Consider the following 117,515-nt stretch of genomic DNA (forward strand, 5'->3'; position numbering starts at 1 on the left):
GCTGTGCCCCCTCCCAGTTTCTTGTGCACCTGGCAGAGAATGGGAAGCTGAAAAGTCCTTGACTAGCATAAGCAGCACTTAGCAACAACTAAAACATCAGTGTGTTATCAACATTCTTCTCATCCTAAATCCAAAACACAGCACTGTGCCTGCTACTAGGAAGAAAATTAACTCTATCCCAGCCGAAACCAGGACATGCAGCTTTTTTCTTTTTTTTTTTTTTTTTAAGTTCTTGATGTTATATGGAAACAATAGGGACTTTTGTCTTAAGAGACCATCTGAAAACAACCTCATCCCCTCAGAAAGAGGAGCAAGGAGGGGAAATATTTTTTAAAAATCCCCTAAATGAGAAGTGAAAAGAAAATGAGATCAGGCTTTTCTGGGATTCCCAGGTAAATGACAGAGCTGTACTGCTGCACACCACAAGCCTTTCCAAAGTGCTTAATCACACTGAAAGCTTTGAGTCAGGAATCAAAACAAGGACTAGCATCTGGATTTCATCCCCTCTCCAAAATGAGCAGGAATGCTCAAGCAGAGAACAAACAGAGCCAAACAGATCCCACTTTCCTCTGGAGACAGCAGGCCCCTTCTCTGCCTATCCCTGCAGCTCTTTCTGAGAAATGAGAGCACACACACAGCATCCCCACTGGAGTTTTGCAGTCTCCTACCATCTCATTGGAATCCAGTGACATCCACCAGCATCAGAGCTGGTGCAGAAAGGGTAGGAAGGAACCATGACGTGCCTCTGGGAAGCCACAAGCTGCTGAAGAGACTCACAGTTGCCTTAGACTCCCCTCTCACAAGTCCCTGCTTAAACACAGCCTAAGCACTCAGCACCGCTGCCCTCTCTCCCTGCTGCACTTCCAGCTCTTTGGGAAGGTTAAGTTGTGGAAATACAAGCCAGATGTGTGAGTGCTGCAAGTCAATAAGGATCTCACGAGAACCAGCACATAAGCAAACACAGTGCAAGCTCTCAGCTTTTCTTTGCAAGGGAAGGGGGGAAGAACAGCTTCTTAACTGCCCTTATGACCCTCATTTACTTCACAAGCAAAGCAATGGAGAGGCTGACAGAAGGGGAAAAAGCAGCTCCACAAACAGCCCTTGCCATGTCCTGGTGCAAAAAAAGAGGGTTATTGCTGATTGTGCAACTACAGATGTAGGCTCTTAGCTTTGTCTTGGTCCCAGGGATAACAGCATTGCTTCATAATGTCATCCCTTCCTTCTGGGAGCTCATGTGAAACAACACTTTTCCTGCAAGAATAAAAGAAAGTGTTTGCTTTCTTTACCAGGAAGTAGAGGAGCAGCATGCAGGAGGGGAGAAATTCAGCCTTCTGGAGGTCATTTTCTGTCCTTTTCTTTTTCCTTGCTCATCTTTCATTGCTGTTTTACTTTGGAAATTCCCCAGTGTTCAGAAAAAGAAATCATGGTTCCAAGCTCTTGCACAATTCCCTTTGGAGCTGTTGTAGTATTTATCCTTAGCCACTTTCCCACACAGTGATCACTGTTAAAGGCTCCTGTCTTCCTTCAAAATTTTACACCCTTTCCTCTAGGGACATGCTGATATTACAGTCCCAAAATTTATTCAGCTGGAATGTGGGGTAGAAATTGCAAAAATTCAACTGTTGCTCATTCATGAGAATGAGCAATGGGAATGGAAAAAAACCCTGCTTCCCTGCATTCAGAATTGGAATATTAATCTTTGTTGATGTTAGATATGTAGTGTAAGAATATCTGAGCTGAGCTGGATAAGTGCTACATATTTTTATTTCAATAGAGAATAAGTTGTTTTCAGAATTTGATGCATATCCTTCCCTTCTTTTTTACATTGTGTATTTAATTTTAAGACCTTTCTTTGCTTGTGCAGCTGGTTAGGTTTCTTGCCATATTGGAGTAAGACATTTTCAGCTTATCAAATTGGAAAATGCAAGTAAGTTATTGTCAGCAATAAATTCTAGATATTTACAATTTTCATAAGCAAGTCTTTCTTTTTCCTCCCTTTTTTTATATCCAAAATCTGGATTGGCTGCTCAGACCAGCACTTAGCCTGCTGAATGCTGTATGGGATGCTATGCATGGTACTACAAGAGTGCCAAGACAATGCTGGAACATGCCCAAAAATATCTGAGCTGACAAATATGTGTTGAGTATTCTTTCAGAGACACCAAGAACCTATACACCTGTTAACTACAGATAGTAGAAATGGAAAAAGCAGAAATATGGAAAACAGGAGTACTTCGAGCAGTTAAATAATACAGCTCAGTGCCTGCCACCTCCTGCAACTCCTGTGAGAGAGCTCTTGGGAAGTGCAAGCAAACTTTAGAAAACACAGGCCTGGGCAAGGGCTGTGGTAAAGAAATCAAAGTTCTCAATGAACTTTGAATGTGGCAGTAGCTGTACCAGTGCAGTACATTTCATCTCTTTGCTTTAATTTACTTCTGCTTTATTCATCACAAGCCTTCTCTGGATTCAAACCCTAAGCTAGTAACTTGCAACCATAACTAGTCTATGGACTGCCACAGTCATCATCAAAAGAAAGGTAGGGGCATAAGGAAAAAAGTTGACTCAAGAAAACCTTGACATGTTCTTTTTTATTTTTTTGCATAAAAAGCAGAGCTACTGGCCTCCATATCAAAGGGCAGATGGAAGCAGCAGCATTTAACAAAGAGAAGCAGACCAGTTTCTACACGGTGCACCCGGGTCAGTGTAGAAAGGACATAAAGTAAATAATGCACACAGAAACATATGGGGTTTGTCTGCTACAGATTAAAGGACTTCCAGCAGTGACTGGTCAGGGTGTCCTATTTTAATGAAAATTAAATTAATTCGAAAGCTTCTGGAGCACAGAAAGAGGATCTCAGTGTGCATCTCCAGAGCTTAATGCTAGCAGCCAGAATGGCAGACACAAAAAGGAAATGGACTTGGTCCTTCAGCCTCACACATATCCTCCTCTCTGGAATGCAAGCAGCCAAAACCTAACTCCAGGTGCCACAGCCATGGGGCTAACTGCAGCTTGGCTTCCTTTCTGGCCCTCTTCTCCTTCCCTGTCCACACCAATACTTCTTTCACAATACTTGCACTTTCAGTACTTAGTTCAGGCAGAGTGTTTTGGATGCTGTACACCAGTAGTGACCAACTTCCCTGTCACTTCAGGCCCCAGGATGAATTACAGAGGGTTGAAACCCACAGATCTCCCATCAGCTGACTGCAGGTGTTCCCATCACATAGACAGCACCTATCCTCCTCCATTCTGCTTTCTTTCCTGAGATCCACATCATATACACACTTCCTTCCCAGCTGGCAATCCCCTGGTGCAGCCTCTTGAGTGCTGCATAGCCATAAAGCATTCAGTCCCCAAACTATATGGAATCCATAATGGGTTACAGAGATTCTCTGGGTTGCCCAAAAGCTCGGGCAGTGCCTTATTATTAAAACTTAATCTCTCTTATTTCTTGGTCAGTTGGTGCCTGAGGCCACTCTCTCCCTGGTAACTCCCTCCTGATATGGCAGAGCCTGGCCATGCCTCTGCCACAGGGGCATTTCTTTTCTTTCAGCAGCTCTGCCTAGCATCTATCACCTCCTGGAATGAGGAAACTTAGTCCTTTAAACCCAGGTAGCCATCACCAAGGGGTATCCCGAGCCCAAAAGAAACACTTCTTCTGGACTCAACCCTCAGTGGACCCTTTGCTCCTGCCAGAAGGCAATCAGCACTTTTCTTTCCTTCCTTTGCCCATTCCCATTCCCCACAACCTGGGGTGACTAAGAAGAGACAATTGATACTCAGTTCCTGGATGTCAGTCTCTATTTTCAAGTCAAGTGCGAAAAAGGTGCCACTTACCAGTCTCGGAGCCAAGTTGGACTTCCTCTCGTCTGCTTCCTCCTCAAGGTCTGACACTTGCTGCAGAGTCAAGGGCAGATCTGTGCTGGACTCCAAGAGCCTGCCGAGCCCTGACTCTCACAGACTGTAAAGGTTTTAGATTTCCTTCCTTGACACTGAAATTCAGTCAGTCTGAACAGGGTTGGACACACAAACACATACATCACACACACATTAATGGCCAAGATTACCCAACACAGTGTTTTGGAGGCTTGTTTATTCAAGGCCAAACAAACAGCCATTTTGAAAATATAAACTCAGTAAAAGCAAAAGTGCTTATATTCAGAAAACTTCTCTGTTCTCTGAATGTTGCTTAGAAAGAGAAAAAAAAATTTAAAAACCTGAAATAGTTCAACATTCAAATGTAAAGACATTTACTGTGGCCCTCTCCTGGTTTCATGTTCATATAAACTGTTTCCTCAGAAGAGTATTTGTCTCATTTGCTTCCATTCAGTTTCCACCCTTTCTATACAAGTGGCTTAGATGTTGACTGTATTTACATAAGAACACAAAACCAGACAGGTGGGTCAAACTGAGAGCCCCCATAGCTCAGTATCCTGCCTCTGACAGCAGCCAGCAGTGGATACCCAGGGAAGACTACAGCAGGAAGTGTATAGCAATAAATGTGTAGTGAATTTTCCACTAAATGCTCTCCCTGCCTCCAAATACTTGCAACCAAGAAACTTCATGAGCCACAAGTGCAGTCTTTGTATCTGGTAGCCCTTGATAATTTAGTTTCATGAATTTCTCTAATTTAGTGCAGCTTCTGATTTACTGGATGCTAAAGATTTTCAGAGCAAAACACTGAATACATAAAATGTTATTGCTTGTTTGAAAATTAAGCAAACTGCCTGGTTTTAATCTGCTTTTTAATGCTGTCAGAATTCCAAAAGCCATGGCACCACAATAAAGCAGATTAAGAATTACACAATGGTGAACTATCCCTAACAATTAACTATTGCCTTAGTATCTGCAAAACTGTATTTCAAATGCCTCCTTTTGCGAGCCTCAAAGGCAATCTTGTGATTCCTCTAGGTCTTATTAGAAGACCAGGTTCTGGATCTGGAGATGAGGAAAGAGTGGGAGCAACCCACTTAAAAGACCCAATGACTACCATTCCAACAGCATCAAGAGCTGCTTGAACATGAACTGAGACTTGGTTCATTCTGGGTTCTATGACAACATCTACGCTAGAACATTAACTGGGCACATGGAGGTCAGCTGGTACAGAGCAGCCATGTCCAGGCTAGTAAACTGATTAGTCCTAAAACTGGGTGACTGTAGCAATCTTGGGATTTTGAGCATATTTTGAGAACCATTCCTTGACTTCCCTAACTGCCAACCCACACCCAGGAGCTGTTTGAGGAAATTGTTGGTTGGAACAGGCCAAACTCACTATTAGGAATGTGCTGGCGAGTTTGCCAGCACCAACAGTCATGTTCCAGTGCCTGTGAATCCCAGCTATGCCTGCATTTGTAGAGAAGCAGTCCACATCTTCGCTCTGCCGCACGCCTTCAGGCTTTTCACCCTAGGGCCCCTAGACTGCTGTTATTCCAGCAGTGGAATAACAGTGGTGAGTCTCCACTTTAGAAAAACAGGACTTGTCAAAGTAGCTGTGTTTGACCTGAAAGAAAGACTATCTCTTCACCATTTGAGAGGACTCTGTGCTGTCAGGCCTGTCACCTACTGCTGCACCTCCTGTGAGTCCAGGGCAATAAGGTTACTGGGAGAGAGCCAGTCTCAAAGCACTTAGAAGCATTAATACTTCTACTGAAACCCACCGCTAATGACTTTCCCTTTAACACCCTCCTGTCTGCAGCATCTTGATACCTGAAGTCCCAGGGAGGAGCCCATGCAAGGACCTGGAATAAAGGCTTTGGGAATGTTACTCCAAATGAACAATCAGAGAAAGAAACCCTCTGAGACTGAAAGAGCTGCCTGTCCTGTGAAGGACCCTTTAGACAACTGAGCCAACTTTTAGGGGCTTTTCTGAAAAACAAGTTAAGTATAGTCACAGCCCAGCAGGAGTCCTGGAATATGAACTAAAAAGGTATTTATAACATGAAAGAAAAAGGGAGGTTTGAATAACCTCTTACCCTTATCCAAAAACACACGCTTTTTCTGTTCAGCCATAACCCTGCATCTACAGCCAATGTTTAGCTCATGCCTCATGGATGTGTTGTTGGCCAGCTACATAGGATCTCCTGATAAATGCAAATATGCTGTGACAGAAGAGTTCAACATAAACACAAAACTATCTCAAATCACAGCTTACGAATGATAAACTTCATTTCCCATGACCCACTAGAAACCCCAAAGCAGGTTCCTATCCCAGTTATATTTATGTTGACACCTGAAGTCAACTGAGATTAAAGGTGTTAACTGCTGAACTGACAATTACAATAGAAGCAGTGGCAACATATCTGTCTCACTGAAAACACATGATGGACTGGAAATCATTTCCAACAGAGAAGATGACAGAGAATAATATTTAGGTCAGACTATAGTTAGGTCAGACTATAGGTAAGAGCTACTATCCACAATAGCCAGCTTCCACATGAAATTAAAGATGAAATTTGCTTTTGAGTCCAAGCAGTTCCATTGGTGGTTCTTCAGTGATTCAGCAAAGTGAGGATTAACGGTGACCTACTTGCTGTAGGTGTCTACATTTTTAAAACTACTGTCACAGAAGTATCCTCAAGGCCAAAAGCTGGAACTAGTCCTCAGTTTCCTCCTTGCTCCAAGCTGATGCCTATCAACAAGGCCAAGTGCCGGGTCCTGCACTTTGGTCACAACAACCCCATGCAACGCTACAGGCTTGGGGAAGGGTGGCTGGAAAGCTGCCTGGTGGAAAAGGACCTGGGGGTGCTGATTGACAGCCGGCTGAACATGAGCCAGCAGTGTGCTCAAGTGGCCAAGAAGGCCAACAGCATCCTGGCTTGTGTCAGGAACAGTGTGGCCAGCAGGAGCAGGGAGGTGATTGTCCCCCTGTACTTGGCGCTGGTGAGGCCGCACCTCAAATACTGTGTCCAGTTTTGGGCTTCTCAGTACAAGAAGGACATTGAGGTACTGGAGCGTGTTCAGAGAAGGGCAACGAAGCTGGTGAAGGGTCTGGAGCACAGGCCTTATGAGGAGCAGCTGAGGGAACTGGGGTTGTTTAGTCTGGAGGAGGCTGAGGGGGGACCTTATCGCTCTCTACAACTACCTGAAAGGAGGGTGTAGTGAGGTAGGTGTTGGTCTCTTCTCCCAAGTAGTTAGCAATAGGACAAGAGGAAATGGGCTCAAGCTGTGCCAGGGGAGGTTTAGATTGGACATTAGGAAAAATTTCTTCACGGAAAGAGTGGTCAAGCATTGGACCAGGCTGCCCAGAGAGGTGGTGGAGTCACCATCCCTGGAAGCATTCAAAAAATGGTAGACGTGGCACTTTGGGACATGGTTTAGGAGGCATGGTGGTGTTGGGTTGATGGTTGGACTGATGATCTTAGAGATCCTTTCCAACCTTAATGACTCCTAGTTTTTACTTTCATTAAAAAATAATCCAGCCACCAAGCCAGGAAACATGAAATCATTACTCTACCCTTAATTGGTTTAGTGGTGGACTTGGTAGTGTTAGGTTAATGGTTGGACTGGATGATCTTAAAGGTCTTTTCCAACCTAAACGATTCTATGATTCTATGATTCTATACATTTCTGACAGTGCAGCATGAATTTTCATCCTGCAAATATTGTTATTGTAAGAGAACATAAGTTTTGTTTTTCTTGGGGTTGTAATTTGGCATCTGTGATCAGCCATAAAGTGTCAGTGATAGTAAAATGATTTAAAAGAAATTGAAGTATTTAAAAGTTAACTAGTGAACTTGTGATTTTCTTCAGGGCTGACTTAACTCTGCTCTAGCCACAATGTAGACAAAGCAAATTGATTCTTGTCAAGGGGCTGGTTTTTCAAGACACTGCCAGGAACTCCCTAACCCTAACAAGTAGAAAGGCATATGACCACAGTTTTACATACGCTGAAGAACTAGCACTCCAGCAGCTCTGCGCTCTCTGTCACTGTACAGCAACATTCGTGGAATCTGACATCAAACAAAAAGTCACCTCTTCCGTGTTCCTTGGTGTTTAGTCACTTCCTTTTACTAGAAGTAACAGGAATTTCAAATCCAAATACTCTGAGAACAGCAGAGAACAATATGAAATGGCTAGCAGCAGGCAAGGAATCGCAAACTAGAGCTCAAGGGTGGTGGTGAGGCAATGTGAATGCCTAGAGGTTAAACTAGCAAGGACAGGAAATAAAGAAGTATGAGCTGGAATCTCTCAGTATGATAGATATATGAGACATGAATACTAAAGCAGAACACATTTCTGGGAAATAGAAAAGAGTTTAAAAAAAAAAAAAAAAAGAAAAGATACAGGCTTGAAAAAAAAGCTCATTAGTGAAACCGGGAACCCTGCCTTTTCCCTGGAACTCTGTGCAATTCTAAATGCAATCTGATAGCAGGGTCCTTTATAAGGATGCAATGAACTTAATCTCTGTTTACACAGGAGACTAGCTCTGTCCCAAGAAAAATGAGTGTGTATTGAGGTTGCATTGTGTTAACCCTATTTGTCCTAGGGGAAATAGGCATGGCATGTTCTTTTCCTCTCTAGCAGTGACAGCCCTAATCCTTTTAGTTTGGGTGTGTCCCCCCCAGGGCATTGAGGGCTACTGTGCAGGCACGGTATACCTCTGGTTCTGGTTACACTTCCAGTGTACTGTGGTGCCCGGTTTGGTGCTGGAATGTGCGCCATCCACATGCAACACAGGAAATGCAACTCAGGAGGAGCCAGAGGGCTATAAAGCTCTGGCTGAGAAGGTCCCCACTGTCCCAGCCTAAAAGCCACTTGGGCCTATGCCTCACCTGTTCCTCTGCTGGCACTTTTCCATGGGGCATTCCAGTCCCCCAGGCAAAGGGCCACTCAGGGGACAGCCCTAGTAGGAGCCCTCACTTTACTTTGGCATCACCTTTGAACTCCACTCTTACTACATGGCTTGAGTTTCTCTTTCTCAGAGCCCTAATATTGACTCTAAACCTAGACTGGGCTCTAAGCCAGGATCTCAGCTACATCCCCAGATCACATAGTGTAGAGGGAACCCTACCAACAGCCTTCCAAGTATTTTGGCAACCCCTTTTGAGTGCTCCTCTCTCACTGTGCATCTAGGATTTCTCCTTAGATTCCTAACCCTAACTCTGTGCCTTCATCAAGTCTTTTGCAATGGGAAACACCACAAAACTTGGTAAATTTTAGGTGGGTATGGACCCAACAGTCCCCAATGGCAGAGCTACTGCTGTTCTTCTAGTAATGCTTTGATGAGTACTCTGCCCTGTCAAGTGGGCTGTATTATGAGAAATATCTGTGCATGATCCATCAGTGCCTCAGTGCATTTAGAAACTAATATTCAATTTAGTTAATATATTGGGAGATGAGGACACCTACAGGAAGAGTGCTAAGGGATCTTCCCCAGCCTGTTACTTAAGCATTGCTTCAATAACGTTGTTGATATTACATCATCCTGTCCTTGTGTTGCACAGAACAGCTGGTAGGTCTGGAGAAGATGACCGATACTGCTCTAGGTCCAGCCATAACTCTTCAGGTATTCATAGAATCATGGAATCATTTAGGTTGGAAAAGACCTTTAAGATCATCCAGTCCAACCATTAACCTAACATTACCAAGTCCACACTAAACCAGTTAAGGGTAGACTAGACTAAACCATGTCCCAGAGTGCCACGTCTACCCATTTTTTGAATGCTTCCAGGGATGGTGACTCCACCACCTCTCTGGGCAGCCTGGTCCAATGCTTGACCACTCTTTCCGTGAAGAAATTTTTCCTAATGTCCAATCTAAACCTCCCCTGGCACAGCTTGAGCCCATTTCCTCTTGTCCTATTGCTAACTACTTGGGAGAAGAGACCAACACCTACCTCACTACACCCTCCTTTCAGGTAGTTGTAGAGAGCGATAAGGTCTCCCCTCAGCCTCCTCCAGACTAAACAACCCCAGTTCCCTCAGCTGCTCCTCATAAGGCCTGTGCTCCAGACCCTTCACCAGCTTCGTTGCCCTTCTCTGAACACGCTCCAGTACCTCAATGTCCTTCTTGTACTGAGAAGCCCAAAACTGGACACAGTATTTGAGGTGCGGCCTCACCAGCGCCAAGTACAGGGGGACAATCACCTCCCTGCTCCTGCTGGCCACACTGTTCCTGACACAAGCCAGGATGCTGTTGGCCTTCTTGGCCACTTGAGCACACTGCTGGCTCATGTTCAGCCGGCTGTCAATCAGCACCCCCAGGTCCTTTTCCACCAGGCAGCTTTCCAGCCACCCTTCCCCAAGCCTGTAGCGTTGCATGGGGTTGTTGTGACCAAAGTGCAGGACCCGGCACTTGGCCTTGTTAAACCTCATACAGTTGGCCGCGGCCCATGGGTCCAGCCCGTCCAGGTCCCTCTGCAGGGCCATCCTACCCTCCAGCAGATCGACACTCCCACCCAGCTTGGTGTCATCTGCAAAGTTACTGAGGGTGCACTCAATCCCCTCATCCAGATCATTGATAAAGTTATCAAACAAGGCTGGCCCCAAAACAGAGCCCTGGGGAACACTGCTCGTGACCAGCTGCCAACCGGACTTAACTCCATTCACAACTACTCTCTGGGCTCAGCTACGCAACCAGTTTTTTACCCAGCAAGGAGTACGCCCGTCCAAGCCATGAGCTGCCAGCTTCCCAAGGAGAATGCTATGGGAGACTGTGTCAAAGACTTTGCTAAAGTCCAGGTAAATGACATCCACAGTCTTTCCTTCATCCACCAGGCGGGTCACCAAGTCATAAAAGGAGATCAGGTTGGTCATTGATGGTGTTGATTTTTTTAATCCCTACAGCTGACCAACAATCAGAAAACTGTGGGTTGTTCTGGTTATGCCTTTTTGTGTACAAAGAATTGCACAAAGCAAGTTATCCTGGATACTGCATCCATCAAACGGGAGCTCACAATTTCCTTGATCTCAGTCCTAACATTCTTCTAGATAATTCTAGCTCCAAAATGTATCTAAGTACCTGGACTGAATCAGGCCATCAGACTTCCTCATCTGTGTGTCTCTACTTGCCTCTTAAATCAGCCTGTTTCTCTTACCTCTGTCTCTCATGCACAACAGCACTAAGCAGTCTGTCCTACCCAAGCACAAATAAATGCTGTCCTCTGTTCTTCAAACATATCCAAAGCTACAGCAGCGTCTGGTGCTCAGGTGACTATCTCAGGTGAAGGCAGCAGAGTGCAGCAACCTGGCAGCAGAATCCCAGTTTGCCTCAATGTACACAGGATGGTCATATAAACCTTGCTCTCCTTCTTAGCAAAGCAGAGGCTGAGAGGTAGGAGTGACTTATCCACAGAAAGATACTAGTGATTCACTTATGGCTACAAAGCAAGTCAGTGGCAGAATTAAGAATAAAACCAAGGAGGAAATCTTCCTCACTCCACCTGTAAGACAACACTTACACAGCTCTCTTTCCACAGTCAAAAAACTAACACAACTAAGAGTATGAAGATTAAAATGCAGTATGCATATCAAAAAGGCACTGCATTCCTCTCTGTAGAGGTCTCAGACATACCAGTTTCACAGCCAGACAGGCAACAAAATTCATACACTTTTAAAGTCAGACAATAAAAAAAAAATGTCTTTACCTACACAGAAGTCTTGTTTTCTGTATCTGTGAACTTTTTATTCTTCCTTTTATGAATATTTCCAAAACTAAAACAAAGTAAAGGTATCATGCATCAAGCATATCCTTTCATCTAAGAAAATGAGCAGGTTGATAAATAGCACTGATTTCAGGATCTGACCTTACTTTTGATTCCTCAAAGCATACGGTATGGTTTGCTGTTTAATCAGCTGCAGAAGAATTTATGTAAATAAGATTTAGAGGTTGATGGAAATTGTCTATTTAGAAAAACAGAAGTCTAGAAGAGCTCTTTTGAAGGTGTTTATGATATATAGTCACCTGAATGCCAGAGCAATCTTCCAGTGTTTAATGTTTCTCCTCACTACACTCCTGTGAAGTAGGAAAGCCCTCATTACAGAAAGGGGAAACTGAGGCTCTAAAAAGCTACATGACTAGTGGAAATCCAGCAAAGCATTTAAACACATGCTTACTGCCTTCTGTGAGATTCCTTACATACTTAATTTAAGTACATGCTTAAACACTCTGTAAATCCTTTGTTCACAGAAAGCTGACATGCCCTCGGAGATGTTCAGATAAGGAGCAAAGTGTAAAGGTAGTCAGAGGAAGCAGATTTGGTTCAGTTGCTTTTCCATGCAAACTAGAGAGTATAAATATTGGCAGGATGAAATTGAGCTGACCGTTTTGTCTACAAGTCCTCTCATAGCTTTGGGGAACAGCATTTCAATAACTAAGGTTCCCAACATCTTTTTCTCCTCTATTATGTCTTGTTCAGAAATTCCTAAACTTCTGAATATGAAGGATACGAGACCAGGATATGAAGACATGAGGTACCTGACCACACAACCTGAACTCTATCCTCTTTGAATGATAGCCCAGGCCAGATACAATTCCTACTCTGCCTCTGAGCTTCTTAGAACAGGAGCTGTTGATAGCTAACAGCCATACATTCATACTGCACACTAGAAATAACACTGCACACAGCACTCTTCTCAATCCCTTCATCTTTATGCAATAAATTATATTTTATTTTAACCAACAGTAATCCTACAAATCACATTAATTTCCCTCCAAAGTGGGAACAAAAATTTACAGGCAAACATTTTATTTATTCGCCAAACTTCAATGATTTTAAAGGCACATTTTGTGATATTCACTATTCAATATTTCATATTCAGATGCAAGAATATAAAGTTATAGTATTTTGGAGAACATAACAATGTGATGTTCCATTTTTATAATATTCTTGTAAGACCTTAGATATCATCCTGTGCCTGATACGATCCCACTGACCTCCCTACATATAGTACAGGTTGACACTCAATGAAGAACTGCAGGGTTTAGTTTAAATCTAGTCTCATGGTACAAAATAAACTTCAGCCTGGGAAATCTGGCAATTGAGAACTTCATGTGCATAAGATGGATTGTTGGTTGGTAATTTATCTGCTCCAGCAAGCTCTGTGTCATTGCTTTCACACATGGCAGGCATGAGCCTGGTGCCCCTGGTAGACAGTTTGCTTTAGGTTGGCTCTAACACCAGAGGGAGCAAAACAATAGAAGAAAAGGTCATGTCCTACTGGGTCCCAAATTTTTCTTCTGGGTCCCATTTCACTCTTATGTTTCGCACTTCTGGAAATACACCAAGAAATTTGGTTCAGGATAAGAACAGCCTGTTCCAAAACAGTTTCTCTCATCTCAACATTTCAAATGCTCTTGAATGCTTGGTTCTGCATCCAAAGCAGAAACTCTTAATTCCATTCTAATGCTATGCAAGTACCAGTCTCATATGACTGTGAAATTTTATTGTGGCAATTTTGCTTACAGACTTGGGCACTTGAAACAGGACAAAAAAAAAAAAGGCAGCAAATAACAGATAATGGGAAACCTGATGCATTCAAAATGGTGTTACATGACCACCGTTAGAAAAGCAGCTTCAAAACATAATTTCTCTTGTACTGCAAGGAAACACATCCATCTTCCATTTCAAGGAACAAGAAAGTGTCAGCTTCTGAAAAGAAATTAAATATCATATCAATCCAAACTATCTTTAAAAATGTATTTGACGGAATACAAATGTCCAGGCCATTTCTGTAAACATCTTCATGTAAATCTGTGGTCTCCCACACAGATAGTTAGGTCAAATAAAGAAAAGAGAGTGGAGAATAAACCTGTGAAAAGCTTTGGAAGTTGAATCAACACCAGAAGAAGTTCTGAAATGCAGTGCTGAATTTTCTAGAGGAGCAGCTGAGGGCTGTTGTCAAATCAACAGCATCCATCTCACAAACTCAAAGGGAGTCAAGAGTCCAAGCTCAAAGACAATATTCAAACTTACATGAAGCAATTATCCCTGACAGGTATTCATTTCTAGGTCAAATACACATATACGCCCAGTATTTCACTGGAAGTCTTGTAGTAACCGAATCTGTATTCTTCTAGTAGAAACATGTCTTGAGAAGCAGAGAATGTGCTCATAGACCTTTCCATGCTTCCTTTCAACTGTCCAGCAGTAATGCCAACTTCCATGATTTTATTGCAACATATATAAAGTTTCTCTTAGGGATGCTGCACATAATTTAAAAAAGTCTAGAATCAACACCTTCTTAACAAGACCTCATAAACACTCACCTGACTTGGAGCACTCGGATCTGGTACTACCAAATCAGAGTCAAATTAAAGCGCCTCCCCTTCAGATATCAGGGAGCCTAGTCCCAAATCACAGTGGTGTAGATCAGTGTAAGCAAACAAATTCCAGAAGCCATTTCAAGGCTCCCCTTTCTAAAGCTGCCCAATAGGAGATGACTTTACTTAAGGAAACTTCTGTCAGAGTATTTAGCTTTCTTAGTCCTTATCTTAAAAGGTCCACAGGCATAGTTTTGAAGACAACGGTCTCCCAGTATTGAGGTCAACCCAGGTTCTTCCACTGGTTTCTGCAGACCCAGAGCCCCGTCCAGTATTCTCAGAAGCTTCTTACAGGAGTCTCAAGAAATAATTCCTTTCTACCTTAGAGGATTTTCTTTATTTGCTCTTTTCTGAGGTCCTGTAACTGATCCTCCTTCATGACCTCTATGCAGCTTCCCATTCATGCATACTTTCTCTTGCTTGTCAGGCTGAAGCACCCAATATCCAAGGCTTTTGACTGTCACCTCCTGGTCACTCACCCCAGCAATTTACATTGATTTCTCTCATCTTCACTGCCAGAAGCTAAAAACTGCATGTTCTAAGAGCAAATGTTTCACATGGGTAACTGACTGCAGAATCAGAAAGGATAAAGATGAAAGCCAGTTGGCAGACAGCCATTAGTGGGAGAGATGTTCTGCTTCCCAAGCACTGCTTTCAAAAGGAAAGAGGAGATTATTAAAGGTATCATTAAATAGGTTCACTGCTCTTTAAGAATGGCAGTATCTGGTTTTAACTGGAAGGATAAAAATAACATGAAATACTGTATCAGTCACAAAACCAACCAGCTACAGCTTACTCCATCCATATTACGGCTCTGAACTGCCTCCCTTCCTAAGGCTATTATTTATTCTTTATTATATTTAATTTTATTACGCAGCTTAGAGCTGCATTTACTTGTTTAGGGGTTTTTTGAGTACCGGGGTTATAAAAGGACCTGGATGCTAAACTAATCTAAGGACACCTTGCCATGGTGATGGCTATACAGGATCCATTGGAAAACTCACCTACAACAAATCCTGTAGAGAAGCTGCCTTGCAGGCACACAGAAGAGCAATCACATTTGTAGGTACACAGCACAGCCTAGCAAGGACTATCACTGTCTCCTCTGTTGAGGGACAGATGCTTCTCCATGCACTGTTGAATATCATGCAGTTATGGAAGACACTAGGAAATGTGTGGGAGAACAATGATTACCTGACATACATCAGATTCTCTCGGGAAGGCCCAGACTCTACAGCTGGAAATGCACAGAATTTAGAGGCTGATTTGGGGCTCTGTAACAAAGTTCACAGTCAGAAGAGCATTTTGTAGGGAGCCCACTCCTCCCCTTTGTGCTCTATGGTGCAGCATGCACATCCAGTTGTATGATGGAGGTGCAGCCAAAGGCAATTCCCCTTCTTCACAGTGCCCACATCTAGCCCTAAGTATAGAACTGCATCTCAGATAAGAAAAGGTGACAATTATGGTCAATGGCATTTTGCAGAAACCTGGTGAAATGAGATAGAGGAGTGTCAATTTGGCAAAGTATAAATAGCAAGCAGAGCTCTAACTGCACGCTTCGAGTATTAGTCAATGCTGAGCAATTCATGCTTATCTTAAAACATCAAGATCTTGCTTTAGAATTATGGGGAAATATCTAGAAACAAAATCAAATCACAGTTTATCAGCTTGAATTGCCATTTCCTTCAAAATCAACAGGAAAATCTTCTTGCAAATGGAACAAAGTGTTTTTCCTCCCAGGCTAACCTTGCTAAATTAAAAATCAGAATATGGATCACCAGCAACTAGAATGGAAAATGGTACATTAAATGTTGCTTTACTTCTCAAAGCCCCAACGCCAAACCTTAACCCCTATATTAATAAAGTAAAACTCAGAAAGTAGTTTCAGTAGTAATGCTCACTGTAGTCAAACTTCCTCAGACTCTGGATACAAGAGTTTCTTTAGCTCCCTGCATATGCATTATGTTTATACACTCTGCCACCAGTACTCATATTTTATCCCAAGTGCTGAAATATTGATATTACTTATGCCTCAAGCTCCTGCATTCATGTGATTATGCAAGAAATCCAGTTTTAATTAAAAACAAATTTCTAGCACTTCATATTGAGAAGAAAATCTTCAAAATGGGAGTGCTAAAGTTGCAAAACTCAAAGTACAGATAAAAAGGCACAAAATACAATGCTTATTAAATCAGACTATTCTTAAGGGACTCTAAAGACTGTGGGAGACAGGCTGGAGTTGGGACTACTGATATCATGCTGTCATGCAACATCTTAAGCAGTCTCTGCAGAAGCTAGGCAAAAATACTGCAATAGAAATTAACTGATATGTAAAAAACCTGCATCTTTTTTTCTCTCCCTCTTGTATATGATGCAAGACTTTGAAGAACACTTTTCCTTGCAGAGCTGTCCTGTTGCGTTCCATCAGCCCCTGGAGATTACACATTTCAGCAGGTACCCATTCCAACGCACCACTGTCCCCTGCTTCTGGGTCTTTTCAAACCAACGAGTTACTGCAATTTTTACTTTATATTTAAAGACAAAGAAAATTCTCTCTGATCTAATAAAAGAGCTGCAACATAAGACATAAGTTAGCGCAACATTTCTATGAAGCCTTCCATTTCTGCCTGACAGTGTCCTGGAATCAATAGTGCACAAGTGCAATAGTCTCGTATTTAAGGATGAATTTTTATAATCTGCAAAGGAATCCATAGAAAGTCCTATCCTTTGAGAATCTATAGCTGTCTGTAAGATCCTGCTACTAGATATGTATTTATTTACTCCGAGAGAGAAGTTTAATATTTAATTTTTTTTTTCCTGGCTAAATAAATTAAACATACAATAGACTGCTCAAAGAGCTATACATTAAAAGTAGGCAGACATGTGGATACATTGCCCTGCAATGGTTAAACGTATCCCGAGAGCCTGCTGACAGTTTCATTCAGAAGAGAAGCCGTGACATACAATGAGTGGGTTAATGTTTTCTCAGACTACAAAGTAAGTTTCATCTTTATCCATGTGAAACTTTGACTTACAGCCTTAGCAGGTCTGTGCATGTTAGGGACATGATGTCTGCATGAGCTGAACAGCTTTGGAAAGAGAAGTTGCTTCAGCTGGACCAGAAACATTACCACAGTTCCAAAAATTCCCCCTTTCTCCTCATCTATATGAATCCAGGCTCTGTTCCAGCTGAATTCTCATTAACTGGTAGTCTGGTTTTGCTCTCATCACAGCTGAACAGACTGTATGTTTTCTAATCATTTCATCCATCCCTGTGACATCTCAACACCCAAACAATTCTCCAGCCAAAAGAATACATTTGACAAGAGTTCTTCGCTGTTATGACACTCTAACCTGTCCTTACAGGAATAGATTAATTCTGCACAAGCAACAAGGTCTGTCTAATTTATCAGAAACATAGGCTGTTTCTTTAAATTAGATTATTTCTAATTTATCTTTTCCTCTCAGATTCATTGATTAACATAATCAGGTTAAACTTATGGTAACTTGTTCCCAGCTTGGACTTGTCTTTTGCTGCATCTGAGTCAGACTTCACGAGAAGCTAGAGTGCTCAAAAGCTTGTCTGTTTCTCCCTCTGATATCCATTGGCTTTTTCAAAAGATGGCATCTTTTCCTACAAACACTGCTTCATTTTAAAGTGGGTAAGCCACTTGCTAAAGCGTTGATGTATCACTCCTTCTGTACCCAAACTTCCCACTGAAGTCTGTAAAATGCAGTGGAGGACCCATATGATTTAATTTGAAGTTCTTTAGTACTGCTTTCAGAAAAGAAGGCTGTATGTGCTCCAGAGACAATCTTGCAAGCACCAGAACCACACAAGTCCGGTTTCTTACATATCCCAAATGTTTAACCTGAACATCAGTAACGGTGCAAGCTGCCATCGGAGGATTTAGAGTCTCTTTTCCTAGTGGATTTTCTGGTACTGAGTGTTGTATTAGCTCACTCTACTATGCACAGATTGCTTGTGCTCTACTGAGTCATTCATCTTTATGGCAATTGTATTAACTTAATTACCTCTGTAGAGTTTGATTGAAACAGTAATGCTATAGCAATTACACCAAGGCGACAAAATGCTGGCTTACCTTTGAAGCTACCTAGGAGAAGTGTTAGTGTGGCTGAAGTTAGTCACTTCAGCTGTGTACTTCTTTGCCTAACAGAAACCTCTAGCACAATGAATGATAAAAACACAAAGCAAACACCAAGGCAGATTACTGAATGGAATTAATACTTTCAGAAAACAGCTCAACCTCCAACTATCTCAGGGATATTCCTCCCAGAAAAAACATACCAAGAAAACAAAAAAGCCCTTCTTGTTGCTGTGGCTTAAAGACAGCTGTAGTTTGGGAGAAAGTGAAAAAGGAAACCTAGGTAAGTGGCATATCAGCAGGTGACATAACTTTTCTGGGCCTCTGTCTCTCCATCTGCAAAATGGGAAAAAATACATATACAGTCCTGATAGATATATTTGAACATGCTATACGTAACAGTGATAATGGACCCATACCATTGATCTCAGTAGGCTCCAGAACAGACCTATAAATATAAATAGACTGTCATTCCACAGTTCTCAGCAGTTCCCCTAGTTATTAAAATAATATGATAAATTTCTCCCATGTAGCTATTTTATTAACTTGCACCAGTGTTACTGTTTCTCCAGTTCTATCACCCACTGAAAATATATCAGGTCTACTGTTTCCTTAACTTCTGGCAATCACACCCATAACTTTTATAGCTAAATAAACACATTGCAGAAGCTTTGCCAATAGCTTTTTCTGGAGCTAAAATAGCTCTTTATCCCCACCTGGAGGAGCGACCGACCCTTCAAAGAAAAGTGTTCACTCGCAGCCAGAGAGAGTCTCCATCTGCAAATGCACTTTTAAAACAAGGCCAGCATCCCACCCAGGACACGCGTTTCAAATACATATCTGCATCACAGCAAATATAGCTCAAACAGTTCTATTCAATCACACTTTTGTGCATGTCAAAGAACTCTTCTGTCATCTGTTACTAGCTTGCTATACTCAAAATACTGGACATTTGTTTTAAAAAAAATCATACATAATATAAAAAGGGAAAGGAATAAGCAAATTAGTTGCCTGGCAGAATTCCAAATGGGGCTGTCTGAAAAGCTGTTAATTTGTCTTTTCAGTAGTCAGGAACTGGATTGCTCTACTGCCACTGGAGCTGCTGCCTTCCCTCCTCTTACCCGCCGCCAAGATCAAAAAGTAGTTTTGAGATCCAGTTTGGGAAAAGCAGATTGAAGTGGAAGCACATGTCAATACCAAGAAATAATGTACCATATTTAATTCTGATCCTGTAAACATTTATGTAATATTGAATCATTTTACACTGGTAAATAATCCTATTAAACTGGATGAATACGGTCACCTTGCAGGGTCAGAGCTGATGTTACAAAAGGAATTCCTCTGTTGTTCTCTCAAACACAATTTTTTACTCTTAGTTTCAATGTTAATGACAGCAGTGGAGTATGAGGCCACCTCATTTTGTTTGACCTCCTACACAACCTAAACCAGGCCATTTCAGTTAACTATTCCTGCACCTCCTCGTATAAAACAATCAAAATGATCAAGAAAAATCTACATTTTACCCACAGTGATCTTTTCGGACAAAATCTGTAAATCTCATCACAGACAAAAGCAAACTTGTCTGGGCAGGATTATTTTCTGTAATCATGCTTACTAGTGTCAATGACATAGCTGTCTTTGGTATTTTATAAAATGAATTATTCTTTTCTAGACCTCTGACTGGAATTCTCTCTCTGAATACTGGCACAACATGAGCATTCCTCTGGTTTTATGGAATTTCCCCAAAATTCCCCATTTTTAAAAAAATGAGCAGCAGACAGTTTTTCTGCCCATCTATTTTTCTTGCACACAAATTACTGGGGCTTTGCAATTAAGCATATCATCTTGCTTCCTTCTAAATATGAATCATTAGCATGTATCAAACACTCTTCTGCATTAGTGATTTTACTTTGTGTATCTACCAGTGGGATATTGCCATCACAAGGATTTCTTTCGCTCTCCTTATACACTAAGAAGTTATTATCCTTATATCTATAACCATGTATTTTTCCTGGTGACTTCAGCTTCTCTTATCAAGTCTCTTAACTTGAACCGTGTAATTACTGTTTCCTGTAGCTCAACTGATGTATGCAGCTCTCATTTCTGAGAGTCTCATGTCACAGCTGCCTCATTTTCTGACGTAGTTTTCTGGCCTTTTAATACACTTCTATTTAAAAACTCCTACTTTTCCTCCACAGTATTGTGATTTTTTTCTACTACACCGTTTTTAAATTCCCCTGTAGTCTGGACGAAAACTATGCTTTGGAACAGTCAGGAAGTACGTATTAGCAACGAGGTCTGTCTGTGTTCACACCGCTTTTAATTGCCTCACAAGATGCTCTCTCCGGACACCAATATCTGAGCAAGTGATGGCTTCAGCTTCAACACCACCAAACCCCAGGCTGCTGAGGGCTTGTCTGACCGCGGTCCCTTTTGGGGCCTTTTGGGCCTTTTGGGACCTTTTTGGGACCCTTTTGGGTCCCTTTTTGGTCCCTTTTGTCTTGCGATACCCTTCATTTTTAACAGCTCTCCAGGTAGGCCCGCGGAAGAAGCCCCCGGAGCCCCCCACAAAGCACACGGGTTCTGGGAAGGGGCCGAAAGCCACCCGGGCCGCCGCCACCCCGCAGGCCGGAGCAGAGCCCACCCCTCAGCGCAGCCGCGTCGGAGGGGGAACCGCGGTGGGGCCGTCACCGTGGCAACAGCGGCACGCGCCCCTCTACCAGGCGCGGTGGCCGCAGGGGGCGGCGTCATCGCGGCGCGCCGGGCGAGAGTGGTGACGCAGAAGGGCCGCGCCGGCGCCGAGCGCGGGAGGAGGCGGCCGGGAGGCGGCCGGTGCCGCGGTCCTGCCGGGAAGCCTTAACGGCCGTTTCCGCTCCTCTTCCTGCAGCGCGGCCCGGAAGCAGGCGGCCCGCCGGTCGGCGTGAGAGGCGGCATGGCCGGCCCGCACCTGCAGCAGCCCAGCTTCCTGCTGGTGGGTGGGGAGCGGCGGGCGGTCACCGGGCAGGCGCCACAGCGAGCCCGCCGGGCCCTGCCGAGCGGCGCGGGGCGTCCCGTTTCGGTTGGACGCGCGGTTTCTGGTTAACTGTCGGCTTTGTTATATGCCTGTGAAGTTAGAAGGTCGGTCAGTGTTACTTCAGCCGTATCAATAGGAATGCTGTACCGGAGGAGTGGCGTAGTTAGGGGATTTTTACGTCATGGCCGTGATAAATGTTGTCCTTTCTGGCAGCGGTGGTCTGATTTCCCTTATGATTTGTAACAGGCCACGCTGAAGGCAGATTGCATAAACAAGCCGTTTGTTCAGAGGTGCCACGATCTGGAGACGGTCATTGAGGAGTTTCCCGCCAAGGTGAGCAGTTGCTGCCTTTTCAGAAGCTCAGTGCCTGGTATATTTCAGGGGAATTTGCTTTTTTCATATTACTATTTTCTTTGTTCCTATTTCTCTTATCAAGAGTTTTGAAGACCCCAGGTGAAACAGTGGGAATCTAGTGTTTCCCAGGAGTTAAAAACCTTTTCTAGTCATTAGAAGATTGACTGCACTTCATTGATACCTTTCAGCCTCAATTTATGAGGAAAACTAGTTTTAAAAGTGTGACAAATAATTGCATGCGATGCTGATGAGTATCATTGGAACTTTAGTAGGATCAGAAATCAGGACAGATTTCCTGTAATGGCGATATTATAATACATTGTTTTGAATGGAAGCTCTGCCCAGTGATAATCTGGAAACAGTCATAAATAGCTGGCAGACAGTATTTTCATGCATTCTAGTACGTGCAACAGAGATTGTTCAAGTGAGGAACTGTACACATTAACTATTTGTGTCTGTTTTCCTTAAAGGAACTACATGGCATCTTCCCATGGCTGGTGGAGAGCATTTTTGGTAGCCTGGATGGCATCATCGTAGGCTGGAATCTTCGCTGTTTGCAAGGAAGAACAAATCCTACCGAATATTCTGTGGCTTTGGATTTCCTGGATCCCAGGTAAATTCATTCGTTTCAGCACAGATTAAAAAATATATGGTGAACAAATAACCAGTGTTTGACCTTTTCCCATTGTACAAACGTAAGTTCACAAATGTGAGACAGGAGAGGATACTTACCGTGGATTTTCTTTCTGATGCTTGTTTACAGTGGCCCAATGATGAAGCTAGTTTACAAACTCCAAGCAGAAGAATACAGATACGATTTCCCAGTCTCATATCTTCCAGTGAGTAACTGAAAAATTTGTAAGAAGAGAATGTAGTTGTTGTTGCAGCTATTGGAACTTTGCACGTGCTTTATACGTATGGTTTGGTATAGATCAAAGTATAGCCTTGGTGTTCCAGGTTTAGAGCATAACTGTTTCTTTAAACGGTTACTAGAGGAGGAGAATTCCCAGCCATAAACTTAGTAGGAGATGGTGGTTGTCAGCAGCTAGATATTTGTGCTGGTCAGCCAAGAAAGCTGCAGTGTGATTCTTACCTTGTCCCCAGCGAAAGTCATGTGCTTTATCTTGGTTACCAATAGTTGCAGGATTGAAAATAGTTTTCCAAGCTCATCACAGAGCAGTGCCTTCCCTAGCTGCACTTTGTGCCCATGTGTTTGAAGGCTAACTGCTATCCTGGATACGAAGTATAACATTTCAAACAAAAATGTTTATCTGCAAGTTGTTTTACTATGTTTCTTCCATTGCTACCAGCTACCTGCTATCTAGAAATTGATTCAGATAGTTCTACAGCCTTTAACAAAAGGAAACATCATTTAAGTGTATAGTAATTGCTGGTCCACAGCTCAGTTACCCTAACAAAACCATCAGCCATCAGACAAACACCAGTCTTCTGCTGTGCCCACTCCAACTGTAAAAGTCTTGGTGAAGGCTCATTTTTTTTTCTTCTTATACTGAATACTCACTTTCAGTGAGAAAGTTGGCAGTTATCTGAAGAGTATGCATTTGCATGAGGAATTACTGTAATGCAGTAAAATTCCACTGAGCTGAATGTAGATACAATCCCAGAATGCTGGCGTGCAGCAGAACTTCACTATCTGAAAACATACTGTGCAAGTATGCTGAGTAGCCTGATTAATATTTCGTTACTCTTTCAGGGCCCCGTGAAGGCTTCAATACAAGAGCAAGTCCTACCTGAATGCTCTTTGTACCACAACAAAGTCCAGTTTCCTTCATCTGGTGGTTTAGGTTTGAATTTGGCTCTTAGTATCCTTTTAACAGTTGGATATTTCATTCCTTTTAAACATCTAAAACTGAGACATTACAAAGCATTTCTGTTGTATATTTATTATGTGTCTGTGGTAAGTCACTGTCATGCTGAAGAGTTTGGGCTGATAAGAAATGTTTAGATTCCAGTGAAAAATAAACTTGTCCTCTTCATATAAACCCTTGTGGGGGAATTTCTGGCCTTATTCAAGTCAGCAACAAAATTCCCAGTGATTTCAGTAGAGCCTGTATTTCACAATTTTTGTTTTCGTAACTACTCATAGTTTATGTAATATGATAGAAAAAGGGCATGTTAACTTTGCAGCTAGTGTACTTGGTGGAAGCAGTCTAGCTGCAGCTGTGCTGTTTGCAGTTTGAGATAGTCAAATGTGCTAAGAAAAGTAATGCAAACACACCTTGCCCCAAAGAGAAAACCTCAATTACCAACATTTCACTCAGTTGGAAAGCAAGAAAGCAAAGCTGAATTTGCTGTTAAGCTCTAGCAAGTTAATTTAGGATTGACAAAATAAAAATTTAATGTCTAGTCAGCATCCCCAGATATCTGACAGCTGTACCTGGTTTTTATTATCTGATCCTTGACTCTGTTCTTCCAGATCCATTTGAATATTACATGTTTTACTTTGCAATTAGTTTGATTACACAGAAGGTAAGTACCTTTTGCAATTTTTCCCTTAAAATAGTATTAGCCTTTCTTTACAATGCTTTAAGAGCCTGCAGAGATGCTCTCCAGCTAAATTAACAGCAGTTTTATCTGTACTTTTAGAACTTGGTTCAGGTGATGATGTAAGACTGGATAATAAACAAAATACCCACCTTAGATAGACCAGTAAGCAGTCTGTCCAACAACATGTCAACATGGAGCAGGCAGTGGCTTCCAAATGGGTTTCCTACCCCTCTATCCAATAACACCATTTATACAGTCATAACTGCAGCTTTGTACTATGGTGTCTGGTTATTTGAGTCCTCTTCCTGTTGTTACCTGTGCTATATAACACTGCAGTCTTCTCATACTTGGTTACATTCACTGCTACAGCAACAGTTCTCTTAGAGTTAGCTACTTTACCTTTGCTCCAAAGTGTCTTTGTTGTCAGTTCACCCTTTATAATTACAGGCTTCTGCTTTTTTATACTAAATGGGTCTGGCTGTGTAGTAGGCACTCCCTAGCAGTGGCTTAAAGTAACAGTATGTAACTCCAGGTATATCCTGTGTGTCTGTTTCAGAACTCACCCGTCACCCATCATGTCAGCCCTTCCAACAGTGCTTATTTCATCTTGGTGGACACATACCTGAAGTGTTTCTTACCCACAGAAGGAAGTGTCCTTCCTCCACCTTCTTCAAATCCTGGGGGAGCCATCCCTTCCCCGACTCCCAGGTAATGACTACGGTGCCAGAGGCATATTGTGGGAACAGCGCTTACAAAATAATTACAAAAATTAAATAGATTTATGTTCACTTAATTGTACCATAAAGGTTTCTTTTGAAAGTCTGAAAGGAGCAGAAAAGGCATGTACAAGCAACAAAAATTCATCAGTTCAGCAACTCCGGTTGTGTTTTGTGCCCTGCAACTGGAGTAGGACAGATCTGACTGTACTTGACAGTAGTTTTTACTGTCTTCAGTTACATATGGTATGTAGTAAAGATGGCACTGGTGATAACCACTGTTACAAGGAAACTTGCATCTTTCATTAATGTTGCTATAAAGCCAGGCAACTTGGCAGTTGGTCATTTTGTTTCAGGTCTGAGGTTGCCATCCTTAATTGTTTAATGCTCTCGTTACCTATTTTGCAGTTCTTTGAAATTGCTGTGTCAGGACCATGTTTGTAGCTTTGTTGCAGACTGATAGTGCTCGTAGGTTTCTTAGTTCATAACTTCCTGATATAAAAAGCCAAGACACATATTAGTAATCAAATCATATAATGAGTGACTGCATGTCAGGTGACTTTTTGTATGGCAACAGATTAAGCTATTTAGCCACAGTCGGAAAGGAGAGGATGAAAGATTTTTGACCGCTTACTGAAGTTCTGTGTGTCTCTGATAATGGCATAAAAACAAACTCACAAAGTTGAAGTGAAAATTCTCCAATACAAGAACCCAGTCTTTTGTTCTTTGTAATGGCTAAGTGTGTGAAAGTCCACATTTTCAAAATTAGTTTTGCTACTCGAATTTATAAAATGTTATCAATATTAACAATTTTATACAAATGTGTCCTGGTTTTGGCTGGGATAGAGTTAATTTTCTTCCTAGTAGCTGGCATAGTGCTGTGTTTTGGATTTAGGATGAGAATAATGTTGATAACATGTTGATGTTTTAGTTGTTGCTAAGTACTGCTTATGCCAGTCAAGAACTTTTCAGCTTCCCATGCTCTGCCAGGTGCACAAGAAACTGGGAGGGGGCACAGCCAGAATAGCAACCCAAACTGACCAAAGGGCTATTCCATACCATATGATGTCATGCTCAGTATAGAAACTGGGGGGGGTTGGCTGGGGAGTAGCGATCGCTGCTTGGGAATTGGCTGGGTATCGGTCGGTGGGTGGTGAGCAATTGCATTGTGCATCACTTCCTTTGTATATTATTATTATTATATTGTTAATATTATCATTACTATTTTACTTTATTTCAATTATTAAACTGTTCTTATCTCAACCCAGAAGTTTTCTCCCTCTTAACTCCTCTGATTCTCTTCCCCATCCCACGGGGGCAGGGGAAGTGAGCAAGCGGCTGCATGGTGCTTAGTTGCTGGCTGGGGCTAAACCACAACAAAATGTAAAAATAAATAGCCATTATATTTTGTATAATTGCATTTTAAATACCGATTTTCATGGTCTGTTGAGCCTTAGCATATACCTAGGAAAATACAGATCAGGTGAATTATGAGCATGGAAGGCAGAGTGAAAGAAAACAAACCAAATAGGAGAAAGTAAAAAAATATGTATTATTGAACATAACATCAGGTCTGTGTAAAGCTAGTTCAATGCAGTATGAATAGTGATGTAGTGTTTATAGTTAAAGTGACTAGTAATTATAACATGTTGCAGAAGTCTGAAATGTGTAATCAACTATGCAGTTCTACTTTACTTAAAGACTGTTTTCCAGTTTATAAACCAGTGATTAAAAGCAATGATATATTTTCTTGTACTGAGGCTTACTGACTTCAGTATTTCCATTCATTTTTCTTTAAAGGTCTCCAGCAGTGCCTTTCACTTCCTATGGCATGCATCACACCAGCTTGCTGAAACGGCATATTGCCCATCAGCCTTCTGTGAATGCTGACCCAGCTTCCCAGGAGATCTGGAGATCAGAAACGCTGCTTCAGGTAGGTTGGATTTAAGGAAGAAAATACCCCACAACATTTCTTGCTGCTAACTGAGGAATCTCTTCATTTTAAACCAGAGACGGTTATGCCATTTTGCTTTAGCTTGGTTTTGGAATTGAGCAGTGCAGCTGTTGTTTTCTGTTAGTGAAACAGAGAACCACTGTGAAGCTGTTAAGTTGTAATTTAGAAAGGCACTTAATATCTTTTTTTTTACACTGCATATCTAACATCATATCTGGTCTCAAGCATTTGAGTAATTGTTTCCAGAAAAGTGTCTAAACCTTTTTTTTTTTTATCTTACATCAGTTCTATGCTCTAAGCAAAGGTTGAGCACAGACAAGTTGGTTCTGTCCACTGTGAAGGAAAGGGAAAGGAGAATCTGAACTTTAACTGAATTATTGACGCTTAGTGGGTGCTAGCAGTATGCCAACTCAGTCATTTGCACTGACATGATGATAACCTGAAATATCTCTGAATAGGTGCCTGTCTGTTTACAAGTACAGCTTAGTTTTCCAATTATATGCTACGGTCTTCCCTTATATGTAGCTTGTGATTGACAAGTCCTGGATTATTTCTCTTTCCCTAGCTGGTAAAATATTTGTTTTGCAGATCTTTGTTGAAATGTGGCTTCATCATTATTCACTGGAAATGTATCAGAAAATGCAGTCCCCTCATGTCAAGGTAATAGTTTGTACTTCATGAGCATCATCTGATGGTTGACCTCTATCTTGGGGTAAATCTATTCTGTGGAGACGTATTTTGGTGTATTGGTCCAAAGGAAAAAAAAAAAAAAATCGGAGTATCTACATGAGTGTGTCAAAATTGCTAATCCAGATATGAAGAATGTTGTGAGTAAGTGTGAATTTGCCTTCATTACAGAAGTTGTGTTGGTTTTGTTTTGTTTTTTGTAAAAGACAAGTTTGTGGGATGGTCACAACAATCTGAACAGCAATAATCAATCTACTAATGACCAGGAAGATACCATTATAAAACCATAGTGTTAAATCCCACTGGGGCAACATGGCTGCTAAAAATAGCTAAAACTGATTTCCAGCAGTGATAGCAACTGTTACTGAAATACCAATTAGTCATTTCTAAGATCTGTAACCATTTTTTAGCATAAATCCAAATTAAAAAAGGAGCTCTTACTAAACTGTCCTTCAGTGTTAAGTGAATAAGCAATTTTTGTTGTTTCATATTCTGAAATATGCTTTTCACCATAATGGTGTCAGAAGCAGTTCTGTGGCTACGAGTTCAGAATATCTTACAAGCTCTTGCTCAGATAATACACTGTTTTAAGCAGTTTGTGGTGGCCTGTTCAGTAACAAACTACTGCATGTAAAAACTAAGTGTTGGGGAGGCTAAGATCAAAGGCATTATAAATATAAAGGGAATTTGAAGGAGAAAATGTTGATCCTCTGAATTCCCTCTGGGTCACAGTGGGACTTTGGTAGAAGGGGAGAGAAATATAAAAGCTACTTGGGATTTATTCCTGTGTGAAAGAGCAATATGAGAGTTGATTGACTAAGAAATTCTGATCCTTCATTCCACAGGCTATGGCTATAAAAATAAGAAACATATTTATATTTTGCTAGGGAAAAACATTGGAGAGCCGAAGTGTGATGGGTTTTGTCTTTTATTCTTAAAGTTGAGGTCAAAGTGCAAATGCACTAATGTTGCAAAGTCTCCACTTGGGACTCCCAGCAGCATGGCTGTGCACCTGTGATGGAAAGGCTTTGCTTGAAGTACCTTTGGTCTGTCTGTCTGTCCAGTCTCTGTGCATCAAGCGCTGTGCGTAGGCCAGAAATAATGATTGCTTTAAACTTCTCTCCTCTGTTCACCCTCTGTATTTCAGATGCTCTCTTCTAACACTAGGGAGCAGCAGTTATAGACAATGACTATCAATGTTATGGTGGAATAGGGCCTAGGTAGAGCTTAAAGTTCTCCGAAATCATCACTTCAGGATCCTTCACAAGGTGTGTTGAGCCACAGCTTGAGGCCGTAACTCCCTGATAGTATTGTAATTTCATCTTTGATGGAAAGTAATAGTGTGCATGTAAAAAAGGAAGTCTTCACTCTGTGGGGGTTAGAACACCTGAATAGGGGACTGGAATTCCCTGTGACATGCGTAAATGGACGAAAGATCCCTCCTGCAGGACTGAGGAAAGGTTCCAGATCAGTTGGGGACAGGGCCGTTCATAAGCCTGTGATACTTAAACTAAGCTTTGTAGACTGGTCTTGGGGTGGGCTGAAGGAGAATAGTCTGCTTCATAGTTCCTCAGATGAGGAAGTAGAATATGCAGAAATGCAAGTTTTGTTTTAACATAGGGGTTAACGGACTTGACTGGAAACCCAAGATCACCCTAAACCTTATTCTTAAAATTATTAATAATTATGCAGGCTCACTTGATTCCATTTTGCCTTCTGTGCATTTGGAAGGAGGGGTAATTAGTGACCATTCATCTCTGAATCTAGACCTGTTTGACCATCAGTGACTTGAAATGGCTACATACCTGTATTGGAAGGTGGGATGAGGTTCCACAGAACTTGCTCTTTCTTTGTCCAGCAGCCAGACCTGTTCGCTTTGATGTGCCAAGCGAGATCCCAGATATGTAACGGTCCTGTGAAGTGCCTCAAGGAATGATACATTTTCCTTAAACCTTGTTAATGCCATCGTAGATGTCTCTTTACAAGTAGAAGGCAGTGGAATGGGAATAAATAGTAAATAACTTCTTTTGAGAAGATGTACTTCTTTTCTACTTTACTGCTTTGAATTCTTTCTGGGTCTGGTGTGAATCTGAGGTTGACACTATTTGCTATGCTGAGTTTCACCGTTTTCCCCATTAATTCAACTCTTTTCCCATTCTTTTATGTTGTCTATTTCCTTTTTCTTTCTCGGATGATCCAGAGCCCAAGTGTGCAGCAACTCTTTTCCTATTTCCTTCTGCTGTAATCACAATGAACCCTTAAAAAGAAATTTTTTTATAAAACTTTATGTAATGCTTCCTGACCTTCAAATACCAGGTGCCACAGACCCCAACACTGCATGTGGAACACCCATTAGACTACAGGCTCTTGCTGATTCTTGTGGCAGGCGAGTCAGTTATGAAGCAGACAATGTGTTTGAGCTGTTGGGAGCTTGCTGTAACAATCTTACCACTCTTAAGAGTGTAAAACCAAAAGATACCAAACTGGCACTAGAGGAGGTTGGGTAGAGGCTGTTCAAAGGCAGCAGAGGTGTGATCTGGAGAGTTAGTTTAGATGCCTGACAATAGTCATTGGGATCTGTGTAGTGCACATTTTTTGTTTTATGTTTTTTCATTAATTTCATACATGTGTGTCACTGGTGCTACAGTATCCTCTTCACCATCACATTGTCAAAAAATACTCTTTACCTTATTCATCCAAGAAAGGATCTGGCTGAGGCTTGCATCAGCATATAACACTGTATGTTAGGTACGTCTTTTGCCTTTTTAGACATGTGATGTTCCTGTAAAAGTAATTTCCTCTTTTGAGGAAATTCACAAGACCTGCAGCCTTCTCAAATGGCCTCTAAGTAGAAAGAGAAGTCAGAGGATTTCTCTGAACTGGAAACTTACTGGACAGGCTCACGGTGATTATAAAAGCCAAACTTGTTTTTCTTCCTGTTCCTTGGGAAGAAGAAAGTATAGACTTAGAGTTTCTTTGCTATATACAAACCCTGCTTCTCCAGCAGCACAGGAAGAAATGACAAAGTTTTCAAAATAGTATTAAAAAAGCTTGCAGAACACCTAACGCTTTTACTCCATTATTTAATAAAACACCATAACAGTGTGTAAATCCTTGTTGCTGCAGTTCAGTTAACTTCCAAAATGGGGGGTTTATTTGGCAAAAGCTCCATATTCCCTACTGGTACTTGATCTGAGGATAGCAAAGAGAGCAACCATAGCCACTTACAGCTATACTTTTTTTGACATCTACTCCCAGTTGTATTTCCAAGTTGATAAAGGGTATGAAATACTGTGGAATCAGTCTACTGAACACTAGAAAGAGGAGGATACTGTGGCTGCAGTTGTTATTGTGATATGTTGTCCCTGACTGTATTTGTGATGTTCATTTTTCCCCCCACCCTTCTTCCTTGGGCTCATTCTCACTTTTTTTTTCTCTTGCTCTCTTCTCTCCTTTTTTCCCTCCCCCCCTTCCTTTTTGTTTCTGTTGTCTCAGCTGGAGGTTCTCCACTACCGACTCAGTATCTCCAGTAAACACCATGGTAGTCCTGCCCAATCCAGCTACCAGGCCCTCCACGCATACCAAGTATTATCATCTTTTCATTTTGTTTCCTTTTTAAAAATCTTGTTCCATCATATAATCTGCAAAGTGTATTGGTGCTACCTGTACAGCAGCCTTTTCTGCTAAGGTGTGGTTTTACAACTTGATTGAGAATATTGCATTGAGATTTACTAAATTTTCAGTGAAAACAGATACTGAGAGGTATTAGCAAAGGTCAAGGAGAAAATAGTCAAAATCTACCATATTATGAGGACTAATTGGGAACTCCATTGAGAGATGCATTCTTATAATGCATTGTAGAAAGAGGCTTGTCAGCTATGCTGCCATTTTTTTGACACCAAAACTGGCTTCACCAATGGCAGATTTCTGCCCTTCACACACTAGTCATTTAAGCAAACCTTGCATGGAAGAGATCAGAATTTGCATGGCTGTCACCAAAAATTAAGGTAGGTAACATGTAAGTTCTTTTAGCCAGTGAAATGTCATTGGATTGTACTAAATTTGTAGTGGCAATGTGAACTTGACTGTCCAGTTTTGCAAAAGCACATGAATAGTACATTTGCAGATTGTTCAGGAAATGTGCATGCAGAAACATTCCTGTTGGAACAGACTGCTGATTCCTCTTTCCCTACTTCAGCCCTTTATTCATTGGGTCTTCATTTTGGGAAAGGGGAGGGCTGAGCATATGTACTATAAAGCTCTTCAGCATTACATGGAATTTTCCTGCTGTTTAATCCTTTTTTTTTTTTTTTTTTTTTTAATAAAGTGCTATGATATCTCAAGGTACTGCTTAGAAAGGAAAACAGGAACTACTACTTGTCTTTAAATCTTTTTTACTATTGTGTTTATCTAATTCTTGTGTTAAGAAAAGAATGGCATACATCTATCCTGTAAGCTAAGGTTTGACAACAAACACACCTGTGAGGAAAAATACTTTCTAAATCAGTAATGTTTGTAATGGTGCTGGATCCAGGCTAAGAGGAAATTACAAGAATTGCTAAGTGGAAAAACTACTAGCATCACCTGAAACGATGTATTGAAATAGCGGTACTAGTGGTTTTGTAAGTTCAAAAGGTGCCTTCAAGAGGAGCCTAGAATTTTTTTTAAATTACACCCTTTCAAGGCCTATAGCAAAGTACTCGACCTCTCTAATTGCTTTTGGAGATCCTGATCTAAACTCCTAGGATGAAGTAACTTCTCAGAGTTCTACCCCCTCATATAAACTCTCCTCAGGACTGTAGAAAACATGCTGACTTACCAAGAGCTGTAAAGAACACAAGACCAGCCTTCATTAGAACTGGTAACAGGTTATCCTCTCTCTTAGAAGAGTCTCAGATCTGGCTGTGCTACATGACTGTAGCTATCATCAAGCCTTGAATCTTTTCCTGGAGTGAACTTTGCAGTGTATTAAAAATCATAAGAGATTGTAAAAACACATCTGTGTTGCCTCAGGCATTGCAGAGAAAGGACACACACAGAACCTACCCACCTTTCCCCAGCCCTGGAACTACAGTTGAATGGATTTAAGAAGTGGAAGCTTTTTGTATACAAATGCCTGTGAGTCTCCTAGAGTCATATTCAGTCTTACCTCAGCATGGCTGCATTTGGCATCCTGGAAACATCTTGCAGCTATTGTCTAATACACTCTTCCAGCACCTTCCCTTATACTTGCAGATGTAACTTTTGTTTCATGTACGTTCTTCTCAACTTTTGAGAAACATGAGAGATGTGAAACTTAGAATACAAATGATATCTTAAAATCTGCCTTCAGTAGTGGATTGAGATTAGTTCACTACTCTTGAAGCAGATTATAGTAGCAAAGGAGTTAGTGATTTGTGCCCAGATTCTGCAGCAGACAAGCTCTGGTGCTGGACACCCAGGAGAACTAGCTCTTTTTTTACCTCATTCATCTCCCTGCTGTATCATACACTCACTTGTTTATTAGTAACATCACTGTGGCTCACCATCACTCCTTGTGCTACTCCCACCCAGGCTACTTCTACCCATAATGATAGAAGCAACAGGATCACACAGGACTTGAAGCAGTTCTTACTTTTACCATAACTCTTTCTAGGATTATTCTTTCTTATAAGACAGATGAGTACCAGCATAGGAAGGAGAATTCAGTAAAGCCAGCCAAGAGCATAAACAAAGGATCTGTTGTGCTGTCCACAGCAATGAACTTATAACCATAATGAAAGGCTGAATATTCTTTTTTCAGAAAGGGTAAGTTGAAATTTATAAGTTATTCTGTTTTTTAACACTAGTGTGAAATTCAATGTGTTAGAGTACTGTAGATACTTTTTCTTACAATCACATTACCAAAAATACACCACTGTTTCTTAGTGAACTGATGGCAGAAGATTGATGCAGCTTGTCCTGGGGCGCAAGTCAATCTAAAATCAGGTGGCACCAAACTACAGTGAAGAACCTAGAAGGAAGAGACCATGATTTCTTGTATTTTGATTCTGATCTGAGAATATAATTTTCCTGGATTATCTCCTGGACATTTAGCACATGATACTCATTATCTTCCTGTCTTTTGCTTTGAATCTAGGAGTCATTTAAGCCCACCGAAGAGCACGTGCTAGTGGTAAGACTGCTCGTGAAACATCTGCATGCTTTCAGCAACAGCCTGAAACCAGAGCCTCTCTCCCCTTCAGCCCATTCCCACACAGCCAGCCCACTAGAAGAGTTTAAAAGGTAGATGCATAAGCAGCCTGTCTCTGAAACATATAGAGCTTCTCCCTGAAAAGCTCTGCTTTCACCGAGAGGTTGAATTAGGTTGTTTTGATGGCTAAATGCAGGAGTACATTATTAAAAGTACATGAGAGCTAATGGATTATGTTTCTCACATCTACTAGATGGGGGGGCAGCTTCAGGAGGGGGGAATATCTTGCTATTTTACTAGTCTATATCTTGGCACAAGTCAGAGAAAAGAAAATGCTACTAGAGGATTCTGGCCAAGGTTAGTGGAGAATTTTATATTTATGTATTTGAGTTGAAATTCAATGGCCAGAAGTAGCTTCAGTTAAGAAAGAACAAATTTGGGTCAGTGCTTTCTGTATTTGCATTTGTGGAAGTGTGTTGGGTTGCTGGTTGGTTGGGTTGGGTTTTTTGTTTTTAAAATTAAATGCTAGTTTATACATATGACTGTCTTTGAATCTGTTTGCAGGGTTGTGATTCCTCGGTTTGTCCAGGAGAAACTTTATATCTTTCTGCAACACTGTTTTGGCCACTGGCCTCTGGATGCCTCTTTCAGAGCAGTACGTACCCACTTCTCTTTCTAAGTCTGTACTCAACAGAACTAGTAATTAGTTATTGCTGTTTAGCAGCTATTTCTTGGTCTTTAAACCAATTTTTTATAGAGCCGTGAAATTCTTTATATAACATGTACATTTAATGTTAGAGAAAGAGTGCCAATTAGACATAAGAAGGAAGTTGAATAGATCTTGGTGAGAGTTACTACAGGTTGTTGGCTGATTTTCCTGATGCTGAAAATGGCTGGTGGTGGAAAAGAAGTAGGTGTTACTCTTAAAACAGATACATTCTTACAGGTTCTTAATATATTATCTAATATGATAGGTCATAAGCAAAAGTAATACAGTATTAATTTACGATAGCAAGATACTGCAAATATTTCCTCCTGCAAGGAAGAAAAGAAATACATCAGACCACGACTCTTGGTAATTAATGTAGGACTTTAAAAATGCAGGACGTAACAGGGACAGATCTTGCTTATTAGACCTATAGTTAGCTATATCGCAGTGTTTGAGGTACATGTAAGGCAGAATGTCAGAAGAAATGTTTACAGAGGCCATGACAAACCTATTCTTGGCTTCAGTGCAATCAGGACTCCACTGTGTTTCCTCAGGGTGGTGAGTATGTCTATGCAGAAGATGAGCTGAAACGATATTAATGTAGCATCTTGTTTACTTACTTCAGTAGAGATTCAGTGAACACTATCAGAGCTGTTAAATGCACCTTAAATGTAGCTACCAACTAAGTTTTCTTTTTTTGTAGTAGCTGTTTGAGTGCCATCTCATTTGGGTATTACAGAAAATCCAGATTAGTCCTAATGAACGTGCACTTAGGTTTTTTTAGTTCTTTTTCAAAGATACTCAGATTACTAGAGAGAGCTTTATTCCTAAAAACTTTCAGGTGTCATTAAGAGAATATTCACTAGGTTTAAAAGAAACAAACAAAAAACCCTTTCTGTCTTCCTTTCCAAAAAGTATTGATACTCATATGTTTTTATGTGTAATTTTGCTTAGGTTCTTGAGATGTGGTTAAGTTACTTGCAGCCTTGGAGGTATGCTCCGGAAAAGCCGCCACAAAGTGCAGAACCCTTGCCTCGGAGCGTGTCAGAGAAGTGGTAAGGAGAAAAGCAGCTGTGAGTAATCTGAACAAGCCTCAAGTTTATGCAGATCCCAAGTAAAACAGCAGGATTTCAAGAACCATCCGCTAACCTGAATTAGCTTCCTGTACAAGATTAGAGATTATTTCTCACATGAGCTTTTGTTTTGAGAGGAATATTCTTTTGTCTCAGTGCAAATAGACCATCTTTCCAAAGACAGTATAAAACATTGCCTTAATGACTTGTTTGGCAGAAGACAAAATAACAATTATTTAAATAGCTGTACTCACAAATCCTGTACTCACTTTGACAGGGCTGCCTTCATTCAAGAAAACCTACTCATGTATACTAAGCTGTTTGTAGGATTTCTGAACAGAGCTCTTCGAACAGATTTGGTCAGTCCAAAAAATGCTCTCATGGTGTTCCGAGTAGCCAAGGTCTTTGCTCAGCCCAATCTAGCTGAAATGATCCTGAAAGGTAAATGGATATTTTGACACCTTATGCTGTCCTGTCTCAATCTTTCTTCACAATGGCTACATCTTACCTCAGAGGCACTGAGGTGAATAAACTTGCTCTCACATTTTGCATGCTATTTTGCCATTCAAAAGTCTGTGTGTTTTCACTAATGTTTGTAACATTGGTTTAATATGTCTATAGTTCTTTTCTAGCCACCATCATTTAGATTTCATTCCACGATTTTTCTTTAAAGAATGAAGAACACAATATTGGGTGTATACAGTAAAGTCAGTTTTTCTTACACTTGTCTTACTTGATCATTTACCTCAGGATTAAAACTTCCTATATCTCTAAAGGTATCTATACTTAGCAGAATAGCTAGTCATGTATGCACTTCAGGATAATTAGGATACAGTAAATTTGGGAGAGGGAAGATTTGAGAAGCATCAATGTCTGAAGCATCATGATTCTCCACTGCTTTTGTTGAAAAGAAAGTTACAGGCTCAACTGTATGGTCTGCATTTAAATGCACTCTAACATTTTCTGCTGTGGGCGGAGAGAATTAAATGAAAAAAAAAAGGTAATTAAGGGTGCTCTCCCCCTAGAACTGCCTGCCTATCTAAAAGCAAGTTGCCTAGCAGCCTTAAGATGCTTTGTAGCTAGACCTTCCCCAGGCAAAACCAGGAGTGTTATGTAACCATCTTCACTACTTTTCTCAAATTCTAGGAGAACAGTTATTCCTGGAGCCAGAACTTGTTATTCCCCATCGTCAACACCGACTTTTTATGACCCCCACACTTGGTGGGAGCTTCTTCTCATCATGGCCTCCAACTATTACAGATGCCTCATTTAAGGTGAAGAGTCACGTTTACAGCCTGGAAGGCCAGGACTTCCAGTATAAACAGATGTTTGGTACAGAAGTCAGGAATTTGGTAAGCAACATGTTTCTTGTCAGCTGTCTTTCTACTTTGATGGGTGTTTTCTCAGTGCTGAGCATCCATATTATGAGAAATTAAGAGTGGAAAACCACACCCTGCACTACTGTATAATTAAGTTTGCTCTTGGTGACTTCTGGAACCTGAGAGGTCTCAATCCACCACAGTTGTAAATATCTGCTTGCTCTTTGCTAAATAAGAAGTTAATGTAACGGCTTGCAGCCTTGGAGTAGTGTATTGCGAGTATTTCCTCTCAGACATGCTTACTGTGAACTTCTGATTCACTGTATTGATTAATACCCATCAGCAAGGAGGAAAAAAAAGCAGCTGAAAAACCTAAGAAGCACTCAAGTTTCTTACATGCTTCAACGTCAAAGAACTACCTTTGCCCTATTGGAAATGCAACTAACAGTCTTAGCACAAGTCTGCATGAGCTAAGAGAGTGAGTTTGCTGGGTTTGGTCTCACTGCCAGGTACCAAGGCACAGTTTTATCCATGTGTTGATGCTTAGTGGTCCTTTATGTTAGTCCCACACAATTAATTTTTTTTGTGTTTTAGGTGTTAAAACTGGCTCAGTTAATTTGCCAGGCGCAGCAGACAGCAAAATCCATATCAGACCATTCTGCAGAGACAACAGCTAGCCAGTCCTTCTTTTCATGGTTTAGATTTACACCATCCGAGATGAATGGCTCCTACACAGGCAGTGACCTTGATGAAATTGGGCAAGACAGCATCAAAAAAACAGATGAATATTTAGAGAAGGCACTGGAATACTTGTGCCAAATCTTTAAGGTACGTAACATCTTTCTAAGAACTTCCCCTATGTGGCAGTGTGAACAAGAGTCAGGACTCCTCAAATGTACTTCTGTCACTCTTGTACTTTGTGGGGTCACAAAGCCATCCAGAGACCCTGCTGGCAAATTTTGTGGTAAATGTCTTCAGGTTTGACTTTACCTGACCACTTCAAAACTGCTTTCTATATAGATAGAGCTAGATGCTCTGAATTTCTGAATATTAAGCCCACTTTGTTTCAAGTGACCACTCTTTTGGACTATAGTTTATACCAAACCTGTCTCTTTACTTGTTCCTGTTCTCATGTTTACAAACAGGCAAGACATGGCTTAAATTTTAAAAACAGTCCACTATCTTCTAAATGTAAGGAGCTATAAAAATACAACATGTACAACATAGATGAATGGATGAACTAGAAATAGGCTGTTTCTTTGGTTAAACTTAAAAGAACAGATTAATTTCTCTGTCAGCCACACTCCCTTGTGCAGAACTGACCCAGGAGAAGGTAGCTATTTGACAGCTCTCAAGGAGTAAGGGACATATAAACCAGAACACCTCTGTTAGATTTGATGAGCACAGACAAGAAATCTGGAGGCTTTTATCTCCTTTTAATATCTAACTGAGGTGCTATTAGGCAGTTCTTGGTATCTTGCTGGTTGTCAAAGTGGAACTGCTAAGGAGTTTGTGAAGGGAGAAAGAAATGAAACAGAAGAATGGGTTGATCAAACACATGCTTTAGAACTGTGTTATTCTTGAGTAGCTGAATGAAGCCCAGCTGACCCAGATGATGATGAAGTGTGGGACAGCTCAAGACGAGAATGGAAAAAAACAGCTTCCAGACTGCATTGAAAGTGAGGATGGCCTTATTCTTACACCCCTTGGCAGGTACCAGGTGAGAGAAGAAAGATTCCATATAGCTACCCTAGATTGTTCTTTTAAAAACAAGTTGTCCTTCTACATTAACAGAAATGCAATTTATCTGGTCCCAAGAGAGGTGCCCGTATAATGGCATTTCAAGTGGGAGCTACAAGGTAAGGGGTTTATTTTCCTGTTTCTAGATCATAAATGGCTTACGCAGATTTGAGGTGCAGTATCAAGGAGATACTGAACTTCAGCCCATCCGAAGCTATGAAAACGCCACTCTTGTCCGCCTCCTATTTCGTTTATCCTCAGCACTTAACGAAAGGGTAAGTACAGCATTGCCTCCTTTTATATTTTCCATTACAAATTTCTGTTATTCTCTGCACCTGCACATATATGACACTAGGTTTGTTCTTGCTCTGTCTCCTTTATTGTGGTCTAGATGGGTATTTCCTAATAGTATCAGGCCTGCTTCTCTACCTGTAGTTCTGCTTTTCCTACACAAAACATTAATAAATAACATTTTAAATGTATTCTTTATGCTTGATGAACAAAGGGAGTATCATTCAGAATGAATGTTGCTAAAACAGGAAAAGCAAATCTTTTTCTTCCTATAGATATGATAGATAAAAAGCAAGTCTGCACTAAAGCAGTTCTACTATGTAAAAGTCCATTTTGATATTTTTTTCCTCTATTTCCTATAATCCTCATCCTATAAATGAAGAAAATTGTAAAATAAGTTGCACTTACTTTCTGACAGTAATTATAGTAGCATACTAATGTTTAAACTCTTCTTACCTCAGTTTGCTGATCAGATGGATGTGCTGTGCTCCAGGGAAGATTTTGTTGGCAGACTTTGTCGCTATCATCTTACCAACCCCCACCTCATACAGAAAATCAGGTACAGTCCCGTGGTGATGGACAGAACAAGCCACAACTGGGGACCAAGAATCAGTCTGAGGTTTCTGGCTAGCTACAGGACTCTCATTTCTTTGCTGATGATCTACTTCATTGCATCATGGTTTTACATTGGGCCAGTGGGCTGCTCATTCATTATCCTGATTGGATATTTTCTTTATGCCATAATAATGACTCTTTTCTCTGAAGGATGGAAACCACATGAACACTAATTTCCTTCTCTCAGCTTACACTTGTAAAAATAAATGTTTTAAGGTTGAGCCTGGGATTCAATGACTAAAATGTCTGAATTATCATATCAGATCTTCCTAAAGTATTTTTTAATATTAAAAAGTTACTTGAGTTTTATAAACAATGATGTGGTCTTGTGGAGATAATCAATGTAAATTTTATTTTTATAAAAGTGTTCCTATGGAGTCTAGTGAATCCTTTTTTTTTTTTGAGGGGGGGGGAAGCAAGAAAGCCTTTAAAAACCTGTCACCTTTTCTTGCAGTGTGTCTTGACCCCAGGGCTGTTGATGACCTACACTCAGTAACTCAGAGCCATACTTTAATCAAGAGCACTCTGGTCAGCTTATGCAGAAAAGTGGAATAGCGGAGGGTCATTTAGTTTGATCTAGAAATACAGTTTCTTCTGAACCACCACCCAAACAGCAACAGCAGGCGAGGCAAAGCTGGAGATGTGGCGCTACCAACATAATGCACGGATATTCTCAGCACTAGCTTCAGCTACGTTTTAGCATATCAGATCTCCACCCAAAATTCGTATGCTTTACCTAAACCAGTTGGAAGCACAGGAAAGAGGAATGCAGTATTTCTGTACTGCCTGCTGCTGCAGTACAGCATTTTTAGCAAGACATTTTATTGCTCACACCAAGCTGCTGTGAGAGATGCTGCCAGGCACTTAACATAGGCTATAATTAGGAGGATTTTGTTCACACACACAAGGCAAAAATTATGCTTACTTTTTTTCAAAGTTCTAGAGAGTAAGTGAGTCCCTTTCTAGGTTACTACCTCCCAGGTCATGGGGTTGTTTGTGTGTATGTTTGGGGTTTGGGTTTTGTTTTTTTTTTTATTACAAGCTCTGCTGTTGGCTAATACGAGAATCTGAAGTTCTGAAACAGATTGAGAATGTTGGGGGGTAGATTTTTTTTAACATTACAGTGATAAAAATATTTAGTGCTGTTCTCTAGAAGCAAGTCTATATGCTGTCTAGCAAATTCCATGATACTACTATATAAAAGGTCAACTTTTTTTTTTTTAAAATGAAGTTATGTACATCTCCATGTTAGATACCTTCATGTTATATCCCCAGCTTATCATCACAATATTTATCCCCCATGATGACATGGGAGTCAAACACTTGACTAAAAACAGGAGTTCCTCAGTAAAAGGTATGTCAGGTTTCTGGAAGGAACACATTCAGCAATTGAAAAAAAATCCATCCCTCAAAACATCTCTAATCAAGGGTGGGGATCTCAGTCAAGTGTCTTATTAACAAAATGGCACAACCCAGGGTACTAAACAATAAAAAACAGGTGTTTTCACAGTCTATTTTGTGATTTCAAAACATCCTTATTTCCCTGGGACTAAGGGGCTCCATTTCCCCACCAGCCCGTTTCTGCGCTCTGAGTATGGCAAACAGGCAAACAGCAGGCACAGCTGCATATGTATTTCTGTCCCTGTGTTCACCCTCACTCCTTCCTGCAATTTCCATTCTCTGAGCTACTTTTTTTTATTAACACTAAATGTTCTTTGGGGCAATACACCAAGAGATGCCACAAAGAGGAATCCTGATCAGATCAGCTTCCAAAGGCAAGTCAGTCAGAAGAATAACCACCATTTTGTGCTCACTGAAAATATGCCACAGTAGTGCACGTGGGAGAGAACTAATCAAAGTGAAATGAGGTTCAGTAGGAAAACAGCTATAAGCTAAATGTAAATAAATATCCAAAACTATGCTGTAGGAACCAAAGCATTCAGTATCATGAAAGCAATAACTGGTTTTTGCTAAGAAATCCACCAATCTGCTTAAGCCTCAGAGCTGCATGAGGGTTGCATCTCATCAGGTTCCACAAGTGTAAAAGGTATTTCCTGCTTATTAGACATTGTCCTGCTGTGATGCTGTAGAGAATTGTCCTGCTGCAGGTTTGATTTGAGCAATTTGATACTTGAGGGCCTTGGCTTTGCAAACTTGTTTGCTTAAACTGCCACTCCAGACTACTCCCATCATCAGCTCTGCAGTCACAGGACTTAGGTCATCATTTCTCTCTTTTTTCTGCAGATAATAAAATTTCTACCTCATCTTCTGCAATGACCAGTTCAAATCACTGTTCAGCACCTTAAGACTGCTATAAAAGGCACGACTTACCTCTGGGGTAGCAGAAATATCAGAAAAAGGTCACCAGACAAGACATTTTACCATTTTATGTGGCCTTATTACCATTTCTATTAGTTTATCATGTTTTACTAATCATACTGACATCAAAGTGAACCATTCAGAAACACATACAAAGCTAAATTTGGACTGCTACTAATTCATGGAGCCTACAAAACCCACATTGTTTATGGTGAATAATGAGTTTTCTGGAAAAACAGCAGAAAGGTAAGTCTCTCTCCGTGCATCTGAAATGACGTTTGGAAGACATTCACAAGAACAAAAACATTCCAGGAGACTACTAACCACTTAAATCAGGTAAGAAAATGCCTCTAGAAATCTCTCTAATATTCGTGAACCAACTTAGAATAGCTTATGTGGTACTCTGAAAAAAATCTTCCTTTTTAAAGACTTTTTTTAAATTAGTTTTCCTCCCAATAAGTCTGCAGGATGTTAAGTGGAAGTCAGAGGTGCAGGTTTTATAGTTAAAGGCCACCCAGAACTTCTGAATCTAGAAAATGCTTCTGTAAAGGATGGCATTTGGGGGTGGGGGGAACAGGAACATGACACAACACAAAAACAATGGTCTGGGTATCTCGTCATTGACACTTCCCAGCAAGCAACAGTATTACTGCCATTTCAGGTTTCAAGGAATTTTAAATCTTCATTTTAATGTACATTATATACCTATGCACACACAGAGCAAGTTTTAAACACATTCTGTGTTTTAAGACTGCTCCTTGTTTTTTTCAATAGCCCTAAACCAAGACACTTGTCTTCAGATGAAGATGAACATACATAGTTATCACTTGTCCTGTTAGATAATTTTATAAGGCTACTGCAGTTAGAAAAGAATATATTGAGGAATAACAGTCTAGATTGATCAGGTTCAAGTTGGAGGTCAGTCCCTCAACTGGAAAGCATTTCCCAGAGCATCTATATTTTAGTACATGCTGTAGTATGACAGAGCCCATATCCAAGCGCTAATTGATACGACAATCTGCAAGAAAGGCTATTGCTGCCTAATCAGACATGAGAGTAAATAAACAAAAGAAAACAGCCCAGAACAGTTAGTTAGGGCCCTTCACTCTTATTATCTCTCTCCTCTGGCCAGAAAGACTTGCTTGTCTTCCACAGCCAGTTTTAGCAATAGACCTGCAGTTCTCTTAAAGATGCAATTAGAGTAGGGAACGTGTTCTACCATTTCTTTAAGTAAGTAGGTTGTTCCAAAGATTGAATCACTCCATGCAGACACTGGCTATTTAGAGTTTGACTGACTCTTTCTCAAATATGTATATAGAAGACTCAAATGACACTGCTTCCTATAGCTCCTCTCAGGTATTTGGTGCTTTAAGGTGCCGTCCGTACGAGATGATATTTTCAAAAGCACTCACAGATCTCATGCAGGTGAGAAACAGAGAGAGTAGATATGGTAATACAAGTCTCCTTAGAAGGTAGCAGTTATCAGAATGGAATCAAAGAATTCTTTCAATTTAGTCCACTGATATGCAAATCAGTTATATTAGCTCACATTGTCAGTATTAGCTGTATTGGCTCTCCAGTACATTTCATGCCTTTTATGGTCAAATTTGGCCCATAAAAATGATCTACAAATGAAAATCCCTTTTCCTTTGTGCAGAATGAACCAGGTCAGAGCAGTTTTAACATTACATTCTAGCAGGAGTCAATAGTTTTGGAAGATGGAGAAAAATACACTTTCCTAAATGTAAGCATCACCATATCCTGTAAGAGAACTATAGTACATTAATACTAAGGCATAAATATTTTCAGTAGCGTACTGGGAAAAGGATGAGTCCAGAAAACAAAGGCATGGGGCATCAAAACAGGAAGATGTATCCATTAGCACAATAATTCCCAAAAGGGGTGCCCGCAAGAACATTTTCCCCACGTTCTGCCCTTAAGCATCCAGTCTGAAGAGCCTAGCAAGAGCAAGCAGCCCTGGGGAGCCAAAAGGCAGGATGTGTTGTGCCAGGCTCGGCAGCTACTGATGCATCTACTGCCTGGCCATGCTAGACAATGTCAAGGTAGCTCATATAGCAAAGATACAAAGCTAGACTTTAACACAGAAGAGCTATGCCTCAGATAACAAGTTTGGAAAAACAGAACAGCAGTCAATCACACAATATCCTTGTTCCATGAAGAAAAACAGCAATTCATTCAAAATACCACAACTTTTTTCCCCAAAGTCCTCACTGAAGTTTAAAGTCTCATCAGCCAGACAGGACAGTCCATCACACAACCACTGCGCTCACCAGTAGGGCAGTAATCCCAACCCAGTACCTTTCCTAATTGAAAGAGAAATTGTTTCAGGTAATCACAGTAAGATTGATTTGCTGCATTCCTCTCTGCAAGCTGATTGCCACACCACTGCTTATTATAAAAAAGGCAGTTTTGCCACCACTAAACACTAGGGAACAGCTTTGTTGAGAAATAGAAGGGAACTCAGGATATTCAAAGAAGCCATCTTAATCAAACTGCACTTTAATTCCACTCTTACTCTTCATTCTCATTTCCTTATTACCGTTTTGAACATTTGCATTAAAGTTTCATGATAGTTTCTTCAGCTCCTATTGTCACCTCAAGTAAAAGCCGATAATCAATTAATTTTGTATGCTTTTTGTACAAGAAAGAAAAGGATCAAACTTCAGTATTTCTGATTTCATAACAGATTTGTGCATTTCTGAAAGACACAAAGCCCAGAATTTTTCATCACAGGAGCATTTTCTGAATTCACTTTTAATGCCCTGTCCTGGTTTTCAGCTGGGATAGAGTTAATTTTCTTCCTAGTAGCGGGCATAGGGCTGTGTTTTGGATTTAGTAGGAGAAGAATGTTGATAACACACTGATGTTTTAGTTGTCGCTAAGTACTGCTTATGCTAGTCAAGGACTTTTCAGCTTCCCATGCTCTACCATTGCACAAGAAGCTGGGAGGGGGCACAGCCAGGACAGCTGACCCAAACTGGCCCAAGGGCTATTCCATACCATATGACATCATGCTCAGTATAGAAACGGGGCGGGGGGGGGGGGGCAGCAATCCCTGCTCAGGGCCAGGCCGGGCATCCATCAGTGGGTGGTGAGCAATGGCATTGCGCATCACTTATTTTGTATATTATTATTATTTTCCCTTCCTTTTCTGACCTATTAAACTGTCTTTATCTCAACCCACAAATTTTACTTTTTTTCCTTTCCCTGATTGTCTCCCCCATCCCACTGGGGAGGGGGAGAGTGAGCAAACAGCTGTGCGCTGTTTAGCTGCCTGCCAGGTTAAACCACAACATGCCCCAACAGCTGGTAAAGTACCCAAATGTTAATACTAATTTACTCCTACTTTGGTGCATCTTTCCAAGGATTTGGGAATAAGCTATTTTTTATTATATGTATTGTACATGTATTTTTTATTTAGCAAATCTATAAGCAGCTTAGAATCATAGAATCATAGCTTATGACAGTTTGCCCATCAACAGAAAAGGCAGGCAGCTATATGACACACAGCTATTAATTTGACATGTTATGGGTACATGACCCACTTCCAGTTTTCATGATTTACTTCCCAGCTGAGAAGTTGCTGTATCTCGAGATGACTACCCTACCCTCTTAGTCTAACATCTTGTTACATCTTGTTTGAAGGAAAACTGAAAGGTACTGCAGTGACAGCTCTGAAAAACTGCACTAGGAAAGTTATTGTAAACCTGAGGGACATGCATGTTTTGCATCTATTTCCAGATATGTTTTAACCAAATTGTTAAGAAATAAATGCTTCAAATGTCTCAGTGCTAGACCCTAGCAATATCTTTAACTGCCCCCACCATTTCTATCCTCATTTCTTGGGATATGACTTAATTATGTATTACAAACTGTATTTGTGCTACTGGTTCTTTTGCCTTAAGGAAAGGGACCACCATGTAACAGTACCAGTTAAAAAACTACATCTTTTGTTTGTAGATACCATTACTAATCTCTTGACCAGGTCTTCCAATTCACTGTGAGGACAGTAAAAATAGCGTTGCATGGCACAAAGAGCCAAGTATGATTTCCTCCCCTAACCTTCAAAGCGTATGAATATTCACTTACCATAGAACAAAGTAACCATCATCCAAAGGATACAACAGAACTGGTATCTAAGTATCAACATGGGAAGAGCAGTATAATGTTAGCATCCAACACAGGAATAATAATAAATTTATTACAATAGAAACAAACAGATAATGCATTAGTTCATGTACAAAATACTGATAGCATTCTGCTGCCTCAGTCAGTGCTTACTAGGTACCCACATTTAAAGACATCCTAAAACTGATGACACCACACAGATTTACAAAGGTCATAGCAATTTCTTGACGCTACTGTTAAGAGAGCCCAGCTACTCTTTAAGATTTGCTGCACAACAGAGGGAGATGGAGCAGGATATAATGGGAACATCTGAAATCTGAAATTCTTCTGCGCCAGGAAATTAAGAGTGAGCAACTTACAAGCATGGGGGGGAAAATAAAACAATCACACTATGCATGAAATTAGAGTTACTTGTGGCAAATGTTTCCATTAGAAGTGCCCAGCAATAAGGCAGCCGATGACTGACTTGAGCGCCCATCATTGCTCAAGGCACAAAATATTAGTTGTCAGTTCTACTCCTGAGCTATGTTGTTTTTTTTCCTTTTCTTTTTAAACAAACTGATGCAGCATAGAAGCATTTTCACTGAACAGCATCAACTCTCAAAGGAAGCCAGATGCCTCAGAGAGACTCTTAGTAAAAGAAGAAATGTAGCTACGGGCCTGCTGGACTGATTTGTGTTACCAGGGCTTTATACTGTTGGTTTTTTCCCCCCCACCTTTACGTACACATTTACTGAGTCTACAGAGGAAGTCAGTGTGCATATTAATATCTCTTCTTTCTAATCACCTCACTCTTTTGGAGTGAGAAACATGTGGTCCATGCTAACCAAAACCCGTTTATACAAAGTAGTGTTTAAAATAAGCTATAAAATACTCTTTTTGCTCTATTTGGTTCCCCTCCCACCCCCAAATATAATTATCCAGATTTATCTCACATATTTGAGGGATGCCTTAAAAGGCTGTAATTTATCCCATCTCTGGGCAAAGCTAATAGGCAAAAAGATTCCTGCAACCACTGAGAAGTTTGCAAGCACATTCTAGTTGCAGCTAATTTATTTCTGGGGCAGTATCAGGTCACAAAACATACAGTGTGAAAAGAATACTGGCACTGAGCAAGCTTTGAAGCAAATTAGGACATTCTCTCCTTACTCCCTCTTATACCAGACTCCCTGATGGAAGTCCACAAATAATTTCTTCTCTAAGAAGACAATAAAAACTCATCCTAATACAGTCTCAAGAACCATATATACACATTTTGTATAGCTGAAAATGCTGGCAAAAGTCCACAGAGGCAGAAGATAAAAAGCATGAAAGCTAAATCTAACATCAAGTTCTCTACTGAACCTGACACCTAGAAACAAAACAACATAAGGCTTCTTTCTTCTGAAGTACCCTCCCCAAAATGTCATTTTCAAGTGGCATGTGGAAGAGGCCAGCTGTTGAGACCTTCTTTCTTACTTCATGACTTAGAAAGTGAGATGTTATGCAGCAGAGAGGCAGGCCTGACGAATACTTTGTGCCCAGGTGTTTAAGAGTGCCGTGACTGAATGCTTGTCTGGAAGTTGCAATAGTTTTGAAGTCATGTACCGATACACTGACTGCAAAAAGGGATTGGCTGCTGGAAAAAAAAAGATAACAGATAATGGAGTTATAATAAAAATAATATAAAAAAATTAAAAATTAGTAACATCAGGTGTTCACATTTCCCCACTATTACCACATACACATGCCCAACAAATGTCATGCTAGCATCCTCATACCATACTGTCTAGGGTTTTTTATCCACAGAGGGCTCTGATCTGGGTAGTCCGCTGGAACGCTGAGCTGTAGTGGCGGGACGTTTGGAAGATTCTTGTCATCTAGAATGCAAACACACTTCCCATCAGAACAAAGCATTCCTTGCTGGACAGAGGGGTTTTTTGTGCATAATTCACCTTGGTTTCTAGCCTCTGAACCCCAAGAAGGAACCAGACTGCACATTTCCATTTTTATTGGAAGCCAGTCTCATTGCTCACTTCAACAACACTCTTAAATTCTTGGAAAAAAAGCCTGGCAAACATAGGTCCATCTCTTACACATTTCTGCACCTTGGCAATCTCACCATTTCATCAGCTGGACTTCACTAAGTTAGACACCTCATTTTTTAAAATTAAGTGCCTTATGTACTAATATTTAGGACAAAAACACTTCAGATTTCTCAAACAAAGGGGAGGAGTACAGAATCTATTTTCCCTATTGGGATCCAAAGAGCAAAACAAGTTAATAGACTGTAACAGTTTATGCTTATTCAGCTCAGACAAAAAAAGGATGCAATTTGAATTTCTTTCTTGAACATACACCATTGTCAGTGATCATTAGTACAAACTGAAATAGACCCTCCCAAAAATTAACTCAACACTTCTCTAGCTCTGTCCTAGTTGTTGGAGGCAGAATAATTCTCACGTATCGGTATAGGTCAAATAGGGAATCAAGATTGTTGCTAGCAACAAGTAATTTTCTAGACAGTAAATAAGATTACCAATTGCAGCTTCAGTGCAAAGAAAGGATCAGTGTGAATGAAATCTATAGGTGCACCCTGAAGCAGCCTGTGCAGAATGTCACTATTAAGCAGCGCTATGAACCTGGTAAGTATAGACTTCATGTAGAAGTCACAGGTTGCCAAGATTCAAGACTGTTAGCAAAAAAACTCTTCAAATTTCTACAACCAAGCTCAGCACTTCTTTCTGAATACAGCCCTTAGTTCCTTCCTGCTTACCTAGCTTGCATATGAGATGAACTGTGCCATTATTACTGCAGTGGGAAGGGTCCAGGTTCACCAGGAATTTAGGATTTAATCTTGCAACTTCCCCTTGTAAGACATTTGGTATGGTCTGTCTTTCATCCTCTTCATATTTCCGTTTTCGAGGGGAAACAACTGGGGCCCTATGTAACATACAGTCCACAAAAGGACTAGGTGAAAATGTTATGCCAACGCTGCATTTGTCAAATACTTTACAGACGTAAAAAGGAAAGCTATAACTCACACCCATCCATAAACCCACCCGTTCTTTCAATAGTTTCTACAAATAAGTATTTTTGCCTTAAATAATGAACATTTAAGACAGACAGCAGGTCAATAATACATACGTAATTGGTGGTCCATGAATCGCAGTCATAGCTGGCATAAATGTACGGTAAAGGGAATGGTTGAAGACTGGTGAACGGATGTTGGCCAAAACAGCATCCAAAAGTGGCTGACACAAGTACTGCTGTTTGGTGGGGGGCACTGGAGGAGGTGGTGGAGTAGGCTAAAACACAAGAGAAGCCCCTTTTCTTTTAATCATCATCTCTACTATTGATTCTGCAAAATTTTATAGCAGTAAACTGCCAATGCATGAAATGCAAAGGATTCTGAAAACTGCATACAGTAACATTAAAAAAACCAAAAAAGTCCTCAGCTTTAATTTAGGAAGTCTGTCCTGAAATCAGCTGCAGAAGTTCATAGAAAGAATTACTCAAGCCTTTGCACAAAGCACAAGAATTTCAAAGGTCCATTAACAGATACGTATAGGTGACTTACATGAAGTAAATGCTTGCCCATTTTTTCCTGTTTTCTTATTTTGTCCAACCTTACCTGAAGTCTTAACAGCACAAGCAACAAGAAAGGCAAAAAATTATCTTGCCAAATTATAAGACCTTTTGGAACGAATTGTTTATCTCTTGCTAGCGCAAAGCGTTACATACCACAGCCATATCATTTTTCAGCTTCTCCAGAGCAATTTCGCATTTCTGCAGTGTCTTCAGAGGGCACCTGCAGAAAAGGAGAAATTTCATCACCACAAAATGGTCACCTCAGCTGAAGTGTTTCTGCTATCTAAGCCCCACAGACAGCTTCAGTGCCAACATGGCTGTATGCCAAACATTTCTAAATTTCTGGAAGACCTGGGGAATCTGATGTTCAGCCAAAAGGAAAAAGAGTTACCGTTTTGAAGGGTCAGTTAGGATATCCAAGAGACTCTTCATTTTACTCAGGTCCTTCTTCCTATCTGAAATAATATCAGAAACACAAACACTGACTAGAAGAATAGCTTCCATACTTGCAGACAGAAATACAGTATACTGTTAGAAATGAAAAAAATGAGCCAACACTAAAGAAAGCAGTGAGGATCAAAGATCTTTCATCTAATCTACTTGCATCTATGCCATTATAATTGCATCTATCAATCTAATTGAATACGAGATGAACTGTGCATTATTACTGCAGTGGGAAGGGTCCAGGTTCACCAGGAATTTAGGATTTAATCTTGCAACTTCCCCTTGTAAGACATATCCATTGCATAAGCTCTGTGTGTCTCAAAAACATCAGAAATACAGGAAAAGTGATGGGAATTTAAGGATGAGGATTTTACCCACTCTTCACAGTAAAATCTTTAGTCATAGGCAAGAAAGAGCAACTAACTTTCACTGCATTTTTAATCCCTGGAATAGAAACCATCACAAACGGCAAGGCACTGCTTCTTTCATCAGAAGAGATCACTGACAGAGAGAAATGCATGACTAAATATAGGGAACCTCACCTTCATTTTTATCTATTTTATTGATCATCCTCCGGAGTGGCTCAATGTATTTTGATAGCTGTTTGAGTTTCTCCAGGTACTGTTGCTCCTCTGACTGGCTAGAACTGGCTGGACTCATGACAGAATTTGGATTTCCTGGTAAGAAGTAAAGACTATGTGTCACAGGGATGATAAAAGATACTGCAGAACAACATTCTCACATTTCAGAATCGAGATCTGAAATGTGGCACTCTCAAAGTGTATCTCACGTCAAATATCCAAATCCACAATTGGATGCCCTCTACAGTTTAAGTGCTTGTCCAACCCTCTAATCTTTGTGTAGAAATAACATATTCTGTGGACAGAACAGCAATTCGCATTTAATACAACTTTTTTCTGAAAAGGTCCAACATTTCATATACCCATTTTCTAGGTCCTCGTTTTGCCTTCACTGGTGCATTAAACACTACATCAACACACTGAATTTGCTGCAGTTTTCCTTAAGTCGGTGCTTTCCAAACTGCAGAGCACACAACACTGGTATGGGAAGGAGCCGGTATGTTACTTCTATTCACTGTATCAGAAACTGCTTATTACATCTGGGAGAGAGAAGAGCACAAGTGTCAGAGTACACCTAGGAAGGTGTTTTGGAGCAAAGCAGCCTGCTGCCTGTGATTAAGTGGTTACATCCTTTACAACTGCATGCTGTTGCTAACGATTCCTTCCTGCATGGAACTAAGGAATCATTATGCCTCTATACTCTTGCTCCATTAAATTAAGTATCATTCTTTTTTCAAAAGATTGGGGGAGTTAGAAAAGCCCATTACATAGGTCAGTGATGAGAAAAGAGGTTTCAATTGATTTTGATTTGAAGTATCCATGTTGTTGTGTTATGTGGTGCATGTGACATGTTTACTACTTGCAATGCTGGCTGCTTTGTAGAGCTCAAGTTTACATCATGTCAAACAATAACAGGTTTCCTGGGAACTATTACAGTTACCAAACATACCCCAACTCACGGTCTGCAGTATAGTTTTCAGATCATTTACCTGGAGTGTTTAAAGGACCTGGGGATGGGACACTGAAGTTCTGAGGTGTTCGTGCAGCTGCTGGGCTCTGGGATGGTTGTGGAGATGGACTGGGGAGAAAGCTGCTGGGTGATGGAGCTGGGCCAGAGCTGAAAAATAAGCATAAAATCAAACCTGCCAGAATCTGACAAGGAAGCCTGATCAGCCTGTGAGCAGATATGCTTTTAGTAAGCATTGTTATGGCACACTGTAGCTCTGCCAGTAGGCTTGGTGAGGATTTGGTACACAACTTCTTTATTTAAAATGGGGGTTTTCACAGTATGTTCAGCACGATTCCACCTGTGCTCTCACTGAAGTTGATGTTAAAATTCTTTCACTTCAATGGAAACAGAGTAAGATATATCAAATGCTTCTGAAAACCTCACCCTTATGGCACCAACAAAGGTCCTCAAAAGTCGCAGTCTAGCTCACCTGACATTTGAATTTGGCTGAGAAGTTGGCTGGCCTGGCTGAGGAGATGGCTGCGGCTGTGGTGGTGGAGGCATTGATTGGGGCGTTTGAGCTTGTTGGACAGGAGATGGGGATGACATCATGGTAATATTATTCTGGCTGACCTGAAATGCGGAAAAATATAAGATCAATAACAACAAAAGGGAGTAGAGGATGGGAACCTAACTAAAAGGCTTTACCTATGGAGAAAAGCGTATCCTCATCCCTACAAGAAATGAAAGTGTTAGTTTCCTGTTCTCCCTCATAATGACAGTCCCACCTGTATCACTCTTGAGGCTCTCAGGGCAGTACTCCGTATCAACTTTACTAGAAATAACCATTAAAACTGCACATAATTTGAATAACTGTATAATAATTGTTTTTCACTTCCCTAACCATCATGTTGCAATTACAATTTCAGAAGTGCCGTCTGAAAAACCTGTATTTTATTAGAACTAAAGAAGAGCAGGAAGAAAAGACAGTTCTAACTTGAGAATTAACAGCCACAAAAAAAACACTCCTTATTTTGACATTTTAATTACAGTCTTCAGAGGTCTGTCAGACTTGACTGTAGCTTCCCAACTGGTTTTCTTTAGGAGGAAGGAAGAAAGAAAAAAAAAAAAATTAAGTAAACCAAACCACCAACATCTTGTTTAAATATTCAGCTTTGAAAGTCTGGGCAGAGATAGAAACACTCCAAACTGAATGGCTGGACAGAAAAAAAATGAAGTAGCTTTCTGACCTTTGGAGAATGATGAGGTATGCCTAAAGGACAAAAAGACAAATAAGAGCATTTCCAGAACAGCACCAAACTCTGGGTAATAACTAAGTTTATTCTACACACTCTGAAGTGCCAGAGCCAGATGATGCTCAAATTAGAGCAACTTCTCACATTTGTTCTAATGGACATCTTTCCCCTTGGTCACTTAAAACCAAACAAAAAAACCTGTATCATGGCCAGGACCATGGTATAGTAATGCAGATATTACGTGATCGTGTTTAAGACACACGCAGAGTTCTTATGGCCTGAGGCTATAAATAAGTACATACAAAGATAAACTGAGTTAGCCCACAGAGGCCACATATTGTGACTCAGTAACCCACGTGTCCATTCTGTAAGTCATTGATTAGCACCTTTATGAATTAACAACTGTTTCCCAGAGTCTAAATAATTTTTAAGCAAAGGTCCCAGTAAATCCACAAGTCCCAGACACTTCATGGGCACTGCAATTGGTGTTGTCCTTCACTCACTCGTTAAATATCCATCTAACTCATCCAACTGTTTCCAGAGGACATGACATTTAGCACGTTAAAAAGTAAGCATTGTATGGTCTACTTTTGCATGTATGCACTGAATATGACAGGAAATGCTTTGCTTGGAATATCACATTACAGCTATGCAAGAGGACATGCTCCACTAAAAAAGCCCAAACAATCTCCAGCCAAGTGCAAATGTGAAACTACTGAACTTGAAAATACTAGTTTAAAGCATAGTTTAAAATCAAATGCAGCCTGACATGCTATGATTTTTTTTCCTCCAATATTCAATAACCCCATTACCTTCACTACCTCTCCTACAAAGATATCTAGAACAAGTGAGGATGAAATGATGTTTTAAATCAGCTATTATAACTTCCTTTTCTCCATAATCAACAAATACTGAGACTGTGCTTACTGTTTTTCACAGGAGGTAGATTCTTTAACAGTATGTGTCTCCTCAACAGTTGGAAAAGCATTTCTGAGACTGAAAAGCATAGTCTGCCTCCCACAGAAACCAAGCCTCTCACCACTGTTTGGAAGGAAGCTAGGATGAACATTACAAAAAGCAATCCCTGATTTTTTTACAATTGTATTTAACATTCTGTTAAATAGCAAGTGATTTAGAACTTACCCATATGGATACTGCACACATTTTTCATCAAGTCAAGCTAAGACCACTTTTGAGTGGTTCATCACTTCCTGAAAATCAAGCCCCTTTTAAGTGTCTCAAGTTGGTTACATAAAATTACTTCTGAAAACTTAAATCCTTGTGTTTTGGGAAGGAAGGAGAAAGATTTTATTAGGGTTTTTGCCAGATTTAAACTTCTGTATCTATTTCAACACCAAGGTCCCTTCACATTAATTTACAAATGTTACAGAAAAGCGAAGAAAAGAACATGCAGCATCTACTGTGCACATAAGCATAGAACGAATTAGAACTTTTTCTGCATTACCCCTTCTCATTTAAGTACATGCATAAGCAAACAGCTTTTCTTCTTGCAACAGGTTTGCTCTCTGCCAGCTTCATTTCAGAATACCAAAGGCTAATGTCTAATATTAAGCAAAATTGTGACATTTTCAAAAACATATATTCAGAAGTATGCAATTCTGAATTTACTGCCCTACTTTTCTTTGAAAGCAGTTAATTTGCTATATAGCAATTTCAGATGTCTTCCTATAGAACAGATCTAAAGATGCTTTCAGCTTTAGATTTCTACATCGTTTGCAGGATATGGATTAAGATTATAACAATTTAATGAAATTTCAACTTCTAGGGAATGCTCTATCCCAGCTGAAACCAGGACACTCTTTCTGACTGATTCCCACTAAAAAGAAGGCTTAAAAATACCCAAAACCCAAAAATACCCAATAAACCCAAAAGACAAAAAAACCCTCCCTCTAGAGCTTTAACTCCATTAAACTCATTTAACTCCAGAGCTAAGCCATGGTTACTGACCATTTGCTTACCCTTCATCTTCAACATATACAAGAAAATGCAACTATGTATTTTTTCACTGCAGGATCAGAGTTTCTATATCTACAAGCATATTCATGGACCGCCATTACAGTCCACTGAACGTGAATTTACTCTGCAACTCTACAGTGACCTGATCATGACACCAAGCCCTAATTTTCTGAAGTCTTGCCCAAAAGATATTTAGGCTTGCAAGACAAAAGTTTGCACTTAATATCCACTAAATCAAAGCTATTCTTACTGTTAAGAGTGCACCATGCTGGAAGATGAACTTAGCTATGAGGCCTACCTCCAGTTTGCTGAGTCTCAGGCAAGGAACAGCACTCAGTCAGTAAGGCTAGCGAGAGTTTTTCAGAAGCTCCCGGTAGCAAGAGTGTACAATATGCAGAAGCTAACGGCAAGGAAAAAGAGACAGCAACAAGGAAGTGATGGATAATAATGAGGAACAGTAGAAACACTTTTAGCCTAAAGGAAAACTCTAGAAAGCATTTACACTACTGTACTTACAGTTCCAATGTTAAGCCAGTAAGCACAGCCTTGCCTACTCTGTTGCAAACTGGGTTTAAAGTTCACCATTATGCTGCTTTACGTGACAAAATGGTAACACTGCAGAGCTTCAAACAACTTCAGATACAGGTTTCCATATTCCCAGTCAGGCCAGTATCCCTTGCTTTATTTTAATATTAACTCAGTTTTACTTTTTTCCCCCTGTATTTTCAGTTTGCTGAAGATTTCTGTGCCAACAATAAATTGGAAGTTCATACTATTGCAGACTGCAATAAATTTATAGACAGAACTTGAAGGTTTTGACACTAGAAATATAGGAGAATGATTGGTATTAGCACATTAGTTAGCTAATTGCTAAAGCAAAAGCTAAGTATTGGATTAATCTTTTAAAATTTGAAGATCAGCAGGTTTCTTAAGCCAATCCAAATACGGTATATGAAACTTCTTTTAGCTGTTCAAAAAGTGCCACCACTAACATTTATTGTAGTTCATGTTTGGTAACTATTCAGGCACAAACAAACTTTGGCTAAGGAAAAAAAAAAAAAAAACCCAAAACCAAAAACCCAAAACAAAAACCCATCAGTTCTAGTTCTCTGGCAATTCAAAAGACCAGGATATTGTGGAATACAATGCCATATCAGTAAACATATTCTTCTGATTGAAAACACCATAATAGCAAAAAAAAACCCAACCAAACAAAAAACCCACTGCAGAATCAACTGAGCCTTGTGATAAAAAAAGGACAGATTGACTATTGTGTCATATGCGGTAAAAATAAATAGCCACACAGTATTGATATCACATCTGGTCCTTTTGTTGAAAGATATTCTTCAGTGCAATACCAAGATTCTTTTCTAAAGAGAAAAAGACACTCTGAACTACCTGTCACCACGTCTAAATGGCTTTTGATACTGTAGTCAAGGAAACAACAGTCTCTTAAACCAGTAATTGATAACCAGGTATAGGCTACAGCCCTTTACTGCTATTGTGAACAGCTGCAAGGACTCTGATGACAAGGAAGTACTAACATATCCAACAGACAATATTATTTAATCATTTTACAAAATAAAGAGGCATAAATGACAACATTTCTAATTTCTAATCCACCTAGAACCTGAACAAAATGTTTCAGCAGACAGCACTAGAGATTCATGCTGATCCAGAGCTGTCAAGTATATAGCATGTCAGACTGGCTTTAAAAACATGCTTCCCACCTCCATTAAACCATGACTCACTCACTCATCCTACCACCTGCTTAGGAGTAATTTTCACACCGATCACTGTTCATAAAGAAATTTCCTTTCTTCTTCTGCCTTCTCTAGTTGTTCAGTCTTCTACATCATTTTCACAATCCTTAGCATGCTACTGAGAGCACTCCTTGATGACCAATTCACTTGGTGTCAGAAATCAAAGCTCCTCAATAACCACACACATGACAGCACTAAAAGATCAGCCTATGGCACTGAATGCTTAAACTAAAGGTCTTTTCTTATGACCCAAATATTAAATATAAGCCAATCTAATACTTAAATACCTATCGGAAGGCCTCATCATCAAACCAAACATTGTGACTACTTCACATGGGAGATGATTGGACTGGATGATCTTAAAGGTCTTTTCCAACCTAAATGATTCTATGGTTTAGTGGGCATGGTGGTGTTGGGTTGATGGTTGGACTGATGATCTTAGAGATCCTTTCCAACCTTAATGATTCCTAGTTTTTACTTTCATTAAAAAATAATCCAGCCACCAAGCCAGGAAACATGAAATTACTACTGTACCCTTAACTGGTTTAGTGGTGGACTTGGTAATGTTATGTTAATGGTTGGACTGGATGATCTTAAAGGTCTTTTCCAACCTAAATGATTCTATGATTGTCTCAGTATATATAAACTGCTACAGCAAATAAAGCTCCAAGTAAATTCTCCTTTGACTCAACAGCTATGCCTGGGTTTTATTTCAGTTAACATATCAACAATGACCTGGTTTGAAATGACCATCCATCTTAAACCAGAAACAACAGATGTGTCTGCCTAAGTTTGCAAAATCTTTCTGGTCACTGTATCTACCTTAGCAAATTCCTGAGAAGAAAAGGCTGTGCCTACTACACTTGATGCAGCAGCACTAGGAAGCAGAGTTTCAGACATTCCACAGCCCCACAACAAGCTTGCAAAGGAAATAAAAATGCAAAGAGTGAAGAAACTTTCATTAAACCTATGAACAAAATGCAGCAGTATTAAGAACTAAAACTGCACCTGCTATTAAATTTGAAAATTAGCATCTAGAAGAACAAGACATGAGGTTCATGAGTAACAGATAGAAAAATGCAGTTGAATGCTATTCCACCATCAAACTACGATACGCATTTAAACCAGCACCAACCACATAGGGCTCAGCAAACTTCTGCAGAGCAGAGCAGTGCCTCGTTTTGTGACTTACTGGTAAGAACTCAGTTTCATTTCATTCTAGTTCTCCCCATTCCCGCTCCCCCAATATGACACATTTTGCTTGCAAAACATGACTGTGAGGTCTTTAGTAGATCCAGACCTGCACCAGGCAGATGCAGTACTCTGACCTCACGCATCTTCCAGCAACAGCTGGATAGGTGCTGCCAGCCTGCCTACACAGGTTCTTCTCTGGTGCAGGTACAAGTGGAATCCTTCTGGCCGTTCCTCTTACAAAACCATGAAAGAACAGAACAGCTCCATTTTTCTTGGTCCCTGATACCATGCCAAGAAGCTACTCAAACTGAAATGAGCCAAGTTTACTATTAATGAAAGAAGCACCTGTACAGAGCATGAACACATAAGGTCCCAGGCACAACTCAGCCAGCACACTGCAGTATTGACTGGCAACACTCTCATAAATGCACACTTGTGGAGTATGGACAGAGACTAAACAGAAACCACAAAGTTCTAATTTGAGACTTAATTATGAACACAGAAGTGTTTCAAATGTTAAAATAAATATCTATGCCACTTAAAAAATGCTTTATTTGATATCCCAAGCTCTCAGAAAACCTATTATTTAAAATGAAAAAGGATCCATAAAAAACCTAAACAGCCCAATACCCTGAGTAACACCAGCAAGTTAGTTGTTTGATGAAAAAGTGAACTTCCCCTTGCTTGAAAGCAAGTGCTATACAATCACGTATTGAATGCTTTGCACAATTCCTGACACAATGTGCTTTGACTCAGTAAATACCTGTGGCATTTGCTGTCCGCCCAAAGGAATGGAGCTTGGCGGCGTAGCAGACACAGCGGTGGTAGGCGGGAACCGTGGTCTTATTTGCATCCCACCTCGGGCCATAGGTGCGGTGATCATCTTTGAGGACAGAGGGACAACAGACAAAAGTAATCGCAAAACAAGAAATGCAGTGCACTGGCAGGATGAGAAGCACATGCAACCTCCAGGAATTAGGGGGAGCATGAAGGGAAGGTTAGTGAGCTTTTCTCTAAAGGTTAACCTAACATGCTAGCTTATAAATCAATCTCCTTTTTATATCCTTTCTATCCATTTTTAGAAAGCATCTAATGAATTCTAGGTTTCTTGAGAGAGTCGATATGTAGATTCAAATTCATGGATCAAGGGTTGACTATGCTATCATTTGCACGAAGGGCTTTTCCTAAATTTTGCCCGACATCTTAAATTTCTAGAATTCTTGGAAATAAGTACTCTAAGATTGTTGTCAAGAATGTTCCATATAAGAAGCTGTATAATGCCGTAGGTTTCGGATGTGCTTCCCCCACTGTGGACTCATAGGATTTAGTAGTATTTGCAAATGCAAATTTTGTATTTGCATATAAAAGAATTTGGCAGACAGTTCAACAGCAACTGTCAGTAGGAATGCTCCACAGTGAGCAAAATTTCAGGCCAACCTAACCTATGACAGTATAACAATGCCAAGACAACAAAAAGGACTTCTGGGTTTGAAAAAGCTATTCCCTTCCTTTTATAACCCATAGAATAAGTCAAATATATCCTTGTAATTTCCATCATTTTGACAAATACCCATTCCTCTATTACTAAGCTGTGCTAAAATATTCCGTTATGAGTCCACAATCTGCCTCAAGCTTATTGATGCACTATTTGATTCTCCAGATGTATAGACTGAGCACACCCTAAAGTACAATCGTTTAGGACAAATGAAGGTTAACATTAGAATTTGTATTTTAAAATAGTCTTAGGACCATGCTACTCTGCAGCATCTAGAAGTGCCTTTCAGAACCATCAGCCTGCACAAGCCACACAGATTTAATCAGATGTATCTGTGTAGCCCTCTGTTACTTAAAATTTGGTATTAGGCCATATATGCTGAGAATTTACAGCAAATACAGCAAATTTTTGAGGTAGTATTCAGGTAACTTTGGCAAATTCACTTATCAGTAAAAGAGCTTCTGTTCGGTACTTCAAAGATCTACAGTAAATTTCTCTTGACTACTTTTTTTTTTCCAGCATACATATTACCAAGAAACCTACACAGGCCCTAACTAACCTACAAGTTAATGAAGTCTCCTTTCAGTAAATGGTTTGGGGCATTCTTGCTTAGTGTTCTATGTAAATGGACTGAAGCAGCCAGCAACATGTCTCTTGAGAGTCAGAGAATGCATGTGCTTACAATTGTTAAAAATAAATAAAATTAAATACAACATAGCAAGACTGAAAAAGGAAAGCAATAACTGATAAAGAAAATTGTGTCAAATTCAGCACAGCTGTTAGTTCACAACATCAGAGCAATGCAGTCCCTTTCCATCCAGGCAAAGAGGGATGGTCAGAGACAGGATTTCAAAAGGGAAACAAATGAGAGCACTTCAGACATCACACACACATGCACATGTACACACACAGCATGCAACAGCCACCACAAGCAAACACAACAACCCAGCACTGGCACAAAGCACAGGTGGATGCTACAAAGTGCAGTGAAGAGCTACAGTATCAACATGAGAGCTGGTGAAGCAACACAACCCTAACAAAACAAAAACAAACAAAAAAAAAGGGAAATTGCTGGGGGGGGGGGCTGGGGAAACCACCTAACATATCCTTCCAGGCACAATCACCCCATCTTAGACCCTTGTGAACGCACATGGATCTCTGGAGAGTGCAAAATCCCAGGGATGTTATGGTGACCCGCATGTCCCATCTTGGTCCTGTTTCTCATGCCACACCACCAAAGTGTGAAGATTTAGATTACTTCCTCTGAAGTCAAGGAAGTTAGAAGCATATTCACAGTATAAGTGTCTGGCAAACCACTGAACACCAGCATGACAAACTCTGATTCAAAGGCTTGCAGCTGTTTGTTGTATTGTGGTTGGTCAAACATTTATGCACATGCACACAATTTTGGTTTTGATTTTTTGTATTTTTTTTTTAAATGTGTGCTTTGGAAAAGAAGTGTATATATAAAGCAACACCAATTTCACTCTCTTAACAAAATTGATCTATTTTTCCCATTCTCCAGCTGATTTACATTTATGAAACCTGTGACCCTTTGACAAAGGAGTCAGGAAAGGGGGTTCCAAAGATTTCATCTGTTTTATGCAAAGCAATATATCCATGAAGGAGGAGTTCTTGTCAGTCTAAAACCAGAAGACAACCAGAAGTGTTCAAGTACTTTTGGAAAAGATTTAAACTGAAGGCAAATCCTCCTCCACAAGTGAAACTGATTTATCTCAATTTACAGAATCAAGACTTTTACCCCATAAAAACAGAGAGCAAGCAGAGGAAGAGAGTCTCCTTCCACTGTAAAATACAAAACCCATTATTTGAAAAAAATGAAATGGATTATAACAATTAGAATCCTGAACCTGTAGTTTTCTTTCATCTAAAATCAGAAGATTCAGAATTCTGTAAATATGCAGCTTCTGGTGAGCATCTGTAAGTACTGTGCCACTGCCATTCCACAAAAGGCAGCTCTGATTTTCAAAGAGCAACAGCCAATCTACATTCTGAGCACCTGAAGGAATTGCACCAGTACAGTGATTTAGACTTTATTAATACTTGACTCCAGTTGATTACAGATTTTCTCTTGGTGCTGCAAGCACTTGTGTAGCACTCTGCAGTCACTAGGACACTACTTTGTTTATTTATCAGCTTCACCTGTGAGTTACATGCTCACAAGGGCTAGGCACCCAAGCAGGGTAACATTGACCTGCATGGTGTCTTTATGACTTCAGAGAGGAACTTCAACACTCACACGGATCCATGTTTAAACTTGGGATTGCTTTTACTTTTATGTAGGAAGGATGAATAGAAATTTTACAGAAAAGGAAAAACACAGCCATATCAACCAAAATTCCCAGTCTGAAAGTTCTTAGAGACTAAGTTTAAATGTAACAAGCAAAGATTAGGATAAGGTTTGTTTATAACAAAAGCTCCCCTGAACCAAATGAAGAACAGATTTATTAAAAATGCTGATGCTAGTGAAAAATGTACTAAATACAAAGCAAAATCTAATCTTAAAAGAAATTTCTTATAAATTAAAGAAAATCCATATACACTTTCAACACCAAAGCTGCATTATAATATTGTACACAGCCACAATCTTAAAACTAAATATTATATACAGAAAATACTTACACAAGCACAAGAAACCTATTTAATTATTGGATTTCACAGTATTAAGTGAATTTTAGTAGACTCATATTGCAATGGCATGAACATAAATGGAGTAAAGCCTATATGTGGAATTTTCTAAACTCCATCCATGATAGATGAGCAATCCCTGACTTTCCTACACATGTCTGAATAAAGCTGCAATACAAAACCCACTGTAAACCATCTTATCACCCAAAACTTTTCAAATGCACTGTGCTGTTAAGCCACTGGCATATGAATTCACTAAACAGGGCAAGAATTAAGTTGACTCTACATAAGCACAATCCATCTGCTTAGGAGTTGAAAAGAGCACCATTAAGTTAGTAAAAAGAAAAAAAGTCAGAGTGTCCTTCCAGTCAGCCTATGTCCCTGCAGCTCCCACCTGGAAATTATTTAAGAAACAAGCAGAAGTTTTAATTCACATTTCAACTGTAGAAAGAGAATTCTGTGTTGCTGCCAGTATTGTACCAACTGTACTTACCACTGCTTAGCTTTTACATCCTGTGTTACGTTGACACAAGCAGAAGGACCAATACAGAAACAGAACTTAGCCACCAACAAGGATGTGGGCCACATGAGAGTTATGATGGTACAAGACACTATTCCTGATACAAGGCTGGGAGATGTATGTTGAAGAACCAATTGTTATCACAGTCCATGTAAAAAGCTTCCAAATGTCTTACTGCATCTATAATATTACTTGTGCGCTGAAGGGAAAATGGTGCATACAGACATGGAGTGTCTGGGTATATGAAAAGAACTCTGCCATTAATCCTAGACAACCTCATTTCATCTGTCTGCCTCAGACTCTTCATCTACAAAGTGGTGATAATTGTACTTACCCATGTCTGTAAAATGCCTCAATATGAAACACTACAGAGGTAAGCCACGAAAGACTATTTCATATTCTTGTGGAAAATGGGATGAGAGGTTCAGCTCAAGCCATTCCCAATTTTTTTTGCCCATGTCTCCTTCATACCAGACACACATCAAGGAACAATCACTGGGGCTACAAGTGTATTGCAGGATAAGAAAACTGTGTTAGACAACAAGCTTTCACCCAGCACTTTTTTTTTTCTTTTTTAAATGTAACTCTGCACTTGTGACACATGCCATTTTTTCTTCACAATTCACATCCAGAACAAGAGCAATCTACTGCCCATTTTGCTCAGAAAAAGAATGAAAGATGAAAGGAATGAAAGGGGAGTGCAGAGAGATTTCATTGTCTATACTATTTTTTATGGTCGATACATGGAGATGGAAGGTAAATCAGATGTGATTAAAGATAGCAGGCAAAGATTCACAGTACAGAAATAGTTTACACAACAAAGCAGTCACCTAAGAAAGTTTAACGAAAGAAGAGGTGATACACTCCAGGTACCAAGAGTCAGTCTTGCAGCATGACCACAGTAGGCCATCTTACTGATGTGCATTCCTGTGTCAGTACAGGCAACAATCTTACCTACTCGGGACAGAGAGCATGCACAGAGAGGTTGTCAATGAAATCCTGCCTCTGACTCCAGGCAAAGGAGAAACAGCATAAAAGCCCATATCCCCTTAATAAAGGGGATGACCAGTGTCAGACCCCTCATCAGAAAGCCACCAGAAACCCATCTTCATGCTCATCTCTAGCATGCACTTGCTACAGGCCTGTAACTAGTGATACTGGCTCTGGGCCCTTACCTGCCCTGAAGCTCCCATCTGAGCAGCTTGGGCCTGAGCTGCTTGCACTGCTGCTGCTGCCTGCTGCTGCTGGACCAGCTGAGCTCTTACCTTGAGTATGAAAAGAGAGAACAAAGTAAACATACATACCCGATTTGGGTATGACACTTCCGTTTTAACTGTATTGACTACTCATAAAAAAGGGTGTGGAGAGAATATCAGCCTCACTTACATACTCTTCTTAGAGTTTCTGAGCTTGCTTTATGAGAACAAGTTCCCGTATTTCTAACATTTAGAACAGTCTTCCCATAGACTGTGCACCCAAGGTTCGATTTCTTCTTGCAACTTCTTCCCTGCACTATCAGGTCTTCCTATGACAATACCAGATACTTCAACTTTCTGGCAAACACAGTTAACCACATACATGTTGATTTCTCTCAAGCACACTGTCTTAAGCACCTACCAGTGATGAGCATTTCAAACATGTATACATTCGTTATGACTGTCAGTGTGATGTACATGCCTTCTAACTACTCCTAGCTTAGCTGGCAGGAGCACAAAGTGGATGTCATCAACTTGTCCATGTGGGGTCAGTATTTCCTCAAGTATGGCTGACACTCCACGCCTCCCCAGCAAGGCCCAAAGAAAAGCAGGTCTTGGGATTACGTCTGAGCTTCTGCTCAACAGCACATATGGAGCCCAGAAAAAACTGACGGTAATGCAACAGTTCAAAAAGCTGCACCATTAAAAGGATGACCCTGCAAGAGGTTCAACAGAGTAAAACTATTATCTTTTCCACATTCTCTTCAAGGCAGGAACTACCGGTATCTTAAACTTTGACCAAAACCTCTAAACATGCCAGCAGAAGCAAAGCCAGCATGCTAGAGAGCCAACACTGGCACCAGTCACATGCACTAGGTACTTCGAAGCACTTGCTCATGTTCTGGAACAGCAAACATCATGGAGGCAATTTTTCCTTAACCAGTTCTTTCTTTTTCTTTTTTTAACTTGTCCATTCAAGAGTAAGACAAGAAATTATTTTTAAATATTAGCTGCATAAATGGTTTTCACAGATTTCCAGAAGTCCTACTCTTAGACACAAAACTGTTCTCTATTGGCAGGCCCAGACATAAGCCTTTAAACTCTCCATATGCATAACATGCTAACCACAGATCTCTTAATACACTATGTTTTTTCCTACTTCATTATTAGCAAAAATCAAAGAAATTTTTTTTTATTTCTCTAGAGGATCATAATGAACCAGCAATCAGCTGGTCACTAGCCCTTACCTGCATTGCTTTTAATTGCTGTGGCGTAAGGGTAACAGGCATAACCTGACTAGGAATTTGTCCTGAGATTGCCTGTGGCTGAGATACCATGGGCTGGGGTTGCGGCTGGGATTGTGGTGGAAGTTGAGATTGTTGTGCCTGAGCAACCTGTTGTTGTTGTTGCTGCTGTTGCTGCTGCTGCTGCTGCATCTGTTGCATCTGCTGTTGCATTACTTGTTGAGGTGGCTGCTGCTGTATCTGTTGTTGTGGTATTTGTTGCTGCTGTTGCTGCTGCTGCTGTTGCTGCTGCTGTTGTGCCTGCATAGCCTGTGCGGCCTGCAGCTGCTGCATTTGGGCAATTCGCTGTAGTTGTTGCTGCTGCTGTTGCTGCTGCATCTGAAAAACAGGAAAAGCCAGGATGCTAAAGCTTCCAGCAATGTGATAGCAGCCTTATTTTTATAGCATAAACCAAGAGCAAACAGAAGCCTAATACATCAGGCTAAGGTTTTAAGTCCAAAGGGAAAGCCCAACCTTTTTATCCACTCACTCTTCATATATCTCCACTCTACATAGTGTACATCCCATGGTTTCAATATTACAAGCTTGTCTCTCTACTAAAACAGTTTTCAAAAGCAATGATGAAGTCCATCAGCTTCTCCTGTACAAATGGGCTCAGAAGCACTTCAAATGTAGCCAGCCTGCATTAGCACCACTATTTACCAGAAATACCAGAAGCACAAGAGCATGACAGCTGAAGTTTCCTCTTCTGTTTTTGTGCCTAAGGATGATAGATATATATGATGTGCTCAGCACATATTTTTTTAAAGTGGCAATGTGTAATTCACAGAATGACAAAACAGCCACTATTTCTAGAGTAATACAAATGCTTTTAGTTCTTTCCTACATCCTTGTTCTTGTCAGAATGAAAGACTATCCTGATGTTTATATATAGAGAAAGAGACAAAGGTTTTAGTTCTCTATTGCTATTACAGAAGAAAACAACCAAATGACTGTTAAGCCTTTCCTCTGGGATGTAATATGTTGTTGCCAATTAACTTGCAAGTCTAAACTGAAGTCCTACCCCAAAGTGGAAACGCGTTTTATAACAGGCAGAGCTGATATTCAGTAATTCCATGCAAGCCAAGCCTCACTTGACAAGTAACTGAACACAGTTCACCTCAATTGCCATTGTAACTCTTTGTCATCACCTGCTGTTGGTTTTGCTGCTGCTGCTGCATCTGCAGTTTCAGCATGTGCTGTTGCTGCTGCTGGACGGCTTGCAACTGCTGTTGTTGCTGCTGCTGCTGCTGGGCTGCTGCAGCTGCTGCTGCCTGCTGCTGCTGGACCTGAAACTGTTGTTGCATGGCTGACTGCTGGGCCTGGAATTGCTGCTGCTGCAAAGCCACCTGCTGCTGCTGGAATTGCTGCTGCTGCTGCTGTTGCTGCTGAGCTATCTGCTGAAGCTGAAGCTGGGCTAAAAAGAAGGTAGACCGTACTTAAAACATGAGAGCCAAACAGCGCAAGAGACAGTTACCCAGTGTAAGTCATAATAATTGAAGATAATCCCTACAGTGCATTAATGTTCTTCATTGAATTAATGACATTTCCTACTACCAACTTGTAATTTTCACTGCCTACATTGAGTCAGCAACCTAGGTAAAGAATGTAAAAATGCGCAGGAGGAAATATGCACAGAGCTCGCTAGCAGGAAGTACGGTACCCATAGAAAACACCAGTGAGCTCTACAAAAACCAAGTTCTGAAGTTGACGTCTTGTAGGACAAAAGAAGCATTTGCTCATACAACCACCAGACTGTTTCTCACTATACTAAGGAAGACATTTATCCTATTAGGTAGCAGTATTTGAAATCAATTCTTCCTGCAGTTCACCTGGCTGATTTAGCCAGAAGTATGGAATCTCTTCAGCACCCTTTCCTTGTGAAAGACAGTTATGTACTGAAAGACTGATCCAACAATTTCAGTGGTTGAAGCAAACAGAACACTTACTCTGCTGAGTAGCTGTAGAGACACCAGGCATACCATGAGGGGCCATTCCTGAGGTTCCAGGAGGCTGCTGCTGCCCTGGGAGACTCATCTGTTGTCCCATTGGGCCAAGGCCACTCATCCCACTCATCGGTGCTCCTTGAGCTCGGGAAGCCATACCCATTCCGGGCGCCCCTGCTGGGGGACCTCCAGTTAGATTCTGCAGGGCATTCATCGGATCTACAAAGAAAATAGTTACCAATATGCAGCCAGCCATGCAATTGCCTCCCCAAAATCCTCTGTTTTCCACCACCCACTCTCTGATCTGTTGGCTTCAGACCATGACTAGATCTAATACCCAGAGAATCTAACATTCAGTGCTCTGCCTGTGAGACCACAAGATGCTTCTGGCACATCTTTGCCTCTCTGTAAATAGAGTGGAGATTATTTAAAGTGCTTCAGATTTGCAAATTTTTTCAGATTTGCAAATAGATTCTAAATACACTAGAGAAAAGGAACTTATTAGCCACCTCTGAATTTATATGCAAGTCAAAACAAGCTGCCAACAAAACTCCATGAGGATATCCAGCTTGTAACCTCAAAAACCAAGAGAGTCCCACTGTGGATCCAATTAGCCTCTTCCTCCCGAGGTCAACATGGAGAAGCAGTGCTCAGAGCAGAGAAAGTACTTTGCTATACAGTTTCCCCCATAACATCACGTTTATTATGCAGTGGATAAACTCAGTGCCTTTCAAGACAATTGTCATAACCTGAATCCTAGGCACACAGAAAAGTGAAGTCAAAGACGGAATGGCAATTCAAGAGGGCAAAACACAACATGGGGTGCAGAAGCAGTATTAATCAGGTACAGCAACACCCCCTTTTTCTTAAGAATATTTCTTAAGAATACTTATAAAATAACTTCCAACTGTCTAGGCTGGAAGTTAATCAATCACAGACACTGCATATTTAGCCTACAAGGGGATAAAAAATAGAGGATCATACTACGTTCCTAGCATACACTGCTGTAAGAATTAGCACATGATCAGATCTAACCTCAGTCAAATGGCAGACCACATATGCCCCACAAACACAATGATCGCCTCTGATGCAACACACTGAGGAACCCAAAGCTGGTAATGGAAAAACCTGGACTGCTCAGCAGGAGATTATTTTCAGTCACTCTTGCTCTTTCAAGAATCTTAGCTTTGTGAGCTAACAAAAGTACACACAGGGAAACAAACAAGTCTCCTGTGTTACATCCAAAATGCTGTCCAAACCTGTCACCCTCATCACTGAACAACTCCAAGACTATCATGCTACCTTTCCTTTCCTCCAGCAGCATTTAATATTCCAGCCAGGGAATCCACAGCCGCCTTATTCTTAGTACACCACAGCCCTGATTTCTAAGCTGTTCTATGTAGAAAGGGAGGGGGGAAGGAAGACAAAAAAAAAAAAAAAAAAAAAAAAAAGGAGCTCTTACCACTGACTGAGGCTTGAGATTTCTTACTGTCTGCAAAAGAAGAACAATTAATTGCCTTTGTTAATGTTGTCACACATAAATTGGGTCCTTCAGATATATTCTCTACAAGAAATATACTTACATAATAATTTTAAAAATTTAAAAATCACCGTCTATTGTAGTTCCAGCAAAACACATTAACCTAAGCCAATTTGGTAACCAGAACACTACATAAACGATGGCAAGACAGCAAAAATACAGGAAAAAAATTAGGAAGGTGGAAAAAGTTTAAATAATTTCTCAAAGACTTTTCAATTATAGATGGATGTGTAAAAGAAACAGTATTTAGAAATTAAGCATGTGTATTACAGGAAAATTTTTAAAGCAACTTGTGAAGAGTCACATGCAGAACCACACATACAAACCCTAAAATTTACTTTTTTTTGGGAGGATGGGATAAGCAATCCCATTACTGAGGAAAAAAAAACCCAAATCCAAACAATTACTTACGAATATCTCGAAAATGGATAATAAGTCTGGCCACAAGAGAAAGATATTCCTCCTAAAGATGAAAAATGAGTATTTTAGCATAGGAGATAAGAACATTGCAACCATAACTTTTTTGTTCTTCAGTATTCTTCCTCAACATAACAGATTTTACTTTACAATGTCTGTGGGCCTTTCAGAGCAGTTCACTTGCAAGAAACAGTCTGTTCATTAACTCAGTGAGAATATTTTTACTAATAGGTCATTGTGGTTGGTGGTACAAAAAGGCCAAGATACCACAAAATTCACTGGGAAGAACCTCCGTGACGGTCACACCGATAGGATCACAATAAGTGAACATAATTATAAACCAACACATCCATTTTCCACTTCTTATCCACTCTAGTTCTCTTTTCTTAAGGATTGAACCTGCTTACTTGGTACACTGACTTCAGTCCTTGAACTATGTCACATTCAGACTGCAAGAACTTTTTTTAAGCTAAGTTAGTATTACAAATACACCTAAGTTAACAACTTTAAAAACTAACATTGATAGAAGTGTCAGAAGTGAAAAGACAAATACTCATTTTATTAGTGTGCTTTATAATGTGTAGGAGAAACTGCACAGGACTGAGATAGCCTTCCTGCCCACGGAACTGCCAACTCACCAGTGAGGATGCCATCAGCAGGCATAAATTTCTGACATCAGCATTATAAAATTTTCACCAAGACAAGTTCTCTCTCAGACGTGGCTTGTTTGGAGACAGCAACAGTATCCAATTTCTCATAACACAGCTCCAGGAAAGAAGTTTATATTTTGGTAGTCTAGAATTGTCCATGATAACCAGACTTCCACAGAGACCACAGCACTTCCCTTGTCTTACTCTTAACACAGTCTTTTCATTGATATCTTAGTCTCTCCTGACCACCAAACGGGTCATACGGAATGGTGCTACACTGTAGATAAAGGAAATTCTATGCAATTCACTACATACAAGCCTTCAGATAAGAACTAAGTGCAGTCCCACATATGCATTAAATGCTGCAGCACCAGCAAAGCTGTCTTGGACTGGAGTCCAGTTTGATGCATATATTGGATGCAAACCACCTCACTTCCCCTCAGCATAAAAGAAGCACATATAAATAAAAAATTTTGCATAAGTAAGTTAACTCTCTCTGCTTAGAGTACAAGGTGCATTGGGTTTGCTATTTCTGCGGGTTGTTCCAAACTTCTTTTGACAACCCAGTAACTTCTGGAAACAAATAGAGATGCTTTACCCTTGTTTTGGCCTTCATAAACACATGACTCTCCATATCTTTGCTGGATTTATTATGGGCAACACCAGCCTTCCTCATAGCTTCATCACTGAAAAAAAGAGGCAGAACACAAGGCTGGGTATTAATTAAGGACATCAGAAAATAATTTCTGTAGTTAGGAAGAAGGTCTTTAAATAGCTTTTTACCCCTCTTTCATTTATACATTTAAAAAAAAAAAAAAACCCAAACCCCAACCACCACATACATTACTTAAAATTGCCACCCTTTAAAATTTCTTCAGATAATGGAGAAAAAAAGCCAACCAATTTCTAAAAGGCAACACAAATATTCTTTGCAGAAATTCAAGAACAACTGCTAAGCAAACCATTATTTTACCACCTGATGTATTATTTTGACAAAATACCAGGACCTGTTCATTTGAGGAAAGCTGAATGACAGGATTAATGTAATCCATGTTTGTCAAACAACAGGCTTGAGCCTGCCTAGTGTTAGGCATTTCCAAAAGAAGCCTCTAAATATAAGGCCGAATTTAAAAAAAAAAAAAAAATTTGCCTAAAGGCATAGAGGTTTGACCAATGAGTGAGAGTAATGAGTAGAAGCATTGATCAGGGGCAGAGAAGAGCAGAGGTGCAGCAATGTGCAGGGCATGGAGGGGACAATCAACATGAAAGCAGCAGGTGAAGCAATAAGATGAAAAGAAGGCCCTGTTGATGGAAAGTTGAGGGGAAGAAAAGGAACAGGTTTAGTAATAAAAAGCTTTCAATTCCCTTACTGTTCTTTCCCATTTACCAGCCAGAATCACAGGGACTTGGTGTCCTTTCTCCACCACACCTCTAGTAAATTGGATCTAGATCTGCCCTCTGGATGGGATGTTGAACATGCAAGATGAAGGCGGGCGGGGGGGGGGGGGGGGGGGGGGGGGGCGGGGCAGGGTGTGGAACGAACGAAACAAAAAACAAAACCACAAAGAAAACCGCACATTGCTAAAGACATGGGTGGAAAAGAAGAGGCATTCTCAGTACATCAAAAAGTAGCAAGCAATTCAACTGTGAAACATGCAACGAGATAAAGATGTCCTAAAACGAGGAGTTCAGTCAGGTGAACAGCCATATTCAAACCCACCAGGCACACTCATTCTTGGAAACAATTAACTTCACTGCAAAACCTGTTCTGTTTCCAAGCAGCCTAGCAGCTACAGTCTAAATTCCATAAAGAAGTTACCAGGAAATACTTTCACCTTGTAATTAACATCTCAACAACTTATTTCTCAATAACTGCTGTTGCATGACCATCTACCCTGCACTAAGTGAGTGTTAAGGTTGTGATCCCTGAAAGTTTCAGCCAGTCTGAAGGGGGACTACTGTTTTCTTCCCCCTGAATTTCTACCACCTCCCATACAGCAGGAATGCTGCTTGCATGAGCAGTAAGCTGGTTCAGCTTCCTGAATTAACTCAATAACACAGTCACAGAAGTGAGAAGAGCAGAGGCTATATCCTTAAAATGCAGGAGCTTAGGCTGCCACAGCTCACACCCTTACCTTGCAAACTAGTAGCCTAGCAGCATCCATCTAACCTGCCATAGCCTGCAAAGTAGAAGACAGTAGAACAGAGCTACCTGCTGTTAAGGCACTCTCATGGCAACTTGTTCGTGTGGCCTGGCAGACACTAAAAAAAAAAAATGCTGTTTATACATGAAGGTTACTTAAACTGAAGTGTAATCTGAACATAATGCAGAATAATGCTCCATGTGCAAGAAAGCCTTCAAGTGAGCTGCTCATAAAGGAGCTCTGCTGCAGAGGAAGCAGCTATATCCAATTCTTTATTGACACCTCCCCTTTTTAATGCTTTCCCTTTCAGAAAGTCTGCCTCTAAATCCACACTACTCTGAACCCTCCTTAACTTCTCACTCCCATAGCACAATGACAATGCCTCTCATTCTGAGAGCACCAAGAATTGAGCAGGCAGAAAGACAAGAAAAAGATTATACAGAGGCAAGTAAAGGAAGTAACATGTAGGTAGTACTAAGTGGCTGTGATACAGACAGTGATCAATGGGGTATCAGAAACTAGGAAAAAAATCCACAGCAAAGACGTTATCTACTTTCATATGTATCTATCATTTCCTTTTGATGTTACAGAACATGAAAGACATTTTATAATGCCTACATTTGCATTACCAATAATGCCACTCCAAGCACTCCATGTCATATCTGTTAGCATTCCAATAAAGGTTTAGACTAGGAGGAAGAGAAAAACATGCAACTTGTTCTTTGTTCCTATATTCATCTGCAATCAACATAAAAATATTTACATGAAAAGACTGGGAAAGTCACCAAAAAAAAAAAAAAAAAAAAAAGCCATAGGTTTAGCACAGAGTTAAGGATGCCAAATAATGTATCATATCCTTCCAGAACACCAAACTCAACAAAACTCTGAAAACCAGATGGTACCAGCCAATTCAACCTTCACCTGCCTCATAAGCACTTTAAACACATCATAAGATGCACACTAAAACTCTGCCCTTTTCATTTCATGCAGACACTCAAAGTTGTGGTTTCACAAGATGATGCCTTCAACACCAGCAAACTTCAGGAATTCCCCCTCCATTCCCAAGAAGCTTGCTTCCAGCCCAACAATGTGCAACCTCTCACTCAGGCCAGCTCATCTAGTTGAAAAATCTTGCAAAACACGTTCTCCTTCAAAACTATACCAGCTCCCCTATCCAGTTCACACCATGACTGCATCAATCGGTTGTTCCAATGAAATTAAAGGGCAATGAGTTCCAGGGCCAACACTGCATTAAGCCATGTAACATCACCAAATGCTGCTTCACAAAACAGACTATTTGATAACACTGTAACACTCAGTTCAACAAACCTTTCTTGCTTAAAAGAACAACAGGGAAAAAAGGAAAAAAAAAAAACATGCTGGTAAGCCGTTAGCTACATCTATCCACATTACAAAGTTTAAAAACCTCCAAATAAACACCAACAAATACATAAAACTTCAATAAATTCATCTTGTGCACGTGGCACTCTCCCACATAACATTTCTGTTAGTTACAGATCAGACATAACACATTTCATCAGTAGTAGCCCTCACTGCAGGAATATCTACATAACACCACAGACCAGCAGAAGACCCAAAACAGGAGTCACCCGTATTACTTTATTCACATTTGCTGGACAGAACACGTAAAGGCCAGGTGGGCCTGAGTCTCCAGAACATCACCTTCAGCTACAGAGGGGAAAGTAAAGGACAATCCAGCTTCCCTCAGTCTTTGTTCTACCATTACCTTTCTTTTCAATTCCACAGCAATAAAAAAAACCCCTTCCCACTACATACAGAATTACCCCTTCATAGCTTTATAAGCATACCCTCCAGCAGAAGTGATATCCTTCAGCAGAGGTGACTAGGTAAGAAGCCACCCCTTCCAAGTTATGCCAGTACAACTGTCTGTGTAGCTGTGCCATCAGCAGTACTGAAGAACAACCAAGGTTAAAAATAACCACTTTTCCTGAGTTATTTTTAACTTTCAGAAATTTCCCTATCAGGTTCACTGCATGGCAACCCAAACATTTCCAATGAAGTAGCTTCTTCCGTTCACAGCTGTGTCAAAACAAGCATTTATAAAACACATCCCTCAACTTTCTGCAGTCCCAGGAAGGGTGAAACATCTGCCACCTTGGCCTTTTTTGCCTCAATTCTCATCAGACAACCTAGGCTGGAATATAAAATTCAGTCTGCTTTATGAACTGGTTTTGTGAAGTGTTTCATAAAGAGCAGCAATGCAGATGATCTTCCTTCTTTTTTGTCCTCCCTCAAAAAACTTTAGCTGACCCACTTATCTCCTGCCTGCTTGTTCCTCAGTCTCCACCTGTACCTCCTTCAACATGCTCTCCACAATCTCATCCTTATTTCTGTTCATGCACGTTCTTTCTTCTCATCTAGCTGAATCATTAGCTAAATCTTAAGTGAGAACATACATATCAAAACTTGAAGCAAAAAACTGAACACAAAATTAATGGACCATCACACGAGTTACATCCCTTTTCTATACTCAACACTATTCCCTTCTAACACAGCCTAGAAGTAGCTCAGGGCAGGAACTCCACACAACTGCACACTGAGTTTACCACCACACAACCCAGTTTAGATTTGTCCTTCAGGCAATACCAACATTTAAAAACCCATTAAGGAAAGGCCTTTAGAAAGGAGACTCCCAGGGCACCAGTATGTGCCTGCTGCCTGTAAGGGCCAGAATAAAGGGGTGCCCTGCAAGCACAAGTATATATTCACACTCCTACATCATCGCTGTCTCCTGGAACTTGGAGAAGCCAAAGCTGATCCCTGGCCTCAGTCATCTGAGCTCAGGCATTCCTGGATCTAGCAACAGTATGAAAGTCCTGCTTGGGCCTGCAGTCACACAAGAACCAAATACTGAAGAGAGCTTCTTAGATTATCAGGTGCAGTATTCTCTCAAATGGTGATAACCAAACCATACACACTGATGACTGACACATTCACTAGGATACCTATTCCACACAGCATCCCTGAAACGTTCATCCACGTCACTCTTTCAAAAAACAACCCCCCCCCAAAACCAAAACCCAAAGCTTAAAATTCAGTGTTGTAAAAGAAACCCAAGTGTGAAATAGCAACGAATTAAGACTTCTGCATCCAGAAGCTATAAGGTGGCACTCAGACTGAGTTATGTGAATGGTTCCATACTTTCAAGTTAACTTTTAAGACCAAGTGTTAATGTTTGTCTTGACAAATAAATACCACTTGTTATTTGCAGGATGGACGAGAAGATATACATACATACAACACAGGGTATTTTCATAACTGTTAGGAACAACCTTCCCACAAATCAAGAAAACTTTCAGATGATTCACCAGATACTTAATTACCTCCCTCTTCTACCTACTACAGTAGCCTCACTAATGGCAAAACTGGAAGCTTATGGAAAGAAATAGGAATTTGCTACATACAGAGCTCAAGTCTTTTTAGCCAATATAATGTTTCTATTTCTCATTCAACAAACCTATCTATAATAAACTTTACTTCTGGCTAGCTTCACTTTATTCCAAGTACCAACATGAAATCAAGCCAAGTTGTTTTCAGATATCTAGCACATATTAATCACTTAAAAAAAAAAAATCCACTGCAGTCATTGTACAGTTATCCCAGTAACAAGTTTGTTTGCTTTTTAAACAAGATAGTGAATACAAACGTATGATGTATACTATGGATGGAGTGCAAGGAAGGAACACCACTTACAATCTTAAAAAAAAAAAAAAAAAAAAAAAGACTGTGTCAATACATCTATACCAAAAAGCACACAGATCATATGCAGACATCTGCACACATATGTAAAAGACAATAAACTGAGGACATTTTATTTCTACTTTTTCACAACAAGAATTAAAAGTTTAAGATTACTGTCATCTCTTCATATGGCATTAACCTTAAAGATTTTATTGATCAGTAGTAGTATTATTTTTATCACTTTCTGTATGCTTCCATTGAAATATTTATCAGCATTGTTTATTGCTCAGAGAAAAAACAATTACAGTTTGCAGGGCAAACACAAAAACAAAGGTTTACTGCATTAAGGTTTGTATCTGCTTACTCATATTTATTTCCTCAAAGTTACACAGCATTCGAGGGCACTTTTGTTTTCTTGTTTTGATGAAGGAGTAGAAAAGGAGAAGAAAAAGCAAGGGATTAATCTAATAAGATTAATGACTTTGCAGAAAGTTTAGAAAGTAAAACATCAGTTCTGAACACCAAGAAAGTTTGCACGGCTTTAACAGACACACGTTATCGTATTTCTTTAATCAATACCGTAACGGTTTAATTGTGAAACAGCACCTTAAGTAATGCCCACAGCTAGGCAGTAAACCCACATGCAGTCAAACAGCATACATGTTTACATACCATAAAAGACAGTCTGTTTTTAAATATTGATTCTCATAAGCAACAAGGCAAGACCAAGCTTTTCAAGCATACATAAATAAGGATTTTAACACTACTTTAGAAGCATTGAACAGTGCTTTCACTTCTGTAATAACCACCTTTCAAAGGGTAAAAGAGCCTTCCATAATAAAGAAAAAGCATGCAGAGCACCAAAGTAATTCAAGTAAAGTGATTTTCACAACAGACAACTGAAAAGGCAACAAGTTGAACTTTTTTTTTTAACAGTCTTTTAAGCATCAGATAGATACCAATTACAATGATGCTTGCTCCAGAAGTGAGAAAGCAAATCCCTGTCCAAAATAACCAAAACATTGTCACCGACATTTTATCTCATTTTTGCCCTAAAAAAGTCAGATGCAAGATAATAACAGTGGTTTCCAGAGGACAGAATATGCCAAGCTTGACAACACTATGGACACTGCCAAAATCGAAGCCCTAAAGCAGATACTGTCAAGGGGTGCAGGAAGGCGGTATTCCTGAAGAAAGGGAAGGGGGATCGGAAAAATTAAGTCAAAGCACAGGCCCGGCTAACCCCCGCACAGGCTCTGAGCAAATCCTGGTAACGAGGACCCCTCACAGGGAGACGGCGAAAGGGCCCGGGGGAGAGGAAACACCGGGGACCAGGGACGAACCCAGACAGCAAGGGGACGACCGGGAAGGGCTCGCAGAGGAGCGGAGACGGGTGGGGACAGCCACCCAGGCGCGGGCGGCCCCAGAGGCAGCGGGAGCTGCTGAAGCCTCTCTGGCAGAGGCCGAGGCCCGCCTGCGGCCTACTCAGCGGCGAGACCGCGGCCCGCACTCACATCTGGCTGACGAGCTTCTGCCGGAAGTTGGTGCTGCGCCAGTCGGTCTCAGGCCCGGTCACGTCCATCCCTGCCGCCACCGGGAGCGCCGAGCGCCGCTGCCGCCCGCCGCTGCCACCCCGCCGCCGCTCCGCCACACGCCACCGCGGAAGTGTCGCGCACCCACTTCCGCCACACTGAAGGCTTGAGGGACATGAAGTCCCGACGCAAGCCCGCCCAACTCTCGCGAGAGCTTTCGGCTCGGCGCGGGGCTCGCTGGGAAATGTAGTCCTGCCCCGGGCAAGCGACCTGCCGTAGCGACCCGCGCACCGACACCAAGGGGCTGCGGCCGCCCGCAGCCGCGGGGCCTGCTGCGGGGGCGACAGGCCCGGCGCCCGACCGGGCACGCCCACGCCCAGGAACGCCGCAGCGCCGCCGGCAGCCGGGGCCCCTGAAGCTGGCGGGTGCCCGGGTGACGCTCGGGGCTCTCGGCCCCGCCGCCCGCCCCGGTTCCGGCCGCTCCTCCCTCGCCAGGTGGGCGCGTCACGCGGTCGCCGTGGTTTCCGGGTCGCACGTGAAGGCGGAAACCGCTGGCGGAGGCCGCCGCCGCCGCTGCTCTCGGTAGGTGGCTGGGGCGGCGGCGGAGATGGGGAGAGGGAGCGCAGGCCCCCGTTTGGGCCGCCCGGTGCTCCCGGGAAGGCGGCGCCCCCCAGCCGGCCCCGGCGTTACCCGTTCCCCGGGGGCGGAGCCTGTCCCGGCTCGGCCCCCCGGGACGAGGCCCGAGCGGGTGAGGCAGCGTCCCCCTTCCCCCGGCTCGCCGCAGGGATGCCCAGGGGCGGGGGCACGGGCGAGGGGCCGCCGGGTGCGACGGCCAGAGCGGGTCTTGAGGGCAGCGCGGCAGGCACCGGAGCAGGGTCTGCCAGCCCCGCTGCCGCCCTCGTCCCAGCGAGGCCAAGGCAGCCGCCGCATGAAGCCCCCGAGGCCACCCCAGCCAGGGCCCGGCTGAAGCCAACCAAGGCCCTGCTGCCTGCGTGAAGTCCCTGAGGATGCCCTGGCGCGGCCGAGGCCAAGCCCCACGTCCCTGCACAAAGCTGCCTAGGCTGCCTCGCTGGGGCTGCCTGCGTGGGAGGTGGCGTGAGCGAGTGGGAGGATACTGGGTGTCAGGACCTGCAAAGGCATTTTTAACAGGGGAAGAGAAAGAAAAATCAGAAGCGTGCTTGAGCTGGCTTTCACCTCTTCATCACAGGGTTAGTCTAGAGTCGGGCTGTCTCTTTTAACGATGTGCAAATCCAGGTAGCATTCCCCTGCAGAGCAAACTGCTCATTCTGTGTTCCTCATGGGGAAGTAAGTTACAGGGAGGGGAAAAAAAAAACCCACAGACCCCTGCAGGAATGAAATTAATGTGGTGAAAAATATGAATTAATGTTTCATACAGAAATCAGAGCTGGAACATGCTGGAAGAGCCCTTTGCTCTCTTCCAGCTCACTTAATTGTTGTATTTGGCATAGAATTAATTACTTTCTAATTTTTTTTTCCTCCTTGTATTTTAGACTATTAAAAATTCATGATGTGGTTTAAGCAGTTCAGCAAAGCAGGTTCAGGTCTTGCCAACTAGCTGAGTCTCTCAAGATTCATAGAACATATACCACTGGCTAATTTATAACCTGTCAATTTTGTCATAGTTATTACTTAGCTTGATCCTGATTAAAAAAAAAGTGCTGTTATTCTTATTATGGAAGAGACTTTAGGATTTTTGAGGGGCTTTCTAGGAGTTCTTGGGATAATTAAAACAATTTTGTCAAAAGAACATATTCCTTACAGATTTCCCAGATCTATCTGGACATAGAACTAAACACTACCTCCTCATTCGGGAAAAAAGCTGGAGCCTTAATGGTAGGCCACTTGTTTTTAGGGGAAGCAGGTACACCCTGCCTGAATATAGTTGGTTAACACTCCTTCCTTCAAACACAAGCAGCCACTCCATCCAAACCAGAACATGACTATTGAAAGACTCAGATGAAAAGCAAGTCTTGTTTCAAGATTAGGAACAAGAGAAAAAAAGAGTAGTAAGACATCATCAAACTCTTAAAAGACGATGAAGCCGTAAGAGAAAGCATTTTAGCACTGTATTGAAGTTTTGTTTTCCTTATTACAATTTCTTGATTGCATTTGGGCCACCTTCCAAAAATGTACCACAGAAAACTTTACAATTCTATGAATTTGGGTAAGTTGCAAATTACTCATGGATAAGGCAAAATATTCAAGTTAGAAAGCTCATACTCTTCAGGTTATGCTAGTGTTCATGGGGAAAAAAAACTTTTAAAATATTTATATATTTTAATATAGATAAATTTCATGGGAGTTTTGCCATATACATATTAAATATGAGACGTTTGAGTCTCAGTATGTCTTAGAAATAAGTTGTAATAGGCTTGGAAAAAAAACTCCAAAACAACAGTTGTTTGTTTCTAAAAGGAAGAAATGCTGAAATTTGTGGGACAGCATAGTTTGCAAAAGCTGTTTCCCAAACCACGCCTTTTGGGTTTCTCCCACATTTCAAGTATACTACTAATGCTAGAAGCTGAAAATGGCTAGAAATTCAGCCCAGAGTGATGTGCTTGCATATTTCCATTAGTGACTTAAAGAAAGATGGTGTGTGTAGACCCAGCAAAAACATCTCATCATTTGATGAGCATTCAAAACTAATGTTGAGATATTATATACTACCAGATGTCTTTGTTTCTTTCTTTTTGTGGGGACCTTGATCAAAAGGAGTTGTTCGTTGTTCGGGTTGTTTCCCATACTTGTAGAAGGTTCCTTAAGTGAAGGTAGTATTTCAGGAAGAAGAGGGTTTTGGGGTTTTTTTGGGGGAGGACAGGGGGGTTGTTTTTTTTTTTTTAACAGTTGTGAATGCATAAAGGGATAATTCTGAAAGAAGCACTGCTGAGCAAAGCTTCTGTTTTTCCTTCACCCCTCTTCTCTCCCCTTTTTCTTCAAAAAGCATGAAACTGACTTAAGTCTTGTCTAAACATAATGGTGTACTCAATTGTCTTTTATGTAGCATGCAGTCTTACAAGTGCCCATTACAAATTATGATATAGTTGGTGAATTATTCCAGTATTTGCACTCCAGTTAGAATGAACAATAGTTTTGCTTTTCAATTTACATTGTTTGTGGCATCACATCTGTTTTCTGAGCTATTTTGGCAGGCACCCAGCTGCGTCCCCATTCTGCACACTCCCTGACTAGTTGATCTATTTGTTTGTGTGCCCTCTGCCCTGTTAAAATTCTGGTATGTAGCCAGGTTCTGCCTATTTGCATTTGCAGCCCCTGAGAGTTAGCATAACTAGCATTTTGCTCTAGTCTTGTATCTTGTCTTCTTGTCAGGTATTCAGCTGAAGCCTGGCTTAGATCCTTGTTCATGTTACTCCCTAGGAAGAAATGAAGGTATGGGAAGCCTTAGGGCACAGATTTTAAACTTCCTTATTGCACTAAGGGTTTTAAGGGCATAATCTATTTGGATCACAATCAGCACGCCATACTGGTTGCTCTGTATTAGAAAAAAAAGCTATGAAGAAGATGGCCTCTAAGAAAGAGGACAGAGCTGCAGCTGAGGGGCATCAGCGAACTTTAAGAACGGACCAAGAGGAACCACATACATTTTAACAGAAAAGTGAAGTCGTGCAGCTGGGTCAGAGTAACTCCATATATCAGAGCAGGCTGGAGACAAGGCTGGCTAGAAGTCAGCTTTGCAAGAAGAGAGTCTGGGGGTCCTGATGAGCAGCAAGTTGAATACTATTCCTCCAACAGGGGCCAGCTTCATACTGGGCTATGTTAGCAAAAGCATAGCCAGTAGGTCATGGGAAATTACAATTTCCCACTCTATTCAGCACTCACAAGCCCACAAAACCTGAATACCATGCCCAGGTTTGAGCTCCATGCTGAAAGAAAAACCTGTGAGTTCAGTGGAGGACCACCATATAGGGCAGGAGCACGTACAAGGAGATACAAGAGCGTGCAAGGCAAGAAGGCTGGGTTTGTTCAACACAGAGAAGAAAAGGCTAAGGGGAGAGCCAGTTGCCATTTTTTAAGCTATCTAATGGGTACACGAAAATGTAGAGCCACACTCTTCTTTGTGGTGCACAGCGCCAAGGATGAGAGGCAAGTGTCACAAATTGCAGGAAAAGAAATTCAGACAGGATAAAGAAGGAACCAAATTTGATGGTTAAGCACTCAGTTTTCTAATTATTGACAAGGATGGAGATTCTGCACTTGACAAGGCTCTACGCATTCTGACCTGATTTTGAAGTTTTCCCTGCTTGGAGCAGGAGATTGGACTAGAGACCGCCCAAGTTTCTTTCAAGCCTAAATTATTCCATAATTCTAAGAAAGCATGGGACCCCCACCAAGCTTGAATCACCTGTCCATATGGCAGTAAGCTAAACAGATTTGGATACCCGACACCAGCAAGCTCTAGTTTATTTTGGGCACAGCTGATGCATAAGAAAATATCACTATCTGCATAAGACACCTCTTTGTAGAGATGTAACTGACACCCACGAGCTCTTCAATACAAAAATGTCTGAGTTTCCATAGAAACTAACTTGGATAATCCTTCCTGTATCCAGCCATTTCTCTACAGTATAGAATCAAGGCGGTCAGTACAACTGCACCAAGAAAAAAAACAAAAAAACCAAAACCCACCCACACACCACACACTAGCAAGCATCACTGTATGACATGGATGCTAGTCATAGAAGGGGTGAATACTTATCTAGGTGTATAGCATACCATGCAATACCAGTAATAGCAGCAGGATGCATCCAGGACATATGCCCTGACCCAGCTGCTTGGAAGTGCTCCCAGGTACAACACAGATATATTCTTAGGGAAGCAGGACTTTCTTCTCAATCTCAGGAAGCATTTGCTGTAAGCCATATGAATTCCCACTCCCCAGAATGTTCTTTACTGGAGCAGCACACAAACACCTTGGTGTAACAATTGCTCTGCACTTAAAAATTCAGGTAGGACAGACACTGCATTCTCTTCTACCACATCTATTTTACCATGCCTTTAACTCTTGCTTTCCCTGTTCTAGTTGAGCTACTCCATTCTGGTACCCTGTGTTCTGAAAAGGATGAGGATTTTCAGTGAGCACAAGAGCAAGCCAGCTACCAGCCTCTCACCATATTGCCATTTGAATGATCAAACCACAATCCATTCCCTCAATTCTTCCTCTCCCAGTGCCAACCTCCTCAGTCATAAACCACATATCTTTGCTGTGAAAGCAAGTATTCTGTCATTGATCAGAGAGGGAGATTTTGTTAAAAAAATGAACCACAAGTCTTTTCCTATACAGATAAGCAATTATTTCAGTTGAATAATCAGAAGCCTCACTAAGACTTGTACATTTTCATACAAGTAATCTGCAGAAGCATGTTGTGGTAATGGAAGCTGATTACAAGACAATCACACAGAGCTATCAGCAAGCCACTGAGACACTGTAGCTTCCACTGCATCCATAGCTTATAATAAGAGACCACTAGTGATACAGTAAACTTCTAATATAGTACAGGAAATAGAAGGAAATACTAGATTTCCTTCATGCTCCCTCCATGTCTACCATTGCAAGGCATGGCTGTTTTCTCCTGGTTCCTAAATGGAATCCAGGCATAGAATATAGAAAATTTCATTCTATTGAAAAAGAGCAGTCATGCCTTTCTAGGTACCTCTGAGGGTTTTGCCATTTATGGGGGATTGTTTTGTTTTGATTTTTTTAACTCCTTGATTTGAAGTGACTAAACAGTGCATGTCTTCCTACATTAGCATTGCCTATAGAAATGCACATACAATTACAGACCTCATATGCCTCCTTCCTCTTTATGTGCTGGGCACTTAATTGTAATACTCTAAAATTAATTACTACATTAACCCATGTCCTCTAAAAGACAAATGCGAACCAACATAACTGCAGTCTCAAATACCTTGTGCAGCCAGTTAAGAAAATCTCTAGTCTGATTTTCTCTGCAGTTTCAAAGTGGTTAGAACAAGGACTTCCCTTGTTTCTGGAGACAGCATCCCACAGCATGTAAGACAACACTTTTCATCTTTGCTACTGCTAAAGCAGCACAGCAAACAGAAAGAGTTCCTCATCTCTTCCACTTCAGGGTCAATCCTGTAATACTCAGCCACTGAATCCCACTGTTAACAGCAGACAGTACTGAGAAACTTGCACAGAGCTGGGGGTGGGTGGGGGGGCGGGGAAAGCATTACTCAGATTTCTAGGAACTTGGCTAGAGCAAGTTTCTCAATAACAGAAGAAAGACAACAGAGAGTGCTCAAGAACATCCTCCAAGCCCCCTTCTGGTAGGGAGGGGCTCAGGATAGAGGGGACTTAGCTGCATGGCTCAAGGGGCTGTGCATTTATGTTAGCTAGCAAGGGTCTGGCTACAGCTCCTTCATTTACAGGGACAGATATGCCAGCCTGTGAAAATAAGTGTCTCAAGCCCTAAAAGCCAGCAAAGTTTGTGAGTGGTCAGGAAGGAAAAACAGTAAATAGAAGGTTTTCTGCAGCATGCAAGAAGCTGAATAAAGTTGTTCTGTCTCTCCATTCAGAGCTGTACTGCTTGTACTACATTTAGCTTTTTTTTTTTTAATAGACAATAAAGATTAAGAAAAATACAAGTTTGAGGAGATGGGGTTAAATTATTTTCAGCTAAAAATATACAGAGGTTATTGAATAAAGTTACTTGCTATTTTTAAGCTTGATTGACACTTAAAATGCATAACAATTCCTAGATACATTAACAGGCACTCCCACCCAGCTGGAACACCACACACATAAAATAGCACACTTCCACTGTTTGGTGTACCAGATTTTTAGACAGTAACAAAGACACAAAGCACACAGGAGAAAGGTCATAGTTAGACCACACAGCCTGAGAAGCAAGGTGCTGTGCCAACACTAATACCCCTCCCTAGCAAATTTGTAGTCAGCATTTAGAACAATATTCAGAGAAATACACTAAACTATCAGCTCACCAAGGATACTGCATTTAATCCAGAAAGCTTGAATGTCAAAACCACCCCACTCTTCTTTCAAAGAAGCCCACAACACAACTCCACCAACCCTGCTTCAACAACTGCTCTTTGTTACTTCCTACCCACCCAACCCCAGCTGCTCCTTGTACAAAGGTGAGGACACTCAGTAATCAGCTAAGTGAATCTTGTTGGCTATCGCACACAAGACTTCCTTGTCTTAAAGGTCTTGTCTACCAGCTCCTGAGGCTATCTAGGTAAAAGTTAAGAGGCTTTCCTTGAGGCTCCTTCCTAAGAGGCTCAAAGAAGAGGACTTAACCACCTATGTCAGTCAGACATCATGGATTAATACCATAAATGCTCACCTTTAATTTTAAAAGTAGGCAACAATTCATAAAAATCATAGCAGTGAGAATTTTTCTAGAGTAGTGTGTTACCACTGGTTAAAACTATGACAATAGGCATTCATAATTTTTTATGAGCCTTGAAGCCCAATTTAGGAGAGTAGGGAGTTACACATGACAGGATATAGGTTGTCTGAGTAGCCACAGTGTAATTAAGAAACTTCATGTATCCATGTACAAAAAGAGTGCTGGCAAGTTTAAGCCACATACACTGTACCCACGCAGTAGTATTCCACCCTTTTCCACAGCAACATCAGTATTCAACCTACACACCCAAAATTGGTTAGCAGCAAATAACTGTGGATGGCAAAAATACTCACAGATAACTATAGAGTGGTGAATTTCCATATCATAGTGGCATTGTGCTCTAGATGCATGAGGCAGCTCTTGTGTTGGTGTATATGCATGAGTGACCAGCCTGAGGACAGTCCAGCTCACCAGTGACAGCCAAGATACAATCCAGGGGCCGAAGTTGAGAACAAGAAGTAGGGACTGCCAAAATTCAGAAAATAGAGTGCAGCAAAATACCTGTTGGCTCAGCTGTTGCCTAGCCAAAAATCAGCTGTAGAGGATGGTTGAGCTGCACTCCCAGCATCTATGTTTGACCACACTGGGCTTACCACAGGTCTGCTAGAAGGGTTGGTTTGTTCAGCTACTGCTAACAGTTGTGGGATAATTCAAGTCCATATCTAGTAGAACTAGCAGTGAGATAAACTCCCTGCAGATGTCCAAGACAGCCCCATTTGTCACTGAAAGCTCTGCAGATACTGATGTTCATAGAGGCTTCAGAATCCCTGAATTAGTTCTACTTTTTTTTTTTCATTTACTCTCTTTCATAATACTATTTGATCTTCCTGGTTCCAGTTACCGTATTTGTAAGATAGGATCCCTTCTGGGGATTTACTTGCTGAAAGCTTCACCCCCTTTCTGTTCCTTTTTAAGATTAGTTGGATACAGAATATATTCTGAATAGTAGCTGTCTATGGTTATATTAATTAAAGTTAGATTTAAATAAAGGCTTGGCATGATTATACAGGTTTCCCACTTTACCCTACATGTATCTCTCTCTCTCTCTCTCTCTCTCGGGAAGCCACTTCTACAATGTATTTCTCTGCTAACACTTGTTACACGGGTTCAATGCCCTGTGTAGTTTTAATATATCTCACTTATTTCTCCCTAGCCTCTCTTCCATCAATGACACTACACTATATAACACACTATAAGATTGCATCAAATGTCATGCTGTTTCCCCTACCCAACAAAAGTCTTTGAATTCAGGAAATAGTTCATTTGTTACATTTACTTCTGCTTTTTGATGTAATGATTTTACTCGGAGACTTCTTTTGATATAGCTCTCTAAGTAGCTGAAAAGATGCAACCTTTTTTTGAGCATTAACCACATTAACTCTGGAGTGTTAACTACATTAAACCACATTAATGTGGTTTATCTGAATCTGTTCCTCATTTGGACCATATCTCACCCTACTTTGTTTTTGCTGCATTTATTCCCTTCTAGTGAAATGGGAAATTTCTGATCAACATCTAGTAACACTCACGCCTTCACTTGCCTTTCTTACTATATTATCTCCCTTGCCTCAATCCATCACTTTTAGTATTCCCCAGGAGCAAATCAAATGATACACTAATGTTCTGTCTGCTTCAAAAGCAGTCATCTTATTTCTAGGAAAAGCATCTACCTGTCTTGAAAAATAATCTATTACTCACGTCTTCAGCTGATGATGGATAGTTTCCCCATATAATCTACCTGAATGTGCTCCCTAGGAGGCTATCTCATCGGAGCTCCTCTTCTGAGCTGCTTGTCTTGCTTTTGCTGGCAAAGAGCAGACAACCATTAATATGCTTTTTCAGGGTTTTTTCCATCCCATTTACCATGCAATGCCACCTAGCTTCCTTTTGTTTTAGACAGTGTAGTGTAACTTCCCTCAAGCAGAACAATAAATATTTTCCTATTTCTTGGTGTCATCCAGATAGCTCCTTCCTTACTGACCATACACAGAATACCTTGCAGTACTTTGAGAGATTTCCAATGCTGCATTCACTGTCTATGGCTGGCACAATTAAACAATGGTTCTATTTCTTCATTGTTTGTTTGGATTTGCTGGGTTTGTTCTGCTTTTGCTTCTCTGACTGCTGATAAGCCCTTGTGCCACTAAGCTATTTCCCAGGCCACTGGAGGAGAGGCTATTATAACTGTGTCTTAAGCAGCCATATCAGCTAAGTTACTTCCTTTTGCTAATGCAGTTTTTTTTAATGTGCTCTGACAACTGGATAGAGTCTGAGAGCTCTAACTGCTACAACTTCTGACATTCTTCAAAGACAATGGAGAGGGTAAATTACAGGATGGTAGAAGAGGACTCATGAGATTTTGAGAGTTTAACCATAGACATGAAACACAATCACTTCCAGCTAGCTTTTTACAGGTGTTTCCCCATGTGCCATAGGGGACCTTCCTACAGTGCCTACGCTGGAGGAAATACCCTCTCTCTGCAGGGTATCATGGTGAAGTGAAAAGCAGTTGTGCATACCAGCTTGAAGTTGTCACAATAAAGAAACTCACTCTGAAGCCCACAGTTTTATATAGTATTTTGTAGAATGATAGATGGAAATGTGCTCAGCTACGGAAAATGAAAAAGCAAAGACAGGGAGAGAGGAGAGCTTTCAGATTCTGAGGTAAAATATCAAGAGAAAGAGTGAAGGTGCAATTTATATTGCAGCAAAGTTATCTGAGGATATTAGGCAACTTGGAATATGGCAAAAATTATGTCAGTTTTGTTCTTTGTTATAAATTTGCAGAAATGCAAAGGAAACAAAGGGTTCTGGTCATGGGTTGGGAAGTGAAACTCTTGCTAAGAAAAAGAAATATCCCCATATGCTACATACTCTGACTCTTGGACTGAAAACCCAAGAGTCAGAATACTTGGTTGAAAAACCATGTTCTGCCAGTTCTGTGTGCTGATATATACCTGTCTATTTCCAGTATCATCAGTCAGAATAATTTCTTCAGGGTAGAACTGTCCATTGACTGAAGAGTTGGTTTGATTTATTTTCTGTTGACAGGAGGGGGTCAGAGGACCATTCCTAAAGCAAAAGGCACAAACCTTGCTGATTCTGTTGTCTCACAGATTTCATTCTACTACAGCTGGTGGCTGAGCATTTCTGCCTGGGATGGCGGAGGATCAGGAGCTGACTCAGCCACACAAAGCTCAACTCGAGCCCTCCCTTCAGCAGCGCACCAGCAACACATACCGCAGTGCAGAGCACTCTCAGGCCTTGCTCAGTGGCTTGGTATCTCTCCGAGACAGCAGCATCCTCTTCGATGTTGTTCTGATAGTGGAAGAGAAACCTATTGAGGCTCATCGCATACTTCTAGCTGCATCCTGTGACTATTTCAGGTACACTTCAGTATGGCAGTAACAAGCATGTGTCTGAATGTTCTCAAACCTGCAACATCCAAATCTTCTGTCTTGGCATGCTGCTTCTGGATGTAAAATTAGACCCGTAAGATGGAGCTGAATGTGCTTCAAAATACTAAATATGGCTTTATTCATCTCTCTGTTATTTCTCTATAGAAATAAAGCTTTTGTTCCTGCACACTGAGCTTACCTCCACTAAATTCACTGCCTGTGGTACTTGGAGGTATATAAAGAGGAGAGCCTATCTGAACAGGTGTCTTCTGCATAAATGCACTCTGGGTGGCTTTTAACGTATCCTTAGCTTTGCCCATTGTGGTGATCATTTCATAATACATAAAAAGTAACCGGAAGTGGGTCACTCCTCCGTTATGTGCCTATAGTGTGACTTGCTGTCCATTAAATCAGGCACTCCCCCAGTCAATTTGACTAGCAGTTTCTTGAACTGACTTTATTTTCATAGAGCAAACAAATAAATCCCAAGGCAATCCAGACAAACTTCTAACTGGAGGAAGAACTGCTCTAGCTTAGAAAAAATTCCTACAGTCCCAAGTTCCTCTGTTTTTCCTCTTCCCCCACACCAGAGTATCCATATGCACTGGGTCTGTATTTAAGTCCTTCAGCTGTGAATTGTACCTTTCAGATGGCCCCTGCTGTTTTGCTGCAGAATGAAGAGTATTACTTTCTTAGGTCCTAAAGGCCTGTACTCTTTGTATCATTGGCTTAGAGAAGAGGTAAACCCATAAAAGTGTCTGGCTAGGTTTTTATCTTTCCGAATATTTTTTATGTTCCCAGGACAACATAAGATAAGCAAACTGAAAATAGTTTCAATGCAAATCTGCTATAGCATGTGCCATTGTCTTTTTTACAGAGGAATGTTTGCAGGAGGACTGAGAGAGATGGAACAAGAAGAAGTTCATATTCATGGCATCTCCTACAATGCAATGTGTAAAATCTTGAACTTCATTTACACTTCTGAGCTGGAACTCAGTGTGAACAGTGTACAGGAAACCTTAGCTGCAGCCTGTCAGCTTCAGGTGAGGTACTAGGAGATGTGGCAAAAAAGAAGCAAGAAACAAAAGCAACAATGAAAGAATCAGAAAACATGGATATCTGGCTAGATGGAAGGTTAGGGGGTGAATAAGAGTGTGGGTCTGATGAGAAGAATTCCTTTGGGATGCTGTATCCACTGAAACTATGGAAGGGTAGGAATAAATGAGTACTTGCACATCTCATTTGTGACAATGGTTTTATTACTTATAAACATTTACTATTTCATCTAGAGGACTATTTTATATAGCACTCACTGATCTGCTTATGAAAGCTTCCCTTAAATAGAACACCTCTGTATAGAATACCTGGTAAAGGACAGGGCTTGCTACTCAGAACTTCCCCAGACTGAGTCCACAGGCACATAACCTCTCCTGACCCTGTCACTACAGGAAATCCTACCACTATGGTTTCTGCATTAAGTGCAGAGTTCATGTGCCTTTAAGACAAGGGGTTTTTTTCTAATTTCCCCTGCAGCTAACTGCTGCACAAGGCTTTGGTACTAAATCTTAAACTTTCTGAGTGCTTGCTTTTTTTTTTTTTTTGCTTTTTTCTGAGTGTTTGCTGCTAGTTTCTACACACTTAGCACTACTTTGTTAGCAGAGAGGCTCTCGGACAGCAGGCAGTTCTTTATTTGCCAGTAGTCCCTCCTGCCAGATACAATTTCAAATTGTATTCAGCAGACAACACTAAATATTAATTTTCCTTTCAAATGGCTTCCTGTGCTCGAGTGATGCAGATATGCTTGTTACAGATACAGTCTTTGATACAATATGTCTATAGCGCTCTGAAAGAACAATTACGGAATGACTGTAAACCTGGCTTTCACCATGTCCTCCATGCCTTCCGTTTTCATGACTGCCTCCCAGGCAGCCTGCAGCTTGGTGCCATGCTAACAAACCAGGCAGCCTGGCTGTCCAGTGTTCCATGTGTCGTGGAAGACACATTGCTGCTGCACCTGAAGCCAAACTCAGAGGCCTGCAGTATAGTGTAGCTAGAAGATCTATATTATATTCATCTATGTACCCATGTTGTGTTCTTCTCTGGAGAAATGTGAATTGGGCACAAGTGAACATGGTGATCAGACTGTGAAGAGAGCAGTCATCTTGTGGACAACTTATTTACACTTATCCCAGGCTTCTGTCACCTGTCTTGAGTGTGAGGCAAGTGGTGTCTGAAATGAAAAATATCTGTCTCTTGCAGATTCCAGAAGTCATTAAGTTCTGTTGTGATTTTCTCATGTCCTGGGTAGACGAAGAGAACATCCTCGATGTATACAGACTAGCTGACCATTATGACTTGAGACATTTAAGTGATCAGCTGGACTCTTACATTTTGAAGAACTTTGCAGCTTTCTCAAGGACACAAGTGTATCGACAGCTACCCTTGCAGAAGGTCTACTCCCTTCTCAGCAGCAACCGTTTGGAGGTTAACTATGAGTTTGAAGTTTATGATGGGGCACTTTTTTATCATTATTCTCCAGAGCAACTGGAGACAGATCAGGTCTCCCTGATGGAGCCCCTTAAGCTACTTGAGACAGTTCGTTTTCCTCTGATGGAACCCCAAATACTGCAGAGGCTTCATGACAAATTAAGTCCATGTCCTTTAAAAGATACAGTTGCAGATGCATTAATGTACCACAAGAATGAATGTCTTCAGCCAATGCTTCAGAGCTCCCAGACACAGCTGAGATCAGAGTTCCAGTGCGTAGTGGGATTTGGAGGGATGCATTCTACTCCATCCATTGTCCTCAGTGATCAAGCCAAGTATCTGAACCCCTTGTTGGGAGAGTGGAGGCACTTTACAGCTGCACTAGCCCCCAGAATGTCCAACCAAGGGATTGCTGTTCTCAATAATTTTGTATATTTAATTGGCGGAGACAACAATGTAAGTGGGTTTCGAGCAGAGTCAAGGTGTTGGAGGTAAGATAAGGATAATCCTGCTGTTATTTTTATTACCACCCTGTTGCCCATCTCTGAGTCTGCAAGCCAGTAGTGTTGTCTGCATGCTTCCTAACCAAAAGATTAGGAACTGAGCAGGGGCCTCACTGAAAGAAAACACAAGAAATAAAGGAATGAGCCTCATAGTAACAGGGAGCTTCCAGCAGTGCTCATGGGACAAAGCCAAGCCTAATAGGGTAGAAACAGCTACTCTTTCAAGAGTATTACTTGTGCTACTTTCTGCCTTGTTGGAGGGGGGAAATATTAAAGGTGTGCGAAGCAGTAATGAATTTAGAACCCTGGATTGTCTAGAGGCTCTTGAACTAGGATGTCGTAGAAGTCCTCTGTGTGTAATTTTGGTCCCAATACAAAGGGATTTAGCTACCAAAAAGGGTTTTTAAATAAAGTGCTGGTTGATTCTCAAGAATTTGTGCGCACAATAGCAGCATTCCAGGGTCCACCTACATTCTTCTGTGCCAGGGAAAAGAGTATGAGGAAGGATCAGGTTTAGACCTTCATGCCCATTATGCTGCAAAACCAGACATAAACCCTTTTGGCTTTATATTGTGGTCATTTTTACTAGTTTTAGCTGAGTTGCCCTTATTTTATGGCATGCATAGTTTCACTTCACAACCAGTTTTCTCTGTAACTAAAATTTCCAGACCAGATAGATATTTTGATCTGAAAGTGAATCATGAGGTTCACTTTGAGCAGCAGCTATTTGGGGAAAAGAATCAAAGAACGCACCACATATTTATGCCCTTCTTGGACTCTTGAAGATGCAGATTCAGTCTTTGTGCTATTTTTAGACTGTTTTACCTTGTAGAATGGCTCTGTGCAAGCAGAGATTTTGATATATAACCTGACAGCAGTGTATAAGATAATGGAAAACCTAGGCTTTTATAGCATGATTATGTCAGCTAAAATACATCTTCTAAAAATAGAATAAAACAACTTTGCTAATAATAAAATGCTGACAAGGCCAAATTTCACTCCACTTACAGCTGAGAGCAATTTCAGCCAAAGACAGTACAGTAACCCACATCTGTGGTGCTGTCTGGTATTCCAGCAATGATTCTGTGGCTGTATGAATAACTTTCTTTGATCCCATTCTTTTACAAGGTATGACCCGCGACACAACAAATGGTTTCAGATCCAGTCCTTACAGCAAGAGCATGCTGACCTCAGTGTTTGTGTTGTGGACAACTATATATATGCTGTCGCAGGCCGAGATTACCATGAAGACCTGAGGGAAGTGGAGAGGTATGACCCTAAAAGCAACACTTGGGAATATGTGACACCTCTGAAGAAGGAGGTAAGGAGTGCATTAGCCACACATGCTACTACAGTTCCCCAATTCCTGATTTAATCTTTTTAGATGCTTTTCTCATGTGTAGCTTTACACTTGCTGATATTCGGATGGGAAACAGTAGCCTCTGTATATGGGATAAATGAATATCAAGAAAGGAGAATAATAATATATGTAAATTACATTTTGAGGTTAAATGCTTCTTTTTCCTGTTTTCTTGTTGTTTTCCCCTGCACCTTTATTGTGTTAATCCTTAAAACCATTTAAAACTGAACACATAACCTCTGGGAACAGGAAGTTCCCATTCCTCCTAGGCAGGTAAACTATGAGCCACAGTAGTACAAGCTTCTCGCTTACAGTCCTGACAACATGCTTTACTCCGGATAAGAAGAGATAATTCCCCAGTAAGAAGGCACATCATTTCTATAGACTACTTAGTTCCCAAACACAGAACTGAGATTGGGTAACAAGTTCTGGTGACAATAGCTTATGTGATGCAGAATCACATCTCAGTCAGCTAACGTTAAGACCATTACTCATTTGAAATATGTTAGTGAATAGCTATCTTTTGTCATCAGTACCATCTATCCTTCTAGAACAGCAATTGCCAAACTAACAGTCATGTCCCCAGGAACCAGGAATGGTGTAGTGACATGGGAATTGGGGTTATGAGTGGAAAAGTTTGTTCTCAGGACACCTTAAAAATATAAATATTACTGCTATTTTACCAAAGGGATGCAGAGGCAGAAGAGGATAAACAGCTTGCGTGAAGTCACAAATAATGTGTGTCAATGCTGAGAATATAAAAAGCCTAAGTAGGATATCTTGCATTCCTGATAACACTACTTGTATAAGAAAAATCACCAACAGAAAGGCTTCCAAGTAGACTAGGGAGAAAAGTAATAGTATGAATGATCTTCTAATCAAGGAACAATAAAGAATGAGAACCCACTGCAGTTCTGGAAGTTTTAGAAGTTCTAGTGTATTTCATTCAGAAATTCACACTTATAGCATAATCACCTAGAAAGGAATTGTCTATAAGAACATCCTTCCAGATGTTGATAATCTGCATAACTCATGAAGAGTGTCACTCCCTTAATGACTATTCCGTACTTTGAAACTGGGAGAAATACATAAATCCAGACCTCAACCTTTTGCTTTCCCATGTGGTGATACAGGTATATGCACATGCTGGAGCAGCACTGGATGGGAAGATGTATATTACCTGTGGGAGGAGAGGAGAAGACTATTTGAAGGAGCTACAATGTTATGACCCAAAGACTGACCGCTGGGATGTTTTAGCAGATGGTCCAGTGAGACGTGCTTGGCATGGGATGGCTGCACTGCTAGGGAAGCTCTATGTAATTGGAGGAAGCAACAATGATTCTGGCTACAGAAGGGATGTTCACCAGGTGAGAGCATGTCATACCTGTGTCTTTCTTGTAAGAGTCTGTTTCTTATGGATGCTTGCACTCTGACGTAATGTCTTTCTCCTACTAAGTATGCAAATCAAACTGTCTGCCCAGCAACAGCTACTGCACCAGCTCTCTCCCACTCAATTGCAGAACTTGCAATGATTTATTTACTGCTGTCTGTCTTGAATGCATTGTCTAACCCACAAAGCATTAAAGCTCCAGCACTTGGAATTCTTATAAATTATAAAACATCTTTGATGGATAACTTTCATTGGCATGCACATACCCAGTAAGTAGCACATCAACTAAATTTACTTTACATTGTCTTCTCATGTGCATTTTTTCTAAGTCCAGGACTTTTGAATTACCAATGTGTAATTGCAGGACAGAGTTGTTAAGGATATGTTGGATGGCAATTGTATCATGCAATTAAATGTACAGTACCTGATGGTAAGTCATAGCTGGAGAGAATTCTCTTGAGTCTTATTCCAGCTTCTAGAACTGCTAGAGACATGAAAAGAAGACACAAAAAGTAACTGCTCTTGTAAAGCCGATGAAGATGGCAGAATTAAATCTAGCTGGTAAGTGTATCTGAATGATAAAAAGGTGCTTACAAATAAAAGAAGTTAGCCAAGTAGGTACCAAATGAAATCTAAAACTTCCCAACATATGGTGCAGAGACAGCTTAGCAGATTTGTCATATTTGTATGTTCCAGCACATTTTTTCCTAATGCAAACAGATGCATTGTGTCTGAGCTTATATTAGCATGTGTCCCCATCTCTTTCACTTTTGTATACATTTTTTGAATGACAAACAGCTGTTACTCCAGCAACAGGGTCAGAAGTTGTGATTCAAAGCTATATGGCATCTATGCAGAGTTTTCTGCCGAGTACTGTACTTCTACTACATAGTGATATGCTCTCTCCATTACTAACACCCTGTCAAAAGACTGATGATATTGCATGGCTTCCTAGATAATTTGCCATATGGCCAGGCTCTGTCACTAAGATACAAGTTTGATTTTGGCTAATCTCTTTCTTTTTTTAACAGGTTGCCTGCTATAGGCCAAGCACTGATCAGTGGACAAATGTATGTCCACTTCCTGCAGGACATGGAGAGCCAGGTATTGCGGTCTTAGACAACAGGATCTATGTCTTGGGAGGCAGATCCCACAACAGAGGAATCCGCATGGACTATGTCCACATTTACGATGCAGAGAGAGACTGTTGGGAGGAAGGACCCCAGTTGGAGGATGATATTTCTGGGATGGCTGCCTGCGTCCTCACTTTGCCCAGGGCTATTTTAATGGAAACAGAGAAATGGTTCTCAGAATGGCATGCAGAGCGTCTGAAGTATCACTTTGACTTTCCATCGGAAGTTATGAGCGTATCGGACTGGGAGGAGTTTGACAATTCAAGTGAAGATTAGAAAAATTTAATATTTATTTTTTGCCAGTGGATGAGGAAATTGAGGCTTGGAGAAAATACTTAGAGATTTTATATGTCTTTCTTATATATATAAATCAGTATTTAAAGATTTGAAAAATAAGTGTTCTGCACAAAATGCCATTCACAGTCAATATCTGCCCATCTGCACGTGTTCTGCACAAAATGCCACTTACAGTCAGTATCTGCCCACCTGCCAGAAAGCAGCATTTTTAAAGTAACTACAGAACTGCCATGTTCCTCCAGTTATAGAGGATCTTTTGCTTTGAAGGAGACTTTTCTCAACCTTCAGCACAGACTGAAAAAAAAGGCACAGAAGGCTCAGCTTGACTAGCTTCTTTCCTTCCAGCTTTTAGCTTGAAATAGCTTTTTGAGATTTTTTTTCCTTTTCTTTTTGGTAATAAAACTTCCTAGCCAGCTTGACACAGGAAGGTAACACCTAGTGTCTCCCTCCTATGCCAGGTGTCAGACAGCTTGATTGGCTTTTTAGCAAGATTGAACATACAGAACCAGGAACAGGAGCAAGAAACTCTGAACCTTCATCTAATCTGGGCATGCAGCTATCTTTGTAACTGGGTTAGAGTCTGTGAACTGACACCCACTCCTGAACTTCTATAGTGCAAGTTCTGTCAACACAGTGGAAAGAAGATTTCTAGAAAAAGCGCTCTGTACAGAGTATGGCAATTTCATCATTCAACTGTCAGACACATTTGTTCACAAGCGTAAATTAATAAATCCTTGTCCGAAGTTTTTTCTTTTTAACTACTGTCTCAGTTTTATTGACCGTGATGCAGAGTCTGAAAGTTAGTGAGCTTAATTAGATCCTATTAGATCCTACATTAGCATCAGTGAAGCTACACCGGCTTGGGAGATGGGCAATTTTTTTCATTCTTTTATTATATGCTTTAGAAGAGGATAAAGAGAGCAGAGATTGGTTTGCCACATCATAAGAAAAAAAAGTAATAAGGAGATAACTAGAGGTATTGAAGATTACACTGGTCCAGGACCGTGCAGTAGCTGAACTAATGCCAGGAACATAATACAAAATTACTACAGCTCAGAAAGATAAGGCATAGTAAATCCTTCCTTCATGAGGCCTTAAAATAATTGGCTTCTGACTACCCTCTTGCTTAACATCAGTTTAGAAGCTGACTTAAAGTCTGAACCAGTATGGGATCCTTCCTCTTGGAGGGGCAGGAAGTAATCGGTGCCACCAGAAAATCACAACAAACTACCAAAAGCTTTTAAATCTTGTAGCAATAATGGGGTTGCAGAAGGGCAAAACCAAAGTGACAATCAGAATGATAAGATACTAGTCAAGTATCACCACATCATGACAAATACTGCACACTGACACACTACTTTAGAGAAATGGAAGAAGTTCTTGGATATTACCATTACTTAGGGATATTTTGATTATGGAAACAAAGATGATTTAAAAATGGACCTAGATGACTCTACATTAGCACACTGGGCTTCTGGAAAAGATTCAAGAGTATTTGCACACTTAATAAACTCAACAGTTTTTTCTTGGTAAGAGGGGCATTTGTTGGATTTTTTTCTCCAGCACTGTCAGTTTTCACCTCAATCTCTCTCTGAACCTTTGCCAATTGGCAAATAAAACAAAAGACCTGGTAACTGCAGGAAACCCTGATTATGAGCTTCAGAAAATCTTTTTTTGATAATGAACTCTGAACTGCACATGGAGTCTGGAAATACAGGCTTTATTACACTGCAATATTGGAGACTGAGGAGTAATCCTATTTTGCCTGCCAAGTTACTTTTAATGTGTAGGAATTAAATGTAGCCCTCAGATGGAAGGACAGATCTCTCTGACCTGGACATCACTAGAACCACACCTTCCAGACTGCAAGGGCTGCAGTGGCAACTTGTTTTGTCTGCAAACAACAAGTGATTCAAGACTTCTAGTGGTCCAGGTCATGTTCCAGACCCAGCTGTTCTCACTAAACCCAGACATCTAACTCAAGTCTAATGCTTGCAGTGCATTTTCTATTTTAACTAGCCCTTCTCGATGGACCAGTGATACCCTATGTCATACAAATGAAAATGCTATTTAGTGTCTTTCATGGTAAAAAAAAAAAGTAACCATTCTTTGTCTGGCTTCTTTTCCTATGTATACCACTAGAGGGTATTACTTACTATTACAAGTAACGAAGCTGATAGGTTAATTCTTAGATTACACAGGAGTATATAAGACATTCATGAATAATTATTAAGCTAAAGAAACATCTTGAGAAAACTTGGGAGGATTTTTTTTCCAGCTTCTACCCTATCACTCCTGTGTTTGAATACTGATTTTTAGATAGTCAGGTAATTCGTTTTTCCATTTATCAGTATATGCAATTTTGTGATTGCATTATTTATTAAATGTTGCTGTTGGATGCTGTGCAAAGCAAATCAATATAAGGCCTAGAATGCAGTTATAAGGAAATTACTTTTCCTTAAAGCAGATGATTCACCTTGAAGTGCTGCATTATTTTTTCTGGGTTTTTAGTTACTGGTATAATACCCCTAAGTTACATGAACTAAACCTAAGGGAACATATTATGTATTTTGATTTGATAAAAACAAAACTTCTGTTGCTTTCACCCCCAAAATTTATTTTCATCTGAGCGTAATGTGACTGTTGAAAGTCATGGTATGCGCTATCTTACTTGCATGTACTTTGTTTAGGTAAAAAACCACAGAGTTTAGCTTAGGTCAAACCATCCCAATCATTCAGCAGTAGCTCGTTTTAGTCCAGCATGTATCTTCTCAAAGTAACACATAGGCTAAACAATAATAAAATTGCTTTGCTTTAAAATTGGCAATTTTATCTAACTCAGCAGATATAAAGCACTTTGTTATTCTTGTTTACTACAGTTACTTATATAAAGAAATTGCCAGAGAGATTACAGATTGATAGGCAGAAGTATAATTATTATTGATTGGTTTTCCTATCAGGAATGATGCTTCAGGAGCTTAGCCTTCAAGAGTACACTTAAACTTTGTGTTATCTCAAGAAAAACATGTACTCATAGGGATTTTAGGCTGATTCCATATTTTTGTATTTATAAATTCTCTTATCTCTTAAATATGTCAGTCTTGTATCTTACAGTAAAAAGCATTCATTTTTTACAGCGAGTCCTCAGAGACAGTATAGCACAAGACCCTGTGGACAAATGGACAATGAACTAAGAAAGCTTTAAGTTATTTCTGGTTTGTAAGAGAAACAACTCTTCCAGAATTGAGTGATCAAAATACCAACACTTAAACTGCTGATACATTAGGAAGTCCAGACAAATAACAACTAGGTTTCTTGATGATCTATTTTCTTATTTCCTGCCAGCACAGAGGTAAAGCTGTATAGGCATATTTGCTAGATTTGTAATTAGTGGACTTGTATCCTGCAGTATTTCAGGCTTCCACATTTGGAGAAGTGATTGTGATTGCTTCAGTTTTTGTTTCATAACTGCTTTCACTACTGTATTTCTTCTCCAGCTGTCGACCTCCAAATCCAACATAACCTTCCCCATTTCCTCATCGTTTAAATTAGGGTCACTAATTTTGCATTGGAAGCATACCCAGTACTTGATTTGAAACAAATAAGGATTCTCATTCTATACCCTTGACAGAAATTTACTTCTCCTTACTTAGAGACAGCCACATGTACAATTTATTTGGCATTCAGCCCAACTGATGGGGTCAGAAGCTTCTGGCGAAAGGAAGAAGGAGCAGCTGGGCACGAGGAAAGAGGGACGGGACCTCCTCAAGGGAATATTTTGCCAACTGAGTTTTTATTTCATCAGCAGCTGATGCACTTTAAGAGCTTCCCACCTCCTCAGTTGTGCTACAACTATTTGGCTGTGCTCTGAGGGTGGAAGATGCCCACAGGTAAGACAAAGAGCGTAAATGTATCTATATGCAATAAAAAGGTAAAGTAGTACCATACATTTTTCCATTCTTCCTAAACCAAATGCACTTGTAGGGATGTAATAAACCTGAGATGATTGTCTGTAGTCTAGGAAGTTGAAGCCCAGTCTTACCAGACAACGATCTTGAACAAGTCACCTGTTTCTCATATGTAAGTAGAACATGGGGATCTTTTACCTAGAAGATCTGTCCTAGTTCAACCACAGTTATTGAAATTGTGGGGGGAATTACTTGAAGGATGTGCACAGCCTGAATGAATACAAGTTCAGAACAGTGAATTGTGGCAGTTCCTTCCAAACTGAAAACCTCTCCGTGCCTTAGAATCCTCTCTGGATAGGAAGGTGGGTGTGCTGGTTCGTCAGTATCCGTCCAGCCCCATGCAATACTGCACAAAACCTAGTTTATAATTAAATACTATTTATTCCTGGCAGCTTTCAACTCTTTTGAGATTTTAGTATTATCCATACGAAACGGAGGCAAAATCACTATGTATTTGACCTACTACATTTTTTATTATAACAAAAACGGTAATTCAATAAAATGCAGTGATAGGTTTTGTTTCCTTTTTATATATGTGTTACTAATTCTGCTGCTAGCTTGTGGCTTTTGTAATTATTTTTAAACATTATTTAGCATGTTATAGCAAGTCCAAGAACTATCTTTTAATCTATGTTTTGGCCATGGCCAAACAGAAAATGATCCAGGCCTGTTTAAATGACAGAAGAAAACATAACAACCTTCATAATCTACTGGGGCCTATCTACATGTGTTTTAAAACTGATTCTCCTTGGCAAATACAAGCACTTAAACCAGTAGGAATGGATCAAAGATATAGCTACTAAGTAAGCTTCCCTAGCAAGGGATGAAATATTTTTGCATAAATGTGAATTTTCAGACGGTATTATTAATCTCTGGGTTTACTGTTTTGCTAGTATTGCTGTACATGACTAAACAGCTGTTGTTTTCCACCCAGGAGATGGCTGTATTTCAGCAGCTGGTAAAGTGATACCTGTACATGTATTCCGTGCCTACTTTAAGATCCTTTCATGTTAGTGATGTTATGAGACTTTCCTGGATGATTTTGTCTAAAACGCAAGACAGGCCTGAGAGACAGGCGGGAAGGATGAGTGACACTGGATGAGTCTTCAATTTTAGATGATTTGAACTCTGCTAAATGTCTACAGAGACACAGCCCATATGTTCCAATCCAAGCACCTCAGTTGGCCCTAGCTGCCAATATAGGAAGAACAAAGAGAAAAAAATGACCATATTGTGACTGAGTTTTCGGAAAAGGCAGAGCATGAAAGAAAGACGGCAAAGCTGGAATAAGACTGCACAACAGTGTAGTTAGGCACTTCAAGGCACTCATCTTAAATCTATTTCTCCATTTTAAATGCTTTTTGCTTTCAAGTGCTGCTTCAATTCACATTGCCAGCCCCAAAGCAAAACGAAAAGCCAGAATCAAAAGCACAAATGAAACAAAGTCATGAGACTGAGCTAAACTCACGCTATTTGCAAAGGTTTCTAGCACGCCTGGGGAATTAGCGCAGTTGTTTTGTCGCGCCCTTGCCTATTACTGCTGGACGTGCCCATTGCCACCGCCAGCTCTCCCAAACTTCAGCCAGACCACGCAAAGGCCCACGCTGCTCGTCTGAGGTCACCGCACGCCAACCTCCCTCTGCAATCCAAGCATGTGCCAAGTGCCTGCCCAGCCCCTGCCCCTGCGGCCTGCTGAGTCCTTTCCGGGGTTTCCTTCCTCTTCAGCGGCTGCCGCACCATCTTCCCTCCCGCCTGCGCCCCGAGACAGCCAGGGCTTTGACCCCGTTATCTGGGAACAAGGCTATGAAGAGGGCACCGTCTCTTCGAGGACGCTGGAAGTTATCTCAAGATCAGAGATTCTCACAATGGTCCGTTTTGTTCCTTAAAAAAATAATCAACTAATAAAAACAAAACCTCAGGGAAGGTGATCTCTGCTCCCAGACCGCCCGCGGTCAGGGTGCCTGGCCGAGCTAGGAGGCGCGGGGAGGGGAGGGAAGCCCGGGCAGGGCAGCAGGGACCCCGGAGGGAAGGGAAGCGTAGCAGGCCCCGGGGCGCCATGGCACAGCGGGCAAGGCAGGCGCTGGGCAGCAGGGACGATGTGCTGGGACAGGCCGTTCGCCGTCACCCACCCCCGGCCGGCGGGGCCTGCACGCCGGCTGCGCTGGGGCAGGCCTGAATGACTCCAGCCCGGAGGGACGGCGGAAGGGGAGGGCGCGAGGACGCGGCACCGAGCCACGGAGCCCCCCCCGCCCGCTGAGGCGGGCACGGCCCCGCGCTCCGCTCCGCCGCCCCTCCCCCCCGCAGCGCGCGGCACCCCGCGTCCTCCCCCCCGCCCCGCTCCGCCGGCGCGAGCTGCGGCGCGCAGCGCGCCTGCGCGGGGCGGTGTCTCCGGAGAACTCCTACCGCCCGGCGCCGCCGCCATTTTGGTGTTCGGCTCTGAGAGGGGAGGGAACCGATAGGAGAAAGCGGGAGCCCGGCGCTTCTGCCTCCCCCGCCCCCCCCCTCCCGTCTGGCTCCGGCGGTGAGGCACCGTAGCAGGCTAACCTCGCCACCTTCCCGGGTCGTCTGTCCTTGTCAGCCGCCGCTGCTCTTCGCCACCCGCCCGGCCGGGCCCGCCGCAGGCCTGAGAGAGAGGCGGGAAGGATGCCCTGCACACCCCGCCGCTGAGGGAGACTCGGGGGCCCTGACCGCCGCGTCTGGCCAGCCCCACCCCAGCCGCTCCTCGGTCCTTCGCCTCCAGGGGCACGGAGCTTCCTTCTCCCTTATCCCCCGTTCCCTGGGCTTCTTATCTCCTGGGCTGGGCGCTAGCGGCTTCCTCCTAGTCCCCAGCCCGCTCCGCCTCCCAGGCCTCCTTGCCCAGGCCTTCCCTTCTCTGGGTCTCTTCCTCCGCCTGGGCCTTCGGGCTCTTCACCTTCCTTCCCCCCCTCCCTTCCCCTTCCCCGCCCGGAGCCATGTCCTCCGCCGCTCGTTTCGATTCGTCGGACCGCTCCAGCTGGTACGTGGGCCCGGTGTCTCGGGCGGAGGCGCAGACGCGGTTGCAAGGGCAGCGGCATGGCATGTTCCTGGTGCGGGACTCGTCTACCTGCCCGGGGGACTACGTGCTCTCGGTGTCCGAGAACTCCCGGGTTTCCCACTACATCATTAACTCCTTGCCCAACCGCCGCTTTAAGATCGGCGACCAGGAGTTTGAGCACCTGCCCGCCCTGCTGGAGTTCTACAAGATCCACTACTTGGACACGACCACCCTCATCGAGCCTGCGCCCAGGTGAGTGCCACCCTCCCTGCGCCCCACCCACTGCCATCTTTGCTCGAGGTGGTGCAAGGCGGGGGGGGGGAGGGGGGTGTCTTCGTCCAACCTAGTAGCTGCAGGATCTTAACGCTGGATGTAGGGCCATGCTATGCATACTAAGGAAGCATTTGTTTATGGCCCTCGTTTGAACCTGTTTCTAACAGTGGTGCTTCTTAGCACTCTGGATCTCAGTGACCATTACGGGTTGCTCTTTCAGTCAGATCATCCATATGATGCACGGGGCCTGTCCTTGCAGTGTGTGTAGGCATATGTGAAGGTACCCTGTACATCTCTAACACTGGCTATAATTGCCTTGCAAGAGGGTGTGGTCGTGCTTTGTGTCAACCTTTTCTTCTGGTATTGTCGTTCTGTTCCTAGGATGGTTGAGAAGCTGATTCACAAGTCTTCTCGGTGATTGAAGTACAGCCTCTGAGCTTCAGTTGCTGTCTGCCCCTGCATCCACACTGATTACAATAGAACAGGCTTTTATGTGATTAGAATGCTTCACCCTGTTAAGTCAGCTTTAACACGTTGTAGGACAGCATTTCCCAAACCTCTAGAGTGGCATTTCCACCCCCCAAAAATGTAAAACATTTATTTCTCACAGTTTGGTTATGTCACTGTTCATCTATATCTGCATACTGCATGCACTACAGTGAGAAGTGCTGTTCTAGGAGGATGGGAAAATGTGACTTGGCTATGAGCTCATTCTTTGTCCTGTTCTCAACGTGGGACATACCTGCAACTTGCGTCAGTAAACTGCTTATCAAGACCTCTAGAACATATTCCTCATTTTTAATTAATAAAGCCTTTCCCAGTATCTTATTTCGAAGCTTTTGGGCTTCCTGGGTAGAATGAAGTGAAATAAAAGCTAGAAAAGTAGTGACACATTAAAAAAAAAAAAGAAATTAGAGTCGGTTTACTTCTAAATTATGCAGTTTAAAAATCTTACTATGTTTTGCAGATTAGCGAGTTCTTAAGGGGGGAAGAATAACTTTGAAGTTTATAGTCACAATTTAACCTTGGCATAGGCCAGTTCTTAATGACAATCAGTAACTTGTCAAAGGTTGACAATAGCTTATCAATTTGAAAAACTCAAGTGGTCAAAAAAAGTCTTCCTGTAAAGCTGTCAGGTGATGGGAGGGATGTGACAGAAAGCAGTAGCTTCAAGAACTCTTAAAGTTGCTGAGAAGTCTTCTAGGTAGTGATTGTGCTATGGCTAGAGAGATGGGCAGGTGAAAAAAAATTACTTTCACCATTGCAGGAATGCTTAAATGGAGCTGCCCAGTGTTATGTGTATGCTTAAAACTGTGGACACTTGGGAGGAAAAAAAGTCTACACTGAAGCAATCTTTATGCTTATCTCGTTTCTCCTTAACCTGGATACTGTTGTGCCTTTCTGGATGTAAAAACTTGTTCTTAATCATTTATGGCAATGACTGACTTGGCTTTCTCAAAACACTTGAAAACTTAGCTGATTCCACTTGCTCACTTGGTATTTGTTATGAGTCTTGTCTGAAATGTTTTATGAACATTTTAGTACCACCTTATTTTCAAGGTTTTGATTGCATATTGTTCTCTCAGCATACAGAGACAGATGGGACCCAGCCTACTGTGAACTGACAAGCTTTTTTATAAAGCAACAAATGGGATCGACTAGGTGGTTTTACCTTAGCCTGATTTTTTGTTCTAAACTCCTAGAAAAATCAATGACATGGTTGATGGTTTGAAATTCTGTTTGAAGGAGACTTCCTGCTGCAAGAGAGAGGCCAAGAGGTAGCATTTCCGGTTTGGGGTTTTTTTTTGTTTAAATTTATTTTTAGTTAATGAACTACATTTAGAATAGGGGTGGACAGGTACGTGCTTCAGAACTGTTATTGCTAATTCTTATCTCTCTGACATTTTCAGAGGAACATTGCACTCAGGTGCTTGTGCTTTTGAAGGCTGTTGATTGTTTTAATTTCATAAAGTACAGTATGAAGAGGTGGTTTTCATGGTGGGATTAAGTAGTTTGTTGTATATAGCCATACAATGCTTTTAGCTCTCAGAGATGACATTTCAAGCTTGTAAAACAGTTGAAAACTGACTGGTTTAAGCTTTGTGTTTGTTTTGTGTCAATAGTGAGCTCTGACCATCATTGCAGTTGTTCCTGAGCTCTTGCTTAGGCAGAGTGACCGCTCTCTAAAGGGTTCACACTGTCTCCCCCGGCTTTGGCTGCAGCAGGGTGTCTTGAAGAAACGTATATCTTTCTGTTCAGGGTTTCTGGTGTATCTTGCAAAAATCATAGGGATTTGACTTCCGTCTTACTTTCAATTCTCTTTTGCTATTGCAAGTAGGCTAATGACATGCATTCTTGCTATTGTAGCTTAGATAATAAGTATCTGCTATGGCCTATATATGTTAAGATTTCTGACAGCTGCTTTGAATAATGTATAAAATTTATGATAAAAATAGATTGCAGTGAAAATAGTCTCAGTTGATGAACCATCTTATATACTATCACAGACAATGAAGTGACTGTATTGGACAGATGATGGGCATAGTAATAAACAATTACGTAAATAAATTAAAGGTAGTATTATGGTTAACAAGGCAAAGGAATATTTCTAGATGGTTAGCTTTTTCATTTCTTACTCCATTCTTACCAGTGGATGCAAGTATTTCATATTGTCTTTTATGAAGATGTCACTTTTAGGTTATTAGGTGTTTAAATATGCAGTAAAGATAAGTACTTTGAAACTAATAATTTTTCTGTTATATTGTAATAACCTTTGAGAGTTGAAGTTGTAAAAATAAGATTAGGGAGCTTAATTCCCTATTACTTTCCAGAAAAGAGAGAATAAGTGTTGTCTCCTAAAAACACAGGATTTGCCTATCTCTTTTCTTAAAGAAAGGAGTTTTCAATATAAATGTGACTGGCTGTCCCCAAAACTCTGTGTGTGTAAGCAGTAGAATTCAGTTAGAAAGATGCTGTACTACCAATTGGAAGGACAACATTGGACTTCTAGCTCTGAGTTAGAAAAGTGTTTATCATACCCTCTTGTTACTTTTGTTCCCTTTTTCCACTATGCTCCCTCAAGTCTGGCATTACTTGAATTGACGTTACTGAATTCTTTAGAAGCGGATGCTGAAGTTAAAAATGTAAACGTGATGAACTGAAGAGGATTATTTAGCTCTTCAAGAGTCCTTCCACCCCAAGTCACCCAAATAATTTTCATTTGTTTTTATGTATTGTGACTCTTGTAACTTAAGCTATAGAATTAATTTTATTCTACCCTAAGATACTCACAACAATCCAAAACAGGTGGATGAAGATTTTGCATTATTTCTCCCAATTTTCTGCATCCGTGCTAGATTTTTATTGGGTTTCTGGGGAAGCTAATTTGCATATTTAAATAATTACTTGAAAGCATGAGTTACTCATGAAATGCCTCACAGTGTTACCAAGCCAATACTTTTGTTACAAAGCTGAATAAGTAATTCTCCTCCAATTGGTGTTCCTGCTGTAAAACTGATACTTAGCTTTGTTACTGGAAATACAATAGCTATCGCTTATACCAAATCTTTTTTAAACTTAGGTATCCAAGTCCACCAATGGGATCTGGATCTGCCCCTGCTATGTCCACTGCAGAAGAAAATGTGGAGTATGTTCGGACTCTCTATGACTTTCCTGGCAATGATGCTGAGGATCTTCCATTTAAAAAGGGTGAGATACTGGTAATTGTAGAGAAGCCAGAAGAACAGTGGTGGAGCGCCAGAAACAAGGAGGGTCGGATTGGGATGATTCCTGTTCCTTATGTAGAAAAGCTAGTCAGATCTTCTCATGGGAAGCACGGAAACAGGAATTCCAATAGTTATGGTATTCCAGAACCTGCCCATGCTTATGCTCAGCCTCAAACCGCAAGTCCGCTTCCCTCTGTATCCAGTACACCCGGAGCAGTGATCAATCCTCTGCCATCAACACAGAATGGACCAGTCTATGCCAAAGCTATCCAAAAGAGAGTACCCTGTGCTTATGACAAGACTGCACTGGCATTAGAGGTAAGTTTTTCCTCTCGAGTCTTATGGTCTTCAATTGTTTTGTAAAATAAGAAACTAAAAATTGTTAGTGGCAAAGTTGGTGTGGATTACTTCATATGGAGTCTGCTTATCTATGTCAAGGGACTGAGAAGAAGTTAGGTTACATTCTGAAGAAAGATCTACAAAAATTGCTTCATCTATGCCACTTCCTTTTGTCAGAGTGACCAAGTTACTTCAGGACCTGTATTTACCCTCTCTTCTTTCCTGTTCAACAGTGCAAATACGTTACAAGGGTAGTGGAGTGTATACATCCTGCTGTGGAAGTGAGTGCTAGTGAGAGGCTGGCTTTCCTTCTCCACCTAATCTTGGGGAAGGAAAGAGGTGTTTCATTAATCATTGCAGTATTCCAGGTTGAGAACTGGCAGTAGCATCCTTCAGAGAAAGGTAAGGATTGCTGATAGACATAGTCTTTCTGATCCTCAACTGTAGTATGAGATGCACTTGAGTATCTGGTGCTGAGAGCTGAAATCTGGGCAGAAATATATCTAGTCCCTTTTACTTTGGTTTTCAAAAGTGGCATTTGAGAAACCTTAAGACCTAAATTGGGGGCGAGAGGGTTAGATGAAAGGCTGTTGTGTAGCCTCTAAACTTATGTTGAACCTTTAAAGTTCCTGTGCTTGCCAAAGCATTTTTTTTTAAAAAAATATTTATTTATATATATAAATATATTTATTTTATATATTTATATTTTTAATATTTATTTTTATCTTTAAGACTTTAGAGTTTTTTTCTTTAAATGGTAAAGAATTCATGTTACAATTCTAGTTTAACTGGCATAAATGATGGATTGGAAGAAGTTTTTAAAGCTATATCCAGAACACTGAGACTGTTACTTTTACATTTAGATTATACTGAAGGCTAGTTAACCCATAGTTCAGAAACGCCTCACCTGGAAAAAGTGCTGGCCTCAAAGATGAGATTTGACTGTGCTACAATACTTCAAGGAGCAAATGCAAGGAAACAAGCAAAGGAAGCAACAGCATTTTAGCAAGTAAAATAATAGTGGTTTTAAAAATACTTTTGAACTCTTCCTGTTGCTTTTGCTGAATTACTTTGCAAGTTAAAGCTGTAACCTATAGCTGATACTTTGGCTGAAATTTGAAAGGTTATATTTGTGACTTCCAGTTATTCATAATAGTTGCCCTAAGTGTTTTTCCTCCTGCATTTGTAAAACCTCTGCAGGTGATTACTCTTACGGGATTAAAAGTTAAATATGTATCACTGGATTTTCCTTGAGTCTTATGAAATCTAGCAGCTTGTTATTTTTGAACTGTGTATGAAAATTATCATAGAGCAAAGTGTAAATTCAATGCCAACTGCACTGTACAGAAGTTTCCTGCCAAAACTACTTGTGCTTCTGAAAACAAAGCAAGGCAAGCGATTGATTTTGTTATGTTATCAATGTGTCATGGAATTACCTCAGGGAACTTGCTTTGCTGCAGGGTAGCAGACCCACTTTGGAAGGATGGTCCTCACAGATAGATTTTTCTGACTTGCTCTTTATTGACCTAGTCAATCCTGTCATTTTAGCTATTCTAGTATGCCAGTAGGATTGTCTCTGACCAACATGTAGATTTGAATTGTTTTGAACCTTCAAATTGCTGAAGTTTTGTTTGAAAGATTCTTCTATTCTGCTGAATTCCAATCACTTACTGCCTCGTGTCTTTGTGTCTTCCACCACTAGCGTATTTTGTCTTCTTATGTAGTCTGTTTTCTTTGTGAGTGCACCTTAGCCACATTGTGGCTTCTCAAGAGACTTCAGAGTAGAATTCTGGGAACTGATCTACATCTTCATTAAAATCAGTGATTACGGATTCTCCATACCTATCCATGCATAGGGAACTTCAGCAACCTCATTATAGCAATATTTTTTTGTCACATGTACTACTCCTAAAGAAAAAAATCCAACTTCTTTTCATGATGTTCCTTCAGATTGCCTAACACCTGCTGGGCCCTGATGATGTATTTAATCCCAACCTTGTCAGGGATCTACATGTCACTAAATAGGAACCATTTGAAGCTTCTATTTTGCAAGAGCACTGAAAATAGCTAGTGGCAGGGAAAGAACAGGTTATGGGAATGTTTTGGGGAAGGAAGTTAATGGTGTTCCTTCAGAATAATAGTATTTGACAGTACTCCACCTTAGTATAGGTGTACTCTAAATCACAGTTCACCTTGTACAGGTAGAACACCTTGTTAGTATAATTATACAGTGCCTGATTGTGTAATCTCATTTAAACTGGTAAAACAATATGAGAGCAAAATATCTATTTGCTGGCTCTAGCTTTGTGTGGTCAGCACACAGACAGTACTTAAAAGGAAGAGAATACTGTCTGGAGTAAGTAAAGCTATTGCATAGTAATCTGCTCAACTTCCTTTTAAGTGGAGGGATGTCATTCTCCTGGGTTCAGCTTGAAGATGGGACAAGCTCCCTGCTTGCAAGCCCAGTTTTTCTATTTCACACTATTGTTTACATAAGCTGTCAGAAGTTTTATTTAAGAAAAGAGAAAGATTGATAGCCTGTTACAGAGAATTTTGTTTTGTAAGGAAGGTATAATTATTTTACAAATTTCTCACATGAATAATGTAACTTGTAAAACAAGTAAACATTCTACTGAAAATCTGAAATAAGATCTGTTTGGTTGGATAATGATGGAGTGTTTAACTTTTAAATAGTATTTAAAGTGTGACAGTTTAAGGGCAACTACAATGTTGTTCCTGTAAGGATACTAGTTAATACAGCATTTATTACAATTTGGACCTTGCTGGGCTAAAAATATTTAGCATTCATGTTGGTGCTATTGAAGTGACTAACGTCTAAATGTTGACTTGGTCCTACTGCATTATATGCTCTACTTCTATGTTCTAAAATACAAAATTAAATAGTAACCTGTTTATAGGCTAAAATAAAAGTTGTAAGTATAGCTACTATCTCAAAGTGTACAGTTGGTATACATATAAGGGTATCTCCCTGCACCGGTGAACGGTTAGTAAAGCCTATGATTAATTAAATGTATTTCTAAGATTTACAAATACTGTTGTCAGTTGAGTTAGTTACCGTGGCTGTTCAGATTTAATGTTTTTAATGAAATGATTGAAGTCTTCAGTTTCTCACTGCAACTAATTAACTTTACTACTAATGTGAGTAGTATTTTCATGGATACTGCATTAGAAAAAAAAACCCCAAACAACCAAACCACCCCCCCCCAAAAAAAACCAAAACAAACCACAAACCAAAAACCAACCACCCAGATCTGTTTCTTTACTTGTGTGCTTTTAGCCAAGAAGCAATTTCCTTCCTTTCTGGTGCTCTAGAGGAAGGAATATGAAGGACAGGGATACAGTGTCCTGTATTTATTGGGACTAGAACTCTACATTACAGGGTTATGTGCCGCTGTTCTTAAATCCTGCTTTTCTTTGGGAAAACTAGGAGGGCAATCCTGTGTTTAAAGGTTATACAGGACAGCACTTTAAGGAGGTGGTGAATTTTGTAAGAGCAGAGATTCTTTGGCACTCTTCATATGATACGGAGCAGTGAAGTCTACCTTAAAGTTTCTCAGCATTTAATAACCTGTAGTTCTGTAGCCAGCCTGTTAACAGTAATATGCCAATGAAGCCTTGTTTTAAACTGGCATGCTCTAACCAGCATGTGAAGTATATGCAGTGCTCAGGAGACTAAGACCTGGTATGTTTTACCTTAAAGGAGCTTATCTCTTGGTAGTTGGGTGCTTCTTGTTTGGATCCAAAGTAGGTGATTGATCACTAACTTCTATACAACAAAGTCCATTATGTCCAGCATAGTCAGTAGATAAACTAATGGTGGATAATTCCCTTAAAAATTAGTAAACCGTTTGAAGGTTGATTCAGGACGTGAACAGCAAATTCCAAATTTACTTAGAAAATGGAATGAAATGGCGTAAGGAACCAGAAAATGGGAAACCAGCAGCAGCCACTAGACTTATGTCTGCCGTGTGTTTAAAAAATGGTTCTTAAATATGTTGCAAACACTGTAGTTAAGTGTCACAGACCATTTTGAAGGCAGTAGTAGTCCTAGAGTTCATCTCCAGATTTAACGTGACAGTGTTACGGAATCTGGAGATTTTTTTTTTAAACAAGAGCTTCACTGTATTTTTTTTATAGCAGTTTTTGTACTAATGATGGCTTATTCTAGACCTGGGCCAGCATTGTAATATTAAGTAGTTTATCTGTTTATGATATATCAAACATATACATGTATGTTTGCTAGTACAGAGTTAAGCTGTCACTGAAATGTTTTGGTGAAATAAATATCCATTTGCCACAATTATATAACTGACTTACAGTATTTCTCTTGAGCTTGTTACAATTAGGTTACAGTTAACTTTTTTCCTCTTCAAAGGAAAGTTGAGACAAGTAGGCCAAAATGTGCTAGTAGTAGAACTTTCTTAATTAGGAAATTAGGCTACTCCTTTCACTAGACAACAAGCATTGTGCTTTTCTTAAGCCAAGGAAACTTAGTATTGCTGTGTTAAACATTGGAATGCATCTAACCCACAAGGTCTAGATTTTAAGCAAAATACTGAGCCTATACTTACTTGCCTAGTGTGAAGTGTTGATTGGGGAGCTTTAGTTCTGGTAACTACTGAATTGAAAGTGACATTGGCGGCAGGATTCCTGTGTCTGTGCTGACATGCACCAACTTTTCAGTATGCTACCTTTGAAAATACAACTGACAATTACTTTGGAGATTTCGTGTGTAATCTTTGTAACTTCCTTTTCCAAAGTTGTTGATGGTTCCCATTATGATAGTGCTGAGTGCCTCACAATTGAATACATGTTCACCCTCAGAACTGTTTGTAGAGTTTGTTTTCAGATGAAACTGAAAGCGACATGGATAACCTAGACAAGATCCTGTGCTACAGTGAGATTCAGCGTGGCTCAAGAATGATGGTCTGTGGGAGTTTTGAGCTCTCCAAATTCTGTACAGTCATGACAGCTGGCTTAATCACTTGGAGACAGGCTACCATCATTTAATGAAAAGCAGCACTTTATCTGTGGTGCTGCAACCCCTACTCTGGCAATTGTCCTAGCTATACTTGAAATGCAAATTTCTATTGTTTTGCTCTGTTCTTAGATGAGGCTAGATTAATTGCATCTAGGACTTCAACATTTCTATGCTGCCCTTTGACCTGCTTTCATGTCTCAAGAATGGTTGAAGGTCTTTCCTCTGAACTACTTGATTCTCTGGTTTAGGCATCAACTATTATTCTTCTGGCACTAACATCAGTAGTGAACGATAGTTAAGCTGTGCTTTTAGCCTGTTGGTTTCTTGAATCTTCCAATACGTAAAGCACCAGCTACTTCAATGTCACTTTGTCCTGTTTGCAGCACAAACTCTGCCTCTTTTGGGTAGCTCAGCTTTACACCTTTTGGGGACAATGGGATATCAAGTAATTTCTTAGGGAGCCTCGTTTATTCTTCTCTAGAACAGGCAGCTGGTCTGAACAGTTGTTTCTTTTTTGGTTCTAATGCTAGTGTTACCAAAGAAGGTGAGTTGTGACACTGATCAGGATAATGACTGAGATTCAACACCCTGTAAATTCCAGAGAGCAATATGTTTTCTATAGTATTGACCCAGTGGGCTAAAAAGATTTAGAGTTTTAATGCATTTTTATCTTCTTAAACTTGTATTACAGAACTCTGTCAGCCATAGAACTATTAACATACAATTGTTGGAATATCTGTAAAACACGTTGAATTGGTTGACTGTGTGACTAAAATGGCATGCAGGAAACCTTTTGCAGTGTATGAATCAGCTTCAAATGGAAGACAGGTATGGAAGAGTCTAGAGTGAATGAAGTAACCTTTCTGACTGGCATGTTCCACAGCTTGTGTTTCCCCAGGGCTTTGAATTCATGCTGTAACAGGGATGTAATGAAAGGATGCTATCTAAAGTACGTTTTGATTTTTATCATTTGGGTGGAACCAAATGGCTGCATTTCAGAAGTATTACTCATTTCAGCAGTTGATACTTCCATCCAGTGATGCTGGCATGCTTCACAAGTGAATTAACTTATCTGAGAGATGTTGAGACTAAGGAAGTGTTACCCTAATTTATAGATAAGGGCCATGAGCTGTCCAGTCATACAGGAAGTTTGTGGCAGAGATGAGAATAGAACCAGGTCTCCTGACTCTGTCCTATGCTTAATCATGAGACAATCCTTCTGACTGGCTTAAAACATTATCTGAAAAAAATAGTGTGTTAAATAATTTTAGTGGGAGATCACACCTCAACTGACCATATTATAGATGCTTTAAAAAGCATTTACCAAATACTGCTTTTAGTTAGTACTTTGAGGAAAAATTACATAAGAGGGACTACTTGACCAGATTCTTCTAGGCATTGTGAAAATTGAGGTCTTTAACATAAGATCCATGAATTATTCTATCATGACATCAAGGTTCCTTCTCCAAAAGTCTTGTTTCAACATGCTGTACCATTTAATCTTCTCAGGGGAACTGCATTTTTTTTAAATAATACAGCACAAGAGTATATTCAGAAGCTTTCATTAAAAAAAAAACAACCCACACTCAAAAATAATATAAAGTTATTGCAAATCAATTTACTATTCCAGGGGTTCTTGGCATATGGGAGTATTTTTTTTGAGTGGTTTATGTCAGCTAGCACACTTTAATAGCAAATACTGATTTGTAGCAACTTTGCCCACACAGCAGTCTAAAGAACATTTTACACTGTTATCAACATGGCAGTTTGTTGCAATGCAATAGACTTACATTGTAAATACTTTTTTTCACTTGGCTGAAGCAAGACTTCCAAACCTCTTCATGTTGTACAAATTCAGTCAAATTGAAGGATATCTTTTTCTAGAGCTTCAAAATGAATAATGGATTGATTTCTACAGCACATGAGCAGAATTAAATTGTCAGACTCTCAGAAAATGCAGGTCTGTGTTTTTGATCCAGTTTACTACAGAATTTTTTTTTTTCTTCCATGAATAAGATTAAGTGAGAGTGGATTGGTTTTGTGGTGTGCAAATGCAGTTTCTTACTAGGTTTTAACTGGTGTGATGTTGGCTGCATCTTCTTGAATTTGGGTCTAAAACTTGGAACTTGTATCCGTCTTCAGTGGTTATTTAAATCTAGCAATGTAACACTGAGTATTTATAGATGTTATCAGCCTTTTCCTAAAGAGACATTTGTTAGGTTCCTGTTTAGGTCATCTTGTTAGTGAAAAGTGAAAAGTCTGACAAACTGTGCTTTTTAGCAAATACACAATTAAAGCATGCTGCAGTAGTCCATGAAGAGATGAAAACCAGTCAAATTAATGTTGTATGTATGTGCTAACTATCATGGGCAGTGTATATGCTGGCTTCATGTTTGAGTTTAGGAACAGCATAAGTAAAGCTGTCCATTTAAGAAAGTAATATGGTCTCAGTTATATCCCACGAACTTAAGGGAGTTCAGAGGGTGTTCTCCCATCTTAAAAACACAAGATTACAATTGTTCCAAGTGTGACAGTCCCAAATTTGGGGGGGCAGATGGGACAACCCAAGCAGTAGAGAAAAAGTAGGGCAGGGGTGGAGCAACACATTTTGCTTAAATGTCTAATTTCATTCTAATATGCAACATAAAGCTTAAATCTCTAAGAAGGATTTCAAAGGTTGAGAAATTTTATTTTGAGCTATAACACTGAGTGACTGCCAAGGATTTTATTACCGTATCTTAAACTTCACTTAAGGATTCTTGCTTCTGAGTGATCTTCAAAAAATATCTATTGGAGTTACGGTAACTGGTTTAAACAGGCTTCAGATCATCTAGTGACATGCACACTGTTTTGTAAACCCAGGATTTTTTTCTTTAACAGAAAATATACAAGTCTTAACTGAAAAGATTTAAACTAAGGTCCTTGGCCAAGGTCCTTAAACTGTCTGGATCAGTTCTAAATTTTAATACCGTTTAGATAATGTAGACAAATGGTTATACATACTGTATCAGGACTAAAATCTAGTTTTTCCTTAAATAAGAAGAACAAAGAAGTTACCTTTGGATTCACAAAAGTAGCTTGGTAACTGAGACTCAACTGCACAGAGCTCGGACTTTGTTTGGGGAAGAAACTTACGAACTGTGTGCCATTGGTCATAGGCTAGTTCTACTTTTTATAAAATTAATTATTAGCTGCTAATGTCACTTTTCTAAATTTTACTATAGTTAGCACAGAGTAAATTAAGTAAACAGGAAGGGAGGTGTAAAGTTAGAGAGCTGCTGCAACATACCACATGTTCAGCTATTCTGAAGCATTTAAGGGAGAAATGAGTATTTAGCTAGTCTTAAATGCTACTTGTCAAATTAAGTATTTTGCTTTGTAAGTTATCCTAATCCAAATTAAATACAGGCATTGAACAGTGATAAAAGTATAACTTATGATCATTTGGGCTGATGTTTCTTGCTTATCATAGTTTAGCTTTTCTCATCTTTCACTGCCAAATAGGAAGAGACACAGTTATGGTAAGAAAGGCCTGACATGTCATCATTCCTGTTTCAAATTCTTTGGCAGGAAGTAGAGGTGAAAACAACAAATAAAGCTAGAATCTGTACATCTAATACTTTTTTTAAAAAAAAAAAAGCTTGAGATTGCTTTTTCCTGCTTCAGAAGTATACCATTAGTTTAGAAACTACAGAAGCTTCTTAGACACCAATAATCAGAACTAGAACTTCAAGTAAAGGTTTCTTTGCCATAGGAATCTCTCTCTGAAAGAAATAAGCCAGCTGGTGCTAAAACCAGTATGAGTATTGTGTTCTTTTGAATGGATGTTGCATCTCATTACTGATGGTAGCTTTAGTGATGTTAATTTATATCTAAGCTAAATATATTATTGAATGAAGTTGTAAGCTTTCCTATAGGAAAAGGTATAGTTCAGCAATTTGACTGAATATGTAATATACATTTAGTTAAGAATCTGAAAAAAGAGTGCGGACAACATTATCGTGTTTAGCAGCAAAATGGTGGTATTTTATTTAAGTAAAAGTAACTTTTCTTTTCAATTCATGCCAAGAAGAGGGTGGGGTTTTTTCCCTACGATGGGCTTGTATTTGTTGTTCCTCTTCATTTGATTTGTATTTGTATCAGAGGTGAGATTCCCATGTGTGATAACTTCTTTTTTTTTAATTATGCAGGTTGGAGATATTGTGAAGGTTACAAGGATGAATATAAACGGTCAGTGGGAAGGAGAAGTCAACGGTCGAAAAGGGCTCTTCCCATTCACGCATGTCAAAATATTTGACCCTCAAAACCCAGATGAGAATGAATGATTCCCTGTGCCCGATTTACACTGCTGCTTCATTTTCCTGGCTGTCATTAGCGTTGTTTGAGGTGGGATGATGACTTAATGGCACATTGCTAGCATTGCCCATTTTCCAGCTTGATGCAGTTTGACGGTTCTTTTAATATACATTTGGAATACATACAACTGAAGTCACTGCCTGACCTTCATACCATAGTTCCATCATCCAGAATTTAGTTTCACTTTTAAAACTCTGTTGGGCCTTAAGCTGCAGAAGACTGAACTGGTCTATAGCAGAGAAGTATGGGAAGAAAACCTTTCCTGTTGAGACTTCCATGGACTTTTTCTGGCTTGCTCAGTAGGAAGAGCCCTAATCTTAGATCAAATGTGCAACTTGTGCATTACTGTCCAACAAAAAGCAACAACAAAAATGCAATTTTAGGACTGAAGAAGACTTAGTTTTAAGAGAACCTGTCCTAAGGTAGTACATTTAAAATGATGGTCTCTTTAAGGACAATAATCGAAGCTTATGTATTCTAAGCAGTTGTATTAGAAGCTGCTTTTTTCTGTTAACTCTTAAGCTTGTTGTTGACCTTCCTGAAACAGTGTGTGTTAAATGCAAATAACCATTGATTGAGCTGCATTGAAGCTGAAGCATTTATTTATAAGGAAACTTAGGAGGGGCTGATACTTGTAACCTGGTTTTGACATACTTAATGCATTTCTGTTGATTTTTGCAAGCACTAACTGTAGAAAGTGAGCTTTAAAGGGAAACACTTTGGCCTGGTCTACATACAGCTCTTCTGCAGTGTTGAAAGTGTAGTTGTACTAGTATAGAAGTGCTTGTCCCCAGGCTGTTATTGGTAGACAGATTGATCAGATTGCCATGGTGTGGAGGGGTAGGAGAGGAGTGGGACAGAACAACTTGGTAAATACTGATAAAATCCTCTTATTTAAACGTACACCTTTTACACCCATTTCTCTACAGGCTCCCTTATCTCTCCAAAGTTTCCTAGCTGTGCCAGCCCCAGCTTGTTGAAAGCTCCTTTTCAAACATAGCACCTTTTTTCTAGGGTGTCTCCGAGTTGCCGTGCTTCTCTTCTGGAGCTGCTTTCATCTTCTGTTTTTGTCCCTCTTTTTCCTTGCTTGTATCCCAAGTCCTCTGCATGCTGCCATCTTTTTTTACCCTTCCAAATGAGTTGGCTCTGGTTTATATATGCCCCAGATTCTGCCCGCCCCCCCCCCCCCGCCCCCAGCATCCTCTAGAAAATGGTTAATTGGCGTTAGCTGCCTGGGTTCCCCTGTGTAATAAATTAATGCTCAGGCTGGAGGAGGCCGCAGAGGTGTCTATTGTCAGTATAGCTTCTTTCCCTTTTTCTGTGCATAAGCTATACTGCTGTAATTGTACTTACAGTAGGGAACTATATGGCTGCAGCTGAATAAGTACAATTCATGCCATGCAGGTTAAGTCCTTATCCTTGGTGTACAGGATATGAAAGCTTAGGTACAGTGGTATCCTGGGCCACCTTCTGTACATGTGTTTTGTAGGTGAACTGGAATGCTCTTTTAAAAATAATTGAACACTGAATTAACAATCCATGACTGCAAAGACTACAACTACAAAACCTCCCTTTTCAGGCAGCCTGGTTAAAGAAAAACATCTGTTGCAGAAGCTGACAGGAAAACAGAACTCCCCTTTTTTCAACTTTTGGAGGCTGTCAATTGTAGCAAAATGAGAAACTTCAGACACCCGCAGAATCTCACCAGTTCTTATAAATGTCAAATTATATAGCAGTTGTTGTCTTAAGTTCCAGTATGTTTTCTTGTTGATTTGTGTCGTTTGATCCTAAAAAAAAGCACATTGTTTTTAGCTCATGTGAAAGTGCCATGAGATCCTTAATTGGAAGGCACTGAAGAAATGCAAAAATGGCATTTGCAACAAGACATTAAAAATGCCAGGTTTTTTTAAAGTCTCTCCGTTCATCTATTAGCTATTTTCTGTAGTATTGATCAAGTGGCTGACAGTCTAGAAGTTCTTGTAGAGCATTTTACTACCAAATTAACTGTGAAGTAGAGTAGCATTGACTGA

At 40.7% G+C, this 117,515-nt stretch overlaps 4 protein-coding genes across 17 annotated transcripts; 3 read left to right on the plus strand and 1 right to left on the minus strand.

Annotated features, from left to right (window-relative positions):
* The first annotated feature begins 21,295 nt into the window (after positions 1-21,295).
* On the plus strand, positions 21,296-39,736 carry SMPD4 (sphingomyelin phosphodiesterase 4). Of its 3 annotated transcripts, XM_075718238.1 has the most exons (19): positions 21,296-21,334; positions 21,623-21,709; positions 22,201-22,343; positions 22,494-22,569; positions 23,445-23,553; positions 24,168-24,220; positions 24,795-24,946; positions 26,755-26,887; positions 27,497-27,568; positions 31,091-31,180; positions 33,714-33,859; positions 34,332-34,422; positions 35,431-35,531; positions 35,827-35,990; positions 36,696-36,901; positions 37,463-37,696; positions 38,457-38,588; positions 38,755-38,883; positions 39,361-39,736. In XM_075718238.1, the coding sequence occupies exons 1-19, from the start codon at positions 21,296-21,298 to the stop codon at positions 39,685-39,687; spliced, it is 2,484 nt and encodes an 827-aa protein (XP_075574353.1). In that variant the 3' UTR covers positions 39,688-39,736. The 3 variants fall into 3 exon arrangements, with proteins under 3 accessions (XP_075574353.1, XP_075574354.1, XP_075574355.1); XM_075718239.1 differs by lacking the exon at positions 31,091-31,180; XM_075718240.1 differs by lacking the exons at positions 22,201-22,343; positions 22,494-22,569; positions 31,091-31,180.
* A 6,016-nt stretch (positions 39,737-45,752) lies between these two features.
* MED15 (mediator complex subunit 15) lies at positions 45,753-84,559 on the minus strand. 10 transcript variants are annotated; one of them, XM_075718587.1, is made up of 19 exons: positions 76,794-76,861; positions 70,011-70,098; positions 68,757-68,808; positions 68,268-68,297; positions 66,809-67,024; positions 66,149-66,276; positions 66,011-66,109; positions 64,824-65,180; positions 63,556-63,633; positions 58,480-58,599; positions 52,017-52,159; positions 51,567-51,694; positions 50,539-50,673; positions 49,944-50,007; positions 49,706-49,772; positions 49,109-49,269; positions 48,738-48,904; positions 47,743-47,841; positions 45,753-47,600 (listed from the first exon to the last, which is right to left on the minus strand). In XM_075718587.1, the coding sequence occupies exons 1-19, from the start codon at positions 76,859-76,861 to the stop codon at positions 47,464-47,466; spliced, it is 2,337 nt and encodes a 778-aa protein (XP_075574702.1). In that variant the 3' UTR covers positions 45,753-47,463. The 10 variants fall into 10 exon arrangements, with proteins under 10 accessions (XP_075574702.1, XP_075574709.1, XP_075574706.1 ...); XM_075718594.1 differs by lacking the exon at positions 76,794-76,861 and adding an exon at positions 84,535-84,559 and having other exon boundaries at positions 63,556-63,645; positions 64,824-65,198; positions 66,011-66,276; XM_075718591.1 differs by lacking the exon at positions 58,480-58,599.
* KLHL22 (kelch like family member 22) lies at positions 77,348-95,774 on the plus strand. Its single transcript, XM_075718595.1, has 7 exons — positions 77,348-77,393; positions 87,375-87,627; positions 88,517-88,682; positions 89,899-90,617; positions 91,758-91,950; positions 93,123-93,356; positions 94,411-95,774. The coding sequence occupies exons 2-7, from the start codon at positions 87,401-87,403 to the stop codon at positions 94,786-94,788; spliced, it is 1,917 nt and encodes a 638-aa protein (XP_075574710.1). The 5' UTR covers positions 77,348-77,393; positions 87,375-87,400; the 3' UTR covers positions 94,789-95,774.
* A 5,954-nt stretch (positions 95,775-101,728) lies between these two features.
* On the plus strand, positions 101,729-116,646 carry CRKL (CRK like proto-oncogene, adaptor protein). Of its 3 annotated transcripts, none has more exons than XR_012831501.1 (5): positions 101,807-102,042; positions 105,644-106,106; positions 106,361-106,529; positions 106,991-107,136; positions 115,320-115,358. XR_012831501.1 is itself a non-coding variant. In XM_075718820.1 (3 exons), exons 1-3 carry the CDS (start codon positions 101,729-101,731, stop codon positions 115,452-115,454), a joined length of 912 nt encoding a protein of 303 aa, XP_075574935.1. In that variant the 3' UTR covers positions 115,455-116,646. The 3 variants fall into 3 exon arrangements, 1 of the variants encoding a protein (XP_075574935.1); XR_012831502.1 differs by lacking the exon at positions 115,320-115,358 and adding an exon at positions 111,821-111,859; XM_075718820.1 differs by lacking the exons at positions 106,361-106,529; positions 106,991-107,136 and having other exon boundaries at positions 101,729-102,042; positions 115,320-116,646.
* The last annotated feature ends 869 nt before the right edge of the window (positions 116,647-117,515 follow it).

This window comes from Pelecanus crispus, chromosome 11 (assembly GCF_030463565.1).
Source record: "Pelecanus crispus isolate bPelCri1 chromosome 11, bPelCri1.pri, whole genome shotgun sequence".
In the NCBI taxonomy this organism is placed as follows: Eukaryota; Metazoa; Chordata; class Aves; order Pelecaniformes; family Pelecanidae; genus Pelecanus; species Pelecanus crispus.

Coding starts and splice junctions, on each gene's coding strand:
- KLHL22 (XM_075718595.1), top strand. CDS start 87,401: ATGGCGGAGGATCAGGAGCTGACTCAGCCACACAAAGCTCAACTCGAG. Junction 87,628..88,516: donor GCATCCTGTGACTATTTCAG/GTACACTTCAGT, acceptor TCTTTTTTACAG/AGGAATGTTTGCAGGAGGAC. Junction 88,683..89,898: donor CTGCAGCCTGTCAGCTTCAG/GTGAGGTACTAG, acceptor TGTCTCTTGCAG/ATTCCAGAAGTCATTAAGTT.
- CRKL (XM_075718820.1), top strand. CDS start 101,729: ATGTCCTCCGCCGCTCGTTTCGATTCGTCGGACCGCTCCAGCTGGTAC. Junction 102,043..105,643: donor CTCATCGAGCCTGCGCCCAG/GTGAGTGCCACC, acceptor TTTTAAACTTAG/GTATCCAAGTCCACCAATGG. Junction 106,107..115,319: donor AGACTGCACTGGCATTAGAG/GTAAGTTTTTCC, acceptor TTAATTATGCAG/GTTGGAGATATTGTGAAGGT.
- SMPD4 (XM_075718238.1), top strand. CDS start 21,296: ATGGCCGGCCCGCACCTGCAGCAGCCCAGCTTCCTGCTG. Junction 27,569..31,090: donor TGCAGTCCCCTCATGTCAAG/GTAATAGTTTGT, acceptor CTGTTGTCTCAG/CTGGAGGTTCTCCACTACCG. Junction 38,589..38,754: donor CACCCCTTGGCAGGTACCAG/GTGAGAGAAGAA, acceptor TCCTGTTTCTAG/ATCATAAATGGCTTACGCAG.
- MED15 (XM_075718584.1), bottom strand. CDS start 76,861: ATGGACGTGACCGGGCCTGAGACCGACTGGCGCAGCACCAACTTCCGG. Junction 66,277..66,808: donor CTCTACAGCTACTCAGCAGA/GTAAGTGTTCTG, acceptor CCTTCTTTTTAG/CCCAGCTTCAGCTTCAGCAG. Junction 58,600..63,555: donor AGATGGGAGCTTCAGGGCAG/GTAAGGGCCCAG, acceptor CTGTCCTCAAAG/ATGATCACCGCACCTATGGC.